This window comes from Castor canadensis, chromosome 1 (assembly GCF_047511655.1).
Source record: "Castor canadensis chromosome 1, mCasCan1.hap1v2, whole genome shotgun sequence".
NCBI classification, from domain to species: domain Eukaryota; kingdom Metazoa; phylum Chordata; class Mammalia; order Rodentia; family Castoridae; genus Castor; species Castor canadensis.
This window is the reverse complement of record NC_133386.1, coordinates 195858723-196002901: the sequence shown is the minus strand read 5'-3', so window position 1 is coordinate 196002901 and position 144179 is coordinate 195858723. Positions and strand designations below refer to the sequence as shown.

At 39.9% G+C, this 144179-nt stretch overlaps 5 protein-coding genes, 2 long non-coding RNA genes, 1 other non-coding gene and 4 pseudogenes across 21 annotated transcripts in view; 5 read left to right on the top strand and 7 right to left on the bottom strand.

Moving 5' to 3' along the window:
- The first annotated feature begins 7456 nt into the window (after positions 1 to 7456).
- LOC109695909 (olfactory receptor 5A1-like) lies at positions 7457 to 8384 on the top strand (annotated as a pseudogene).
- Positions 8385 to 30917: 22533 nt separating this feature from the next.
- Positions 30918 to 36796, top strand: Mpeg1 (macrophage expressed 1). The gene is given in 3 exon segments (XM_020178683.2): positions 30918 to 30941; positions 32776 to 34917; positions 34919 to 36796. Coding segments are annotated over 2 exon segments (2241 nt in total). The 5' UTR covers positions 30918 to 30941; positions 32776 to 32835; the 3' UTR covers positions 35078 to 36796.
- Positions 36797 to 37432: 636 nt separating this feature from the next.
- On the bottom strand, positions 37433 to 74116 carry Dtx4 (deltex E3 ubiquitin ligase 4). 3 transcript variants are annotated; one of them, XR_012438647.1, is made up of 10 exons: positions 73807 to 74116; positions 64454 to 65177; positions 56900 to 56961; positions 56327 to 56488; positions 53039 to 53124; positions 52048 to 52200; positions 48820 to 48981; positions 44265 to 44354; positions 42553 to 42911; positions 40750 to 40855 (listed from the first exon to the last, which is right to left on the bottom strand). XR_012438647.1 is itself a non-coding variant. In XM_074046233.1 (9 exons), the coding sequence occupies exons 1-9, from the start codon at positions 74015 to 74017 to the stop codon at positions 40622 to 40624; spliced, it is 1884 nt and encodes a 627-aa protein (XP_073902334.1). In that variant the 5' UTR covers positions 74018 to 74111; the 3' UTR covers positions 37433 to 40621. The 3 variants fall into 3 exon arrangements, 2 of the variants coding, with proteins under 2 accessions (XP_073902334.1, XP_020034273.1); XM_074046233.1 differs by lacking the exon at positions 42553 to 42911 and having other exon boundaries at positions 37433 to 40855; positions 73807 to 74111; XM_020178684.2 differs by lacking the exon at positions 42553 to 42911 and having other exon boundaries at positions 37433 to 40855; positions 53063 to 53124; positions 73807 to 74109.
- On the top strand, positions 73355 to 129050 carry LOC141413777 (uncharacterized). The gene is made up of 3 exons (XR_012438654.1): positions 73355 to 73722; positions 75654 to 75714; positions 128915 to 129050. It is a non-coding gene; the product is annotated as an uncharacterized lncRNA (long non-coding RNA).
- LOC141415740 (U1 spliceosomal RNA) lies at positions 77719 to 77880 on the bottom strand. Its single transcript, XR_012440686.1, has one exon. It is a non-coding gene; the product is annotated as a U1 spliceosomal RNA (small nuclear RNA).
- Positions 86521 to 102405, bottom strand: Fam111a (FAM111 trypsin like peptidase A). Of its 4 annotated transcripts, none has more exons than XM_074046263.1 (4): positions 102108 to 102405; positions 97368 to 97502; positions 96863 to 97022; positions 86521 to 92556 (listed from the first exon to the last, which is right to left on the bottom strand). In XM_074046263.1, exons 3-4 carry the CDS (start codon positions 96941 to 96943, stop codon positions 90796 to 90798), a joined length of 1842 nt encoding a protein of 613 aa, XP_073902364.1. In that variant the 5' UTR covers positions 96944 to 97022; positions 97368 to 97502; positions 102108 to 102405; the 3' UTR covers positions 86521 to 90795. The 4 variants fall into 4 exon arrangements, with proteins under 4 accessions (XP_073902364.1, XP_020034277.1, XP_073902358.1 ...); XM_020178688.2 differs by having other exon boundaries at positions 96863 to 96981; XM_074046257.1 differs by lacking the exon at positions 102108 to 102405 and adding an exon at positions 101140 to 102083 and having other exon boundaries at positions 96863 to 96981.
- LOC141415732 (serine protease FAM111B-like) lies at positions 104401 to 105041 on the bottom strand (annotated as a pseudogene).
- Positions 105261 to 111569, bottom strand: LOC109695910 (FAM111 trypsin like peptidase B). The gene is given in 7 exon segments (XM_074052739.1): positions 105261 to 105300; positions 105302 to 105336; positions 105338 to 105415; positions 105583 to 105685; positions 105687 to 105765; positions 105768 to 105936; positions 111126 to 111569. Coding segments are annotated over 7 exon segments (948 nt in total).
- On the bottom strand, positions 112259 to 116158 carry LOC141422293 (uncharacterized). The gene is made up of 3 exons (XR_012446876.1): positions 115883 to 116158; positions 115197 to 115365; positions 112259 to 112601 (listed from the first exon to the last, which is right to left on the bottom strand). It is a non-coding gene; the product is annotated as an uncharacterized lncRNA (long non-coding RNA).
- On the bottom strand, positions 119219 to 120525 carry LOC141415731 (glycine N-acyltransferase-like protein 1; annotated as a pseudogene).
- LOC109695911 (dnaJ homolog subfamily A member 1-like) lies at positions 121425 to 122580 on the top strand (annotated as a pseudogene).
- Positions 129051 to 136569: 7519 nt separating the features above from the next.
- The window catches only part of LOC109678085 (glycine N-phenylacetyltransferase-like), a 21874-nt gene continuing 14264 nt past the window's right edge, over positions 136570 to 144179 (top strand). Inside the window, exons 1-3 of one of the 9 annotated variants that reach the window (XM_074046177.1) lie at positions 136570 to 136847; positions 137836 to 140582; positions 143408 to 143502. In XM_074046177.1, the coding sequence (XP_073902278.1) occupies positions 140573 to 140582; positions 143408 to 143502 (105 nt within the window). In that variant the 5' untranslated portion in view covers positions 136570 to 136847; positions 137836 to 140572. The other 8 variants (XM_074046193.1, XM_074046169.1, XM_074046215.1 and 5 more) reach the window with 8 other exon arrangements.

The window sequence follows — 144179 nt, the reverse complement described above, 5'->3', positions numbered from 1 at the left end:
ACATGGAATCAGCGAGAAACTCAGGAGAGTTTTGTGCAGCAGTAATGTCCTTGGTGATGAAACTATATTCAAATATCTAAGCCCATCAGCTACGGCTTATCCCATCATATATTCCAGGGATGGATACCCCTGGAAAAAAGAAGCAAATGTGAAGGAGGGTGGTAAAGATCACTAAGGAATGGGATGGTAAGTTCAGGAACTTGAGAGTGTCTAATGATCAAGACGCCATGAAAACCAAAATCAGATTCACTGAGAATTGCAAAATAGAAAAAAAACAGGAAGTTTTGGCAGAGAGAAATTTTAGAGTATGAGATTTTAGAAATAAGCAGTTTCCCATTATGGTGAGGTCTGGGCTGGGTAGCACTGCAGATCATGTAACTGGGGTGGTAGAGGGAGAGGTCATGATGGTACACAGCCAGAGAAGTCAGAGGACTGCCAACCTAGAAACCATCTGATTTACCTTTCTGGTTTCCACAATACCCACTACAATGCCCTTAAGTATAGTGGGCTAAATAAATGTTAACTTGAAAACATACAACAAAACGAAACAATCCCAGGGAGGTAAAGCCAATCTAGAAATATTTCTTTCATTACTGAGCTTGCAGTTTGGTCTTAATGAATGAGCAAAAAGTCACTCCTGGCCATACGTAGTCAGGTGTGGTTGCTTCTAAGCAAATCGTCCAAAGTCCATTGGTGATGAACTTGAGAAAAGTAATGTCTTGAGAGAGATCTCAATTAAAGATGCACGTAGGCAATACACAGAAAGTACCTGACTGTTGAGCTGCTTCCTATCTGCTCTCTGCTCCACCTGACTAACAGTATTTCAAGACTGATTTTATATTTTTAGTACTAGTGATGAATTCAGTAGATAACCTATGGCTGTCTTCTCTTCTCCCTCTAACCTCCCCAAACCATTAACAACCATGTAGAATGAAATGTCTTCCATTTGTCTGGATTTTCATGGCCTCTCATAGACAAGGCCTTTCCCAGCATCTGGGCTCCAGCTGGCCTGCCCTCTCCAGTGGCATTCATTAAGCCACTTGCCTGTCTCCAATCAGAGCTGCCTCTTCTCCTTGAAATTGAGCCCTGCCAACAAAATGCTACTTTTAAAATAATGCAAGTTTAAGGTGGTGGTGCTTTTCCTAGGACACATCATTTTTAGCTCTATTTTAAGGGATAACTCAGTGCTGCAAACCTGAGAGTCAACTGGATGCATGTTTTCCATAAGCTCCATGTTTGCCAGTGTCCCGGGTCTCTAGAAGGCTTTTTATAGAAATGCTCAGAGTGGCTTTCTTCACAAGGCAATCCCACAGCATTGTGGCTTCCCAGAGGAGGCTCAACTCCTCCCATCACTTGGAGCAGGATAAAAGGATAAGAAGTTTCCTCAAAGACTACACAATAGGCACTGTACATGGACTGCCACAGATGCCTGACAGATGTGGTTGGATAACTATTTTCTAGGTTTCAGCATGCTGGTTTATAGAGCTATTCTAAGACTATGAAAAAGATTTCACAGGACACTCATTTACCTGGACCCAGCAAAATCAATAAATGAGCTTTTGTGTTATTTTCAATGAGCTAAGACCACCTTTGATACCTTATGACTTTATCCTCTGTGCTGCTGACGACTTGTTTAAATCTGTGTCTCACTATCATTCTGTCTCCTGATCTTTCCATTATGGTGGGCCCCTGCGCTCATGCATGCTTCTTCCCCCGTAACACAGGTTAAATTCTGGCCCTACCGGTGGCTGAAAATGACCTGGTGAGCAGCCGAGGCTGGGCCTCCTGCTTCTGACTGTCTTACTCTCTGGGCCTTGCTTCTGTCTCCAAACTTCTTTCAGTTTCCCCAACCTCGAGGATTTCTTCACTTGACATTGCCAGCTGCTATACCTATGTTTCCATTTCCTTCTTTTTTTTCACTGCTAAACTGGTCTAACACTTTCTTCAGTACCTAGCCTTACTCAATATCCTTTAAGTCCTAGTCCTGCTATTCTTAGTTGAAGTTGGTGGTCTCTGCTCCCACCATTCTACTGTACCTGTGCTAGGAATACCACACTCTCCTTTCTTTTTGTTACCTACAAGTTTTGTTGGTGGTGCTTTTCTTGGGGTGGGGGAGGGTGCTAAGAATTGAACCCAGAGCCTTATACATACTAAGCAGGCACTCTACCACTTGAGCCAGGCCTCTACCCCTTTTGGTGTTGGTTATTTTTTAAGATAGGGTCTTGCTTTATGCCCAGTTCTGCAGTTCTCATATGTAGCTGTGATGACAGATATGTATCACTGTACCCAGTCATTGATTAAGATGGGGGTCTCATAAGCTTTTTGCCTGGACTGGCTTTGAACCATGATCATCCAGATCTCTGCCTCCTGAATAGCTAGGATTATAGGCTTGAACCACTGTGCCTGGCTTCAATGGTCTGTTTTTCATATTTTCCCTCTGATATCCCCAAGAATCACTGGTTAGTAAGGACTGTGAGGATCAGGAAAAGGAATTTAGGTGTTGCTGGAATATTGAGAAACACTGGAACAATGCAAATATGGCTACCTCCAATAAAAGAACAGAGAAAAACAACACGTATGGCTGGCTGCCCAGCCCCAGTGACCTTCCTGATAATGTCCAGCACCTTCCCCCATTCCCCCTTTGTAGTCATTTTTTTCTAATGCCCATCCCCTCCAACCTCCCTTCTCCCACTACAGGATGCTTTAAAACACAGCTTGTAAGAGAGGCTGCCCTGCCCCTCTCAGAGTGTTATTCTGATGGCCAAGGGTCCCTCTCAGGTCTCCTCTCCCTAATAAAGACCTACCTGCTGATTGTAGAGGTCGCAGATTCTTTTTCGGTCTCTCTCTCTCTCTCTCTCTCTCTCTCTCGCTCTCTCTTGCTTCTTCGTTTTCCTTTCAGGTGTTACCTGGCCATTAACAAACAACAAACTAATGGAGATTCTTGAGCAAGGAATGACAAGGGTGGATCTATATTTTAGGGAGGGTTATTTACAGGCTGAGGATGAATGAATGAATTGGAGAAAATCTGAAGGCAAAAAGACCAGTTAGAAAATTGTGGCAGTTCATGAACAATTTACAATTGAGGTAAAATTGACTAACTTCCTTCCCCCCCAAAAAAAGTATTCCCTGAGAGTTGGAGATGGCATGAGAAGACACCTTGTGTTCTATTAACAATGTTTCAAATGTCAAAGAAAAAGAGACTTCTTTCTGAAGGAAGGCAGGAATTGTAAAACACCACAGTTTGCTAGTAACCCATGCTTATACCTTTCACTCTGCAATTAGGAATAAGAAACCAGAAGTTTGTTCTGGGTTTGGTGGGGTTTTTTCCTAGAAAAGATTTAATTGCATTCAAACTACAGCACTGACTAAGGTTTTTTCCCCTAACATCAAATCTTAACAGCCTCCTAAGAATAAAGGCATAATGCCAGAACTGGGAATCTGAGGAGGGGGTATAATTTGTTTGGCTTTACAGTAGGAGACTCTGGCTTGGCAGAAGAGAAGCTAGTGGGGTTGTGGGTGGAGAAAGGAAACTGAAGTAGGTTTTTCTTTTCTGGATGCAAGTTGAAGAGCTGCCAGCATAAACAAGGTGTGGCCATCTTCTCTCACAAATCCTTGAAAGAAGCTACAGTGTCCTGTGGGTTTACACAATGCCCTCTCACTTCATTCCTTTCACGTCTCTCCTCACACAAATACAAGTCCAATCTTTTCAAGTTGGATATTTGATAACTCAAAAGCCAAACACGTACATAAGGGAAATCTGGACCTAGTCAAACAACAAAAGTTTATTTTTCTTTTAAACTCCCTGCACTCAGATCTTTTCAAAGATGAGGACCACCGAGTTTTTTTTTCCATTGCCATCCTTTTATGTCTTTTTTTTAACCAGCATATATTATTTGTGCAAAGGAGATTCATTGTGATCTTCCACACATGTAAATAATGCACCTTGATCAAATGCATTTTACATGCCTTTATGTGGGCAGTGGAGTACAGAGGTCTAAGCATGAGTTTTCAATATTAAAAGAACTTAATTCAAACGCCAGCTTGCCACAAGACTTCCATGTGACTTTTGGTAAGCTACTTCTCCAAAATTCCATTTTCTCATTTGAAAATACATTTAAGAATGCTTTCCTTTGGGGGCTGCTTTGAGAACATTATGAAATTGAGCGTGTAATGGGGTCCAATCCACATAATCAAAAATGTTAATACCTAGGCACGTGCTGTGACACACACTTGTCATTCTAGCTACTTGGGAGGTCGAGTCTGGGAAAACGCTGATTCCAGGCCAGGTGGGCAAAAATGTTTGTAAGACCCAATCTTAACTGAATAAAGCTGGATGTGGTGGCATGTGTCTGATATCTCAGCTATGGCACAAAGCCTAAAATAGGAGAATCATGGTCCATGTCAGCCCAGGAACAGTAAGACTCTATCTAAAAAATAACCAGAGACAAAAGGGCTGGTAACATGGCTCAAGTTGTAGAGCACCTGCCTAGCAAGTATGGAGTTCAAACACAGTACTGTCAAAAAAAAAAAAAGTAGTGCCTCACTCTTTCTCTTTATTTTGCAGAATTAAAATCTCAGGTTTTCAAGGAGCCCATAAGAGCAACTAGCTGTTATTCTCTTTTAAATTTGAAACCACTTATCAGTCAAGTGTACCGTCTCTTCTTAAACACATCTAGTGATACAGAATTTATCCTTTTCTGGAATATTCATTCTGTAAAATCTCTCTCTCTCTTCCTCTCTCTCTCTCTCTCTCTCTCTCTCTCTCTCTCTCTCTCTCTCTCTCTCTCTCTCTCTCTCCTAATTTAGTCCTAGTTCCAACACTTCAGATTGGGGTCACTCAAAGAGGTTCTGTAAAATATTGCTTTACAAAGGTAACTACTATATCTGAAATTGTCACCTGTTTTAAAGCCAAAAACTACTCTTGGGTTTCACTGACTCCAGGAATATCTTATTGGAACCAGATCAGGGACCAGGAATATAATGGAAGCAGGGCCAATGGATATCAACTTTACCTAAACAAACCTGGCATCCTCTTTATTCCTGAGCCCAGGCAGCCAGCCAAACTGCCCACTGGTGCTCTCTGGGACATATCATACCCCACAACGTAGCAAGACCCAATGGTGCCTGGGAGAGAGCCAACTTTTCTTTAAAGTCCCCAACAAACCCTTCCCTTTGTGGTGAATTTAACATAGTCACATCCAGACCTTATTTATATATTTGATCACTACCTGTGCTCTGGATGCCATAAGAAGTGGGCTTTGTTCTAGCTCCAATCATCTAATCTTGGCCATTTAACTGAAACACGGAGTTTAAGGTAGTATAGGTAAGTCTCCCCTTTTACCTTCCTTGGACTGGTTACTGGTGAATCCTAGAATTCCTGACAGGAAAGTAAGGAAACTCTTGAAAGTGGAGCAGACAAAATGCTGAGACCTTTTGTCTCACCATTCTGACCTTAATGAGAAAAGCTGGACTTCACTTATTCTAAAAGTGTATTCTAAAATTCAGACAAGATTTTGTTTCTTTAAACGGTTTCTACTATTTATAAGTAGAAATAGGAAGAAACAAAAGTAAACTAGAAAACGCTAATCTAAGCCAGTCAGTTTATTGCATATGAAGAAGACTGATTGAGAGAAGCAAATAATTTTTCCAAAGATCATATGGTTAAAAAAGTAGGAGAAGGGCTGGTGGAGTGACTCAGGTGGTAAGACCACCTGCCTAGCAAGCACGAGACCCTGAGTTCAAACCCCAATACTCGCGAAAAATGTAGGAGAAATAGGACTTAAATCAACATTTTAAACTGCTATCGTGGACTCATGAGTGTGTATAATCATAGTGTATCTGAAATTAATATTTTTGGGTCCTCTTTATTTAGCTAAGGGACTCCAGGCTTTAAAATAAGGTAGAGTAGAAAGATATACTCCTCAAAAAGAAGATACAGATTCTATTTCTCACCTTTGGTACCAACCAACTGTATAGACATTTACACTATCTCTTTTGGCTTTAGTTTTATTATCTACAAGGAGGAAAGTCTAAGCTAGCTATTTTCTAGCTCTGATTATATATATATATATATATATATATATATATATATATATATATACACATATATATAATACCAAATTTTCATCCTGGTTATCCTTTACTCATCTGTGCAATCCTTCTGAAACAAATCTTTCTGAAAATGCTATCTGCTATGTCTAGGCTCCAAGGAAGTATATAACTGCTCTTACTTATCATGCTATGCTAATATTTACCTGATTCGTGTCTTCCCCATCACTACATTGGTTATTATAAGCTTAATCATGGGGTTTTATTAATTTCTACATCCCAAACACATGGTGTAAGAGATTCAAATAGTTGACAATATTTGTGTGGGAAGCAATTTGAACTTCATACTATTGAACTCTTTTTTCACCCCTTTTAAAATATTTAATGAGAATTCAAGTTTCTTCCAACTTTATGTGTTTTACTCCACTACTACAGAAAAAGAGGGCCAGGGGAAAGAGAGAGAGAGAGAGAGAGAGAGAGAGAGAGAGAGAGAGAGAGAGAGAGAGAGAGAAAGAGAGAGAGAAAGACCGTGACCTTATGAAACAAACAATGATGATAAGAAACAAAATTACCTCCCCAAACATTTTGAATTTTGACACATTTCTTTTCTGTAAAAAGAAAAGAAAGGGCCAGGTGAAGTACCTCACAGCTATAATTCCAGCTACTTGGGAGATTGAAATTGGGTAGATCATGGTTTAAGCCAGCCCTGACAAAAATTTAGTTAAATTTCCCCTCGATCAAATAAACCAGACATGGCAGTATATGTTTATAATTCCAGCTAGTTGAGAGGATATAGGTCAGAGGTTATATAGTCTGAGGTTGGCCCTGGGCAAAAACATAAGACCCTACTGGAAAAATAACTAAAGCAAAAAAAGAAAAAAAAAAGGGCTAGAGCCATGGCTTAAGTGGTAGAGTACCTGCCTAGCAAGCACAAGGCCCTGAGTTTAAACCCCAATACTGCCACCCCTACAAAAAAAAAAACAAAACAGAAAAGTATATATATAGACTGAATCTGAGTGACTTAATAGCATAGTTGCAGTGTTTGGAGCAATTGAAGGAACAAGTATTTTGTCTAAGTACCATTAATCAATCCTTTCACTCATGTGGTGATATTGATAACGAAGGTGATCATCCAGACAGTGCAAAAATAGCAAAGTGTCTCATTATTTATGCTCTTTTGCATAAGCAAATGCATCAGGTTAGAGTGATAGTGATCTGTGTGAAAGACCCAATACATGCTGTAGAGGGAAATTCTGCACCAGAGATAGGATAATTGTTTAATGGTGGTGTGTCTTCTGATTCCGGGGGTTCTATGATTCTGTGAGAGAGGAAAATGATTTCTTCGCCTGGATTTTCATCACTCCAGGAATCTCTGTCTGGATCTCTGAAGATGGCAGAGAGTTGACACATGGCTGTGGGAAGGAACTTCAGCATGATGACCAATTTCGTCCTTTTGGGATTCTCAGAGTATCCACAACTGCAGATTGTCCTTTTTGTGTTGTTTCTGGGAATCTACCTTATGACTCTGGCAGGAAACTTGTCTCATTGTCCTGATCAGGATGGACTCACACCTCCACTCCCCCATGTATTTCTTCCTTGGTAACTTATCCTTTGTTGGTATCTCATACACCTCCTCCATAGCCCCTAAGATGCTCTATGACTTCTTCCAAGAGCAGAAGGCCATCTCCTTTGTAGGCTGTGCTGCTCAGTTTTTCTTCTTCATGGGGATGGGTGGCACTGAGTGCTGTCTCCTGGCAGCCATGGCATGTGACCGGTATGCTGCTGTTTCCAACCCATTGCTCTATCCTGCCCTCATGTCACCCACCATCTGTGTGGGGATGGCCACAACAGCATATGCAGGAGGATTCCTTATTGGCCTGGTCCAAACCATCTCCATATTCCACCTCCATTTCTGTGGACCACGAGTCATTAACCACTTTTTCTGTGACTTGCCATCCCTAGTGGACCTGTCTTGCTCCAGTACCTTCTTCAGCCAGGTAGTGAACTTTCTCATCGTATGTGCAGTTGGAGGGACATCAGCTTTTGTTGTCTTGGTTTCCTATGGCTACATCATTGCTGCTGTCATGAAGATCCATTCAACCCATGGACGGATAAAGGCTTTCAACACCTGTGCCTCTCATCTGAGCACAGTGGTTCTCTTCTATTGCTCTGGTCTCTTCTCATACCTCCATTCAAGTGCTGACTACTCTTGGGACAAAGATAAGGTGGTGTCCATGGCCTATGGAGCTGTGATCCCTATGCTGAATCCCATTATCTACAGTCTGCGAAACAAGGACATCAAAGATGCATTGAAAAAGCTCAAGGAGAAGAAATAGATGTCCTCTCTGTGTTTTATAATCCCTTAAATTAAAAAAATCTAGTTTTATTGAATGTAAATAAGTGGTTTAGAAAATTTAATTGATAAAGAAACTTTCAAATAAGATGACCAAGTATTACTTCTGGACAATTAGGCTCAAGAAAGGTTTGCTTTCTTCACTTTACTTTTCTTGTCATGAACTTATAGGGATTTTTATTTGGTCACTTGCAATAGAAAATAAGCATGATTTTCCATGGTATTCCCTAGCTGAAGGACTTCAGGTGCTGAGTTCAAGATACCATGTCTCAGGTCCAGTTGGGACATGTACCAAGTACCACCACATTCATTGAAGAACTCTCTACAATACAATACAGCTCCTACCAGTTCACTTACAACTTGGAACAAATTTTCAGTTCCCCTTGCCTTGCATTCCTACTATCCGAAAATTGGTATTGACAAGGAATGCTGACTCTGGATTAGGACTGTGAGAATCCCCACTGGGGTGAGTTTAGCAATCATTACTCAGGGCAAGAGAGCAAAAGGATACCTGCAAACTATGTTTGAGAAGAGCCAAGTGTCACATCTGTGGGGTCATTGAGTCTACTGGGGCCACAGATTAGGAGCTAAAATCAGAGTCTCCAAAGAAAGCAAAGAACAGGGATAAAAATAAGAAAACTCTTAAAGGAAAGTAGAATACCATGAGGTTAATTTTCACAACTGAAATCCCCTAGTGACTGGGTGTGACCACCTGGTTTAGGAGCAGTGCCACGGAAGAAAAACTATCTCCTGGAGGTTCTGATTTCATATCTGCTTCCTGGACCAGTTCTCACTCTTGGTCTTTCTTGTATGTCCATTTGTTTCACTTTCTGTCTTTACTATTCTTACTTGACTTTCACTTCATGTAATAGAGTTTGTATCCTATCTACTGACTCCCTGGAATTTATCCTCAGCCTTTCCTATGATTCTGACATCATTGCTTTCATTTCCATATATTCAGAAAGGTCTTCCCTCTATGACATGATCTGAGATAGGACAACCAAGTCAATGAATTTGCAGCAGAATTGAATGTGGAAGTTAAATTATCTTTGACCCATTTTAAAAGATAGTTCTTCCAAAGAACTTGTAAAGAACAAACATTTCTGAAGCCCTGTTTCTTTTGTGTGTGTAAACTATGGTGAATTCTGACATCCAATCCTAAATCATATCTACTTTAGCAATAATTACTATGGCTTAATCTCTTTGCAATTCATGCTGTTCTCATTTGATCTATCCTATGACCACTGGATTAAAGGCACTGATGTAGTGGAAGGACTGTGACTTACTCAGGAGATGCTTTTGTGAAGGCTTCCTTGGTCCTGGAGTCCTCCAGACCAAGTTAAGAGGTTCCTATAGAAACTCTCTTTCATCTACTAGAACTTCTGAGTCTTTTTTTGGTTTTTAAAACATTTTTAAACATTTGTTCTTCATGAGACATTAACATCCTTGTCTAACTTCCCCTTTACTTTTTACCTGAAGCAGAAAACAAGGCTTAGCAAATATCTGTTTAATAAATGAATAAATAAATCCACATTTTCCTGGTAGGTAATTTAAAAAATTTATGTCAAAGGAAGGGAATTAACATTTACTGGATAGTTATTATGTGCCAGGCATTTGGCACATAAAATATAAATATGTATATAAATTACATATAGAAGTTTGAGTGAGACTCAGACTAAACACTATATACAGGAAAAATTGTGTGAATTGTAAAATGAATGAACTCCGTAAAATAAATAAAGTGAACCCTCCTGTGTGTTTTAAATCTCTATATATTAGTAAGTTCTCGTATTCACTTAGAATATAAAGCAATATAATTTTCAAAGGAAACCACAGAACAGCAACATAACCTAATTTGTGGCAACTCATCCATAGCAATGTGTGTGGCCCCTTTGTTATCAAGATAATGACTTTGGTAAATTTGTTTATGATAGTTCTAACAAGAACACAGCTTCACTCCTGTTACAAAAATTGCTAGAACTGCAGAATAAAAGCTAAACTGTTGAAACTTTGAGAATTTATGAAGATAACTCTTAATGGAAGGAAGCAAACTTGTTTTCTAATACCTGCTTTAAAATGCTGAGAATTTGAATCTATCCTTAAATCAAAGCATAAAATCAAATTAAGGGGTAGGGCAAAAGGAAAGGTGATGGAGGGTAAATATGTTCAAAGTATTTTATATGATTTTTTGAAAATAGAATAATAAAACCCATTAAGTTATTTTAAAGGGAGAAGAAAGGATAAGAAAGATTAATGGAGGAGGTGAATATACTTAAAGCACATTATATAAATGTAAGGATATACCACAACAAAACCCCTTTGTATAATTAATATACACTTAAAAATGAGTGTGGAAACAAATAAAAGCAGGATATAATGAAGCAAATGAAGACCCTCTTCCCATTATCTATTATTCAGAGTTTATTGAAGACAATGTGAAAAACACTTTCACAAATACTTTAAAATTTTTTTAATTTTTCAATTATCATACATTAATACCACAAGGGGATTTCATATTTCACTAATACTTTAGTGAAACCAACACATTCTTTTGCCTGTGGAGATGCAGAACAAGGCCATAAGTGCAGTGAAATACAAATACTGCTTTGCTAGTATTATTCAATGGCTGAGGTTTACTTTTTTAATACTTTATTTTATTTTTATTATTGTACTGGGGGTACATTGCGACATTTACAAAATTTCTTCCAATTTATCATAGTTGAAACATCCCTCCATCATGCTCCCTTATTCACCAACCCCCCCCCCATTCCTGGAACAGTTTCAATAGGTATTGTTTTTCCATTTACATACATGTGTACAGAATATTTCCACCATATTGACATTCTGACCCCTTTTCTTTATATCCTCCCCCACACTGTTACCAACCCCCCTGTTTTGCCTTTCTGTTCTCTGTTTTTGTAAAAAAAAATATGACATTTTTGTTTGTTTAAGATAGCTATATGGGGTGTTTCATTGTGCCATTTCCATGTATATATGTATTATAATGAAAATTGGTTCATTTCCTCTATTTTTATCCTTTCTACCTTAGTCCTCTTCTTATTGTGATTTCTATAGGTTTAACAATTTTATATTCATTCTGGTATAGGAAGTACATCAGCCATATTCACGTTTTTTGGCCATTTGAACTTCTTCCTTTGAAAAAGTTCTATTCAGTTTATTTGAATGGCTGAGTTTTAAACATCACATTGCACTATTGTCTCACTGACAGTTTTCACAGGAAACAATGTACCATAAGGTGGTTATCATTAATAATGAATAATTGTATGCAGTGATCATCAACAGTACAATATAGGCTCAATAAGCAATGTGGAATGAATTAGCAGGTCTTAGAGGATACTTTATTCCCCCTGTCAAATATTATCACTGTATTATGAAGTATTATTTATAAAGAATAACAGAGAATCTTACTATCCACCTTCCTAAAGGCACTATGGGGCACATGAATTTGAGTCTTTGAGCATCATTTATCTGTCATGATTGTAGTAGTCTGAAAAACAGCTCCCAGAGATCTGGGAATGTGTAACCTTATGTGATGCAATGGGGTCAGTAGTGGGAGATGTGGTGACAAGAGCAAAATGCTGGGGTGATATGAAGAAGGCAACAAGCTAGGAGGGCAATTGGCTTCTCAGAGCTGGAAAAGTTAATGGATTAGATGCAGAAGCTTTCGTAAGGAAAGTGGCCTTGATTTTAGACCCCAACCCCCAGCACACCGGGAGAACAGATTTGTGCTGTTTTAAGACAGTAAATTTGTGGTAATTTGTGCTGTGGTAAAAGAAATCAAATACACCGACCTACAAAATGACCCCACTTCATTCCCGAGGAGTATCATGAAGAAATCTTTTTAAAAGAAAATGGTATATTTTATTCGTCTGAATAAAGTGCTTGTCCTCAGGATGAAGTCTTCAGCCCTTTGCCATTGGTTATATACAATGTGCAATAAAACCCATACCTCTGTCTCTAATTTCTTTTCAGACCACGTAATTTATAAGTCATCCTAGACATCTCCACCAACCTCTCCATTCTCTACTGGCTTTTGTAGCTCTATTTCTGTTGCTGTAACTGTCTGCTCTTCCGTTTGTCTCTCTGATGCTGCTTCTCTGGCCACTTCTCTATCTTTCTGTCCCCATCTTTGCTTCTCTTTTTATCTCTGTTACCCTTTGTCTCTCATCTCTCTGTGTCTCTATGTCTTCCACGGTCTCAGTCTCTTTCTGCCTATGTCTCTGGGTCCATCTAGGTTTTTCCTTCTGTCTCTCAATCTCTTTTTGTACCCTTTTCTGTCTCTGTCTCTATCTCTTTATTTCTATTTCTGGCTCTCTGTTTCTTTTTCTGTGTCTCTCTCTGTCCATCTCTATCATTATCTGTTTCTGTCCCTGTCTTTCTCTGTCTGTGCTTGTCTTAGAGGAGCACCCTAACCCCTGGGCTAAGTTGAGTTCCCCTCTGTGTTCCCTTAGAACCGTGAATGTCCTGATGGCATAATGTATCTTGTTGAATGTCTGTCTTTCCATTCGACAAAGCCAGTGGTCTGACACATAGTATTTGCTCACTAAACTTTGAGGACAGTAAACTATTAATTTGAATACATCTCATAACATTTTTAGAGCTACAACCAACCTCCTGGTGACAAGTCCATTCACTCTTTTGCTTACAAATAAAGAGTTAAAGATCCAAAATAGTAAGACCATTTGCTAATATCTCACAACTGGTTAGGGAAAGAACTCCTTTCCAGCCTAGCAGTCTTCCCATTTTCCACACCACAGTTGTCTGTGGTTTGTTGACAGCTCATTTGAAAGGAGGTGAAAGGCTGGAGCAGGAAGAGTGCATATGATTTGAAAACCCTTGCTTCACAGCTTGGCAGCTTTAACTTCCTGTTTTCAGGGAAATCTTTTTTTTCTTTAACTCTGTCACTGAATTTTAAGCTAATTATAATGTTTTAATTGAAAAGAACAAAGATAATATGTGAACTGGCAGTTGTCAATTTGTGTTTCAGGGATCCCACTTTTTTATATAGGTTTTTAAGAAGTGAGGAGGATGTGAATCCACTGGACTTTGAGCTCTGCCTCCTGTTCAACTTCTTTTATAAGTGTTATACGTTAGTTCTAGGAAAACTTATATTAGAAAATAAGGATTCACTGGTGAAGTAATGTTTATAGCCCACAAATTTAATCCAATCTTCTAATTTTGTGAATGAGGAAATTAAAGGCCAGAGAAAGGAAGCAATTTACAAGAGTGATAAGAGCTCTCACTGCATTCCCTCCCATGTCTTAACTTTGCATCTTTCTGTCCATAAAGAATCCACTTATTTACGCCATGGAAGAGGAGGATTGGGGAAGATCTGGCAGCATTCTTCCTCTTTCCCTCGCCTTTTCACTGCCAGTCAATGCTTTTTACCCCTTCCTGTCCTCAGGAAGAGCTCTGTGCTTGTCACATGGTGAAAAAAAGGAGTTCCTCTTCTTCCTAGGGGTGTAGGATATGGAGGTTGCGTTTGTAACTTAGGCTCTTCTAATGAAAAGGAAGTCATGACTGCTGAGGAAAAGTTTTCAGACTTGAGTGAAGGTATAATTTGTGTGTGTGTGTGTGTGTGTGAACAGGAAGGTTTATTTCCCAAAGTCCTGACACTACTATATATGTGTGTCCATCCATTTTACTTATGAAAATGTTAACCATAAGAAAATAACCGTAATAGTAGAGAATTGGGTTAGTTGAACTGACTCATGGAAATTCCCCAACCTGTATTCAGGCATAGACACATTCAAACATCATGACTCAAGTTCAAAAGCCAGAAAGGGAAATATTTGAGGGCCAGAAAGAGAGAACTCAAAATCAGAGTAGTTAAGTGGGGACTGAGGCCCTGTGGCTTAGGGGTTTTCTGAACCAGATGTAAACCCAATAGTGGGGAACCTGGACTTTTAAGGCTGTGAGAAGGAGTACAGGCCGCTGTCCTGTGTACACTGTTCAAGAGTTGCTGAAACCAACCTGGGAGGCAGAAAAGACCTGTATCCACACAGATGTGAGTCTTAGTTCACAGTGACCCAAACCAAGAAATTAACATAAACTCTAGGTCAGTGTGAATATGTGGCCTCAGTGGAAACAATGCTAAAACCACCTTGGGGGAAAATACAAGCTACAGCAAACCAGACCTGCAGCAAAAAACCTTGGTAGAAAAGGAGCTCAAGGCTCACATCACAAACCACATAAGGAGACACATCACCAAGGGGAAGTATCAACAGATATAATAAAGGGGAAAGTACACATGCATGGTCTGCATAGAACACAATATTCTTAAACTGTTTTAGAAAAATATCACCACCACAGCTTTTAGCTAAAGCAGTTTGCTGTAACTGGAATGCAGAATCATAGACATGTATCATACAGATGCTGGAAAGGACCTCAACAAACAGAGAGACTCAGATAGGGAGAAGTGACCAGAAGTCAGCAGCAGGTTAGTGGCAGAATGAGGAGTAGAATTTAAGTCTCCAGATTCCTAACTAACCCTCTGCTTTTAGGAATCTGAAATTTTCTAAGGTAGAAGTGAAAAGCCTAGCTACAAGAGAGACCAAGTAAAATAAAGGACAGAAAGGCTTACACAGGACCAGGAAAAACTCCAGAGCAAATAACTCAAGTCAAAGCTCTGATTTGGCTCTCTAATAACCAGAAATTTAAAATAAATTCTCTTTTGTTTGCAATATAACTGGTCTATTCCTCATCCTTATTTTTGAAAGTATTTCTTTTTGCCTATATTACATTAACACGTTAATTATATAAATTAATGTGGTTCTCTGTGATATTTCTATACATGCATTCATCATCCACCCTTCTACCCAGGATTCCCCCCACTCCCTTGCCCCACTCCCAGTCTCTTCCTAGTCCTAACTGCATTATTTTCTGTATTCTATGAGGTTGACTTATTGGTTTCCACAAATGAGTGAGAACATGGTATTTGTCTTTCCATGTATGGCTTATTTTCACTCAATATAATGTTCTCCAGGTCTTCGATATTGTAAATGACAGGATTTCATTCTTTGTATGGCTGAGAAGTATTCCACTGTGTAAATACTCCACATATTCTTTATCCATTCACTTACCAAAGGGCATCTTGGATTGGCTCTATATGCTGGCTATTACAAATAGTGCTGCAATAAACAAAGGGGCACAAGTAATTTTTAGTATATATTTCCTCTCTTTTCAGTATATACCCAGCAGTGAAATTGCTGGGTCACATGATATTTCTGTTTTTAGTCTTTTTTGAGGAATCTCCATATTGTTTTTCATAATGGCTGTATTAATTTTCTTTTCTTTTTTCTTCTGGTGGTTACTGGGTTTTGAAGGGCCTCAGACTTGCTAGGCAGGCCCTCTTACCACTTGAGCCCCTCTGCCAGCCCAGCTGTACTAATTTTCAATTCCACCAACAGTGTATCAGAGTAACCATTTCTCCACAGTCTTGCCAGCATTTGTTATTTCTGGTCTTTTTGATGATAACCATTCTAACTGGGGTAAAAATATCTCTCATCATGGTTTTTATTTGTTTATATCTGATGATTCATGAAATTCAACATTTTTTCTTGCATTTATTAGTTGTGTGTGTGTGTGTGTGTGTGTGTCTTCTTATGAGAAGTCCTTGTTTAGTTCTTTGGCCCATTTTAAAAAATTGGATCTTTTTTTGTCTTTTCGAGCCCCTCATATACTCCTAATGTCAGTCCCTTGTTGGATATGCCACTAGCAAATGTTTTCTCCCATCGTGTAGGTTGTCTCTTCATCCTGTTGATTGTTTCCTGTGCTATGCAGAAGCTTCTAGGTTTGATGCAATTCTGTTTATCTATTTTTACTTTTGTTACCTGTGCTTTTGGGGTCCTATCTAAAAAGATCATGGTCTACTCCAATTTCTGTGTTTCCCCACTATTTTCTTGCAGTAATTTATAGTTTCACATTTAATACTTAGGTCTTTGATTAGCAGAGTTAATTTTTGCATATGGTGGGAGGAAAGAATCTACTTTCATTCTTGTGCACAAGCACATTGAATTTTTCCCACAACCATTTATTGAACAGATGGGCTTTGTCAAAAATCAATTGACTATTTGAGTATGTTTTAATTTCTGGCTTCTCTATCCTGTTCCAATGGTCTGTGTCTGTTTTGATGTCAGTATCACAAGCTGTGTTAGTCTATAGCTTTGTAGCATGTTTTGAAGTCAGGCTTTATAATGTCTTCAGCCTTGATTTTTTTTTTAATTTTGTTTTGTGGCTTAGGGTTGCTTTGGATATTCTAGGTCTTTTGTGGTTTCATATAATTCTTTTTCTATTTTTGTAAAGAAAATCATGGAATTTTTAAAGTCTGGAAATGTACTGAATGTACAGATTACTTTGAACAATATGGTCATTTTTACAATAATGATTCTTTTAATACATGAGCATAGGATATATTGCCATCTTTGTATCTTAATAATTTCTTTAATCAACATTTCATAGTTTTAATTTTAGAAATCTTTCACAACCTTTATTTCTAAATATTCTAATTTTATAGCTATTGTAAATAGAATTGTTTTCTTTATTTCTTTGTCAGAAAGTTGATTATTTGTGCAAGACATATTACTGGGTTTTCAATGCTCATCTTATATCTTGCTACTTTAGTGAATTCATTTATAAGTTCTAACAAATGTTGATAGAGGATTTTGCTTTTTCTATGTGTAGAATCATGTTATCTGCAAACATGGATGATTTATCTTCATCCTTTCTAATTTGGATATCCTTTCTTTCTCCTGCCTAATTGTTCTTACTAAGAATTCCAGTACTGTATTAAATAAGAGTCATGGAACTCGGTATCCTTGTCTTGTTCCCAGTCTTAGAGGAAACATTGTCAGCTTGTCCTCGTTCAGTGTGCTATTGAATATGAGATTTTCACATATATCCTTTATTATTTTAAGCATGCTCCTTCTGTACCTAATGTTTTGAGAGTATTTTAATAAAAAGGGGTGTTAAATCTTTTTAATGCTTTGTCTGCATTTATTGAAATGATCATATGAATTTTGCACACTCTGTTGACGTGATGTATCATGTTTATTGATTTCCATATTTGACCCATTCTTGCATCCCTGGGATGGATTCCACCTAATCATGGTCTTTTTGTGAGTATTTTCTGAGAATTTTTATGTCTAAGTTCATCAGAGATATGGGTCTGTAGATTGTTATTATTGTTGTGTCTTTGTCTGACTTTAGTATAAAGGTAATGCTGGTCTCGTTAACAGATTTGGCAAAGTTCCTTGTATCTCAGCTTTTGAAATACATAGAGAATTGGGATCAATTCTTTGTCAGATGTTTAGTATAATTAAGCTATGAACCCATCAGATACTGAACTTATTTTACATTTTTATTCTTAGAATTTTTAGAATATTTTTATAGTAGCTGTATTTATTCGTTCTTATTTCTATTTTTTATTATTGTACTGAGGAACATTGTGACATTTACAAAGTTCTTACAATATATCATAATTGAATTTACCCCCTTCCTGAACTCTTTTTTAGATGAGAGATTTTAAATTACTGCTTCAACCTCACTACTGATTACTTATCTTTTTAGATTTTTCTATTTCTTCTTGATTTAATGTTGGTAGGATGCATGAGTTTTGGAATTTATCCATTGTTTTGAGATATTACCATTTGTTCAGCATATGAAACATAGCAGTTTCTTAGAATATTTTTAATCTGTGGTATCAGTTGCAGTTGTTCCTTTTTAATCTTAAATTTTGTTTACTTTGGTCTTCTCTCTTTTTTCTTGGTTAGTATAGTTAAAGGTTTGTGAGTTTTGCTAATCACTTCAAAAAACAACTCTGTTTTTACAATTCTTCACTCTTTGTCCATGTGTATCTTTATCAGTGAAGGGAATTTCTAATAGGCGGCATATAGTTTTAGTTTTTTATTTATTTTGTTTTTGTTTATATTTGTTTTTTAATTTATTCAGCTAATCTACGTCTTTTCAAAGGTGAGTTTAATTCATTTACATTAAAGTTTATTATTGATAAGTATGAATTTCCTCCTTTCATTATGTTGATTTTATTCTGCTTGCTTTGTATATTTTTTGTTCCTTTCTACTTTTACTATTTTATGTTTGGTAGTTTTCTGACATACTTTGTTTAAATTATCTTCCCTTTACCTTTTATGCATCTTATCCTCTTTTGAGTTTTGTATAATTGGGTTTTTTAAGTTTTATTAGCATATATTCATTGTACGGGGCGGGGGAGGTGTCTCATTGTGACATTTACATAAATGCTTACAACATACCCTGATTAGATTTGTCCGCCTCCATCATTTTCCCTTATCCCCTTTCTCCCCTTCTTAAAACAATTTCAACAGGTTTCATTGTTCTATTTCATACAAGTATACAAAGTACATCAACCATATTCACCCTCCTTCACTTTGCCCCCTTCAACTAGTACAGACCCCCAGTCAGGATCTGTTTTATTTTCCTGTTCTTCATTTTTTAAGTGTATACTGATTGTTCATGGGGGCTTTGCCTTGGTGTTTGACACAGGAATATATTATACTTTAGTGGGTTAGCCCCTTTATTACTCTTTCTTACTGTATCCCTCTTATCCCCACCCATTATTCAACAACTTTCCATGCATTTCATTCTGCCATATTCATTTGTTTTAATGGTGGCATTTTTCATTCTTTCATTTGCAATATAGGAAATCCTTAAGTATTTCTTGTAGAGCTGGTCTAGTAGTGATGAATTCCCTCAGCTTATCTGCTTATTTCTCCTTTAGTTTTGAAGGACAATTTTGCTAGGTATAGAAGTCATGGCTGGAAGGGTCTTTTCTTTCAGTAATTTGAATGTCTTTGCATTTTCTTCTGGCTTGCAAGATTTCTGCCAAGAAATCTACTGAAAGTCTGATGGACATTGCCTGATACATAAATTGACATTTTCCCCTTGCTGTTTTTAGGATTCTCTCTTTGTCTTATGTTTTTGGCATTTTTACTACACTATACCTTGATAAGGTCTGTTTTGGTTGAATCTAGGTGATGTTCTCGGAGATGAATGTTTATATCTCTTTGAATATTTGAGAATTTTCAGTCATTATTTTGTGAAATAGGTTTTAAATATCTTTCTCTTTTTCTTTGGAATTCCTACAATTTATATATTTAGTCACTTGACTGTGACTTGTAAGCCTTACAGGCTTTCTTCATCTAAATTTGTTTCTATATTTTTGTTAGACTATTTTTATTCATTAGATTAATTTCACATCAGATCTAATCTGTTGTGGAAGCTCTCTATTGTATTTTTCATGTCACTGATTGATGTTTTAGTTCCAAGTCTTCTGATTTATGTCCTTTTTTTTACAATTTCTATCACCATGATGAATTTCTCATTCATACTCTGTATTGCTTTTCTCATTTCTTCATATTGTTTATGTGCATTCTCTTGCATTCCCTGAGTTTCTTTAGGATAATTATTTTCAATTCTTTTTAGGCAACCCTTACATTTCTTTTAAGTTAGAATCTATTGCTGGAGAATTATTGTTTTCCTTTGGAGGTCTATTGTTTCCTTTCATGTTGCTTGCATCTTTCTGTTGATGTCTGTGTATCTGGTCTGACATTAATTTCTTTCAAATTTATGAACTGAAGAAGAAAATGGGTCCTTCTCCAGGCACCATATACAAGCTTGAGTGATCACAAGACTTTTTGCTCCAGCAACTGCAGTTTCAAGATTGTTGGTTGTTTAGGAGACCATCCCTAGATTACACCAGTCATGTGTGGGTGTTGGGGGTTGTGGTTCCTGGTTTCTGCTTTGGTAGAGCTCTGGGGCTTGACGAGGAGTTCTATCAGCTCCAGATGATACAAATACAGAGGTAAGACAGGGATCTTGCCAGTGTTCATCATTCTGTGACTATGGGGTTGGGAAAGGACTTAGCGTATTTGGGGAAGCAAATACGCTAAGTCAGTCCTGAAGCAGGGATGTTTTCCTGCTCTTGACACTCAGGAGCAGGAGAGTCAGGGATCTTGTAGCATTATCTCTGTTAGGTCCCAAAGCCTCAGGGCTGGGCAGGTACTTTACCCAGCTGTAAATGCACAAGTCCCAAGGCTGTGAGGTGGAGAGGGAGAACCTCAGATTGCACTGGGGCAGCACAAAACACTGGCCACAGCAGCCACTGGTCCTGAAATGCAGGACACAGAGAGGGTTGTTTTCCGCTGGGTGACACACTTGCCAGCCCAAGTGTCCAGCAGGGTCCAGTTCTCCCTGCTGTCCCTAAACCAAGGTGGCATCTACAACTGTTGTGGGAGATTGAGCTCTGGGTGTGGGAAAGGTACACAATGAGCTCCTTCTTTCAAGCAGAAGTCACTTTTCAGGCTGAATCCTCAAACTGTGTTTAAAGTTTGTAAGAATCATGGGTTTCTCCTGTAGTTGGACTGTCAGTCTATGGTTATTGCTGGCATTTGCAATTTCTGGCTTACTTTACACTGTAGTGTCAGTTTGCTGCTCCTGGCCAGGAACTTTAGTTAAAGTTGCAATGTTGCTTTGTTTTATTCTGTGTTGCATTTCGGATTCACCTTGTTGTTTAAGGTTCCCATCACTTCATTATTCATTCCCAGAGATGTTCCTTTTTCTCATTCCTCAATATATGGTTTTTCCTTTATTGCCTGACTCTTCTCACTCACGAAGTCACATGAAGTGTGTTTCTATTCAGTCATCTTGGCCCCTTTAATTCCTCATTCCAATTAATCCATTACTTTCCTTAGTCCTTCTCCTTACTGCCAGTATGATGGCCGTGTTAGAACAATTGGGGAACTGAGTTCTGTGATACTTCATCCTTCTTTCTGAACCTCTGCCCCACCCTGCTTGTGCAGTCATGCATTTCATAATGACATTTTGATCAATGACAGACTACATATTCAACAGTGGACCCATATATTATAATGGATCTTAAAAATTATATCACCCAGTGACATTATAAGCATCATAACATCCCAGGACATCACATTATTCACCTTTGTGGAGAGGCTGTTGTAAACTATTGAGCTGCCAATTGTTTAAAAGTACAGAAGTACGTAATACTTAACAATGAGGCCAAGAGGCTAGGTTGCTGCTTTATGTATTCACTGTTCCATACTTTTAATCATTATTTTAGAGTGCACTCCTTCTATTTATTAAAAATTAAAGTTTGCTGTAGAATAGTAGGCATTGTTAAGCCAGCCCAGCCTTATACAGCTCATGTTTTCTGGGTCTCTTGTTTGCATTATTTTTTCTTGTGTTAGATATAATCTCATGTTATTTTACTTATCATGGCCCCTACATGTTTAAAATCTGCTAGTTACCAATAAGAGGCCATGTTGAGTTATTGACCCAGTAACAAAATGAAAATTGATTAAGGACTATGAAGATGTGCAGCAGGCTATACCATGTAGGTTTGTATAAGTACACTCTGCAATGTTTACACAGGATGCAATCACCTAATGATGCACTTCTCACAATATATCACCATTGTTAAGTTACACATAACTGTATACCTATTTAGGAAGAGGGAGAAAGGTGAGACTGGACACCTTTAGGCCAGCATAATTAGCTGAAAATATCCATCAAGGACAGAGAGCAAGATGGATATGGAGGTGGTTATTGGTTCATTTCTGTAGGGCCAGGATGTTGAAGACCAGATCAATGTAAATAAAGCAGAAGCTCTTGGCCTGTAGCAGCACTCACTCTCCCTTTGTTTTTATGATTTATTTATTATTATTACATTTACACCATTCCAAGTTCACCAAGAATATAATTCTAGGCTGGAAAATCAAATTCTTTTACAATAAAAAATGCAAATTGGGGCTGGCAAAGTGGCTTATGTGGTAGAACTCCTGCCTTGAAGCGTGAGGTCCAGAGTTCAATGCTCCCCAAAAAGAAACACAAATTGCACAAGCTAGACTCAGAGTATGTCCCCAAAGCATTAAGGTAAATTAAAACAAAAGTCCTACAACTGTGTTGCTTGAGCTTCAGTACTCATTCCTAACCAGTCATGATCTGCTTTTGTGTATTCACCTCTCTGTTCATTCAAAATTAGCAAACATTGATTGGATATCTACTATGAACCAAACACTGCAATATTCTAGGCAAAAATATGACAAACCAAAGACTCAGTTCCTGCCCTTAAGGAGGTTACATTTATCAGAGGAGAGAGTCAAACAAAATTCAATTAACATACAGAGTAAAAAATAACAAATGTTACTGGAAAAAGTAACTAGGAGCATTATGCTACTAGTGAGTGAACTTTATTAATTATTATTTCATTGGGAGGTACAATCCCAGGTCATCAAATGTAAGGGAAAAAGGGAAATGGGAGGAGATAAATAAAACCTAATAGGGAATATTATGCAGTTGATCAAAGCTCAATGAAAAAAAAAAACCAGGAAGTTGTTTAATCATGCAAATGTCTCCGAAGAGACTGCATGCAAACACCTGGCCTCAGAACAGTATACTGGAGGAAGATAAAGAGGAAATTTCTGCCAGATTCCACTTCTATCTTGTCTCCAAGATATGTTTACTGTGATATAGCATTAAGTCATCTGTACTTCTGGTTTGTGTACATACTCTGGTCAGCCCCTGGAAAATCCAGATTCTACATGCAGTGGCTTGATGCTTTAGCAGAGTCTAGAAAAGGTGGGAGAAACTGTATTCACTTTGAGGTCATTCATGTTTAGGGTCTCCAGGTAAAATGCAGGGTGCTCAGTTAAATTTGAATTTTTGGTAAACAAAGAATAACTTTTTAGTATAGTATTCTCAAAATATTGCATGGGGCATGCTTATATTAAAAAACTAGTCATAATTTATTTGAAATTCAAATTTAATTGGTTGTCCTGCATTTGAATTTGTTAAATCTGGTAATTTTACTCTTGTTGGGCTTGGGTAGGAACCATGGGGCAGGTGAAGAGTATGCCAGAATGCAGGCTCTTCTGAGGGGAGAGGCAAGTGGCCTTGAAAGTGAGGAGATGAGTCCACCCAGGGCTCTTCATAGAGAAAGTAGCCAAGAACTTGGGAGCCAGCACTGTTGAGGGAATAAACCTAGGGAGGCACATATGGCATATACCTGTGGATTCAGACACACGTTTAGGAAGAAACCATGTTTAAACTGATATATGATGGAATTTGGGAAGTAACCAAATCTGAATAAATAGCATGTTCAGCTTGGCCCCTAGAGAGAGCACTTTAAAGTTGACTGAATGTCAAAAGGCCACTCTTCAATTTGAATTTGCCTTTATAACCCTCAATATATACTGCCCAAATCATACAAATTATATAATCCTCAAGCATGTAAATATTTCATAGTCAGTCTTGGTTACAATGAAAGAAAACCCCATAACTCTGCTGGGAGCCTCCTGCCTTGCAGTTATCATATAGGATGGGATTATTCTGGGTCTTATACAAACTCCTTAGAAAGGTCCCCATATGAGAGGATTGTGGAAATATTGAAATATTTTTTCTTGTAGGTGACAGATGCTTCTCTCAACTCACCAATTGCCTTAACCCCTTTGATCCCTGACTCGAAAACCCTGAATTCTCCATGATCCTAGGAACCTTGATTGGCATCTTCATTTAGTCCAGTTAGACAGTACACAAGATAGATATAGTCACATCCTTACTAGACTTTCAGACCTGAGGATGTCTAAGCCAATCACCTTCTAATGCTTCGTTCACTGACAACATCACTGTCAAGGTGGCCACAGCAGAAAAGAGTGCTTCTGGCTACCAGAAGACCAAGCTGGCAATCTGGGAAAAGTCGAAGAAAGTGTTTCTTAAGAATCAGAACTATGCACAGCAGAAAGTAGAGAGCCAAATGGTCTGGAGGCACCTGAGCAGAGGTTGAATGACTAATTTGTGAATGTTTCATAGGAAACTCAAGAATTGACTGGGAGTAACAACAGGTATTGGCTAGGATGTGGGGAAAAATGAACCCTTCTACACTGCTGGTGGGAATGCAAACTAGTACAACTACTCTGAGAAAAAATTTGGAGGCTTCTTAAAAATCTAAACATAGATCTACCATATGATCCAGCAATACTACTCTTGGGGATATACCCAAAAGAATATGACACAGGTTACTTCAGAGGCACTTGCACACCCACGTTTATTGCAGCACTATTCACAATAGCTAAAATATGGAAACAGCAAAGATGCCACACTACTGACGAATGGATTAAGAAAATGTGGTATTTATACACAATGGAATTTTATGCAGCCATGAAGAAGAATGAAATCTTACCATTTGCAAGTAAATGGATGGAACTGAAGAACATCATTCTGAGTGAGGTTAGCCTGACCCAAAAGACCAAAAATCATATGTTCTCCCTCATATGTGGACATTAGATCAAGGGTAAACACAACAAGGGGATTGGACTTTGATCACATGATAAAGCAAGAGCACACAAGGGAGGTATGAGGATAGGTGAGACACCCAAAAAACTAGATAGCATTTGTTGCCCTCAATGCAGAGAAACTAATGCAGATACTTTAAAGTGACAGAGGCCAATAGGAGAAGGGGACCAGGAACTAGACAAAAGGTTAGTTGAAGAAGAATTAATTTAGAAGGTAACACAGATATACAGGAAAGCAATGCAAGTCAACTCCCTGTATAGTTATCCTTATCTCAACTAGCAAAAACCCTTGGTCCTTCCTATTATTGCTTACACTCTCTCTTCAACAAAATTAGAGATAAGGGCAAAATAGTTTCTGCCTGGTAGCGAGGGGGTGGGGGGAAAGGGAGGGTGCGGGGGGAAGGGGGGAGAAATGACCCAAACATTGTATACACATATGAATAAAAGAAAAAAAAGAATTGGCTGGGAGGACAGACACTTTCTAATCATGGGATTTTATAATTTTATTATTCTAAATTGGTAGTCAGTAAACTAAATCCAGGCCAAATCCAGCCCCCTTGTGCATTTGCAAGTCACCTGTTTTTGCACTGTAAGGGTAGAGCTGAGTAGTTACCACAAAGACCATTTGGTTGCAAAGTCTAAAATATTTACAAGCTGGTCATTTATAGAAAAAAAACACTCCATTCTAAAGGATGTCTACGGTGAATTATTTGATAAAGCAACCAATTCTAATTTACCTGTGTCATTCACACCATGACCTCATTGTTTTCCTTCGAGAGGTGCATGCCTTTGTTTGGGATGTTAATAAAAAATATTCAGGTGTTCTTTCTGAATTAATATTGCTTCCCATACCATCATATAGATGACCAGGCAAAGTGAAACTCCTGAGATGCTTCTATCCTGAAAGGAGTGAGCTATGCAATCAATTTGGAGACTGAAAGCTGATATATGTTGAGCATTTGTGTACTGCGGGTACAGCTTCCTGTGGTAGCCATTTTGTCTACTTCATAGAGGAAGATACTGTTGTTTATTTCACAGTTAAGAAAGCTTAGGGAGACTCCAGAACTTCCCCAGTGTTAGGATGTGGCCTATATTTTGATTCTGGAAACTCTTTTTTCACATCCACATTTTTCAATCTAGCAGTTGAGATATTTGTGTGACTATGAGAAGCAGAACAAAGTCTAGGGACCGAATAGACCCACCACCCTGCCCAGACTCTTAATATCATATTTAAATTATGAAAGAAATAGAAGAGGCAACAGGGATACTTCAATAGAGGACCCAAAGCTCAGAACTCCACATAATCCTGGGATAGAAGGATTGTTTTTACCTTATCCTGTTCATAGCTATTCTGGGTAGAAAGAAAAATGATGATGATTTTTGACTTTGCTTCTGTTCAAAGTCCACCTGAAGATCCACTGGTAAAACAAAGAAAGATTGAATATCATATTGGCTTCTTTCTTTCACTTGTCTTACCCAATAATGAAACCAGTGTAGAAATATCAAATCTGGCAACAGTTAGCCCAGAGAGACCCAATGCCGTGCAATCATCTTTTTGCTCAAATCTTCCTTAAGAGGAAGTCACATGACCATGAAGATGTGAGGAGTGAGACATAGGGCATAAGAGAAATTCCACTGTTTCCAGTCCTGTTGTACACAAAGCTCTCCATGTTAAAGTACTGTTTTCAGTTGAAGGATAATGCATGAAGGACTTTTCACATCAGATTGATGTCCTTAGGAAACCTAAAGACAGTTGGGGTGGGGGAAGGGATTGGTCTTAACTGCTCAACCCTTGTGGAGCTGAAATTAGAGGATAGATGAAAAGGGAAGGGTGGCACTAAGGGCTTACCCCATCTCCTTGACTTTTAAAATAGCATTAAATTTGACATTGGCTACTCCAAAACCGGCACTAACAATGGGTGCCTGACCAGTACCAGATGCTCAATCAATATTTATTTAATGGGTAGATGAAACAAGCTTCCATTAGAATGTCCTGGAAATCTGTGTTGAGAATGAAGCTAAAGCAGCTTCAGAGCACAGTAGAATTCAATGGTGTGATAATTAGTAATGTCTGCATGACATGGAATAGTGGAGTGACTGCCAAGTCTAAGTCTTCAGCCACATCAAGGTCTCCTTCTTCTTTAGTACAGTGGAAGTTTCCCTTTGCATCACAGATTTGTGTTTTCTAAGCCTGTGTTTGCAAAGGGCAAAAAGGAAAAAGAACAGAAAGTAAATCATTGATAAGGAGAAAAAGGACTAGGGAAAGTGAGAAGAAGGGAGAGAGGAAAAGAGCAATAATGAAGAACAGGAATAAAGTAGGTTCAGCTGCCAAATTCTAGACCAGCTTTTAATGGGAATATGCATAATTTCCCATGGGCCTTCTGTTTTACTCTCCAGATTAAAAGGAATTGTAAAACCACTCTGTTCTTATTTTTTGTGGTCAGTAAATAAACAATCCTGGTGGGAAGAACTGCCTATGAGGGGAAGTAGCTGACAAAACAACTCTCACAGTATCAGGTTAGGAATAAACCATTCAGAAGAGAAAATATCACTTTCTCCACTGCTACCTCCTAGATTTTCCACAACAAAGCTTATTCCAGAATGTATAAAAGTCATACTTCGCCATTCCAAACTGGTCTCCTAGATGTCTGTTGAAAATAAGAAAGGGAATGGTCTTGGCAAATGCTGACTCAGACCTCAGGTGCAATGTAGAAGTAGGAAACACCTGAAGCAGTTCCAAGCCCACACAGAAGTGAACGTCAACTATGAATCATGGCTTACCTCTGTATGAGATAGTATCGGAAGTTTGCACATGTTCAAACTGAGAAAGAAAGCAGATATGGGACTTCCCTTTTGCTTTTCGTTGGAGGAAGTGAAATTGCTGTTAGCCACCACAGATACCTACCTTTTGTGGAAGAGTTGCCTCTTTTTGCTAGAGACCAAGAAAGCTCAGTGTTTAGCCATAGGACCTTGCTCTCCCAGGGTGGCCATCTGGTGAGCTTATGTGATTGCATACTCATGTCAGTATAAGAAAAAGCAGAGGAAACTGTTGGTGGAAGGAGTAAAACAGGAAAAGCATGGGTGAGACACACAGGTCAAACTCCTGCCCCCATTTCCTCACACCTGACCATTATGAGCCTCATTTCCTGACCCTGGCATGCAAATTTAGGTTGAGCCCCAAATTCCCATCCTTTGTACTTCTGCTTTCATTGTTTCCAATGAATTGAAAAGAGAACTTCCTTTAGCACTGGAATCACAGAATTCATAGGCTTTGGACCATTTCAGGCATATGAAAATGCCAGAAATAGTTTCTTTATATATATCTATATTTCCCTGAGTGCAAAAGTGGTATGTGGTACCAATTGTTGTTTGATATTTAATAGAGTCTCAGTAAAAATTTGTCAAATGAAGACATATCCATTGTTGAAAACAAAAAACATAGAAAGCTAAGAGGGGGAAAAATCAAAGTAATTCAATAAAACATACCAACCACATATAATTATTGTTAATAGGTTGGTGTAGATGAGTTGGTGTAGATATAAAATTTGTACATCAAATCTTATTAAATTTAATAAGATTGTACATTAATCTTATTAAAACTGTTTAAAATTGGTGGTGTTTTTATGATGGCTATTCTAACAGGGGTGAGGTGGAATCTTAGTGTGGTTTTGATTTGCATTTCCTTTATGGCTAGAGATGGTGAGCATTTTTTCATGTGCTTTTTTACCATTTGAATTTCTTCTTTTGAGAAAGTTCTATTAAGTTGAGTTGCCCAGTTTTTAATTGGTTCATTGATTTTTGGGGAATATAGTTTTTTGAGCAACCTGTATATTCTGGTTATCAGTCCCTTGTCTGATGTATAGCTGGCAAACATTTTCTCCCACTCTTTCAATGGTCTCTTCAGTTGAGAGGCCATTTCTTTTGTTGTGCAGAACCTTTTTAATTTTATGTAGTCTCATTTGTCCATCCTTTCTCTTAGTTGCTGGGTTTCTGTGGTTCTATTAAGGAAGTCCTTGCCTATACCTATTAGTTCCAGAGTGTTTCCTGCTCTTCCTGTAGTAACTTCAGGGTTTCAGGTCTGATATTTAGGTCTCAATCCATTTTGAGTTGATACTACTACAGGGTGATAGACATGGATCTAGTTTCAGTTTCTTGCAAATGGATAACCACTTTTCCCAGCAACATTTGTTGAAGAGGCTGTCTTTTCTCCATTGTATGCTTTTGGCTCTTTTGTCAAAAATGAGGCGGGTATAGTTGTGTGGATTCATAGCTGGGTCCTCTGTTCTGTTCCACTGATCTGCCAGTACCATGCTGTTTTTATTGCTACTGCTTTGTAATATAGTTTGAAGTCGGGTATTGTGATATCTCCAGCATTGCTTTTTTTGCTGAGTATTGCCTTGGCTATTCATAGTCTCTTGTGTTTCCAAATGAACTTTAGAGTATATTTTTCAGTCTCTGTGATGAAAGTCATTGGGATTTTGATGGAAATTGCATTAAACATGTAGATTGCTTTTGGTAGTATAGATATTTTTACTATGCTGATTCTACTGATTCATGAGCATGGGAGATCTTTCCATCTTCTGTAGTCTTCGTCAATCTCTTTCTTCAGGAGTTTGTAATTCTCCTTGTAGGTTCATTCACATCTTTTGTTAAATGTACTCCTAGGTATTTTATTTTTTTGAGGCTATTGTGAATGGAATTGTTTCCATATATTCCTTCTCAGTTTGTTTGTTGGTGGTGTATAGAAAAGCTAATGATTTTTGTAGGTTGATTTTGTATCCTGCCACCTTACTGTAGCTGTTTATAGTGTCTAAGAGTTTTTGGGTAGAGTTTTTTGGATCTTTAAGGTATAGGATCATATTATCTGCAAATAAGGATATTTTGACAGTTTCTTTACCTATTTGTATGCCTTTATTTCTTCTTCTTGCCTAATTGCTCTGGCTAGAAATTCCAGTACTATGTTGAATAGGAGTGGAGATAATGGGCACCCTTGTCTCGTTCCTGATATTAGGGAACCCTAATCCACTGCTGGTGGCAATGCAAGCTGGTACAACACTCTGGAAAAAGCAATGGAGACTTCTTAAAAATCTAAACATACACCTGCCATATGATCCAGCAATACCACTCCTGGGGATATACCCAAAGGAATGCAACACAGGTTACTCCAGAGGCACCTGCACACCCATGTTTATTGCAGCGCTATTCACAATAGCCAAGTTATGGAAACAACAAAAATGCCCTAGTATTGATGAATGGATCTAGAAAATGTGGTACTTGTACAGTATGGAATTTTACTCAGCCATGAAGAAGAATGAAATCTTATCATTCGCAAGTAAATGAATGGAACTAGAGAACATCATTCTGAGTGAGATCAGCCAGGCTCAGAAGACCAAAAATCATATGTTCTCTGTCATATGAGGACTTTAGATCTAGGGTAAATGCAGAAATGTGGTTGAACTTTGATCACATGACAAGGGCACATAAGGGTGATATGGGAATACATAGAAAACCCAAAACATGAAAGCATTTGATGTCCCCACTCCAGAGGAGCTAATACAGAAACCTTAAAACAACAGAGGTTATCATGAGAAGGGGATCAGGAACCAGTGTAAAGATCAGTTAAAGATGAATCAACATGGGTCATAACACGTGTACACGAAAGCAATGCTAGGAATATTTCTGTATAACTATCCTTAACTCAACTAGCAAAAACACTTTGTCTTCCTTATTATACTTGTTTCTTTTCTTCAACAAAACTAGTGATAAAGGCAGAGTATGACCTGCCTGGAACTGAGGAGGGAAGGGGGTAGAGCGTGGGAGAGGGGGCCAGGGGGGAGAAATGACCCAAACAATGCATGTACATGTGAATAAATGAAAAATTAAAAAAATTGTTTAAAATTATTGTGTTGGCTGTAAAATGGTTTGTACAACAATTTCACTCTTTTTGTCTCTTTTACCTACCTTCATTTTTTTTCTATGATGAAAAATGAGAGGATTACTGTAGCAAAAAAAAGAAAAGAAGAGTGATTTGATGTTTAGAGATTTGGGAAAAGCTGATTATAGAATTGTTAATATTCACCTTGTCTGTATTCTCATTTCAGGAGAGTGAGGTCACAACAGGATCCAGAAAATAGAAAGCAAGGAGTAAGAAATTGCCAGCATTTCTCCACAAAAGTGTAAGTGGCATCTCCATCCTGAGCTTTTGTCCCTGAAACAGTTTGAAGAGAAGTATGCACATACTGTACTATTGGAAGTAGTCAAGGGGATTCAATTCTCATTTTTTCTAATGCTGGGATCCTCTGTGAGTGAGTTTGAACTAACTGACTAGAAATTAACTGAACATCCATTGCAAAAGTTTTGGTTCTTTAGCCAAAAACAGACTGGATATTGATTCATAAATAACTTCTTCTTGGGAGACTGTGTAAGTTAGTTTCCTAAAACATGACATGCATTGATCCAGTATGTGGCTTTTCTGAATTTTCAGAACACCATCAGGGTTTTCTTTTTTCCATTTTTTATTTTCATATATTAGTTGTACAATGAGTTTTTACTGTGATATTTCCAAGTATGCATCGGGGTTTTAAAAATGACTAGTAATGTCTATGAAGCTTGGCAACTGGCCCCACTTTTTTCTAAAAATCCTTCTCAATTACAGCAGTGACAATCTGAGTTAATTCAATTCTTTGGTACCTTTTCTTCAGGATGAATACAGGTAATAGCATCAACCTGTGAACTAAAACATGTCTTTTCTCAGTCTCAGCTCTGTGTCTGGTTCATGGTATGATTTTAGGAGCCATGAAGATACAGCTGGGAGCTTCATTAACTGATGTAGATTTCCTGGATATCATTAAAAGTACTAAAACACACTGTAATAATCCTACATAATTGAGCTGGATTTCAAGTAATAGTAGTACTTCATCAATGGATGTGGAAACATTGTTCTAAAGTATGGAATCTAATAGACCTGGCATTGGCACACAAAAAAAAATTCATGAGAGTATGTTTAAAAATATAGCAAGTGAATTGTGGCTTGTATAAAATAATTGAGTAATGTAGAGCCACATTCCTTTTTATGCACCTCTATAGATTACATGTACTTAATGGATGAAAAATTAAAGGTATAACAATGTATACCACTGATTTCAAACTATGCACACTGAGAAGATATATACAGGTGTGTGTTCCTGCACATATATATCTTGGCCACTGTGTGCTTTTAATAAACTAAAAGCTACATTATAATGTCACCTTTGTTTTTGATTGAACATTTCCCTCTGAAAAGAAAAGACAACACAGTGTGGGGACCCTTCACCTTTACTCCAAATGCTTGGGACAATGCAAACTGAGGTTTTCCAGCGTATTGCAAATACAATTTCCTCTTCTAGACCCTTAAGCAATGCTTCAAATAAAGTCATATCCAAAGCCAAGACTATTAGGTCTTATAACAATGAGACTTCACAAGGCATGTGTCCAAGGTTTTCACTCCTTTCTTCTGTGGGAACAGCCTCCACCCTCCAGCAAATGTAAACCTAAGGATTGTCCTTGACCTACAGCCAGCCTGATTTTGGTGGATACATGGTATCTCAGTAGGGGTGTTGTTGTCACTAATCTCTGAATTTCCAGTAAAAGGAAACTGGCTTAGGAGTCCCCGGAGAGAGAAGTCAGGCAAATCATAAAACATCAGGCCCAGAGAATGAACAAAAATCAAAACTTAAGCCTTCTGGTGGAGGAAGTGGTAAGGCACAGGGTCATGCTTTTTCTGGGTGCCCACCCCTTTTGCAGAGTAGCCAGTGGTGGGTGTAGGATGGGGAACACAGGGTAGTCAAGGGTACAGTTTTGTGTTTGCATATCTAGTACAGAATAATTTTTCAAAGTCTTAATAGTCTTTATTATTCCAACCAACTCTCATTTCCCTATTTTGCAATTAGACCAGCCTAAAGAGGAACTGGTGGCTTTAGGAGAACTGCTGAAATTTCTGTTTCAGCAACTGCTTTCTTTCCCATCTTTTAGTTCACACCAAATTTGCTGGAGGACACTTAGGGCTGGTGTGTGGCTGGGGTTGTCTGCACCATGAACAGCTTCAGGACTACAATCCTCCTCTGGACCATAGCAGTATGCACAAGACTAGACAAGTCTCTGGGAGAGACAGATGAAGCTGGATTTCAAAAGTGCAAGGATGCCTTGAAACTACCTGTCCTGGAGGTCCTGCCTGGAGGGGGCTGGGATAATCTGCGGAATGTGGACATGGGACGGGTATTGGACTTGAGTTATACTAACTGTAAGACCACAGAGGATGGACAGTACATCATCCCTGATGCAATCTTTACCATTCCTCAGAAACAGAGCAACTTGGAGATGAACTCAGAAATCCTCGAATCCTGGGTGAATTACCAGAGCAGCACCTCGTTTTCCATCAATACGGAGCTCTCCCTCTTTTCCAAAGTCAATGGCAAATTCTCTGCTGAGTTTCAGAGGATGAAGACCCTTCAAGTGAAGGACCAAGCTGTAACCACCCGAGTTCAGGTAAGAAATCTGGTCTACACAGTCAAAATCAACCCAACTTCAGAACTTAGCTTGGAGTTTAAGAAGCAGCTCATGGACATTTGTGACCGTCTAGAGAACAACCAGACTAGGATGGCCACCTACCTGGCAGAACTCCTGGTCCTCAACTATGGCACCCACATCATCACCAGTGTGGACGCTGGGGCAGCTCTTGTTCAGGAGGACCATATCAGGTCCTCTTTCCTCCAGGACAGCCAGACCAGCCACACTACTGTGACAGCATCTGCTGGAATTGCCTTCTTAAACATTGTAAACTTCAAATTCGAGGAGAACTACATCTCTCAGAATGCCCTGACCAAGAATTACCTCTCCAACCGAACCAACTCCAGGGTGCAGAGCATTGGAGGGGTTCCGTTTTACCCAGGCATTACTCTCCAAGCTTGGCAGCAGGGCATCACCAATCATCTGGTGGCTACAGACCGTGCTGGCCTGCCTCTGCATTTCTTCATCAAGCCGGACAAACTGCCTGACTTGCCAGGCCCCTTGGTGAAGAAGCTGTCTAAGACTGTGGAAAACGCTGTGAGACGTTATTATGCCTTCAATACCTATCCCGGCTGCACAGATGTTGATTCACCCAATTTCAATTTTCAGGCCAATACAGATGATGGCTCCTGCGAGGGGAAGATGACCAACTTTTCCTTTGGTGGGGTTTATCAGGAATGCACCCAACTCACAGGGAGTGGAGTTGTCCTCTGCCAAAACTTGGAGCAGAAGAATCCACTCACTGGTGCTTTCTCCTGTCCCTCTGGCTATTCTCCAGTCCATCTCCTGTCTCAGACCCACGAGGAGGGTTACAATCACATGGAGTGTCAAAAGAAGTGCACCTTCTTTATCTTCTGTAAGACAGTGTGTGAAGATGTGTTCCAGGTGGCAAGGGCTGAATTTAGGGCTTTTTGGTGCACAGCGAGTGGCCAAGTACCTGAAAACTCAGGACTTCTCTTTGGGGGCCTCTTCAGCAGTAAGAGCATCAACCCCATGACAAATGCACAGTCATGTCCAGCTGGCTACATTCCACTGAGCCTCTTTGAGAGCCTCAAGGTATGTATTTCTCAGGATTATGAGTTGGGATACAGGTTTTCAGTCCCCTTTGGTGGGTTCTTCAGCTGCACAGTTGGGAATCCTTTGGTGACTTTTGCCATGTCCAGTGACTTAGGGGCACCTTCTCTGAAAAAGTGTCCTGGGGGCTTCAGTCAACACCTAGCCCTCATCAGCGATGGATGTCAAGTGTCTTACTGTGTCAAGGCTGGGGTCTTTACAGGGGGGTCCCTCCCCCCTGCTAGGCTCCCACCTTATACTAGACCACCCCTCATGAGTCAGGCTGCCACCAACACTGTCATAGTGACCAATTCTGAGAGTTCTAGATCCTGGATTAAAGACTCTCAGACCCACCAGTGGAGGCTGGGAGAGCCAATAGAGCTGCGTAGAGCCATGACTGTCATCCATGGGGACAGCAGTAGTCTATCAGGAGGGGCAGCAGCTGGAGTCACACTGGGGGTCACCACCGTCCTGGCAGCTGTCATCGCCTTGGCCATCTATGGCACCCGGAAGTACAAGAAGAAGGGATATCAGGCAATAGAGGAGGAGAGGCAGAGATTGGCTCCAAGCTTTGCAGCAACTGGAGACACCCCAGACCAAGATCAGGAGGAAAATCCAGCTTAAATTCCTACAGCATAGTTTCTGTCATCTTGGACCTAGCTTCAAGCATGTGTTACATTATTTCTTTCTCTACTTCTGCCTTCCTAAGTATTGAAGTGACAAATGCAGCAAAAAGCAGGTATAACTTTGTGACTTCCTGTTTAAGTCTGTGGACCAGGAAATTAAAGGAGCTATATGAACAAGGTTGGGTTAGGGAGAGGGAGCAATTGTGACTCATTCAACAAAAGCCACTGTGGGCACTAACACATAATGGGGGTGTCACTTACTTGTCACTTATTTTCTTCACCTGAATGCACGTGTGTAAAGAGAGGGGAGGGGGAATTGTGGACATTTGGATTTGGAAACTGCATTTTGTCTCAGTTTGTAGTTGTTTCCAGTTTGTGAGCTGTCAGAATCTGCCTTAAGCACCACCCTCCCTCTATTTTATCTTTTAAAAGCTATTTGGGTTTCATGCTCCCAGAAGCTGACAGAGCCCTGAAAAGATAAAGGAAGTCCTTCCTGGCCATGGTTTTTTAGCTTCAAAGTTTAGCTCCCTGTTGATAGACTGTGTTGGTTGTCTTAAAGAAAAGATATTGTTTATACCAATTCCACTTTTTGCAACTGACCCACAGTTAGGACTTACTTAGATCATACCACTCTTGGACTTCTGTCTAGTGTCACCAAGGCCTCAGAAAATATTTTAACTTCTATTACGAGGCCAAGATCAAAGGGATGATGGCGAGACAAGCAGTAACTTAAGAAAAACATTCTGGTGCTCTGGGAAACTTGGAATTCTTATCCAACTGACTTAGCTCATCATAAATGAGACACTGAAAGGAGCTATAGTTCATTAGATAGATCAAGCATTATGGTTTCAGGTTCTATGTTAACAGAAAACAATTCCTTCTCTTCTATCTTCCCATCACAAGTGTGCATGCACACACACACACACACACACATACCACATGCTAATAAGAATGTCCTAGGAATGAAAAAGCAAGAAGTCAAAGTAAGGCCACATCTAAGTATTTCTTCCTTCTTAAAACCAAAACTGTATAGAAAGTTCCAATTACTGTACCATTATTTTTTCTTTCTTTTCACTGGTAAAAAGGGGAATGATATGATCAAATCCATGTCTTCAAATGAATTGAATAAAGCATCCAGAACTACTTTTATTTATTTCAGTTCCAGGCTGACTTTCCTGAGGCTTCTGGATGCATGACTGTTACCTGGTATTACTTGGGGCTTTGCTCAATTTTAATACCAGTCCTAATTAATTATAATAACCTCCACAAGATTAATGTTCCTCCACAAAATCAAATGTTATTAGTGAGTTATTGTCTGTGAAGGGTAATTTGTTCTCTCCTTGTTAATGTCACAACTAGGGCTTGTGTTTATGGTAGACCCTTCTGAAGAGCTTGAAGTGTCCAGCCTGTGGGAAGGTGAGAACAGGAATACCCATTCATTTCCTATAGAGATACAGAGAAGTCAATAAGAGAATTGAGCCTTGCTCACCCCACTACCCAGCCAAGGCCACTGGTTCTGTAATCTCTTCATTTAACCCTGCCTCTTCAGCACAAAATGTTGTAAACCTCTGGGTGTTTTGTGGGTTCTGGGTGTTTTATATGTTTCAGCCAAGCTAACCACTTTTCTACAAAGACTGAGTTTCCTCTATGAATTCGTTAACAATTACTGACTCAGAAGGCAATATGCAGCCCATGACTTCAAGATTTTTAATGTACTAACTGCCCATTGAAACAGAAAGTTCTGTACAAACTTATGTTTCTACTAACAAAATTGCCCGTAAGTATGCATTAAAATATTTACTAAGGAACACTGTCTGACTGTCATCCATATGATCAGGATGTGGGGGCTGCAGTTCACATTTGTCAAGTCACTTTACAAAGTCTGACCCTGGGTGTGGGGGTCTCAGGCTCTGCGGAGTTCTAGTTTCCTGACTGATGATCTTGGCTGGGGTCTGTGGAAAGACCAGTCCTGACTTCTGAGCAAACCACACCCTATGGACTACCAGAGATGGAGACAGATTGTAGTGACAAAGGTGGCTCTGCATTTGCATTTTATTTTTTTATTCTCATTTTACTGGGGTGATTAATACTAAACATTTATATGCAAAACAACAGCCTGTAAATGATTAAAACATACACTACAGTAGTCATGTGAAGCAACCTTTAAGAATCAGCATTTTCAATTTTAAAGATGAACTTTTTCCCACAAGTTCACATACCCATTTCCCCTAACCATGTGGTCTGTTTCATTGGAGGAACAGAGAGTTAAACCAGGTCAAATGTGTGGGTAGAAAAAACAATGTGGAAAAAATTTAAAAATTAAAGAAAAGGGACTTTCCATTTATTTGGTAGAAGGGCTTGTGGCTGCTAACAGACATGTGGAAAAACCCCAAATGCCTCTCAGGTGCACTAATCTACAAAAAGCAGAAGGTTAACAACAACAATCTGTGGTTGTTCATTTGCCATTTATTGTTCTGCACATACACCTCATGAGCACCAGGTGGCGATGTCCTCTCATAGAGCAACACCAACAACTTCAGAACACAGCAGATACAAACAGAACAAATTACACTTGAACATTTACCTGCCCTCTCCCAGAAGCCCCACCTCAGATGCCAGAGACCACAGACAAGGAAAGGGACAGGGGTCCTTTCTTTCACCACACCGGCCTTCCCCCTATCCTCTCATGCACACAAAAGTGCAATACCAGGACAAGAACTTTTGACCAAGTATAAAACCACAGAGTTCAAATTTTACAAAAGGGAAGGGGAATGAAAACACAAAGGCACACGCAATCATGTATATACCACATAATCTCTTAAGGGATGACCATCTGACTAGGTGTGTCTCCAATCCCCTTTGTCATTCTTGGAGACTCAGAGAAGGAGAATTAGGTTGCTGGTGCTAAAAACATGAAAGAAAAAGCATAGGGTCCCGTGTTTGGGCCGGGAGAACACAGCAAGGCTTCTAGTGGGAAACACCCTGTGTCAAAGTAGTGGATGACCAGGGCTCTGCTGGGTTCTCACTGTACCTGTCTGGGTTGGCACAAGAGAAAGGGCAAGGGAATGCCCCCTGCCTTGCCTGGCACAGTGTTAGAAAGGAAATCCAAGGCCATTTCTGCCCAGAAAGTCAAAGAAGAGCAGTTGAGGATGAGGGGGCCCCTACTAAGTATCCTCAAAGAGGAAGAGAAATAGGGCATAGACATATCAAAGTCCTAGGGGCAAAAGCTTGAAGGTGTGACACTGACTCTCAAAGCAGTATTGTCACTGGTACACCTACTCCCTTAGACATCCTCTTGGGTCCTCTTCCTTCTGCCTTTGGCTGTCCCCTTCCCATTTCTGCCTGATGAAGTCTCTTCCCATAACCTGTTTCCAGCTATCAAATCATATCTTCATTTCTTCTCCAATTCCCACTACTTCATTGTATTTCCCTATCCATGGACACTCAGTCTATTTCCTCATCTTTGTGGCCAAGAAGACTGGCATATAGTTGGCAAGGGTGCTGAAGAAAGAGATGATACTAAGCCTACAATGAGGCTCTTTTAACGATCTGTGGCATGTGGCAACCTAGCAAAGGTTATGAGGCATGACATTAAAGTCCGTAGGGATGTCTCTTCCATTTAGTTCTATTTCCTTCCTGACTGTGGCAGGAATTTAGCCTGAGGTGCAGTGAACTCAGGACCAGTCTCCTGGTCTGCTGGTGGGACAAAATGTCTTCCTGCTGATAGGAGAGACTGGAACTAAGATGGCAGGGACAATTCCTCCTATCAGTGTTTCCTCTAGTGGAGCTGATTAATGTCTCTGTACCCATTTGAAGAGTGAAGAAAGATTCAGCACCAGCAAGTTCCAAGGAACTAGGTGACACTCAGGTGAATCCACTAGCCACACCAATGGCAAAATAGCCATAGGCCCAACAGTAGGCAGCTATAAAGCTGGTGCTCATGAAAACCTGGCCTTCGGTTCTAACTTAAGTACCATTTTTGAAGGTTCTTTTGTTTCTATTTTTTCTAGCATCAAAAACCTTCCAAATCTTATGAAATGTATATATGTATATATATACATATCAAACCCCTAAAACATGAGGTATATAAATTCAAATTAGTATCTAGAGGAACTTCCCCCAAACACGTAAATCAAAGAACCCATTTTCCAAGGGGGAATTGAGTTTCTCTTCTTGATTCCTCCTTCTCTCCTCTCAGATCCCCCAATCCATTCCTAATGGGAGCCAAAGACAAGAGGATGTTGGGACAAAATAAACAACATCTTAGGATGCAACCCAGATGCTTGTTAGACAAGACCATAATGTGATCCCAATCCTGTTAGGAATGAGTTAAAGAGGCTTCACCACAATGCTCTAAGTCTGTAATAGTTGGGGGGGGGGGTGGGGCCCAGCACCATTTCTGGGCTTGAATTGGAAAATTTGTATGGAGACAGATTGAAGTCCTCATAGAAACAAGACTGGATGGAGGTTGGCTTTGATTCAATCTTGAAAAGAAAGGGGTCAATCTAGTTATCACTTTAGCACATTTTCTCAAGTACAGTTCTGTCTCCATCAGGGTATAGGTTTATTATGAGATGTTCTGACCAAGGGTGAGGAAAGTCAAGGGATCATCCCCGGACTGTTTCATCTCCATCAGAGCTGGGGTTTGATATTTTGTGAAACAAGAGTTCAGGGATATGATGCTAACCTGGCCCCTGATGCACACATACCCCACACACATATGCACACACACAGATGGCCAGAGCTCAGTATGGGCTCCACTCACAGTGACTTTATGAAATTCATGGAACCTTTGAGCTGGTCTGGAATGAATTGGGAAGAAGGCTATGGGTTCCTCTCCCTGAGGACAGTGCAGATGCTCAGTGGGATACAAGCTCTGGTTTGATCAGAGAGGGGCTGGAAACAGCATCCTGGGATGCCACCCCAGAAAGGAATTCCAAAGTCCTTCCATCCATTCAAGAGAACCAGATGCCTCTTTGGACAGGTCAAGAGTGTGCAGAGGAGGGCAGGGCCTGCACAAGCCAGGACTGTGATGAGAACTAAATGAGCTCCCAGAGGCTTTTGCCTTTCTGAGCCACTAGGCAAGAAGTGCTTCCTCACTCTACAAAAGGCATTCAATTTCTGATGTCACAGCAGTTTAGCGGTCTACCCCTTGCCCTCCTGTCCCCAACTTTGCACAGTGTGAACTCCCTGCCTCCAGTGGAGGAGAGAGAAGTGGAAACTCCGCTCCCAAAGCCAAGTGGAAGCAGTGAGAAACCAGCTTAGGCAAGGATCCTAGGCTTCCCCAGGCCAGGGTATGGAGTGCCCAGGCACTGCCCATACCCCAAATATGCTGAGCGTGATCCCTACTTGGGGGAGGGTGGGATGGAGGCTCTTGCCTGTCCAGCACCAAAAACTCCATGGGTAAAGACTGGCTGGCCTTCATCCCATGTCCCCTTTGTATAGGATGAGGTTTATATGAATGATGTCTCCTTACTCAAATGTCTCCTCCCTATGGGTGGGAAGGAAGAGGGATGGAGATAGGGTAAAAGGGGAGATGAAGGAGTTGGGAGGGCATGACACCAACTTCTACTTTGACTCTCCTCACTTCTGCCCTGTGGTAGGACCCTGAGGTCCTCAAATCTTCTCCAACCTCAGTCCTTCTCATGGGCAGTGCTTTCCTCAGAGATGCCCTGAGCAGCCAGTTCAGCTAGCACGTTATCCAGGTAATTGGCATCTGGGTATCCATGGCCAGTGAGATTGGAGCCAAACTCTGTCTTGTGGTGCACCTCATTCCAGATGACAGTATCTGACTCGCCCGTGGTGCTGGAGGTACCAATGGCAAAGATTAGGCGGCGATCCCAGGCCACAAGCAGCAGCTTCAGAACCTAGGGGAACAAAGGCAGAAGACCAAAAGCAGACATTCATCATTAGTCACTCACTACTCCCTGGATGACAGAATCATCCCAAGGGTCCCCCCCCCACCCCCTCCTGTTTTGCAATACCCTAAACAATCCCGTGGAGGAGAAACAAATTTAGACTTGCAGTCAGGGAATTACAGGTTAAGTATTGAATCTGTCAATGGATAACTGTGTGACCTTGGACAGGTTCTAGCATCTCTTCAAGTTTTAATTCCCTTATTTATAAAATGGCAATCATATATTATCTGCCCCAAAGGTTGTGAACATTGTAAGATGTAAGGAGAAGGACTGAGGTTGGAGGAGATTTGAGGACCTTGGGGTCTTACCAGAGGGCAGGAATAGTACTGCATGAGAAGCACTTTGATACTAGTGCATGGAGCACATTACTTAAAAATGTCAGCTGCAAACACAATGACTACATTTTTAAGCAAAGGATCTAGAAATTGAAGGTGCTTATGATCTGACACCTGAATTTCTGCCCCTCACCACCACTATCTTGAGGTGAAATTAATTTACCAACAGCTGAAGTTGTGGAATATTTTGCTAGTGACACCTTGCAGCACTTTGACCTCTTTCTGGCTACTGAAAGCTGGAAGCCAGGTATATGGCAGGTGCTTTTATTGTCCCTATTTTACAGTGAGGAAACTGAGGCTTGCAAAATGTTCTAATTCAGTTAAATTCAACAAAATCATGGTCAAGCAAGACTAATCTTTAATTTACTATTTAAAGTCTTGGTCAGAGCAGTGTCCACCATCAGGAAGGCACCTGATAAAAATTTCCTCATTCAAAACTGAACTATTGCAAACATGGTTTTAGCTGGTGGTTGGAAAATCATAATAGTAGAATAAAAATACTAAACTTAAAAATACCAGTTATTTAGTCACACAATGGTTGCAATAATTGGATAAGAGAGGTAGTGTAATTATTCCCTTTTTCCAGAGTAAGGAAACAGAGATTCAGAAGATAAAAACAAACAAGGAAAAAATTGCCTTGGTCTTATACCTTGTTAAGTGTTTGGAGGGGGCAGAGGTTGTGGAGGCGGGGGTGGATTTGACCCCAGGACTCTGCTTGACTCCACAGCCCATGGTCTGTAGCATGCTCAGTGGAAGTTACTATAGATGTACAGGCAGAGACTGCATTGGAGCTGAGTCTCAGGAAGGGGAGGATTTGAGGTATATCAACGGGGGAAGATGTGTACACATAGTAAATAAATATAAGCCCAAGACATGGATAATTATAACAACTGTCATCACACTGCATTTTACAAATGTTACTTTCACTTAATTCCTACGATACTCTGTTCACACAAACAAAAATTATCATCACTACTTCATAGATTAGGAAACAAGTTCTAAGGACATGAATGTTTTTACCAATTTCCACAGAAAATAAATGGCAGAAGTAGGATGGGAACTTGAACTGGCCTGTCTCCATGGTCTTATTGTTCCTAACTTTATGACAAAGCTCAAGTTAGGGTCCTGGAACAGCAGGTGTGCGAGGGACAAGGGTCTCACTAAAGAGAATTAGTAAGTGAAGAAGGCTTAAGCCTTCTGCACTTTGTGAAGAAGGGAAAGCTATTAAAACAGTTGTTTGTTGTTTCTAAATTTCATTTATTTTAAACAAAGGATGTTGATGTTGTAAACTGGTGCTTTGGCATAACTGACCTGGTGGCAGGTTAAAGATGAAGCATTAAGTAGGTGGGTTGTAACTGAGTCAAGTCATTTGGAAGAAGTAAGCTAAATGGATGTGGTAGATAAGTTAAAAGTCCAAGATGGTGAATGTGTCTAGTCTGGTCCCCTGGGATTTAGAACAATTCATTAACATAAAGGGAAAGCCTGGGAAAAGGGCAACCCTTAGAAACGCTATGAATCTACTTTTAACATAAACTTTTACAGTGGAGAAATTTAGCCAACAATTGGGAGGTAGATCTCAGGTTCTGACACAAAAATTGGGCTTGTAATATTGTGCTGCACATCTTCATGACGTGAATGACCCTCATTGTTCCAAACTCTCTGCTTCTTCCCTGGAAGAAAAGAACACATCCAGATCTCTGTCATGAGAACTATGGTACCTCCCGGTGTTTTTCCCTACCTCACCCTTCCTGGCTTGTCCATGACTTGATGGGACCTATGAAATGTGACTGGAAGTAAAAAAAAAAAACAAAACTTGAGGAAGTCTAAATGGGATTACACACTTCCACTTGGAGTCTGCTTTGGTCCTCTCCCCATTCCCCAGGAAGGGCATGAGCCACAGAAGGGCTGCTTCTTTGACTTGGACTCCAGAACAGGAAAGCACATGGAGCAGTCTGAAGCTGAATGTGTATGTACCCCCTAAATTCATATGTTGAAATACTCACCCCCCAAAATGATAGATAGTATTAGGAAGTGAGACCTTTTGGAGGTGATTAGGTCATGGGAATGGACTCAGTGAATGGGATTATCACTTTTATTAAAGAGAGTTGGGAGAGACTCCTTGTCCCTTCTGCCATGTGAGGACATAGAAAGAAGGCTTTGTCTATGAACAGGAAGTGGGCCCTCGCCAGACACCAATTCTGTTGGTGCCATGGTCTTGGACTTCCAGCCTCCAAAGCCATGAAAAACAAATTTCTGCTGTTTACGACACACCGGGTCTTTGGTATTTTGTTATGACAACATAGCCACGCCACAGCGTGCAAAGTGCCTGAAAACTACACAATTGTGGAAGTAAGCTGCTGAGATTTGAAGAGAAGACTGACTAAACCACACTGCTTGACCAGTACTTCACCCCAGTGCTCCCCTTAAACCAATGGTTCTTATCCATTTTGAGACCAGGAAAGATTCTGAAAATCTAATGATTGTTCTGGCCTGATCCACAGAGAGACAAAAATAATTTCTTATTTTAACCAGTGTTTATAGAGTCACTGAAGTATGATCGTGAATTACTAGGAATCCAGAGATCCAACCATTCCCTCTGCTGTTTTGGAAAAAATATATAAAAAAAAATTCCCACCAATTAAGAATCTCTGCAAGAGCAGAGTGTGGTCTGACCACTTTGGGACCTTGTAAGGACGAAGTAGGTATTAGTTCTGCATTTCTATCAAGCTCCTAGGGGTTAACAGTGGTGTTGCTCCCAGGTTTGAGCGGCAGGGCGCTAGACAAAGGATCTTAAAATATATACCCTGAAGTGGAAAAAAAAGCCCCATTCCTCCCCACCTGAAAAAAAAGTTCTAATCACACTCATCTTTACCTGTGGTTGACTCAGATATGACCTTGTCACCATGTTTATCCAGAGTTAAAAAGAGACCCAGTTCTCTCTGGCCTGCACCTTGTAAGGAGCAAAACATTAGACCCTGACCTAGAACTAAACTCTCTAGCCCGACCGAAACATTTGCTCTTACTTTTCTCCCTTTCTCGCTGTCTGGAAGGTAACAGTGTCGAGGGAAGCCACGGGCACTGAAACTCTTCCCAGGATTTGGGTGTTCTGGCCCCTGAAAGCAGAAAGAAAGAAAATAAAGGAAATTTTTTTGTTCTCAAAATTTTCCTGATGAGAGGAGAGACAAGCTGGGATTAATTAAAATTATGACAATCATGATGGCCATACAGTCTAGACTGAGAACAGATCCAGAAAGCAGTGTGAGTAGTCACTTGACTCACATGCACGACATCCTGAGATTGGTCCAGAACACTGCTTCCCAGCAAATTAGCTGGGATCCTCTTCTGAAGCTTTTGCTCCCCATCTTCTGGATAGGAAATGACGAGGTATACTCACCTTGTGGGATTGTTACGAATATTAAGCGAGCTTGGTGCCTGAGGCATAGTGAGGGAGCTCAGTATATGTTAAAATCATCATCATCTTCACTTACTGTTTTGCAAATGAAGAAAACTGCAGCCCAGAAAAGTTAAATAGTTTCCATAATGTCAGTGGCTGTGCTGAAATCTAAGCCCAGGTTTTCTAAGTCACAATCTGGACTTCTTACCTCAGAGTGACTCAGAATAACCAAGTGCCTCCAAGCTGAGCCACGCAATCAGAATTTTCTGGAAGATTCCTGAGACATCCCCACGCCCTTCTCTTCAAGGGTTTTTATTTGTTTTCTTGCTGACAATACAGATTGCGATATTCAGGACTAAAAATCTCCTAATAACATCTCAGTTATTGTCATCTAATACTTCTGTTCAGTAGTCAACTAAAGCAGAATTGAGTCTCATCCAGATGTGATGGTTTTAGATATAGTTTGTCCCCTGCCAAACTCCTGTTAGCATTTGACTGCCATGGCCGACACATGGGGACTTTAGGAGGCAATGAGGTTATGGGGGGGAGGTTTAATGCTTTCTAAAAGGACTTCTCATTTCATTCCCAAAAGATTGGACTAGTTACTGTAAAAGTGTGTTGCTTTGAAGCAAAGCTGTTCCTTGTGTTCTCCCTCTTTGCACATGTCCATTTGTCCTTTTGCTTTCTGTCATGAATTGAAGCAGCCTGAGGTTCTTGCCAAATGCAACCAGATACAACTGCTGACCTCAGACTTCCCAGAGCCATGAAGAATGTGAACTTCTATTCTTTGTAAATCACCCAAACTCAGGTATACTGTGACAGCAACAGAAAACAGACCAAGATACCAAGCTTCGTAGTCAGGGCCCAGAATGGTTCCACTGGTTCCCTTCACTGGCTCATGAAAAGCAGTAACCATGCACATAGTTTCTACCCATACAAATGTTTACCTATAATTTCTAAGCATTCCTGAATTCCTCAGGGAAGAAAACCATGTTTAAGAAACGTTTTTCAGACAGGACTGTAAAATAGGTAGTGTGTGTGTGGAGGGGTACTTGTCAGAGAGGGGAGGGTGAATGGAGGAGATGGAGGTGAGGGAATATGGTTGATGGGCTTCATATACATATATGAAATAGTATGATGAAACCTCTTCTAATTGCTTTAAGTGGAGTACAGAGAGGCTTGCGGGGTGGGGAGAGATGGTGGACCATCTAACCAATGTATAATGTAAGGCTATTTGGAATTATCACAATGAATCCCCCCTGTACAACAACTATATCCTAATAAAAACGGAAAAAGAAAACCTTTTCAGATACAACCAATATAATATCGATTATTTCATGCAACTGTGGGTACAAGTTCTCCCCCATGTGAACAGTAAATGTGTCCTGGTTGAATAAAGGAATGAGTGAATGAATAATGAAAAACTGCAAGAACACACAAATATTCATTTTCTCTTATTATGCACAATAGCTCTGAACTGATAAGAAAAATTCTATGCTTTGTATTTCTTTTGGAATAGCACAGGATCATTTATAATTTAGCCACCTGAATGACAGGATGAGCACAATCAGGATCTCAGAGATGGAAATGGTCCCTGTGAGCTGAGAGAAGCAATATCTTTCTAGAGATGCAGGATTTCAGAGCTATGATTTCACATTCCTAGTAAATCACTACAAATGTACACCACTGTTGTTAAATCAGGCTGCCTTACTGAGGGGCCAAGTCTGATCCTGGCTCCAACTGCTCCTCTCCTGCCTGGAGTGGCTGATTGTGTATACAGCTCAGAGTCTGCCTGGCAGTGACCCAGTAAGGCTATGAGTTCTGGGCCTGTGGCCAGGTGGAGCAGTCACGACTCTGCCTGAGCCTAGCCCAGAGCTTCTTCCCCAGGGAATTGTTTTCTGCAGTGAAGGCAGTGGTTAAAGGTCTCAGCTCCTCACAGAAGCCCAAACCCATGTGGTCCCTGGAGTTCTGAGAGACACAGCACTGACCATCTTGCTACTGACTCTCAGCAGTGAGTCTGCAGAGTGGCTATGCTAAGCACTGAGGCCTGTGTTTCCTTTGACAGGAGTTGCAGAGTTTCTGGAGGAGACAGGACTGTGCAGAGGCAGCAGGAATCCCCCCTGTACCCTAGTGCAGGCTCTCTGTTCCTTAACAAGAAGGCTTGGAAAAGTAGCCTTATCCTGAATGAATGCACCACCTTGTTCTTTGCCTGCATCAATGTGTTCTGCTTCCCACCCTACAGTTTTTCTTGACTCCCATATTTTCATTCATCCCTATTATTTCATCAGGCTGCCTCAGAATCAGTTCTGAAGTTTCCCCTGACCAACATCCAACCATATCTCACTCTCTTATCTTGGCCCGTCCCTCATTTAGGTACTATGACTAGAGGCTGGACATTTGCACCGGTCTCCTAAATAGTCCTTTTCTGTTCATCCACCATTCTTACATCAGAATGGCTGTCCTACAGCATGATCCCAATCACATGTTGTCCCATAATCCTAATAATATACCCAGTCTTCAGGGGCTCCCCACAGCCTAAGCGAAATCCACATCCCTGGCCTTAAATTTCAAGGCTTCCTATGACTTGGCCACAATCCCTCTCAATGCTAGTCTTCTATATTCCCATCACACTTCTTCTCTCCACCCCTTTTGCAAGTCTTAGGCCCCAAGTTAAACTATTATTACTCTTAAATATCTCACTATTTAGTTATATTCTCCAACGAAAAATTCTCACTTTCATTTCTTCACATCTTTCGAAGATCTGTTAGAGAGTGACTTTTACCACAAAGTCTCCTCCAGCCTTCTTGACAGGCATACACAATCCCTTTCCTCTTTACCATGACAAATAGGATCCACAAAAAATGAAGGTAACAGAGTGCTCAGCACCTTAGTACTGTGCCAAGCACCCTGAGATGCATATACAGACAGTATCTCTCACATCTACAACACCTCTTCCTTTTAGGTTCCCCAGTATATTACTGAAGAAACCAAGCTCCACAAAGCAGGCAGTTGTCCAAAGTCACAAGCTAATGAAGACTCAGACAGGAACTCCAGTTCTAACACAGGCTCATCAAATTTTGAAGGTGTTTCCCCTTTGTCTATACTGCCTCTCAATGTCTGCATCCATTTTTTGCTCTTTGGGTTAGTTAGTGAATTATATTTATCTTTCCCTGACTGGTTAGTAAGTACCCCAAGGAATAATCATGCTTTATTCAATTGTTTTATGGGCTGTCATTACTTCCCTCTTTCATTTCCTCATCACATCACTATTTGGAAGTACTTTATTTATTTGTTTATGATCTTTCTGGCACCACTAGAATGGGGATCTCAGGGATCATTCATGCTTTGTACATTGCTTTTCTAATACCTTGAACCCACCTGAACCACATTCCACATTCAAAACATTTGTTAAATAAAAGGAAAAATGAAGTAATTCAAATAGAAGGGAGGGAAAGAGGGTGAACTAATGGATATTCACTAAAGAAATGAATCCAGTCTGTACTTAGAATATTTAGAAAAAGCTTCACTGTGTGAAGGAAGGGCTGCATTTGTATTTATTCACAGGAATACTTTACAAATTTGTTCTTCAGGACTGTCTTTCAAAAACCAAAAAGGAAAGAAATGCCCACAAAAAACCAAAGCCAAGTGTAACTATCAAATTTGAAACACAAACAAATGTTAGACAAATAAATTGCACCTCCAGAAAATTACTCTGCAGATATACTCACATGTATACAAGATTATTCATTGTAGCATAATTTGTTGTAGCAAAAGATTGGAAACAATCCATATGAACATCAAACAGAGATGGTTGAATTAAATTATTTATACAATGGATTATTACACAGTCATAAGAAAAACAAGGGAGCTCTTTTTACACTGACACGGAAAACTCCATGGACTGTATTGTTCATTACAAAATGCAGGGTATGAAACAAAGTGCCTGAATGTCACTCTTTGTGTAGAAAGAACCCTGTTGCTTGTGCACAATGAACCCTGGAATGATATGTGAGAAAGTAAGAACAATGGTGTGAAGGGGGAGGGTGTGTGTGGATGGGGGTGAGGTCTATACAAGGGGACAGAGTGGGGAGGGGGATAAGAGTGGAAAGGAGACTTTTCATGGTATAACATTTTTCCTGCTACACTTAAAAACAATAAAAGCGGACTGCTGTGGGTGGGCTCACCTGAATGCCAGGGGGGATGCTGTAGATAATCCGGATGGTTTTGCAGTCTGGATGGCCAGGCAAGGAGTGGGGGATGAGGTGGTACTCCATCTTCCCTGGAGGCTGTGTGCCTGTCTTCACCCCATAAATAGTCTTACAGGTTGGACACTGCAAACTCCCATCCTGAGGGGTCAAGGTCAAAGCAGCAAGATTGGGGAACAGTTTGGGTAATGAACTCCCCACCCAATCCCCAGAGGTACCAAAGATCCAGGGTCAGGAGGACAAAACACCCTCAACTGAATAATAGACCTAAAATCCTGCCCAGCTACTTATGCTGTTTCTGCCTTTTCCAAAGCAATAGCAAGAAAATTCCACAAATAGCCCCATGCTCCATGCTAAAGGATGTAGCAGAGATGTCTCTGTCCTTGAGGGGGTGGCCAGATAAATAGGGCAGGAAACCTACACAGAGAAAAACTATTTAACTATTAACTAACTACTAAGTGAAACTGACAGCATACACTTGGGAGCACTGATCACCCAATTTTTGTGCATCAGAATCACCCAGAGAGTGTCCTAGAAATAAAGATGTCTGGACCCCACATCAGGCCTACTGAATCAGAATTGGGAGGCAGCTGGGGGCATGGCTCAAGTGGTAGAGCACCTGCTTAGCAAGCATGCCTGAGTCAAACCCCAGTAGTGCCAAAAATTAAAAAAAAAAAAAAGAATTGGGAGGCAGAAAAATGTGAACTCTAGTCAAACAGCCTGGACTTGATTCTCAGCTCTGCCATCTACCTTCTGTGTGACCTTGGAAAAAATGAATTAATCCCTCTAAGTCTTGATTTCCTTGTAGAGCAAGGACTATAATAGTACCTGTCTCTCTAGGTCATTAGAGAATTAAATGAAATAATCCATAGAAGTGCTTAGCCTATAGCACTTCATACACAGCATACATAAACTTCATTGGTATATTTATGATTTCTGTGAAGAGACTAATGCCCACAAAGGTTTAGAAACCACTGCTATGAAAAGATAAATTGGGCTATGCTGTGCTGGAATAAATGAAGATGACTTTGAGAGAATGAACCTTGAAGAATAGTTGTGAATTGGCGTAGAAGGACGGAAGGTAAGTTTTGTATAAACAACTAGAGGAGGGAATGATTGCAGTATTTTAAATCTTGCAGTAGAATTTATACTTCTAGGCCTCACTGACTAGTATTAACTGGGGAGGAATTATTAGCCCCTTTTATAGAGAAGAGAGCTGAGGCACAACAAGATTTTTGCTGCGAGCCAGAGCTAGAAATCCAGAGGGTCTTCTGCACCTCAGGGACTCTGCTAGTGGCATAGGGGGTTTTATGGTTTAAATCTGAAATGCCAACCAAAAGGCTCAAATGCTAGTTGATAGGCTTTGGGAGATGGATGGGACCATGAGGGCTCTGACCTCATCAGTGGACTGATTCATCCATTGATGGAGTCATAATTTAAATGCATTACTGGGAGGTGGTAGAGAGTTAGGTGGGGCCTACAGAAGGAGGTGGGTCGCTGGGAGCATGACTTTGTTCAAGCTCTCTTTCTCACCCACTATAGATTGAAAGTGTAAGCTAAAATAGATCTTTCCTCCTTTAAGCTGTTTTCTCAAGTGTTTTGCACAGCAATGAAAAGTGACTAAATAGATGAGTTCTGGAAGTAGTGATGTAAAGAGGTGTAGTTTCATCACAGAATCTGGTGAAGTGTCACATGATAAGGTGGGAAAGACCTACAGGAAGGCCTGGACAGCAAACCTATTCCCAGGCTCACAAGAAACAAGGATGGGGGAAATGTAGGGACAGAAGCATGAGCAGGCTGGGAATGATGTCTGAAGAAAGTGCTGCTGCACAGCTGCAATCAAAGCTCTCTCAGACAGGACATGGGACATCCCCATCTCTTTAGGAAGACAGAGATCCTCTGCAGAGGTATTTAGGGGCATTTCCATTCAAGCTCCACTCATTTAAAGGAACAGCTCATCTTCAGGGCAACTACTTTTTGAAATCAGTGTCCCATTCTCTGCTCTAACATTGACTTGCTTCATGACCTCGGGTGAATCACTCCATTCTCTCTGGGTCTTTTTGTTCCATGTGTTTGAGAAAATAGACAAACATTTCAAAGTATTCATGTGAAGCAAAACAAAGGATAGTGCCTTCAGAAACACTTTTAGAGAACTACAGTCATAAATGCAAAGAGTTATTGGATGTTTCTTGAACACAGCATCCAAAAGGGAATGAATGTGCTAAGAAATTCCTCAAAGCCCAAAGGAGCCTCTGAAAATGGGAGATTCTAATGAAATCTTTTAGCCCTTGGGATCCTCCACCACTGGGAGCCTTACTCTCTGAGACACTGAGAAAGATACCAAGGTAGACACTTTGGGGACTTCAACCCAATATGCTATATAAAGATGAAATATTCCAACCATAATACAAGTGATATATCATTTTGAATAACAATAGTAAGAACAATCTTTACATTAGTTACTGTTTTTACCTCTATTTTCCAAATGGAAAATGAAATCTCAGAGGGGTTGAAAATCTTACTCAAGGTATTTATCTCATAAGGAAGGATCTCAGCTCAGGTCTGATTCCTCTCTTGCCTCTACTCTTCTCCACAGCAAGAGACACACAGAGCAGACCCTCAATTGCAGAGATTTTCTTGGATGAGTAAGAGGTCGGGAAATATTGGGGAAATCTCAGTTTCAGTTGCAATGCAAGCTGGGCCTGGAGGAATAATTGGGATTTAAACTCATGGAGAGGGGGAGTGAAAATAAGTTACAATGTAAGATCACTAGCCTAGAGAAAGAAAGGTGATAGGAACCCATCTACACTGGTGTGAATGAGCACTCACTATGAGTCCAGCACTGTGTTAATAACACCTTCTGTTTCACTGATGGGGACCTACTTCATCCAGCAATGGGTCATGACCTTGAGTCATTCCCCTCAGAATCCTCAGAGGCAAGATCTCATCCCCTTTAGACTACCACAGAAAGAAATTCAAGGAGTTGGATAACAGGGTCAAGAGATGGTGAAGACAGGTTTTGTTAACCTTGCAATTTGGGGAAGAATTGATCCTGCTGAGAGCAGCCAGGATGTTCAATCCTGCCACCCTAGGGTGCCTGTATGACTGCCAAAACCACCTGGGGGAAGAACAAAGAGGGCCTTCATGCGCTTGATCCTTCACAGCCCAGTGTAGGAGGTGGCAGCAGCACCATAGACTGACACTAACCTTATTCCCATTGTTGTACATGGCAACCAGGCAGTAGATGTGGTAGACATGGCCACATCTGGACAGCTTCCCCACCAGGTCAGGCTTGACCATTGGCTGTGGACCCTTGTAGCCTGAGGGGGCTGTGAGGCGCTCCATACAGATGGTGCAGTCCTGGAAGAGGAACAGAACAGAGAGGACATCAGCTCTCACCTATCCTAAATGGCCAGGACAGGTGGTTCCTGATGATGCAGGAGGGTCAGATGAGTGGTTCCACTTCTCTTCTAGAAAGTTTGCAATCCAAGAAGGATGCTTCTAAGAATTTAATATAGTTATTTTTTTTGCTTTACACAAAAGAGAAATTTCTCAAATAATTCTTGGTAGTGGTACATGTTAACTTGGGTTCGTCAACTACATTGTAGTCTCCCTGACAATGCACTGCCCATCTTCGATGCACTCTAATGGCTTGTTGATGGACACACTGACAAACTTTGTTTAAGCTAAACTTCTATAAAAGAATTGCATTCCAAATGTACTGGAGGGGCTGATATTTAAATAAATCTACCACAGATTTCTCAACTTTTTAGCACTGTTGACATTTTTGGCGGGGATTCTTTGCTGTGGGTACTGTCCCCAGCATTGTGTGGTACCTAGCAGCATCCCTGGTCTCTATCCACTAGATGTCAGTAGCATTCTCCCCTCCAATTATCACAACCAAAAGTGTCTCCAGACATGGACAAATGTTCCCTTAGGGGCAAAATCACCTCAGTTAAGAACCACTGGTCTGTATCAAACCCATTTTAAAGCACATTCACATGGATTACCATACTATTTTTCTTGAAATCAGTGATATAAGGCAGTATAAAATTGGTTAAGCCACAGCCTCAGCTCTGACCCATGAACCTAGAAGCCTGGGTGTCACCTTGATCAGGTCTGTATAATTTAGAGCTCCTACCATACCCTGCAGAAAACTATGACAGAGGAAGTGCTCAGGGTGATGGAGAAGGCAAACCTTTCCCCACTTCTCTTCACTCACTTCCTCTGGTGGGTGCCGGACCTTCTGCAGATACTTCTTCAGTACTTCTTCTGGGGTTTTACCTATGGGTACAGGAGGATCACTTTGTCACAAGGCAGAGGTAAGGAAGCAACCAGCTTTGCCATCCTAAGTATACCAGAAGGAGAGGAGCCCAATTCAAAGCATAAAAGGGAAGCAATTCATTCTGCACCTGGACTTAAGAATTTGAATGAGAATGCAGGTTGTGGGAGACAGACTGAGGTGGCTTAAGGAGTGGCAAAGTGTCCACATCTGCTCTACAGTGACTTCCCTGACATTCCTCTTTCTATTTTCAAGAAATCTACATTTTAACTGAGAGAGGTTGAATGAGTTTCTCTTCCTTATAAACAAAGGACCTGTACTTGGCCAAATGACCCACTGAGATAATAGAAATTAAAGCACTTTGTACTATTACATGTTAAACAAACATTAGGCAGTCTTATTGCATGCATTTTGCAATTTGATAAATGCTGTTTATAATGTAGCATCAAAGTGAGATTATTTTTGTGGTAGCCAGGAAGTTATGACCCCCAGCTTCAGGACAGTCCTCCTTGGCTTTGAATGGTGCTGTGCTGTTCTGTGGGTGCCTACAGATGCAGCCCAGCTGTGGGAAAGGGTGAGCCTCTGGAAAGCATCCTGACAGGCTGCAATGGATTGCAGATTTCTTCAGGAGCTAGAATCTCAGGAGGCAGGCCAACCTGAAGACAGAGGATGGGGTCTTACAGGCGTATAAGGAGCCACAGAGGAAAAAGTTTCAGTACCATCTTGGGCTACTCTAGTAACTCCTCTGAGTTTCTGTCTTCTCACATATACAATGGGGAAGAATAATAGCACCTACTTCAATGGGAGGCTTTGACAACTAATAAGCTAGTATGTGTACAAGCCTTTAAGCATTTTGCCAGATAAGGGCACAGTATATGTTATAAATAATACCAGGAAGAGTGGGAAAGTGCAAAATCCTGATACTTCTTATTGGACTATGAGAAAATAGTCCTTTGAGTTCATTTAAGAAGGGAAATTTTAATAGACTGGAAAAGTAGGACAAGGGTTTGAGGAAGTGGATCATGCAATAACTAAAAGCTGAGATTCAGGCCTTTCCACCTACTTTCCTGCTTCTCTTGTAAGAATTAAGATAATTTTGAGAGCCTATCACTTGCCAGGTCCTGGGCTAAGTGTGACATACATTTGATCTAACTCAAACTTCATAAATATCTTGCAAAGTGGAGATTTAGGGGGATGAGTAAATCCTTTCACAACCAATGCTAGCAACAAAAGAAAACCAGCCACAAGGCTGAGTTAGAGTCCTTTGGTGTCAGGAAGATATAGGTTCTGATCTCTTAGCTGCTGAATTCTGTGCAGGTAGGAAGGGGTTCCTGAAGGAGGGTTCAAGTGGCCATAGGGTCTGAAGGCTTAAGTAGACATAGACAGTGGTTATTTCCCAATTGTCATAGATACATTTCAGGACATATCCACTAAATACTCACTATGGACATTTTTATCCCATCATAAATTTTAGAAAACAGATCATCTACATGATCATCCAACTAGCAAGTGACAAAGTTAGGATTTAAATCCAGTGTTTTCAACAAAAGAAATGGTCTCTAAATTGAGAGGCCATCCACAGAATGGGAGAAAATCTTTGTTAGCTATGTATCAGACAAGGGACTGATAACCAGAATATATAGGGAGTTCAAAAAACTAAACTCCCCCAAAATCAATGACCTAATAAGGAAATGGGCAACAGAACTGAACAGAACTTTTTCAAAGGAAGAAATCCAAGTGGCCAAAAAACACATGAAAAAATTCTCACCATCTCTGGACATAAAAGAAATGCAAATCAAAACCACACAAAGGTTCCACCTCACTCCTGTTAGAATTACTACCATCAAGACCTCCACGAGGATGCAGGGAAAAAGGAACCCTCATACACTGCTGGTGAGAATGTAAATTAGTACAACCACTATGAAAACAGTATGGAGGCTCCTTAAATATATCTGCCATGCGATCCAGCAATACCACTCCTAAGGATATACCTGAAGGAAAGTAAGTCAGTTTACAATAAAGGCACCTGTACACCCATGTTTATTGCAGCACTATTCACAATAGTGAATAGTGAATATTTGGAAATAGCCAAAATGCCCCATTACTGACAAATGGATTAAGAAAATGTGATTTTTATACACAATGAAATTTTACTCAGCCACAGAGAAGAGTGAAATATTGTCATTTGCAGGTAAATGGATGGAATTAGAGAATATCATCTTAAGTGAAGTTAGTCAGGCTCAGAAGGCCAAAAATCACACGTTCTCTCTCATATGTGGAAAATAGAGTTAATACAAATATAGCAGTATTATAAAAAACTGGTCACATTAAGAGGACATTACAAATGAGAGGGATAGGATACAAGAAAGAAATTAAGAAGATGAATGTGGTTGATATACTTTCTATACAAGAATGAATATAGAATTCTGAAACCACCATAAGAAAGGGAGGACAGTAGAGTGAAAAAAAAATAGAGGAGATGAACCAATTGGGGTTATAATGCATATATACATGGAAATATCACAAGCAAACTCCCTGTGTAGTTACATTTATCTCAAATAAGCAAAAATTTCATGTTTCTCATTTTATCTTTTATGTTTTTTCTTCTACAGAATCAGAGAACAGAAGGGTGGAACAAGTTCTTCCTGGGTTGGGGAGATTGACACCATTGCGGGGAGGGGAAGTGGTGGGAAGAAGGGTAAGGGGATGAATATGGTGCCAACAACGTGTACACATGTATGTAAATGCAAAAATTATACTTGTTGATACTGTTCCAAGAATCTGGGGAGGGGGGAGAAGTAGAGCAGTGGAAGGTGGGAGTTCAAGTATGATCTATTTGATACATTGTAAGAACCTTTGTAAATGCTACAATGTACTCACACCCAGCACAATAAAAAATAAATAAACAAATAAACCAATGCAGTGTTTTAGTTCTGATGCCAAAGTGATCTTTCTCTTCTAACATATTTTCTTTGTACAATACTTAATACTTTTATGTTTCTGTATTTTTTGCACTGCACGTTGATATTTCTCAAGGTATTTCTATCTGATCCATGCACAATCCAGTTTGATATAGTCATCAAAAACTACTATGCTAGTCCACTTAGCAGTTGCAGAAATTAAATCACAGAGGCTAAGGCAGCTATTAAAGCTAAGGCAGTCTTTGACTCTTGACTTGATCCCACCAAAGGAAGAAGCTGGTACCTTTCTTGGCTTGCTTTTTGGTGGTCTTGCGGCTTGTGTTGGAAACCCCTGGGATTGACTTTATTTCGCTCTTGCTGACAGGAGGTGGATGTAGGACCAGCTTTGGTGGTCTGGTGAGACACACAGGCAATCCTGCTGCACTCATGAGGATCCCAGTGATTCCTGGAAAGGGAAGGGCATGGGTGAGGAAAGACTGAAGAATGTGCTGTCAACACTCCCCAGATCCCTCCCTTGCCTGACTCTTCTTTTCCAATAGAGAGTTCTCATAATTCTGATATTCTCTATTCACTCATCTTTAATAACACGCATGGCTTTTTTGTAGTGGTACTGGGGTTTTAACTCAGGGCTTCATGCCTACTCGGTTGGCACTCTACCAATTGATCCACACCTCCAGCACACATGCTTGTTTTTTGGGGTTTTTTTCCCCACATGCTTAGTTCCCCTAAACTCTTCTTGCCCCTTCTGTTTCTTAAAATCTCTTGTTTCCTTCAGTTAGCATCAAATTCTCTCCTTTTTACAAACGCTCATCAGCTATTTCATTACTTTGATTTTTCTATCCAGGGTAGCTCTTACCTGCCAGGGCAGGATTGACAGGACTGGACCCATTTAAGTTTTTCACTGGGACAGTGGGGACCCTGTGAAAGAAAAGAGCAGATATATCATGGTTTTGAACCATTTTTGATCCTATTTAAAAGTGCAATAAATCCTTAACAAAGCAGTGAGAGGTGACATCTTCAAAACCAAAGTCAGACAATGTCACTTCTTCACTCAAAACCTCAGAACTCAGAATGGCTCAGTGGACTCAGGGTCAAACTCAAAGTCCTAACAAGGCCTACACAGCCCTACATGATCTGCCAAAACTCACCACCTTAATTTTCTTATCTCCCTGGCCTCTGTCATCACTTGCCTCCCACTCTGCTCTTGCTGTTTTTATATGCCAGGCACCCTCCCACTTCAGAGTCCTTGCATACAGTGTTCCATCTGCCTGAAATGCTATTTTACCAAGTAATTGCTTAGTTCCTCCTTCACTCAGTCAATCTTGGCTCAGATCTCACCTTTTCAGTGAAGTCCCTGAGAACATCTTATTTAATAAATGCTACCTACCTCCCCATCCCAACTGGGACTCCCAAACCTTCTTCTTATCCTGCTCTATTTTGTTTTCATGGAATGTATGATCTTCTAAAATACGTTGGTGCTTCTTATCTCCCCTTGTAGAATTCAAGCTCTGTAAAAGCAAATACCTTTGTTTTGTTCAAAGTCTGGAGCTAGTAGGCATTCAATCAATATTTGTGAAGGAACTGAAAAAGTGAAGAAGCAAGTTCAAACCTGAGTGAACAGATGAGCCAGTTTACAATGTTTTTAAAAAGACAGAGTCCTAATACTGAGCAAAAAGAGCAATGCTGAAGGTATCACAATATGCGACTTCAAAGTATACTACAGAGCCATAGCAATAAAACCAACATGGTACTGGCACAAAAACAGATATGAAGACCAGTAGAATAGAATAGAGGATCTGGGTATGAACCCACACAGCTTGCTCAACTAATTTTTGACAAAGGCGCCAAAAACATATGATGGAGAAAAGATAGCCTCTTCAACAAATGTTGCTGGGGAAACTGGATATCTGCCTCCAGAAAACTGAAACTAAATTCATGTCTTTCACACTGTACTAGTTTCAACTCAAAGTGGATTAAAGACCTCAGTATAAGACCTGAAACTTTGAAGGTAGTGCAGGAAAAAGCAAGGAATACACTAGAAGCAATAAATACAGGCGAGGACTTTCTCAGTAGAACTCAAGTGGCTCAGCAACTAAAAGAAAGGATCAACAAATGGGACTACATGAAATTAAAAACCTTCCACACAGCAAAAGAAATGGTTTCTAAATTGAAGAGACTGCATACAGAATGGGGGAAAATCTTGGCCAGCTATACATCAGACAAGGGACTGATAACCAGAATATACAGCAAGCTCAAAGAAATAAACTCCTGCAAAATCAATGACCCAATGAAGAAATGGGCAAATGAACTGAAGAGAGTCTTCTCAAAGGAAGAAGTCTGAATGGCTAAAAAGAAAAAACATGTGAAAAATGCTCACTATTCCTGGACATAAAGTAAATGCAAGTCAAAGCCACACTAAGATTCCACCTTACTCATGTCAGAATAGCTATCATCAAAAATACCACCACCAACAAATGTTGGCAAGGATGGGGGGCAGGCAGGAGCCCTCACACAATGCTGGTAGAAATGTAAATTAGTACAACCAGTATGGAAAACAGTATGGAAGATTTTTAAAAAACTAGAAATAGAAATGCCATATGACCCAGAAATACCACTCCTAGGAACATACCCAAAGAAATGTGAGTCAGGCACCTGCACACCCATGTTTATTACAGCACTATTCACAATAGCACAATAGCTAAGCTATGGAAACAGCCAAGATGCCTAATTACTGATGAATGAATTAAGAAAATGTGGTATTTATATACAATGGAATTTTATTCAGCCACAAAGAATGAAATTTTGTCATTTGATAAATGGATGAAATTAGAGACTATCATCTTAAGTGAAGTTAGCCAGGCTCTGAAGGCCAAAAGCCATATGTTTTCTCTCATATGAGGAATAGAGACCTAATAAAAATATAGCAATATTATGGAAAACTGGTCACACTGGGGGGAGGTCACAAATGAGAGGGGTAGGATAAAAGAAAGAAATTAAGAAGATGAATATGGTTGATAGAATCTCTATATAAGAATGAATATGGAATTCTGAAACCACCATAAGAAAGGGAGTAAGGTAGAAAGAAGAAAAAATAGAGGAGATGAACCCATTGGGGTTATAATGATGTATACATGAACTATCACAAGAAAACTCCCTGTGTAGCTACCTTTATCTCAAACAAGCAAAAATATCATTTTTTTCTTCCATAAAATCAGACAACAGGAGAGTAGAACAGGTCCTTCCTGGGAAGTAGGTACCAGTGGGATGGGAGATGTGGCAGGGAAGGGGGGTAGGAGGGTGAATATGGTACAAAAAATGTGTATGTAAATGCAAAAAATTATACCAGTTGAAACCACTCCAGGAATGAGAGGAGGGGAGGATAAAGGATAGTGGTGGAGGGGGTGAATTCAAGTATGATATATTTGATACATTGCAAGAACTTTTGTAAATGCCACAATATATTCCCACCCAGCACAACAACAACAATAACAATAAAAAGACAGATCCCTGGGCCCAGAGCAGAATCTCTCCCTATGGAACACAGGAATCTGAATTTTCTCCCCAAACCTCTTGAGAAGTTGCAATGTTGCCAATCCCCACTCCAGCATTTGGAAACCACTGTTTTAACAGCTGTCACTTCCTTGTCCCTGGGACATATAAATACAAGCACAGCCTCCTCCCCTCTCTGTCCTTCTTCCCACCAAGGAGGGCCAGGCTGGAGAGAAGCCCACACAGCTGCCTGGGAGACACAAGGCCTCCCACAGTGCTGACTGGGAAAATATGGGACTCCTGGGTATTGGGCTTTCTCCATCCCCTCTCCCATCCAGGCTTCCACAGCTGGCTTAGAGAGGCCAGTGGTACTGGTCACAGATGCCTTCAGGAGCCAGCCAGCCTGAGAAGCCAGCGGTTCTGCTCTGGTGGTAGGGTGATGCTGGGAAAGTAGAGGACAAGGAGCATTTGTTTATTCGCTCATTTGAAAAGTACTGACTTTGTGTTAGACATTATGCTCGATGCTGGGGACACAGCAGTGACTGAGACACCCTGTGGTCCTTCATTTATGGGTTATGATTACTAACATGTGCAAAACCTACCTCCTTACCAAGAACGGTTCTACTGCTCACAACCTATAAACCCAACTAATCCAACAACCTATGCAAGTAACATTATTATTAATCTCATTTCATAGGCAAGGAAGTTGAGGCACACTGAGGCTAAGCCCAGTTGACCAAGATCACACAGTTAAAGATTCAAGCCCACAAAATCTCCCCAGAGCCCATTCACTCTTTTGTCACCTTTACAACACCTCCTGCTGCAGAAAGAACAATAAACTCAGAGAAGGTAGGGAACAAACCCACCATCAGGCAAGGGGAGAGCTGGAATGGGACCTCAAGTCAGATCAGTGGGGTCTACCTTTCCCACACATAGGGAGACATAAGGTATTCCCTTAGCTATTTGGAGCCTGCCAGGGCCTCTGTCCCTTCCCAGGGAAGAAGACACGTGCAGCAAAATTGGACATGAGAAGACTTGTGTCTCAACAGGTCACCAAAGGTACTTTTCTTATAAAAATGTCCCCTGGATAAATCAAACCCAGATGTCAGGAAAGGAAAGCTGGATTTACATGAACCACTAGGCCAGGAAACAAGGAATTGTCATGATTCTGGACTCTGTAGCCTGCCCCTCTGTAGCCATGTGTTACATGGCAAATAAACATTGGAGAAAACCAAGTTTAACTGTCAACACTACTAACAGCTCCTCACAAAGTCGGTCAATTTTTCTAAACCCCAGTTTCCTCAGCTCTGTCTGGAGAGGCTAGGAGAGAAGATCCTGCCTCCTGCAGCTTGTTCTTGAGCTTCCCACTAAGAGGCAGTGTGTATTGCCCAGCCCTGCACCTGCTTTCCTTCTCCCCACCTCAAAGGCCCCCACTCCAGCTGCTAAATAGCTGTGATCTGGGTGACAAAAGCCACCTTTGTTCACACAAACTGGACTGGCAGGTTTCCACACCCAATTTGGTCAACCAGGAAATAACAAGACAGCCCAAGAACTGTTGGGTTTGAGAGAAAGGTCTGGAGAGATGGAGGAACAGCCTACACAGGGACCCCAGATACACAGAAGAGATGACTGAGGGACCAACAGAGGGGAAAGATGCCTGTCCTCCCATATCTGGAAAGGGGCAACATGGTGGAAGTACCTTTCACTAGGTTCTGGATTGCAGTGGGTTTCAGGGCTGGTCAGGGAAGATTTGCTATGTGACATAGAAAGGTGTAATGGAAGGAGTCCCCTGTTCTGGTGAAGACTGTCCATCTCAACCCAGCTCAGCCCTGTCTTGCTTTGTGTCTATGGAAGAGCTGTGAAGCCTCTCTGCATTTTGTGACCTCTTTCTGAGTTACCCCAGCTGTAAACGATGTCTGCTTCTCCGGGTCCCTCTGAGGATTTAAGGTCTAGGTCAAGTACTTTTCAAACAGCTGAGCCCTATACAAATTTGGGTGACTGTTTATACTTTTATTTCTCAACTGTCAAAGGACTACACTGAGTTTGATTCTACCATTTCTTGCTTTAGTATTCCAGTTTTCTCAGATTCTTGAGGACATGGTATCAAGTGTGAAGTGCAGAGTTGAGTGTTGGGAAGAATGAGAACTGTCGAGTTGGCAACACTTGACTACCCTTCCCCCATGGTTCCTGTTTAAAATGAAAACTCTGGAGAACAGCCCATGTCTTCACCCTGTCACACCCTATTGGGGCCCCAGCTATACATTTCCTTCTAGAAAACAGCAGTCCAATGATTGGTATGATTCTGACATCCTCCAGGTCAATTCTACTCAGCTAAAGTTCTCTGGCCTAATCACGTGTTAGCCAATCAGAAAACACCTCCTCACCCCTTTATGAAAGGTCCAAGTTTTAATTTCCATTGATAAAATATAAAACTGAAAAAAGAGAACTGGCAAGGTGGCAGGAAGGTTGAGGGAGGGAGAATTCAGCTCTGCAGACACCATGATGGGAGGCTGTGTTTTTCTGAGTTATGTGCCAACACAGGACTCCTCAGGCAGGACAATGACAACGTCTCTAAGGCAACGGAGGCCTAGCCAGAGATGGAAAAGCCTGTACTCAGGGAGAGAAGGACAGAGGAGTGACTGCTGTACTCCACTGCACAGCCCTCTGCTTATGTCTTTGAATAATTTACAGAATCTTTTGTTACCCTCTCCACCAAGCCCCTTTTTTATTCCACTTCTCCCACCCTCCCTGGTCTGCCTTTTTTCCATGGGAAAGTTGCTTGAAGAGGTCATGGGCAGAAAGAGTAGGGAGGAGGGCCTGTGCAACAACAGAAGGTCGATGGCAATGTCAGACAAAGGATATAAACACGCTAATTAAATAGCAAGAAAGGCTGGAAGAGAAGAAATGGTAGTGGGGTGACAAAGGTGGTAAGAGGTGAAAAGGAAAGGGCTGGAAGGTAGAGTGGGGTAGCCAAGGGCCTCCCTTGTCAGGAAAACAGAACAGAGAAAAAACAACTCACTTCTCTAGGCCTTTTGAATCTGCACTGTCCGACATCCACTCTGTTCTCCAGCCATTCTATTGGCAGGCAGCGGGAATAAAGAGAACTAAAGTGTTGTAGACTCTCCCTGAGATTCAAAGAGATCTAGGGCGTCTCCCTGAATGATGGCATGGGATCACTTGACATTTATCAAAGGTGTCAGAAATGAGGTGGTGTGTTGGACCTGCTCTGTTCTGACTTTAGTTCAAAACCTATAGAGTGTATATTCAGTAGGTAACCTGTAAAAAATAATAATGAGAGCGGCTAACACTGACTAAACTCGTATGTGTTAAGAATTGTACTAAGTCTATATACTGAATGTCTCATTTAATCCTCATGACAATCCTAGAAGGAAGGTACTATCTATTACAACCCCATTCTATAGATGACAACATTAAAGACAGAGGACGCAAAACTTGCTCCAAGTGTCAAAGCCAGGAACTCAAGTTCAAGCCCAGGAAGTGAGGGGTTAGAGGCTGTGTTCTCAACCAACAATCACCCTGAAACTGTAAGAGGACCTAAGATGCTGCTGTGTGCTGCTGCATAACAGTACAGAGAAAAGGAACAGTGGTGTAGTTTAGGTGCCAATTTCCTTCTCCCAAATACTTCTGCCAGCTCAGAGGAAGCTGTGAAAATCCCATGTATGTGACTAGCATTCTGTCACTTATAAACTGCCTTTCAATTCAATGAGGCTTTAGCCAAAACAACACTAGACCAGGAGACCAAATCCTGAGTTCCAATCCTCCTGTGTAACAAATGAACTTTGTGGAATGGTAATTCTGAACTGAATGCCTGTGGATCAGTGTAGATACTGTCACGAAATTCCTTCAGTGGAGGTTTTCATAACACCATGGGTAGGGAAAGGAAATCTGACACAATGACACACACACACACACACACACACACACACACAATGACATTGGACCTTGTAAAGATTCTGTGGCTTACCCAAGTGGCAGAGGCAGGAGTAGAGGCTGGGCCTCCAATTCCCAGCCAGGTCCTACCCCCATTCTACAGTGTACTTTCCTTCTTTTTTCCCCCAATGCCAAGTCTCTATGTGCAGAGATCCAGCTGAGTATCCATGATATCTCCTTAGAGCAGCCTGAATTTTCAGACTTGGGAACCCAACTCTAAAACCATCCTCACCATATGAGGCACAAAACCCACAGGCAGAGCTAGGTTCTTTTGAGGAAAGAGAAGATGGGTAGGTGTGAGGAGCTGACAAGAAGCCAAGGAATGGTAAGCAAAGGCTGTAGGCATGGCATGGACTTTTGTCTCAAATAGCTGAGACAAAGCATGGAAAAGAACTAAACCTCTCTTGGCACCTACTGTTGCCAGCACTGTGGTATGTGCTTAGTAGAGAAGGAGCACTGCAGCCTCAGAATCTGGGCTCTGGCATCAGACTTCCTAAATTTTGATTCCCAGTCCTGCCAGTGATTAGCTATGTGCTCCTGAGCAAGTAAACCTGCCTAACTCAGAGATTTGCTATATAATGGTTAAATGAGATGATAAAGTCCCTAAACCATAAAATAGCGGGAGTTCAATTAATGTTGCTATTATGTTTCATATATATATAATCTTCCATACTCCTCACTGCAACTCTTAACACTGACAGCAATAACAGAGAAGCAAGTCAGGGTTCTATGATGTTATGAATCTTGCCCCAAATCACAAGGTAAGAGGCAAAGTCTCAATTAGATCCTGAATTTTTGAAGCCCTAAGGTAAAACCCTCCCTCTTGCATACAAAGCTGGTTTCCACCTGCAGGCAGGAGCTCAGTTCAAGATGGCCTATGTCCTAGCAGTCCTTCTGCTCTGTGACCCAGAAGGTCCATCATAAGCTATCTCTGAGGTGAGTGCTCTGAGTTAGTCATAGGAGCACGTACCCTGAGGCAATCAGCACACGGGACTGGGCCATGGCCAATCGTTGCAAGTTGGTACGATTCAAGGTGGCCAGGGCGACCCTTCCTGTCTTGCTGTTGGTTCCTAGAGGGCTGGCTGGAGAGCCTGAAGTTGCCCCAGCCGGTGCATTAGAGACTTGTCTCCGGATCACCTGTGATGGGGCAGCTTTCATTGGGCCTCGAATAGTGCCTGAAGGGTCCAGCGGCTTAGCCCCAGGGCCTGGTGGTGGGGGCAGCTTAACCACTCCAGAAGGGGGCATATTCTTGCGGGTTGCTGGGGGCTGCAGGGGCCCAGTACTCCCATTGACAACAGCTGCTTTTACACTCATCACCAAGACACATTGTGGACAGGAGCAGGGTGGTCCAGGGGACGAGGTGGCTGACGCAGGGTTGACTGGCCAAGACTGAGCTTTAGGCAAGGTACCAGTGACCATGGGGTAGATGAGGTCAAGTCGGCGGCGGACACGACGTTGGCGCTGGGTCTGCCGGTTGATCTGGCCCATGGTGCTGAAGTCAATGACGTAGCTAAAGCCAATGGAAGTGAGGTCGATCCAGGGGTGCTGCTTCTCATAGGCGTGTTGGATGGTGATACCCACTTCCATATCGTAGGGTGTCCAGGAACCATTGTCATTCTCCCACTCCCAAACCACGCCCTTCCCGGGAGCCGAGGACGGGTCATAGTAGTTGCGGCGAACTGGACGGAGGGTCCCTGTCAGATTAGGTCAGAGGAAAGTCAGGGTCAGCATGGTAACATACTAAATCATATTACATTAATAGGCAAACATTAAAAGAGTCCTACTGTGTACTGGGTACCATGCTGCCAATTGCAGTGTCAGCTTTGAAAGAGATATCTTCCTGCCTTTAAGGAATCTGTAGACAATCCAGGATGGGAACAGGCAAAGGATACAGGAGGCAGTGCAGCTGGGCAGAAAGCACCTCCTACCTTGAAGTTGGAGACATATTGATTTACAGGCAAATTAATTATCTTGCTAGCTAAGATAGAATCCCTCAGGCCACTCTTCTCCTCTGAGAAATAGGATAATAACTCCTTACTAGAGTTTTTGTAAAAATTAAATGTGACTTATTCATTTAACAAATATGTATTTGTTCATGCCAGGTAATGAATTTTACAGCACACCCTATAATTTTTACTTAGGCATATACAGCCTAACGCGCAAAGTCGGTGCTCACAAATATCATATTCTTTCTCTTCTTTCCCTGTAAATTCCCCTGCACCCAGGGCTATGCAGGGAAAAGAATTCAGGGCTGTAGAAGCTTTAGAAGACAGGGACACAACTTTGCTTTCATCCAGGAGGGCTACCCAGAGGTAGTGGCCATGGAGCTGGCCATGGCTCATTATGGATGCAGTAAAAATAATTGTTTTAAAAAAATGGTGTGATACTGTGAGAAGAAAGGAAATAGGCTTGAGAGAACTCTCACATATTTCCCAGCATTAAATTCTATACCAATAATAAGAACATTCTCAGTGGCCATGAGAATAATTTTACAATTATCTAAGGCCTTTCTTTCAAAAGCTCAAACGTTCCTAAAGATAGCAATGACTTAATTTTGATGGTCTCATTATAAGACTGGGAAGAGCCAGATTATTATGGGGTGACAGACAGTTCAGCAGAGATGAATTAGTAGGACCAGAAGGAATCTGAGCCTGATGGGGAACTATTGCCCTTTTATCTACTACTCACCCAAACCTGAATCCAGCCCAACACTAACCAGGGCTCAAGATGCCTGGCTCAGGGCAGAACAAGAAGGCTGGGGAGAGTTCCAGAGATGCTGGAGTCCCTGCATCTGTCAGCTTAAGCTCTATCCATCAAAGTGGTGGGAAAAGGCTCCCTTTCCTGGCCTCTGACCCACCCCCTCCTCCAACCCAGAGGGAGACACCAAGACTGGGACAGAATCCCATTCAAGGGGGGAAGAAAAGGAACAATGGCTATTCAGGCCTTTGCCAGGGTCATAACCCGCCCCCTACCCCATCTCCAAGCCCCTTAATGACCCAAAACATCAACATTCAGAGGCTCAAGGGAGAAGCAGAACAATTCCCTATTCACCACCAGGGCCTCCGCTGGGGAACCTGGGGTATAGGGAATGAGGGGGGGGGGCACAGTAGTTCCCTAGTTAGCCTCCATTTCCTTCCTAGTAGCCAGCTTGCTAGGGAACAAAGAATACTAGCTTTTTGGTCCTGTCCCTTCCTGCTGTGTGATTAATACTCAGTTTCCTCATATCTTTGGGTCCTGGGAAGCTGCTTCAACAGGTGGATTTGAGGATTAAATGAAGAAATGAATATAAAACTCCAAAATAGCACCTGTCACATGGCAAGAGCTCAAAAAAATGGGGATTGTTATACTTTATTTTCTACTGTATATCTAAGGATGATGTAATGGGAAAAGTTTTAAGGATGCAGTGTGCATGAAACAGGGAGACAGAGAGAGAAGGGGAGAGAGAATGAAAGTTTCTACATAGTGCATATTTGCAGTTTTTATTACTTAGAAAGCCCCTCACATAGGCCTATTCCATATCATCTTCATGGTAATCCTATAAAACACCTGTTACAAATGATACTATTTTATATTTTCTCCAGGTAGCAGGAACAATGTATTCAACCAATTCTCACAAATGTGCTTAAAAGGCTGTTTTTTGGACAATGGTGTTATCAATTCTGGAAATGCCTGAGATATGTTAGGATATATATGAAAGGGACTGCAGAGGTCAGTGAGTGGAGGGAACTTTTGTAGACTACACTATGACTGTATTACATACCTTTCCAGGCTTATTTTCCTCCCTCCCCAGTATTTTCCTCTACTCTTGCTAAAAGAGGCCCTTTAATCCTCATGCATGCCCTCAGGGTTCCCTGATCCCCTCCCACACTAGTACCAGATCCCTTCTACTAAAATGCCACCTTTTGCCATTTTTATCTATTGAAATTCTCCTTATTCTTTAGGTCCTATGCCATTTGCTATCCATTTCTTGAAATGTTCTCCTAGCCCATGCCCCACCCTCAAGAAGTTCGAGGTGCAGATCTTGACTATTGCCTGATGTGTACATTTGCTGAGCATTCTTCATAGGCATTGTGAGTAGGGACAACAATATAGCTGTGGAGCACTTCACATTCTAGTGCCAAATGCAGTATCTGGCAGTTACAAGAGCTCCATAAACAGTGCTGGGATTGATTGAACACTCTGGCTACTAGGATGTTTAATCATTGACCACATATTTCTGAGCATCCATTAGTTGCTATGGAGAATGCAAAGATCCAAGCATTACTCAAGAAGTGTACAGTCTAGAACAGCATTAGAGGACAAGTATGAGCAACTATTTATGATGCAATTATGTCACAAGAGAGATGTCAACAAAATGCATGTTGGCAGGAAATCTGACCATATCCCTTCCTGCTTAAATCCTCCCATAATTTCTCCTTAGATCAGGACCAAAATTCCCTCCACTCACTGACCTCTGCAGTCCCTTTCATATATATCCTAACATATCTTGCCCATATTTTCTTCACATGGGACTTCAGTCTCTCTCATTTCCACGTTTCTCTGATTCTGGGCCTCTTCACAAGTCTTGGTCTTCCTCCTCCACCTCAAAGCATTCTGCCATTCTCTTTGCTGCTCATCCTTCAGATTAAAGCTTATTTTCCACAAGAAGGAAAGGTTTCTCTAACCAGGTCAAACTCCTGTTCCTCTGTTTTATAACACTTATCTCACTGTGCAGTTACACATTTATTTGTGGCTAGTTTGATGAATATCTGCCTCCCTCCCTAAGTCCTCAATTCCATGAGAACTGGCATCAAAGAGTTTTCTCTCTATCCCACTGGCATATCCAAGGGGTTCAGTAAAGTTGACTGAACAAATGAAGTAATGATGATTTGGAGAACATTTGAAGAAATGGGTGGCAAATAGCAAAAGTGTTGAATGACAGCTGAACTTTTTTTAAATTAGTATCTGAATTTAAAAAATTGTTGTTTTTTGTAATTGTACAAAGGGCTTTCATTGTGATATTTACAACATACATATAGTGCACTTCAATTAAATTCACACCATCTATATTTGTCTTTTTTAACCTCCTTCCTTCCTTCCTCCCTCCTTTTTAAATAGTTTTTGGAGGGATTCATTATGCTATTTTCATACAGTCTTCCTCCCCCATAAAGAGAATTTCAATAGGCAAAAATGGCAAGAATTTCAATAGAAGGGATCTGATGAATGGGTGGGGTGGAGAGGATGTCAGAGAACGCTGAGAAGATATAAGACATAGAGGATAAACCTGGAAAGGTATGTTAAGAGCCAGGACATAGAAGTTTTGAAACATTATGCTTTGATGGGTTTAATATTTAGGTGATAAGGAGCCAGTGAAGCTTGTTAAATGGAAGTGGCAAGACCAGAGCTACTCTGTTAATTAATTCCACACGTATTAAGGAGTGTTGGGAAAATGAAAAAGAAGTGACAAACTGGAGAGACCTTACAAAGAGGAAATGGGTAGGACTTGACCATAAGTAGCTGAATGCTTTCTAAGTGAGGTTCCAGAACACTCCTTCATAATCTGCAGGGGTCTAGATCAGCAGTGCCCTTAAGATTGATTTCCAGTCTGGGCTAGAAATCAATAGTTTTCCTTCTGTACCCTAAAATTTCAAGTGGCAGGCCACATGGTTTGCCTGCCTGTACAATAAGGCACTGAATGATGAAATGAATCAAAGAATCCCGAGGCTTTGACCACAGAAAAGTGCCAAAAGAATGGTGCCATTATCAGGGAGAGTGATGTCAAGAAGAAGCATTGGTTTGGGGAGGGAAAGTTGATGAGCTCTGTTCAGCCCTACAGGGTAGTTAGAGACAGGAAACCACCTCAGAACCAAAGACTTGGGACAACAGAGATGATGGGATTTCACTCTGATTATTTTCAGAGACCACACTGCTTGGAATGTGCTAACCTTAGGCTTCTCTAGAATCAGGTCCATAAACTAGGTGGTCTGAGGAAGGTCCATCTTATCCTATGGTGTGATGACCCAGAGAGAAGGCCTCTAATAGGATAGGAATAGGAATGTTCACAAAGTAAGTAAGAAAAAAAAGGAAAGAAAATCAGCTTTTCCCAGCCACCCTAGACATCAGAATCCCAAAGCATCTAAGGAGTTCTGGCTCTTGGGAAATATAGCCAAGGTATAACCAGGCAAACTGAGGTCTCTAAGGCATGCCACCCCCACCTATGCCAGTGGTTCACTGCTGTTAGAACACATACTGTGTCTAAAATTCCCAGGCCTCTCTTACCAGCACCAACTCACCTTCACTAGAACATTCCATGAGGGCAAAGTCTTGGATGTTCTATTACTGCTATATGCCCTGTGCCCATGACTATACAAAGCAGCAGGTTCATAGCATTCACAGAATAAAAGTATAGGGCATAGAAGACTTAATTCAGAATCTTAGCTATGTCATTGACAGCACATCTTAATCCATTGAGCAGAAAAAACTTTTTCAACTTGTTCTCTTTCCTATAAAACTTGAAGAGCACTCTTCATTAAGATCTTTGTGCAAATTAAATTAGACAATGTGTGCAGTATACTTGGCACCATGCAGATCCATGGCAATCCATACTGTGGTCATTGTGAGGTCTACTTCTTCCACTCCTGTGCCACACTAGATATGGAATATTGTGGGGATCCCTAGAAAATCAGTTTCTGTCAAATCTTATAGTCAAACTTACTCCCTTGAGCTGACTTTTCACTATGTTAAAGACATAAAGGAGACTACTCAAAATTGGAAAGAATCCTCCCTTGCACCATGTAACTTCCTTTTAGAATCATCACTGGTGTGGAACTAAAGTCATTCACCTGCCCATTTGCATGTTAGAAGAAAAGAAAGAGGGAAGAAAGGAATCTTAAAGCTGCTCATCAATCTACAGAAGAAAACAGACCTGTCCAGTTAGAGTACTTGCTCAAGATCACACAACAAGCAATGAGTCCAGGATAGAGCCTGGGTCATGTCTCCTCACTCCTAGCCTGGGTCTTCCTATTCTACTGCTAGAGCCATGGAGATGACAGTGATTAGGTGTGTTAGATTAGAATGTACTGGGGAAGGTGATGCTAAAGGAAAGCTCTCCTGTCACTGCCCTATGAGACAGAGGGCAGTCTGGTCAAGATAAATGACTTCAGATAGAAAGGACTGCACCAAGCCTTTTGGACATAGCATGGCCAAGATCAATCCCCTTTATCTTGCTCTTTCCTTCTTTCAGATTCTCTAGCCCAAAATGCCTAGAGAAGACCAGCACAGAATGCTAATGTTCTCATACCCCCAGGAGGCCTGAAGAAGAGCCCAGAGCAAACAGAGGAGGACAGATGGGTGTAGCAACCTTTGTCTCTCTGGAGGCAAGCTGATTGAAGTCAAGAGCCCAGGATAGTGGAGAGACTGAGAACTCACAGAGCAGTCAGGAAAACAACTTCTAAAAAGACAAAGCACTCCTGTCAAAGTGCCTATGGAGAGAAGGCAACCAGAGAGAGAGAGAGAGAGAGGGAGGGAGGACTTGCCTCTAGGCAGGGAACTTCCAGTCCTCCTTTGTTCATAGGGATGTTTCTGGTTCCCAGCTTTAAAATGTAGCTTGGGGACAGTTAATAATTTAATTAAACATTGCCAGGGCTTGGCTGGGGTTGCCTGGGAGCTGGTGGCTTAAAGTTTATACCCTGTCATGGTCTCATCAATAAGCTACATTGAGAGGAACTGTGTGTATTAGTAGAGAAGGGAGAGAGGGGGCTCAGAGTCCAGATACCCAGAGATGCTAATCTACTTTGACAAGCTCCTTGACAGGCCCAGAATTCCTGGGAATTCAGTCCAGTGCCTTCAGCATACAACACAGGGCTTGGCACAGAGGAGACAGGTGCTCAGGAAGGTTCTATGTCTAATGTTCTGATGTATCTGAGGTAGGAATGAGCACATGTAGTTTTTTTTTTTTTCAAGGATACAGGCTAAACATCGTGTTGTACACCTGTACCCGGCACTCAGGAAAGTGAGGCAAGAGGATCCTTGAGTTAGAGGCTAGCTTGGGCTACATGGTGAGATCCCTTTTCACAGAGATAGGGAGAGAGAGAAGAAAGAGGGGAGGGAGGGACACACACATATACACAAAGAAAGAAAGAGAGAGAGAGAGAGCTTAATAAGTTGCTCAGTGGTAGAGTGCCTAGCATTTGTGAAGTGGCTCTGGGTTTGATCCCTGGCACAAAAAAAAAAAAAAAAAAAAAGAAGAAGAAGAAAGAAAAAGAAAAAAAGGATTCAGGGTTACTTCTTGGCCTCAGAACTAAAATTCAAGGAGCTCTAGCCTCTGCTAATCAGTAGGAAGTAGTTAACCTGTTCTTAGAGAAGAGTAACCAGACCTTGGGAAATAGCACCTATCCATTAGCACAAGTTTCTCTACAACTTTCACTTTTGTCAAAAGCATCCTTTAGGTTATGACCCCTCTTAGTTCTATGACCATCCTAGATTCCCCCAAATACAAATTAAATTTTGCCCTTCCCAACAGCGGGAGAAGGGTTGGGACCTGTGTATCAGCAGGGTGGTTCTCCATTTGCTACAGAGATTTAGTCTGAAATAGAAAAGCTAACACCTGCTGTTTTTATTTTGAGCAGTACTGGAATGCCCTGTCAGGTGGTCTCTCTGGTCCCACCTCTATGACTCAGCTGCCCCTTTGACACACTCTCCCTTAACCCTCACTTCCACAACCTGTACCCAGGATGCACAACTGTGTTCTCTCCCTCCCTCTCAGCCATACTTAATCAATCCTCTTTCTCAATCTCCTCACATTTCTCCTTATTCTCCTTCCAGTCTCTGTCTCACCTCCCTCCCTTCTCCACCAGTGTTTAAGCCTGCCAGATGCTAAAACTTCTGGAATCTTTTCCCCAGACAGCTTTACTCAGTTGGCCAGTGTCTGCAGAGTCCTTGGCAAGGAGGTTGTTGGGAGTTACAACTAAAGACAGGCAACATGAGAGAGGAAAGATACCTCTTTCCCATGAAAATCCTAATTAGTACACAGGATGTGAGGGCTTTCCTAGGAGGCTGAGATGTCCTGCTCAAGCAGCTGTTCTCCAAACCACAAGGCCCTCATCATTTCTACTCCCTCCCCATTAACACCTGTTTCTCCAGGCTCCTTGGTTACACTCTTGGGAAAGCTCAGCCAGAATTTTAGAACTCCCCACCCCCTCCCACATGCACGCGCCCGCACGCGCGCGCACGAATACACACACACACACACACACACACACACACACACACACACACACTCCCCACTGAAGAGATTACTGGGGAGACAACTTGTCGCAGGTCATCAATTACCCTTAGATACACTAAGCCAAGTAAAGAGGTGTAACTACATCCCTCTCCTCCCTCTAATGACCCCCACCCCCCACCCCAGCTTCCACCTTGCAGGCTTCCTTCCTGGCTCTGATCTAGAAAGACTGATTGGATGGGAAGTAGGATTGTGGTAGTCTTAATAGCTGGCAACTTGATTCTCAAGGAAAGAACAGAATTTAGTGCTCTAGGAGACCAGTGTACCTCATAGGCTATGGTTTCAGGAAGAAGCTTAGAGACAGTTTCTCCTTAGGAATCCACTCCCACCTCCTCCCCCTCCCGGGACAAAGGGAGCAGCTTCCCTGCCAGGCATTCCAGAGCCCCATCCCTCCCCCTCCTCTTTCCATCTGCTGTGGCCTGTTGCTTCTGTGCTTGGAGTGCAAAAGCAAAGGCATTGGGTGAATGCCACAGCACCCAGGATGTTCCATCTCCTGGAATCCCCCAACTCCATTCTCTCCTCCTGGGGATGCCCCTGCTTTTCCATACTAGACTGTAACTGGATTCCTTCTTCCTCTCCTAGTTTTCACACCCAGGATCTGGTTGTGAGTAGACATCACACGCAGAGATAGGAAGGTTGGGGATGAGGCCATATGTGGCAGGTCCAAGAGCACCTGAGGCAAAGCAGAGTCCATCAAGGTGTGAGGAGCAAAAGGTTGAGAGCAGGACTCCTTGGTGAGGGGCTGGCATTGCTCATACGCTGGGGAAGCGCCAGAATTTCTACACGGAAGGACTTTAGGCCAACAAGGGCCAAAAAGGGGGGCGTGAAGGGGAAGAGAGTTCCTACTGGCTAGGTGGATATGCATGACCGGAATATTAATAATTACTTGCATGGACGTTTATTCAGCGATGGTGGTGGGATCCGAAAAGGTTCAAGAGGAGTAAATCACCTCCCGCCAACACCTCTTCGTGACATAAGTACGCTGGGGTGTCCCTTGGGTGGGCCAGGTGGTCTCATGAGGAGGGAGTTCCCCCGGCAGCCAAGGGGGGTGGGCGACTCACCCGTGTCTTGGCGGAACTGGTTCATGGACTGCAGGTCGATGATGTAGGGCGCCAGACGGCTATCCACCTGGCCCAGCACCACACTGCCTCCAGCACGGGGACCGGCGCGGACCACCGCCTCGATATGGTGGCTCACCGCCGGACTGTAGGGACGCCAGCGACCGTGTTCGTTCAGCCATTCCCAGACCACCACGGCCGAGGCCAGGAGCATGGCGAGGCCCGGAGCTGCGGCGGCGGCGGCGGCAGCGCTGCACTGCCTGCCTCCCGGGCTCCGCGCGCCCGACCTCCTCCGCTTCCTCCTGCGCCGCCGCCTCCGGGCCTCGACCGCGCCCCCCGCCCCGCGCCCCAACGCCCCCGGGAGCCTCAGCTCCGGCCCATGGGCTCCTCCCCAGCCGCGCATCCACCGGGGCCCGGAGACCCGGGCTGCCTGGCTCGGTCCGCGCGCCGCCGCCGCCGCCGCCGCCGCCGGGGTCCGCCGCTGCGCCGCTGCTCCGTGGGGTTGAGTCGCTTCATGCAAATGCCCGGCTCTCTGCAAACAGGCCCCCGCCTTGCAAAGCCACCCCGCGGGCCCGCGGCCCGAGCCCCGGCGGCCGCGAGCCGGGGCGGACCTCGTGGCGAGGACCGAGCCCTCGCACCAGTTGCGCCTCTGGCTCTGCAGACGCCAGGGTGGGATCTACCCGCACGATCGCACTCGGAATGGCACGCTCTGTTCTCCTCCTCTCCCTCCCCACCCTTTAGCCGCACGAAATGCAGGCGCTGTCGCGGGGAGAGCTCCCCCTCCCTGTGGCTCTGTTCAGTCGCTTCCAGAATGAATCGCCCCTCCCAAGCAGGGAGCTAGGGCAAACTGGCGCCCGCGTGGGTTTCCCCAGTCCCCTGATGCAGAGAAGAGACCCGCCATGACACGGCCCCTGGATTGCCACTGTAGCCCGGACGCAACTTTGTAGCCCTGTTCGAAAAAGATGGAATTTCCTTTCTTTCTTTCTTTTCTTCTTCTTCTTTTTTTTTTTTAATGCAGCATGATTAGCGTCCGCAGCGCGAGCTCGGAGGCACGCATGCACTAGCATACACATTCACGCAACCCCCTCCTCACGCCCTCCTTGCTCTGGGTGGTATTACCTCATTCTCTCCTTCATCCTTAGCTGTCCATCAAGGATGCAGAAGCCACACCCCCTGGCTATTTGTTCAGGTTGCCCTGGAGCTTTCACGCCCCCTGCTGGTCCAAACCGTTGCGTGTGGGCCAGTGGTCACACACTTGTCACCACTCAACTCTGACCTCTGCTAATGAGAAAAGGCAATTTGGCCAACGGTGGATTTATATCATCTATGTAGAGAGCAAGTGTGGTTTTTCTGACCCATTTCTACGTTATTACAGTCAAGAAGACATGCTAAATTTATTTATCCTTCAGTATTTCTACGAACACAATTATGAAAGACTAGGACAAAACCAAGTCAGACTTGGTTATTAATGAGGAAAGTAATCTAACATGGGTCTGACTAAAGGGAAGAATGAATTTGGGATCACACACTAACACCTGCCGTGATGGTGTACGTCGGTAAGTCCCTGGTAGGCTGAGGCAAGAAAATGGCGAGTTCAAGGCCATCCTGGGCTGTATAGTGAGACTGTCTGAAAACAAAAACAAAAAGGAAGTACACATTAATCTTTTCAAAGAACACACATTTTGTTTCTCTGAGGCTGAAACCACAATGATGAATTCATTCTGTCAAGTTTTAATTAAAACAGGATATGGGAAATTTTAAAATATATTTTAGGGAGTGACATTATGAATATTTTTGAAATAATTATTTTTTCATTCCATTACATGATCTGTTTATGTTCTATAACTCAGGGAGAAAATGGCACCTGACCAGATATATCAGGAATTCCCAGGTGGCACAAGCCTAATCCAGGTAAGAGTGTGATTATAAATGTTGAAGTGGCTGTTGGAAAGATGAATGGGAAAGAGAAAGAGACTCTACTTATCTATGACCAGCCTGATTTTGTATCTAGTCTTCTGTTATCTGTCATGCTAAACAAGACAGAGTACTGCAGCAGAATTAAAATGCCTGCTGATGCCTGAGAAGGTTGGTATATAGTCTGATTAATTTGCAAGAGGAAGTAAATATATAGATGACAATTGATTAGTAATCAATTGTAGTTGTAAAATGTATGTATTTTAGTAAGCTGTGGGTAGACTTACAGCTCATAATCACCCACTTCAAATAATAATTTACAATTATATCAATAAAAATTATATATGTATATGCATTTCTTAGGTGTTTCAAGACAGTCCTAATTTTAAATAATTGGTGCTGTAAATTCGTAAAAGTGTGAGACATTCCATTTTGGTATCCAAACTATATTGCCCAAATTGCCTCCTAAACCCAAAAGTGGCATAAACCATTTTGTAATTTGAACCTATGGTGGCTATCTTAAAACTTTACTAGTTGAAACTAACTGTAATGAAGCCAGTTTTGAATTGTTCAAAGGCTCGATTCTATGATTTTTAATGGCATTATTCTAACATCAAGTTTCAATGAAAAAGCCATTCTCTTCTTTTTCTGTGGAATGTTCAGAGACAAAAGTCACTTTTTTTTAGTTACTCATTACTATGTAATAAGCCACTCTGATAGTGGCTAAAAACAGTAACTAGCATTCATTTTTGTACTCAAATCTGCAATTTGGAGAAGGCTTCTGAGGACAGTCTGCTGCAGACAGTCTGCAGCTCAAGGCAGTTGGAAGGAAGGGTGACTGGGGGCTGAAATCCTCTGTGGGCTTGGTCACTCAGGGATGCACATTGTCATCTGACAACTCAACTGGACTGTCAGTCCCAGTACCTACATATGGTCTGTCCAAATTGCTAACTGATGTCCTCACAACATAGAGGTTGGTTTCAAAGATGTATGACTCAAGAGAAAGAGCCAGGCAGAAGCCACATTGCGTTTTCTTTAATTAATTTTCAATTTGGAAGTAATTGTAAGTTTACCTGCAGTTGTAAGAAATAAGACAGATCCCATTTACTCTCTTTGCCCATGGTACCCAATGGTAACATCTTCTAATACTATACTAACAAAACTATAGTACATTATTATACTGGACACAGTCTAGCTATAGAATAGTTATAATCTTGTTCTTTGCTGATATAATATCACAGTGTCATACATTGTACAATATACATTTCATGCAATATACATCTCCATCATCACATGTTGCACTTTTATAACCACATCTGCTCCTTCCTCCCTGCTATCATTCTGCCATTGACAGGAGTATCACTAATTTGTTCTCCATAGTTATGATTTTTTTTCATTTGAAGAATATTATGTAAATGGAACCATGAACATTTAACCTTTTGAGATTAGGTTTTTCCACTGTGCATAATTCTGTAAAGATTTGTTCAGGTAGTGTGTGTGGAGAGTTTCTTCCTTCTTACTGCTATGTAGCATTCTATGGTATCTTTGTGCCACTGTTTATTTTACTGTTTACCCTTTGAAAGACATAAGCTGTTTCTACTTTGGGCTGTTATGAGTAAAGCTGCTATGAACATTCTCATACAGGTTTTTGTGTGAAAATAAAATTCCCATTTCTCTGTGATAAATGCCCAGGATTACCATTGCAAGAACACATGGTAGTTGTGTTTCACTTTTTTCTTAATCTGCTGACTTTCCAGATTTTCACTTAGCAATGTACTCATCATCTAGTCTCTACATCCTCACCAGCATGTAATGTTGTCAATATATTTTATTTTAGCTTACTTTATAGGTGTGTAGCGATAACTTCTTATGTGTTTAATTTTTTTTAATGGCTAATAGTGTTTCAAATCTCTCAATGTGATTATTTGTTATCTGTATATCCTCTTTGATAAAATTATCTATTCACACCTTTGACTATTTTTTCTAGTTTTTTTTTCTTTAGGGGAGAGTGCAAACGCAATCTCCCACTACCACAAATTATGCAGTCGAGTTTCCCACATTTGGGGCAATCGTAGGGGTCAGCACATCCGGAGTGCAATGGATAAGTCTCGCCCTGGGAAAACCACCTTCATGATCATGGTATCTCCCCTGCCAGGTAAGTATTTTTTTCTAGTTTTTACTGTTGAAGTTTGAAAGTATTTTTTTAGTGGTCTAGATATAACCCTTGAATATGTGGTTTGAAAATATCTCAAGCTGCAGCTTATCCTTTATCCTTTTTTTGAGGGGGGGGTACTGCGGCTTGAACTCAGGGCCTTCTCCTTGAGCCACTCCACCAGCCCCATTTTTTTTGATATGGTTTTTTGAGGTAGGGTCTTGTGAACTATTTGCCCTGCCTCGCTTCCAACTGTGATCAACTTGATCTCTGCCTCCTGAGTAGCTAAGATTACAGGTATTAGCCACCAGCACTTGGCTGTTTTCTCCTTCTTTATTGGGTCTTTCACAAGAAAAAGGGTTTTTTTGCTGTTTTTTTTTTCTTAATGAAATACAGCTTACCAAAATTTCTTTTTCTGGCTTCTGTTTTCCATGTGAATTCTAAGAAATCTGCGAATAGCCCTAGAATTTGAGTATTTTCTCCTGTATTTCCTTCTGTAAGTTTTATAATTTTACAATTTACATTTAAATGTATGATCAATTTTGAGTTAATTCTTGTGTAAGTTGTTGGCTTTAAGATAGATGTGATGGTTTTCTGAGTTCTGAGTCTTTTAGCAAATTATTGAACTTGAGGATGGTCTTGGGGATCTCCTGAACTTGGCCCTGTCACAGTCTTTGCCAACTCCTCCCTAATCCTTCCAAGGGAGCTCTGGAACTAAAATAGCTGATCAGAGATGCCCCAAAGAGCATTGCCTTATCCCTCCACATCAGTCCCAGAATGGGTGTGACCTCCAGCTGCTAAGGCAATCCCTGAAAGTGCTAACAGATGACAATGTGGGATAGTAAGTTTGTCAGTGAAGGACAATTTGAACAGCATATCCCCACACTTATCCTCTGCACAGCTTGGTAATCCTTCATGTATGTTTGGGGAATAATCCTCTAAGAGTCAATGCAATTTGTTTCCTGGGGAAAACTTAGAAGAGAGGTATGAGTGGGAAGATTCACAGCTGCAGTTTTCTCCCTTCTTTGCTATCCATTCCATTCCCCTCTCCCTCAGCTAGCACATCTCCTACTACTGGTGTCTTCCTAGTGGCATGAACCAAATACTCATTTCTGTGGGGTTTGAGACCATGTCTGTCAGGCTCTTCTCAGGGTTGGGCTAGTGCAATTGTAAAATCACTATCAAATTTGAGCAAGTGAGTACTGAGAAGAACCCAAATCTATCACTTGCATGGGCAAACACACTCCTCCCTCCCTCATTGTGCCACAGCATCTTAGATTCTCCTAATGAACCAGGTTGATTATCTGAGCCCAGATGGAACCTCTGCTAGTCCCTGGGTGCAAAGTTCTTGAAGTGATAGAGCATTGGAGCTTAGAGATCAGTGATACTCTTTCTATGTCTCCTGGCAGAAGTGTTCCCCTATAGGGAATTAGGACCTCTCACCCTACAGAATTCTGCACTGGAGAATGGAATGAAAGGGCAGGAGGCACAAATTCCTTAAGTGTATCATTGGAAGTAAAGTAGAGTAGGGCCCCTCCTGTCTCCACCTCATTTCCTGGGTCCATATGTAGGCTTGTGCATGTAGAAACCTGGGTTTATGATCAGGTTCTTGATTACTGGACGCTCCAGAAGAAAACTGTACTTCTTTGCTTTTTGCAGCTGTTAGAGGACAACCACATTCCTTGGTTTATGGTCCCTTCCTCCATCTGTAATGGCAGCAATATTGCATCTCTTTGTACCTTTCTTCCACAGTCACCTCTCCCTCTGAATCTCTAATCCTTTCTCTTATCACTTTTAAGAATTGCTGTGATTATATGGTGCCCACCTAAGTATTGAAAATAATCTCCCTATCACAGAGTCAGCTGGTCAGAAGTATTAATTTAATTTGCAACATTAATTTTTCTTTTCTAAGTAATCTAACATATTCACAGGTTCTAGAGATTAGGATGTAGATGTCCTCAGGCTTTCTTCTCCACATTCATGTAACTCATCTGCGATCTCTTGTGCTGTTCATGCTCAGAGAGATTTGACAGTCAGAAGAATAAGAACGCAATGTGGTTGATCATAGAGGCCCAGGTTGTAATAATGTAGCCACAAACCAAGGGTTTCAGGTAAATGTCAGAAACCAGTAGCAGACTCCTCTAGAATTTCTGGAGGATGAAAAGCCCTGAGAATGCACTGGTTTCAAATTATAGATTTTTGTCCTCTCAAGACTGTGGGAGAATAAATTTCTATTGTTTTAAGCTAACTAAATTTGTAACAAACTACCACAAACTTCGTGACTTAAAGTAGCCTAAGTGTATTCTCTTACAGCACAGATCTGGAGTCCAGACATCTGAAATCATGGTTTCAACAGAGTTGGTTCCTTATGGAGGCTTTGAGGGAAAACCTGTTCCGTGCCTCTTTCCTCTCATCTAATGTTTGTTGGCAATCCCTTGGTTTTCCTTGGCTTATACAGATGGTCCCTAACTTAACAATAATATTACTTATGATTTTTTACTTTATGTTGGTGCAAAATCAATAAATACTCAGTAGAAATTGACCTTCAGTTTTCGAATTTATATTTTTTCTCAGCCAACAATATTTGGTATGACCCTTTCCTGAGCAATGTCATTGAGTTGCAGATCCCAGTTAGTCATGCAATTCAAATCCCCAGAACCTGTGAATATATTAGATTATTTACAAAAGAAAAATTAATGTTGCAAGTGAAATAAGCACTTCTGACCAGCTGACTCTGTGATATGGACATTATCTTTTGAAACTTAGGTGGGCACCATATAATCACAACAATTCCTAAAAGTGAGAAGAGAGAGGATTAGACATTCAGAGGGAAATGGACTTTGTGCTAGATGAGTTTTCCCAATGATAAGCTAATGTAAGTGTAGTTAGGCTAAGCTATGATGGTGTAGGCTAAGTGTTTGGAATGTGTGGTAATTAGCTATCTCATTACTATGACAAAATACCTGATAGAAACAACTTAAGGGAGGAAGGATTTATTTTGTCCATGTGTCAGAGGTTTTGTTCCATCATGATGGGGAGGGCAGGGCAGAACAGATTAGTTCACATCATGGTGGCCAGGATTCAGAGTGTAGCAGTGATAGGGAGAGGCCAGGGCAAGATCTAACCTCTGAGGACACACCCCCCCAGTGACCTACTTCCTCCAACCAGGTTCTACTTTCACAGTTCAACCACCTTTTCATAGTCTATTCAGATTTTGAATTTATCAATGGATTAAGCCATTCATTAGGTTAGAGCCCTCATAATCTAACCAGTTGTGGAAATGCTATCACAGAAACACACAGAGGTGTTTTATTAATGTCCTAGGCATTTTTCAATCCAATCAAGCTGACAACCAAGTAGAACCATGTTTATTTATAACATTTTCAGTTTATGATGAGTTTACCCGGATGTAACTCCACTGTAAGTTAAGAAGCATCTGTGGAGTTGCCACTCCAATCTCTACCTTCATCTGCATATGGTCTTCCTTCCTGTCCTCAGTCCTTTGCATTTCTCCTTTACTTATAAGGACACTTGCTTCTGGATTTAGAGTCACATGGTTAATATGGGATGATCTCATCTCTGTATTCCCAATCTAATTATAAGTTAAAAGCCCCTTTATTCCAATAAAGTCATGTGCACACATAGCCAGGACATACATGTGCAGGGGCACCTTCAATGCAATATAACATCCTTCATCCTATTATCCCAGGTCAAAGAAAGATGGGATATCATGTGATAGTGGATTAGGGATACAACTGTAACTGGGAATTAGAGAAGAGTGGGTAGTGATAAATGCAGGCTTAAACTGGATTATCCAATTACCTGGTCTTTAGAGCTAGGAAAAAAGAAAATCATAAAAAGTTTTTCTCTATATTCTGAAGTGCTTATAATACTTCTTAAGTGAGTCAATAATGGATGTACTTTAAATGCAGTAATGGACATTGTTAGGCCTGAAGTTGACATCAATGATGCCATCTTAAACTCTGCTTGACTCTAGAGTTATTTGGCTCCAATTGTTGGAGCCAACATGGATATTTTTTCTGGGATTTACTTGTGTCTAGAATTTGCTTTGAATTCCCTACTCTGGGGGATACAAACAGCTTTCTGCAAGCTCAAAACTGTCACAGACCTCCAGCTAGGTTCTGCAATGTTTCCTGTAACTGTGATCACATTCTGTAAGGGGGCTGGGGGAAAACTCTGTAACCGACTTATTTCTCTGTAACTGACTTGTCTTTCTGACCAACTGTGAACCATATACTGCAAAAAATAACCCAAAAAGCAAAAAAAAAAACCCGCTTGGTTACATAAACCACCTGGAGGGGTATATAACTCATCTCCTGATGCTGATCAGGGCTCAGGGCTTTGAGAATTTATCTCCCCTGTGTCTGCTAGCATAATAAAATTCCTGCTTCCTGCAAAGTGCTCTCAGTGACTTTGTTTCCCTCGCCATTTCCCATAACACAGTAGAGATGCTACTCCCTCTCCTGCTACCCCAGGGAAACATCTTGTTTCCCAGTGCCTGTGCCAGAATAATGACCTCATTCCTTGACTATATCTAGCAACACACAATGGATAAGACACGATGAAAAAATTCCCCCACCTCTTGCCAGGTCCTTTCTCTCCATAAAACCCCAGTCTGTAAGTGGCAGTGGGATCTAGCATCTGCTGGAGACCTCCACTGGTTTCTTCTCCTGAATAAACCTGTGCTGAAGGTGAGCTTCTTCCTTGTCTATCTCTCTGTACTTTTCAGTCTAATAGATATAACAGTCTTGTTTGATTATAGGAAAAGCAGTGAACTATATTTCATGACCTAAGTCTCAGGTATTAGCAAATGGGGCGACAGTTGAATTTTCCTTCTTTTTCTCACAGAAAACAGGCATAATGGCATTTACATTGACTATCTAGTAGATGTTGAGATAGTATGTCAAAAATTATTCAATAAATTTAAGTCTCTGTGATGATTAGACACTTGCAATTATTTTGAAATGTTATATAGTAAGTTCTCATTATTCATATTGGCTGAGTCTTATATTGTTGCGCAAACACTGAATTAGAAAAGCATATTGAAACATAGTTCTTAGGGGTTACTCTTAACATAACTCTTAAGGGTTAAATTTCTGTTGGCCTCTAGTCATAACATTGTTACCAATCAGACAATACATAATCTTGTTGTGTTTCTGTTAAAAGACAGCTTTCTTAATTTATATTGTTGATTCATTAGCATTGAGCTCACAGCCAACAGTGGAAAAACTCATGTCTGAACAAATCGTGTTCATATACTTTACATATAAAAAAATCTTACAAATCTTATACATACACTTTCTCTTTAAGGCATATCACAGCCTTTGTTTGCTTAGCAACACTAGATAGAAGTTCAGCACTATGCAAGGGGACCATTTAAAACAGAAGAATCACCAGCAAGAACATTACAAAAATGCAAAGAATGCAGTACCAAACATACAGTGTAGTACTAAATATACAGTTGCTTATGTTACAAGAGCTAAAAGAACATGGGCTTATTCCATGCTGTCTTGAAAATGTGTACAGCAGGCAACTCAAATTTTTCCTTACTATATCCATAATTTCAAATGAGGGAAAGAACCATGAATGCTTGATTTGGGAGGCTTCAAATTAATTTCAGGGAGAGGGCAAATTTGTAAACATAGAGTCTGAAAATGATTTTCAGGCTGAGAAATGGTATTCATTTGGTTCGGTTTTAGATTTCCTAACTTCAGTAAATCACACTGTATTTGAATTTTGGTCCTGAAATATATCCTCAGGGAATAATGCATGGAGTAAAGGGAAAAATTTAATCATCTGGTAACATTGGTAGATATCTAGAGAATAAAGGAATTGTGGAAGAGATATGTTGGGATATTTTCCACTACAACAATAACAAAATGTCCAACACATAAATCAGTTTTGGTGGTGTGAAGGCATTGGTGCAATTTCTCATAAGTCCTATCTCCTTGTATCTACCGTCCCACACCATCTTATGCACTCCTTCATTCTTACCTTGGTTTCTCTGCTTATTTAAATTAGGACCTCTGCTGACAATTCAGTGCAAACATTTTCCTTGATCCATCACGACTGTGTGATTACTTTGTCTAACTTCCTCCCCAGTTACTCCACACTGTATTCCCTTAAGTAGAAACAGTGCCCCATTGGTCTTTGTGACACTTCAAGACCAGGGGCTCCCAGATGCCCATATTATGTGGCAGAGACCTGTTCCCCTTCCCTGTTCATTGATTTCTGCATCTTTTCTTGTAGTGAGGCACTCCAGATTCAAGTCCTCAGCCAGGAGGCCATAAGTTTATGGAGGAAAAGAAGGGGCCTTCAAATAGCCTGTCTGTGTTGCTGGTTTCATCAAAGAAAGGAGTGACAGGTAGACCCAAATGAGGTACTATCTTTGAAATGGGTTCCAGCTCCCAGGTAAATGGATGGGCTTCTTTGTCCTCACTCTGGCCTGCTACTTCAGCATCTTCATTTAAGTTTTTATAGATCTTTGGATCTTATGATACTTTGTCCTAGGGAAGCCAGAGAACAGAATTGGGCTTAGGGCCCCTGGCAAACTAAGATAGCTTTCTAGGTCCTACAAGGCACTTGAGTGAGCTGCGTCCTAGGCTTTGAAACCAGATGCTTGTGGTCTAAAACCCTGCTCCCTGTCTTGGGATGACCTTACACTGAGAATAACTTATTTTGTCATCTGTAACACTGACTACAATATCTACCTCCTATGATTAAGGTGGAGACCAACATGATACTTTATTTACATTTTTAACGACATAAATGTTAGCTGTCATGATAATGTTATTGATGAAAGAGATGAAAAAGAATGGGAAAAAAATGAAGAAATGGAAAGATGGATCTCACTGAAGGAAAACCAGAGTTTGCACAAGACTTGTTGGATCATGTGTATGTGGAACATTATGATAGTGATAAAAATGTTTCCAGGGATTCTAGTCTGAAAGAAATTTTAGTCTGCGTGATGGGGCCATGAACAGGAAAGGAACAGAACTGGTTGGGGTTGGGGTTAGTCAGCATAACTTGTTTTTTTAGCAAACTGGTTTATAAGGAACTGACACTTACAGATTTGCTCTCATGAGAGCTATCATGGCTAGAAGTAATAATCCTGGAATGACCCAGATAGAAGTAAGAAGAACACTGGAAGAACAACTACACTTGCCAAGTGGAGAATAAGGAAAAGAGAACTGAAAATGAAATCATAACATTTGGCCAGTATGAGGATGATAAGTGGTTGAGAGGTGAAAGGAAAAGCAAGATGCCATAAAACAGTAAGAACAAAATTAGCCTATAGGACAGAGAGTAGGGGCTGTCAGTTAGGGATGAGGGAGAAGGGTCAGACTACAAAGAGGTAGAGGAAGACTTTGTGGGATTTTGGAATTATTCTGTATCCTGGTATCAGTGGTGATGACAAGAATCTACACGTTAAAATTCACAGGACTAGGCCAGGTATGGTGGTTCATATAATCCCAGCACTCTGAAGTCTGAGGCAGGAGAATTGTGAGTTTGATGCTAGCCTGGGCTACAAAGTGAGGTCCAATCTCAAGTAAAAAGAGCAAATAAACAAAAATCCTTATAGGACTCTATGCCCCCTCCCAAGAATGCACTTTACTATAAATAAATTAAGAAATGAAAAGTAGAACTTGACAAAATACCAACGGATGTGACTGGTGGTGGAAGAAAAGGGTCAGACATTCAAAAAAGCAATTGTCCCTTTTCTCATCTTTATGATTTACCACCCCATTTTTCTTCTTCATTCTTTCTCTTATATCCACTCTAAACTCTTAAAAAAGTATTGAAGCTATTGTTCGTGAGACTTTAAAACAAGTCTCCCGATCCAACTCAAAGATAATTCATAAAATCACCACGTTCAATGTTTGAAGAACAAGAAAAGGGCACGTTATTTATTCTTCCCAAGAATTTTACTATTTTCACCTCACATTTTAAGATGCTGTGTAGAAGAGTTAGGAATATGGGCTCTGAAGTCAGATCACTGAGTTCAGACTCCTGTTCTCGATAGCCTTATAAGCATGGCTAAGCTTCTTAACTGTTCTGTGCCTCAGTCCTCTCTTCAGTGAAATGGGGATATAAAAGTATCTACCTCATAAAGCTGATAACAGAACTTAGATCTAACATATGTAAAGTACCTGAAAAAGTACTTAGGCTACAAATACATGCTAAACGATTTTTTTTAAATTATAGTCAAGAATTTTAAATAATTTGTACAAAGCACATTGAGTATCAATTTGGAAGAGTGTTTCCAAAATCTGAAATTCAGAAATATTTTTGGCTGTCTTTAAAGTGTATGACGAGGAAGTATGACAAAAATTGTAAAAAGATAAAGTAATGAAAAGAATGTTTTAGAAAAGAAATGATAGTAGAAGTGAGAAATTAGAGGAAGGCCATATTTAAAGGCTTTGTGAGCTCACTTGGAATTCTTATGTGAAAAACAAAGATAGAAAAGAAGTGAGCTACATGAGAGATCAAAAGGCAAAAGGAACACACTATTTTTTCATGTCTATGTCCAATTTTAGCTTGGTTTTTTTAACCTGATGCTTCTCTGTGATGGCATAAGGTATTAAACATGGCAGGATGTTTCAGTTAAACAAAGATACCTGGAGGTAGAATTTGTTTAGAGCATAATTTTTTTTGCAAGACATAGTGAATTCACAGGTGATTTTGACATTAACAATGAGTAAAGTTGTAAGACGCATGATAGGAAAACCACTGCATTACAACCAAACAGAACATGATAATCTATGGTTACATATGTGTTGCATATATTGTATGTGTGTGTAGGCTAGTTACATATTGTCAAGTAGCACCATTGCAGCTTTGTAAAGCTGAGAACTATTTTGCCCAGAATCTCTGATGATCTGAGTTAGTATTTTCCAATGAGAAAAATGTGGAAGAAACTTGAAAGATGGAAATCAAGTGGTAGTCATTATTTCTTGGAAGATCATGGCAATCAGACAGGACTTTTCAATATCTCCACAAGCTCTCAACTGTAAATTGGGTCTGATGTAACTATTTTGCAATCTCTCTGTAAATTACTTTGTAGTGTCATGGTGACAAGGCATGGCATCTCCTCAGACATCGCCACATCATTCAGCAACTTTTCTCTTCTTTCCAGTGCTTTTTCTTTTTTTTCTTTTTGTGGTACTGGGGCTTGAATTTAGGGCCTTCATCTGGAGCCACTCCATCATCCCTCTTTTTCTCCTTTTGTGAAGTGTTTTTCGATGTAGGGTCTTGTGAACTATTTGCCTGGGCTGGCTTTGAACTGTGATCCTCCTGATCTTTGCCTCCTGAGTAGCTAAGATTACAGGCATGAGCCACCGGTGCCTGGCTTTAGATTAGCATCCTGTAGCTGAATCCTCACAGCTCTTTTTCCCTGCTCCTCTACTACTCATAGATACCCTAGTTCTCGTAATAATTATAGTAACTTTATTTTCTGATTGAATTCAAGTCAATACTATACCTATGTATGTACCATAGATTACTCAAGACAGCCCCAATTTCATTAATAAATCTTGCAATCCCCTGAAGAATTCTGGGTACCTCAACAATATTAGAATGTCTAAAATCAAAAAACAAAAACCTGACAATACTAAATCCTGGTGGGGATGGGCAAATAGGATCTCCCATTCATTTCTGGTAGTTGGTTTGGAAAACAGTTTGGCAGGTTCTTATAGAACTAAACATCTTACCATAGAATCTATCAATTGCACTCCTTGGTATTTACGCATTTGCACTGAAAACTTAAATCATACAAAAATCAATACACAAATGTTCATAGAAATTTTATTCATAATTACCCAAAACAATCAACTGCAAGCTATTCAAAAGGTGACTAAATAAACAAACTATAGTAAAGCCATAAAACAAAGCATTATTCAGTGATAAATTGAAATTAGCTACCAAGCCACAGAACACAAAAAAAACTAACTGAATATTAGTGAGTCTGAAAACACTAAATACTATATGACTTCAATTACGTGGAATTCTAGAAAAAATAAAATTATAAAGACAATAAAAAGATCTTAATTTCCAGGTGGTCAGGAGAGAAGGAAGGGGTAGTAAATAAAGCATAAAGAATGTGGTAAAACTACTTTGTATGGTACTACATTGGCGAATACATGACATTAATGCACTAGCTAAAACCCACAGAACTTTACAGCACAAAGAGTAAATCATAATGTATATGAATTTAAAATATCATGTAGGAGGTGAAAGAATCAAAAGAAAGAATTAATGTAGGCTGTGACAAGAGAATTTAAATGTATTATGTGTGTAGTTGTATTACAAATGTATGAAACAATCTCACCAGAGGGCGAGGGATAAAAGGTTCTGAACCAAATAACTTTGGGTAGGAATGGCGTGTGTAAGATTAAAAGCTACAAAAATTTCACATAAACCCTGTATTCTACTTGATAAAAAGTTGTTTTCCATCCAGGTATGGTTTAATAATTTTGCTACTATATAATTTGTTATTATATATAATTCATAATTATGTATAATGTATAATTATGTATTATGTATATGATTTATTGCTATGTGTATCACACACAGACGTGCTGGGATTAAACAATTAAGTTAATGACTGATGGAGGGTAGGAATCACGTTTCCCACAGTTGATAAGAAAAGGGACAAAGCTAAAATGATTGATATGCTTGTGAATGAGAGTTGGAGACATCAGTAAGCACTCCTTAACTCATGGTAGATACAGATGCTATGTATACAAATATTATATGCTTATTTTCAAGTTAGTATATGTAGACAAATTTCTTTATTGTATTTTAATTTAGGATCTTTAAGATGGAAAGCACCCCTCTGATGGGTAGAGGAGGCTCAGGTGGAAATGGAAATTTTATTACTTAAAAATCTTGAGGGCTGGGAATGCTACTCAGTGGTAGAATGCATGCTTAGCATGCAAGGCCTTAGATTCAATCCCTACCATGAGGTGGGGAGGTACAGGGCATATCTGTAGGCCAGACCCAAATAAAATTCAGGAATTCAGGGGGAAAGAAAGAGAGACTCTGGGTTAATGACTTTATTGGGGTACAAGGTGCATTGCAAACATTGATTGTGGAGAATTTTAATTAGTGTGTTTAAAGTAAGGAGGCAGGAGTTCTAGAAGACTGCACTGTGACTGAGAGGTATTACTGTGGCATGTCCATGTGTTTTGTTTGTGTGTTGACAGGTCAGTTAAGTAAGCTGAATATAGCTGTCCAAAGGGAGATGGTCACTAGGTGGAAAACTTGCTAAGACCCATAGTTTTATGAGTTGTATAAGGAACTGGAAGAGTTGCACAGATAGAAACTGTCAAGGGTGCCTAAGATTTGCTCCTGGTATGAGAAAGCTGAACTTATATGCACAACAGATGCCAAGGCCAAGTAAAATTTTGAGAAATTGTGACACTCTATCATCTGAGAGAGCTCAAATGAAACAACGTCCTAACAGCACTAAACCATATACTGTCCAGATATTGGTTTCTCAGAGAGTAAACATGGGTCCTTAGAGAAATGGCTGGTTCTGGAATAGGAGGAACTTGGTCAGAGAGTATAAATCAGAAGTATAGCACATCTTATAATACCAGAACAAAAGAAAGTGCTCAAAAAACAAGCAAAACACATTGTTTGGAGTTAGTCAAAATGGCACAAGAACCAACTGAAAGTACTCCCTGTGGCCAAAACTAGAACAATTTGCACAAAACAAAGTAAGGTAATAATAGATTATAACCCAAAGTGTAAATATACCCTTCATAAGTGATTACATAAATTAATGGATCCCAAATAATTATGTAGATACTCCATGAGTCCTTATGTAAGGAATGAAAACATTACATTTCCACTCCTTAAACATGGGATGCACATAGTGACTTCCTTCCAAAAAGTATCATATTTAAAGCAGAGGGAGAACAGTAACTTCACAGTGGAGAAACTTGACTAATACCACTTCACCAGGTAATCAAGGTCAACACCAATAGTGACATATCATGTTGATAGTATGAACCATTGATGGGACATGGGGAAAATAATACTTTGTTTTGTGATCTTCCACCCCAGAACTCACAACTTGGTATAATCATCAGGAAAACATCAGAAAAACTTCAACATTCTATAAAATGCCTGAGAATATTCTTCCTAACTGTCAAGGTCACCAAAAATAAGAAGTCTGAGAAACAGTCATAAGCCAAGGGGAGCTAAGGAGACATGATAGCTAAATGTAACATGTATAATGGATGAGAACTTGAAACAGAAAAAAAAAAACACAGTAGGTAAAAGCAAAAGAAATCTAAATAAAGTAATATGACATTTGGAATATGCCTCTTGTCCTAATAACCTATGAATATGGAAGAATGGACATTACCCTCTGACTTTCATGACATATATTCTGAGAGTCTTAGATTTTGAAAATTCTAAAAGATTTTGGTTTTATCATTTCTAACCAAGTATTTATCTCACTAACTGCATCCCCAAGTTTTATTACTGGTTGACTCAGACATTTTTCTAAGCACTTACTTTCTACATATCAAATGCTAGAGATAATTCAATAAATGATTTTTAGCTCCTGCTCTGAAGCAAGTGAATTTAGAAGAAAAAAATGTAAAATGAAAAAGATCAATGGTTAGGTGACATTATTGTCATAAGGCTGATTGTTACTTAATCTTATCATCCTTCACATTGTTTGACTTTAAAGTAGGGGTCATAGTCTACTTCATAAAGTTGTTAGAACTAATTTCTTCATAGGCTTAGAAAAATGCTTGGTCTATAATATCAATGATTTTTTCATGAAATTGACCATTTTGGATGTTAGAAAACCATCATCATTGCTTATGGAATAACATCTTCATTAGGCAATTCCCTTAAAACTGGTAAATAAACTGAATCCTCACTAGTTCTCAATTCTCCTGACTCAACATTTCTACATCCTTCTGAACAATGCATAGTTCATTATACCATGATTCATGTTTTTGCTTAATATCAGAGAGGATGGAGCTCATAGCAGAGCCAAACTCAATGATATTGAAAACCCCATCTTGGTACTTACAAGTGATGCCAGCAGCATGCATAGCCACCAGGGAACCTTGTGAATCAAAAATTGGGGAGCCAGAAGCCCCACAATAAAAAGTGGTGTCATAAGTAACTAAATCAGGGTTGTGAAGCATTTCCTGGAAACTTCTTTGAGTGTACATATGAATGTACTGTGCAGGATAACCAGAACCTGCTACTTCTGTCTGCATATATTCCTGACATTTCTTTTCTCGTTCACTCTGAGGGATCACAACACACCCATCAGTAGTCTTTCTTTCTCCTTGTGGATGCCCTATAATATATATCAACCCATTAAATGGTGCAGAAGCAATTCCATTATATAGTCCCACAGGTACTTCTTGTCCTCTTTCCTTCAGTTTCAGGACAGCATAGTCAAGAGTTATATCAGATATCTCAAACCAAGGTTCAATGGAAAAGCAATTATCTTCTTTCACTGGGAATTCTTCATAACTAAATGTCACCTTTACAGATTGACTAATTATGTCTGCCCATTTACTTGGCTCTACTCCTTTTCCCACAACATCATTTATTACATGCCGACAAGTAAAAATGAACAATCCTGAAAACACAAAGCAGGTTGCAGAGCCACAATTTCCATTATTATTCCAAACTATGTACCCAACTGACTCAGAAAGCTTTGAAAGAAGTTTGATTACTTTAACTGGAATAGAGTTTTTTGCCAACTTTCCAAAGTTTGTTTTATGCAATTTGTATAAGGAAGTTTTCTTCTTTCTTTTATTCACTTCTTCTTTGATATATTTTCTGATTCTTTTACTTTCTATTTCCAAACTGGGGTACTCATCCACGATGTATTTTTTCAATACAGGGGTGTTACTTTTCTCGAACTCAGAATTCTGAGCAGCTGCTGCCTTACGGTTTCTTTTTATCTCAACCTCAACCTGAAATTTCTTGCCTTCTAACTCATTGACTGGCTGGGAGCTTTCAATGATGGAGTTCAGGTTACCAATGAGTTTCCAGTTGTCATTTTCCACAAAGGAACGAAATCTGCCATCCTTGCACAGAGCATCCTTGATGGTTTCTCCTTTGAAACCATAGACACAGAGTATGTTCCCTTCTTTGTGAAGTTCCCCGCACTCCACAATCCTTCTTTTCCTCTTCCCAACTGCCTGAATGTAAAATTTAACGCAGTCAGTAGACTCGTGGTCATGTCGTCCAAACACTCGGTTATCTTCTTTCTGTTCACTTTCACTTTTGGAAAACATGATTACTATGTGGCTCTCTTTAGGAAAACAACTGAGTGGCATTCCAAGATTTATGTACCCTTTGATTCCTTCTATTCCATACACCAGCATTTCTTTGCCTGGCCGAGTTTCTCTCTCTCTTTTGACAGCATTAAGAGTGTTGAGTGCTGTGTGTAAGTTATCCTTCTCATTATGTGTGAGCACATAGTTCATGTTTTTGTTTTTCCTGACATTTACATCCAAGGTAATGTTAATTATCTTATTTTTGGGAGTGGTCTGGTCTTGTTGATTTTTCTTAGGTGAACTGAATCTTTGATCCCTGGTATTGGTTATATCCCTTGGCCTTTTTCTAGACTTTGCCTTCACTTGAGAAATACTGGGATTATCCTGCTCTTCTTTGGGGATCTAAAAATAAATGTTAGATACTTTAAAACTCTGAATACAACCCAAGTCATTTGTTTCCCATTTTTACTATACAATTCACAGAATTTATTTAAGAAATTCAGAACCAGGATTCAAAAGACTATTAATAGAGGTAAATCACTTTGATCCAAAATACAAGCTGAGCTTCTTGTCACATAAGTCAGATAAGATCATCATACTATACACTAGTGCATTTTCTGACAAACAGGAGATGAGAAACACAACTTTTGTCCAGATGTTTAAAAATCTGTCAGCTTCCTTATAATGCTATTTCAGATCTTAACATTTTCAGCTTTACAATTTTTACCTTTGCCAAGCACAGTGATGGATTGCACTAAACCTTTTTTTTCTCACTCTTTTTGGTGATACTGGGATTTGAACTCAGGGCCTCATGGTTGACTTTAGCTATGCTCCCTTTCTTGCTTTTATTTTTCAGGTAGTCTCCCAGTTTTGACCAGGGCTGGCCCCAGACTGTGATCCTACATATGACCTGCATAGCGGGATCACAGGTGTGAACCACCATGCCTGGCTTATTAATTGAGATGGGATCTTACTAACTTTTTTGCCCAGGCTGGCCTCAAACCACCATCCTCCCAATATCAGCCTCCTAAATAGTTGGGATTACAGGTATGGCCATTGCAAACAGCCTTTGCGCTAAAAATTTTGTTTTTTAGAAACACCAAATTCAGCAAGAGTAAATAACCATGATTTATAATCAGGACATAAATGTTAAGCAAAACTATAATTAGTTCATTAGTTGATCATAAAAATAGGTATCTCTAATAATAAATACCTTGGTTTCCCCAACACCTTTCATGCAAAGAACTCAAATTATTTCTATTATTACATTAATTAATCCCTCAAGTCCTATGAAATGAGGAGGAACAAATATGGCCTATATACCATTTTGATGGAGAAACTGAGGCACAAATAGTTTTCTTATAAGAGCATTTCCTAGCACTACATAATAACCAATAAATGATGTGAGTGTCTGAATGCCAAGTAATAGTTTTCCATTAGACTATGTGTTATTTTTTGTAAATGTACACCCATGATTCCCATTTTCATAGGGCATTACCTTAAGAACCAGGGGACAGATACAGGAGAGAAATCAAGGAATATTAATTAGATAGAAAAAAGTCAATGAAAAATTAAGAGCATGTGATTCCTATGTCTAAAGGTACATTTTCCTTAAGCCATGTTTGACATTGGAACAACCATGGGTTCACATGCTAGCAGTGCCACTTCCTGGTAATGAGAACAATAGTGCTAGGACTGTTGTAAAGATTAAGCCTAAATAAAGGAAATGCAAATTAAAACCACACTAAGATTCCACCTCACCCCCCTGTTAGAATAGCCATCATTAGCAACACCACTAACAACAGGTGTTGGCGAGGGTGTGGGGAAAAAGGAACCCTCTTCCACTGCTGGTGGGAATGTAAACTAGTACAACCACTCTGGAAAAAAATTGGAGGCTTCTTAAAAAAATCTAAACATTGATCTACCATATGATCCAGCAATACCACTCTTGGGGATATACCCAAAAAACTGTGACACAGGTTACTCCAGAGGCACCTGCACACCCATGTTTACTGCAGCACTATTCACAATAGCCAAGTTATAGAAACAGCCAAGATGCCCCACTACTGATGAATGGATTAAGAAAATGTGGTATTTATACACAATGGAATTTTATGCAGCCATGAAGAAGAATGAAATCTTACCATTCGCAAGTAAATGGATGGAACTGGAGAACATCATTCTGAGTGAGGTTAGCCTGGCCCAAAAGAACAAAAATCATATGTTCTCCCTCATATGTGGACATTAGATCAAGGGCAAACACAACAAGGGGACTGGACTTTAATCACATGATAAAGCGAGAACACACAAGGAAGGTATGAGGATAGGTAGGACACCCAAAAAACTAGACAGCATTTGTTGCCCTTAACACAGAGAAACTAAAGCAGATACTTTAAAGCAACTGAGGCCAATAGGAAAAGGGGACCAGGAACTAGAGAAAAGGTTAGTTCGAGAAGAATTAACTTAGAAGGTAATACACATGCACAGGAAAGCAATGCGAGTCAACTCCCTGTATAACTATCCTTATCTCAACTAGCAAAAACCCTTGTTCCTTCCTACTATTGCTTATACTCTCTCTTCAACAAAATTAGAGATAAGGGCAGAATAGTTTCTGCCTGGTAGTGAGGGGTAAGTGGGGGTAAAGGAGGGGGTGAGGGCAGGGGGGAGAAATGACCCAAGCATTGTATGCACATATGAATATAATAAAAAAAGAAAAAAAAGATTAAGCCTAACATCATTGTGTGACAATGTTTAGCACAATGACTGGCATATTACATGTTAAATTTCTTTCCCATCTTTGTAATAATATTAATAATCTGGATAAAAAAATAAGAAGAATTTAAGGTCATACACATTTTCTCTGGAAACATCCTTGTTACACACCTCATGGGAGTGTTATAATAGGCTTCCAATTACTCAAAGTATTCTTGAGTAGATGTGGATACTTTTGAAAAGGAAAGAGGGGTAGTATATAGGATTATTAACTCTCTCTGCCATGAAGTGGGACAGAGGAAAAACAGACCTAAGCTTGTCTTGGATTTTCTAACTTCTTGCATGTTCTAATTTTTTAGAAAATTAGAATTTAAAGTCTTTTAAGTTGCATTTTCAAATGCCTTACATTTCTCAGCCTTTTTCTTGATCAATTCAAGTAGCACTTTAGATGCAGGAAAGGACACGATAGTCTGATATGATAACAGTTTAGACAGTAGAAAGAGCTTCCAGTTCATGTCAGTAAACTTTAAGTCCAAGTTGTCACTCTTGCCTTAGGCAACTCACTTTACCTACCCCCTTTCTCCTCATAAACACATTAGAAAAAAATTAGAGATAGAATATTCTTTACCTAATTAACAAGATTATGATAAGAACATACAAAAAACTGTTTTATAAACTATAAATCACTATATATGTAGGTTGTTATGATTCAATAGATCAGGTAGGTGTTGGAATAATATTTTCATGCTGTGAAATAGTACTAATTTTGTTTTCCATAGATTACTACATATATTGCATTTGAAATTTTTATGGTTCAGGAAGCATTGCAAAAATTCTTTTAATTAAAGGCTACTTTGTTTTTCTTTTGTTGTTTTTTTTTGTTTTTTTTCTTTTATTATTCATATGTGCATACAAGGCTTGGGTCATTTCTCCCCCCTGCCCCCACCCCCTCCCTTACCACCCACTCCGCCCCCTCCCTCTCCCCCTCACCCCCTCAATACCCAGCAGAAACTATTTTGCCCTTATTTCTAATTTTGTTGTAGAGAGAGTATAAGCAATAATAGGAAGGAACAAGGGTTTTTGCTGGTTGAGATAAGGATAGCTATACAGGGAGTTGACTCACATTGATTTCCTGTGCGTGGGTGTTACCTTCTATGTTAATTCTTTTTGATCTCACCTTTTCTCTAGCTCCTGGTCCCCTTTTCCTATTGGCCTCAGTTGCTTTTAAGGTATCTGCTTTAGTTTCTCTGCGTTAAGGGCAACAAATGCTAGCTAGTTTTTTAGGTCTCTTACCTATCCTCACCCCTCCCTTGAGTGCTCTCGCTTTTATCATGTGCTCAAAGTCCAATCCCATTGTTGTGTTTGCCCTTGATCTAATGTCCACATATGAGGGAGAACATAAGATTTTTGGGGTTTTGGGCCAGGCTAACCTCACTCAGAATGATGTTCTCCAATTCCATCCATTTACCAGCGAATGATTACATTTCGTTCTTCTTCATGGCTGCATAAAATTCCATTGTGTATAGATACCACATTTTCTTAATCCATTCGTCAGTGGTGGGGCATCTTGGCTGTTTCCATAACTTGGCTATTGTGAATAGTGCCACAATAAACATGGGTGTGCAGGTGCCTCTGGAGTAACCTGTGTCACAGTCTTTTGGGTATATCCCCAAGAGTGGTATTGCTGGATCAAATGGTAGATCAATGTCTAGCTTTTTAAGTAGCCTCCAAATTTTTTTCCAGAGTGGTTGTACTAGTTTACATTCCCACCAACAGTGTATGAGGGTTCTAAAGGCTACTTTGATATGGCCAAAATTTTTATTATAAGTCCTTTCCTCACTCCCACCCACCAAAATTAAAAGAATAAAGTAGGTGGGAAAGGTTTATGTAATATTCCCAACACACAGTGAGGCAATTCTTGGCAGGAAGAACTATGCAACCAAAGATGACTAAGTCTACTGTGGATATATTCCATAAGTAATATTCACAGACATACCTGAGAAAAATAGTCCTTGATTTTCATATTGCTCTTTACATCAAATGGGATCTTCTGTGACCTGCGTTTCTTAGAGCTCATAATGGCTTGAAGATGAAACAGATGGTTCAACTGAAACGCTAATGTCAAAAAGGTTCAAGTTATAGCAGTATCTTCATAGCTGTCATTAATTATACAGAGGAGAAGATGATTAACTGGGATCCCATAGTCCACCTTTCCCTCCAGCTCTGGCTTTGCTCTCTCCAGGGATGTTAATTTAGGAAATAGTTTATGCACAAAGTACAATCACCCTAAGAATAAAATCTATGTTTTACGTAGCACTATGTGTCAGGCACTACGCTAAGCACTTTACAAGAATTATCTCTAATTGATAACCCCCACAACTACCCTGGAAAACAGGTTATATCTAGATTTTTTCTTTTGGGGAAAGTATAATTTAGACAAGAAGGTGATCTGGCCAATCCCACTAGAAGCAGAGATAAAATTCAAATGTAGATATAAATACCTTACACTGGAGTTTACAGTTGGAGAATTCCAGTTATACTGATGTTAAATTCTGGTCTCCACTTAAGATGGTGATGGCAAAGGATGGTAAAATCGTGTGGAAATGGATAGGAAGAGAGTTCTCTTTAGCAGTATCCTGAAGACAAAAGACAAAAGAAATTTGGAAAGAGATTTCAAAAAGAAATCTGGAAAGTTTATTCAGGCTGATAGTTAGGAACTTATTTACTTCTTTAATTTTTTGTTTAAAGAAGTTATTTTTCCTTCTGTCTTTCCTGATGGCTTCCCAGAAGAGAAACCACAATATAAATAAATTAGTGAAATCTGTCATAGTGATAAACACCACTGGCAGGATAAATATCATTGGAGGCAGCAATGTGTTTGTTTTCAATACCCCAAGAGCTAAAAGAATGCCTGGCATGTGGCAGACCCTCAGTAGGTAACATTTACCAGGACACATGCAATGGGAGGATGGAGTAGGCACTGATACACTGTGCCCTGTTCTGTAATTCTTAAAACTCTATGGATGGGATTATTAGTCCTACTTTACCAAAAAAGAGGTTGAGCATCTAGAGAGGTTAAACTTTTTTTCAAGGTCACAAAACTCCGAAGATTAAGCTATTGAGACTTTTTATTAAGAATACTTTCTAACAGAAAGGAAGAAAGAGAATGGTATGCTGAGCCTCCATACGCTTATCACACAGTTAATGATTGTACATTTTTTGGCAAATTTGTATCATTTTTTATTTTATTAGATTACAGTTAAGACTTACATTTTCACTGTAAATCACTTTTTATCTGTAAACATTAAGGAATTTTTCCTTATATAATCACAATGTCAATTTATTCACACCAAAATCTAGTTACTTTTTTTTTTTTTTGTGGTACTGGGGGTTTCACATTTGCAAAGCAGGTGCTCTGCTGCTTGAGCCACACCACCAGCCCATTTTGCTCTGCTTATTTTAGTGATGGGGGTCTTGTGAACAATTTGCCCAGGCTGGTCTCAAACTGCCATCCTTCATATCTCTGTCTCCCAAGTAGCTAGTATTGCAGGCATGAACCAATCCACCAGGTTTTGTTGTCTTTAATAATAAATTATTTTGAGGCAGTATCTCACTATGTAGCCCAGACTAGTCTTGAACTTGTGATCCTCTGGCCTCAGTCTCCTGAGTGCTGGGATTACAAGTATACATCACCATGCTTGGCTTAATTATGCCTTTTTAAGGCTCTTTTATTCTAGAAAAAAAATGTTGGTTTGTTAAAGAGAACAGAGAAATTGGTCTTCTGGGTTGCTTCTTCACACTGTTATTTAACTTGTGATCTAGCCTCTGTACTTGTCAAATGAAAGTCATCTAAAGACTATGTTTATACACTTAACCACTTCATGATGGAGAGGAAACCATGGCTTTCTCAGTCACTGGTAATGAGCTACTAAGGAAATCTACTCAGCCTCTCTGAATCTCAGTTTCCTGTTTGTGAAAAAAAGACAGTATTTTTAAATGAGATAATGAATAATAAAATGTGCTATATCAATGTTAATGTTTTTCAGACCATCTGGGTTCAGCTATCAAGTTGTCACATGCTAGCTGCATGACCTTGGGCAAAACAATTAATTACTTTGTGCCTCATTGTCCTTACCTTAGAATGAGAGCAATGAAAACCTCTGGTGTTGAGTAGATTAAAAAAAGATAGTGCATGAAAAGCCTTTAGAACAGTAGCTGGCATGTCATAGGTTACTCAGTAAATATTACTGCTAGTATGATTATCAATATAAATACATTTAACTACATTTAAACAGCAACAAATCTGGGGAAACAAAAATAGATACAGTCACTTGAGCAATCACAATGTAAAGGATAGAGAGGTTAAGAACACACCAATACTGCCCTCCACACAGACACTGTTTCCAATATCCAGTCTAAACCAAGTTATATCACAATGTGAAGTGCCTTTAGCTATCCTTGTCCAACCCATTTTGTAGTTGAAAAAGTCTAGGTTTTCATTCCCTCTAAAATCAGGAAGGAGACAAGGATGCCCACTATCTCCACTCCTATTTAACATAGTACTGAAATTCCTAGCCAGATCAATTAGGCAAGAAGAAGGAATAAAAGGAATACAAATAGGTAAAGAAACTGTCAAAATATCCCTATTTGCAGACGATATGATCCTATACCTTAAAGACCCAAAAAACTCTACTCAAAAGCTCCTAGACACCATCAATAGCTATAGCAAGGTAACAGAATATAAAATCAACATAGAAAAACCATTAGCATTTCTATACACTAATAATGGACAAACTGAAAAAGATAAGGGCAAAATCGTTTCTGCCTGGTAGGGAGAGATAAGCCGGAGGGAGGGCGGTATATGAGGGGGCGGGGGAAGGGGGGAGAAATGAACCAAACATTGTATGCACATATGAATATAAGAAAAAAAGAAAAGAAAAAGTCTAAGTTTTACTGAACTAAAAGACTTACTTCTTCACTTCTACAGTAAAGGAAATAAACAACACAGCCAGTTCTAGGTCTTACCTCCAGTCCACCTAACAGATCCCCTGGAATTTCTCTTTCAGGATACCCTGTTACCCTCCCTCCTCTCTCATTCTTCCTCCCCTGCCTTCGTCTCTGCGCCCTCTCCCCCTCCCTCCCTCTCTTCCTCATTTCCTCCCACCCTCAACCCCCACTCCCTGATACTTCCTGCTTTCTCAAGGTCTCTTTCAGCAAGCTCTCTCTCTTCCTCTGCCTCTTCTTCCCTCCCTCTCTCTCTTCTTCCTTCCCCCACTCCCTCTCCCTCTCTCTCCTCTAGCTTTCGGTTTCTCTTGCTCAGCCAGGCTTTCCCGAGCCCTGGATCACTGCTGATCTAAAGCCTCATCCTAACCCACCACTTTGCTCCCTCTGGCACCCAGTGGGACAAGCAGCAGCTACTGAACTACATGTGGACATTCGCCGCCTTCCAGGTGGGCGGCGCTGCTGGCCCAGGCCTCAGGGCTCCCAACCCCATCCTTTTCCTGCCCTAGAAGCCCCAGCGCGATGGCGCCCACCTTGCAGTGCACCCCAGCGTCGCATGTGCTCACAGATTCCACTGCGCGCCCAGCGTCCAGCCAGCATCCGCATTGGAATTGAGCGCCAAATGCAGATCAGCTCTTATTGGAGGAAGACTGTAAGACTCCCTTAGAGACTCAGCGATGCTGACCAATAAGAGTGCGCCCACGTTAGCTTACACTAGGTAAGAAAGGACAGAGGTGGGACTTCAGCGTCTCAAAGGACAGTCCACCTTTCTGAGCCCCTGTGTAGATGGCCAATTGGTTATTTTCTTTAACTTCCAAACCTGCCAGGCCTAACCCTCCCACCCACCATCTCTCCCTACCTCTGTCTCTCAATTCTTTACTTTTTTGGACACTGGGGAAGAGAGACTGGTTGTTCCTGAGTGAAACAGGAACAACTCCAGAGTGAAATATCCCACCCAGTATTAATTTCTGACAGCCGCACTAGTCTAAAACCTGAACCTGTGCAACCTATGCTTGTTCTCTTCCCTGCGAAAATTTATTTTACACAAAACAACAAAAAATAACAAGGACAGAGAAAATTGCAGTACTAGTAACTCAGCCAAGTTTTTTTTTTTTTTTTTTTTTTTTTGCTAAATGTAAAAGCTGTTCAAACTCTGTTCACATAAAACGATTAAAATGTTTTACTGCTAAGAACAAAATAAACGCAGCGTGTGTTTAATAAGCTCAACGAACACATAAGAGTTCAAACTAATGCAACATCTACTTTCCCCACCTTTGGGAGCAGAGAGCTCCTGAAAAGACGGCAGGAATCTCAGCTGAGCACACTGATTTCGAGTGGAGGGGATGACTAGGTCTGCAGCAGGTTTGATTAGGTCTTGCTGGGACCTCCAAGAATGTCAATTGTTGCCTTTCAGAAATGTCATCCAAAACCAAAAAGACAAAAACCAACTGTTGATAAAGCAAAGCTAAAGTTACTGCTTACTGAAGTAGTGAAGAATAATAACGTGACAGAATTTTGTTAGTGTTGGGGGGTGGGAGAAGAACAAGGTTGAGCCATATATAGAGATTTTGAAGTCTGGTTTAAATCCAGTGTTTAATATGGGGGATTGGATAAGCACTGAATAACAATTTAGCATTGGTAGATTCATCAAAGCAAGAATTCAAGAAGTCTCGCATTGTAACCTGTTTTTTGTTGTTTTCTGTTGAAGAGTTGTTGGATCTTTGAGGAAGGTACTAGAATAAACAGGGACTTTCTAGTCCCTGGCAGAAAAGTGATGACACAGTGAACACTTAATGCTGTTAGCAAGAGGTGTGAATGTAGATGACTTCACTCCTCAAAATGGTTGAACATGCGGGAAAACGAAACTTAATCTTTTACTCCATCATCTTATCCTGGAAAGAAACTCACCTAGGAAAACATATTTGAGATTACTGCTGCATACTGAATTCGGCACAGAGAAGTTGATGTAAGGAAGCATTTTCATAGGGTTTTAAAAATGAGAACATGCTCTCCCTTAAGCAAGGCAAAAGAAACACAGCATTTCACGTTGACTCTGCTCCTTTTAAGTTTCCGGGAACTTCACTTAGCTTCCCCCCACACACCCATACGTTTAGAGGCAGCATCCAGGCGTACAGGTTTTTCCCACCTGCTCTCCACCAGCCTGAGGGTTGTCTGCACCTTGGCGGTGCTAACGAACTATCCCCAAACTCCAGAACGACCCCAGAACCAGAGGAACTCACCTTAGGGGCTTTCCCTCCAGCCACTGGAATCCCGCGCTTCAGAGAACTGAACCCGCCTAGGGAATGGCGCGTCTGGCGGATGGACGCAGAAATTTGTCGTGACAGACAGCAACTCGCTTGAGCGGAAGCAAATTAGCCAAGCTCCCGCCCTCCACTGGAGAGGCCAGAAAAATTGCCCTGCAAGGAGCGCTCCCACCCTCGTCCCCGGAGCGCTCCCACCCTTGTCCCCTAAGCGCTCCTCTTGGTGACCATGAGCTCAAACTAAGATACCCACTGTGTCACTCCCAGCTTCCCGGGTGCTGTAGTCTTGAGTATCTGAAAGATCCTAACGTGTGGATGGGTTAATTGAGCTGGGCGGGGCTTGAGAGCTCGGCGGGGCTTGAGAGCTCGGCAGGATGCTTGACTGCGAATGGGTAGCAGAGCACCGAGGACCTTGGCGCCTCTAGCAGGGCGCAGGAGGGAACCACCGCGCGGTGGGATCTGTCTGCAGCGCGTCACACGCAGAAGCAAAGACTCTTGTCATAAATTAATTCTACAAACTCGCACAAGTGTTGCAGACGTTTACAAACCTCAGGAAGAAGATGGTATGGACTCCAGAAATGCGTCACAAATACGCTATTAAGTACTTGAGATGGGTTAGTCCGAGGTGAGACATGCTGAAAGGGCACAAAACATACCACTGTATTTAAAAGAACTTAGTGGGAAAAGTACATACGTATACACATGTTGAACTGGTAATATTTTGACATGAGTCAAAGGAAATATTTGCCAGTAGAGTGGCTCCAGCGGCAAGAGCGCCTGCCTAGCAGGTGTGAGGCCCTGAGATCAAACCCCAGTGCTTCCACAAAAACAACAACAACAACAAAACCAGAATAATCAAATATAGTATTAAATAAAGAAGGAAGATGAGGAGGGGAAGAGGAGGAGGAGGAGTTAGGGGAAGTGTAGGGTGGTAGGGGTCATTGTGATAAACATAAAGATCTGTAATTTCCAAACCATATCTGATTCAAATTTATGATTCCTGCACACTTGAAAGACTATCACACACTTGTTAGTCTAACTAATTGCTGACTGTCAAGAAGCGTAGATCAGTCAAGGTTCAGTCCACGTAAAAGAGATTCAATGCAAGGGATCACGTGCTGGAAATCTTTAGATTAAGAGCAGTGGGTTCAGGAAGGCAACATGAGGATTACCGAGTCAAGAACATACTCCCTCAGCTGCAAGGAAGATTACCAAATGATTTCAATTTTCCCCCTTATTGAAAAGGCATATTTTCCCTGTAATATTGTTGGAGAACAGAAATCACTGTGCCAGGCAAGAAGCTGCACCATCCTAGGCATTCAGAATGGAAAATATCAGTCTTTGTGTGTAAGTGAGCTAAGAATTTTAAGTGAGACTTGAGATGGTTTCAAATTTTTTTAAGGCAGTGAAACAAAAATATTCCATATTTATATGAGTTCTAATATGTGTTGTGAAAACATCCAGTCACATGACTCTAAAAGTTTTCCAATTAAGAATTTTCACTCTATTTTGAGGAAACAGTCTCTGATACTCTAAATTATTAGCATGTTTTTGTGAAGACAGTATATCTAATATCTCATGGGTTCAACCTGATGTTTTGAAGTGATGACTTCTTGTTTCTTATTTTTCTCTTTATTGTGGCTCTCGTTTTGTCTCCATTTAATAATTTATACAAGCTCTCATTTTTCTGTTTAATATCAAAAGAACAGAATCTAAAGAATAACCAAATTCACTAAGCACATAATTTGTCAGATGCATTAAACACTGAAGATCCGTTAGAGAATCAAGTACCATAACTAAATGGGTATGTGGTCTAAACCTCTGACAGGAAACTTCTTTGGGTAAACATAAAGGAAAGCATTACACATGACAGCATGGGATTCTACCAACTTACCTTGATAAGGTTCTGGACACCTCCCTAACCCTTGAATTAGAAGAATCACAGTGCAACCATCTTTTTGCTGGAATGGGCCTTCTGAGTGAACAATTAAGTGAACCAAACCACTAGATGTTTGGGGAAAACTTTGTCGAGATAGATCTGGAGGAAAGCCATTTCCATTTAAAACTAGGTTTTAAATAGCATACGTTAGAATTCCATTGGATACTTCAAACCATGCCTCAAAGGTAACCTTCGCACATCACTAATTGTATCTGGCCACAAACTTGAGTCTGTGCCTCACCCACTTGTAAGATGTACAACTTATCAACAGATGAAAATATAATTATCATTGAAGACAAAGCAATTATTTTCCCAAGCTTTGAATCAAATTGACTAAGTAAGTTGTTCACAGGTTGCAAATGAAAAAAATTTTCAATCACTCTTTCGAAGTACTTTTTATATATGTTGAATTGTTTAAACATTGGTAATTTTTGTTCTCTTCTTTTTCCTAAGGTGACTTCTCAACCAACATGCTTCTTTTTTAAAATTCAGATATCGATGCATTACGGCTTTGTCCAACATAAGAGATTAATTACCTCTTTCTGTATATCCAAGTTAATAGAATACCACCTGCCCCAATGGGGCTTCTATCTACCTTGTAAGTTTATCTTCTTATATTTTCTGCTGAAGTTATTATTGTAATGTTTGATTATGGAAATTGTTCGGTGAGTTTAACTTTGACCATCATGCTCTAGACTTTGAGGTAGGATGGCGTGTTTGTTGAGTCTGCATTGCCAGTCTCTCCAAGTTTCTTCGGTTCTGGAACATTGTTAGACTGTATCAGATTCCAGTGATTGCTTTCATCAGTTGCATTTTCAGTCTTCTATTTAATTTTTTATGGATGCCTTCCCTGTCAAATATTTTAAAAAATGTCCACTTCTAAGACTCCTCCAGCTATTTCATTCACTGTGGATTTTTTCTGTAAATTTTCTTATAGGTTTCCATTTAAATTCATTTAGACCAGAACCAGGCATGGTGGTACTTACCTATAATCCCAGCACTAAGGAGGCTGAGACAGAGTAGTTCAAGGCTAGCCTGGCCTACATAGTGAGTTCCAGCCCGCCCTAAGTATGTAGTGAGACTCTTTCAAAAACCCCAGTAATAATAATAATGAAAATAGCAATATAAATTCCTTTAGATTGCACAGAGATCAGCCATCCTTGCAGAGGGTTTCTTTATAGTCTAGATACAAATTATACTTCCTTTTCATGAAGTTCCTTAATCTTAGGAACCTCTCCTCTTCCCCATTGCAACAACATGAAAAAGATTTGCATTGGATGTTTTAATTTTCTCTTTGGTGGAATATCTGACCATCTTCCTGGTTACTCTTTCTTTGGCCAAAAAGTATGTTATTTTTATTTATTTTTGGACTTTTGAGACAGGGTCAGTTTGTCTATAGGCTGGCCTGTAACTGGTTCTGTACCTTAGGCTGGCCTCAAACTTACAGCTCTCCTGCCTACACCTCCAGAGTGCTAGGATTACGGGTGTGTGCCACCAGCCCGGTCTAAATATTATTATAAAATAAGAGTCTCTGAGTGACATTCATAAGTTTATATATTCTTCTGTGATTTTCTCTTAAACAATAGTGTTCTTACTGAAATTGTGTTCCACAAAGTGTCATTATACTTAAGGCTGAGTAGATACTCTCACTTAGTTCACCATATGTCGTGAATACATTGTGGCCCAATTTCCCAGAGCTCCATTGAAAGTAAAGATGAAACAGCATTCTTTATTGGTGTGCAAAACTGGATTCTGATTTTCATGCTTGTCAACTTCACTTCTGAGCTTGGAGGTGCTGCTGCACTCCCTTACAGCAGCTAGATAGTGATTCACAGGTATGCACAAACATTTGTGCTTCCTGACAGTACCCTTTAAGAAAGGAAAAATTAAGTCAACTAATGGTAGCTCAACCCTGCCAATCCAAGCTACTCAGGAGGCAGAGATTGGGAGCATTGAGGAGGCCAGCCTGGCAAAACAAACAAAACAAATAAACAACCAACAACAACAACAAAAGAAAACTGAGTAAACTGAGCATGATGGCCAGGGCCTGTCATCCTAGCTACATGGGAGGTTTAAGTAGGAAGATCCAGGTCTTTTGTAGTCAGGTCTGCCTAGCAACAGGAGACTGTATCTCAAAAAACAACTAAAAGCAAAAAAGGGCTGAGAATCCTGCCTGGAAAGCAAGTGGGAGTTCAAATCCCAGTATCACTGAGAGGGAGAGAGAGAGAGAGAGAGAGAGAAGGAAAATTTAAAGATTTAATGAAAATCACCTTCAAGAACATTTCCTATTTTTCTGATAAAAATAATAGATATTCTGGAGAAAAATCCGATAATATAATGGCTAATGAATAATGAAAACAAATTCATCACTGTTCCATTACCAGAGATAATCACTCAACATTGTTTTTCTTCTGCTGTCTTATATGCAGATTTAAAATTTTTATACTTCTTAAATATTGTCACGCATGTGAGCTTAATTTTCACTAATCAATCTGCCAATGCTTTCGCATGTCATTAGACAACCTTTGAAAATATAAGTTGAAGGGCTATAGTATTTCACTCCATAATAATTTTTAATTCCTGCTTCCATTTCTGAATATTTAGATTGTATCCAGCTTTTAACTACTTGAAATATGTTTTGTCTCAATATTTTCCAGCAGTTGAAATACTACTACTAAGGATATAAACATACTTCACAACACGCATCCTGCCAAACTACTTTCTAGGAAAATGGTATCAGTTTTCCCTGTCCCTTTCCCCCGCTATCCAAAAAGACCAAACATATGGCTGACTCTTTAAAAGGATTTCAGTATTGGGCTGGGATGTAGCTCGGTGGTACAGCGCTTGCCTAGCATGCGTGAGGCCCTGGGTTCGATCCCAGCACCAAAAAAAGAAAAGACAAAAAAAAAAAAGTTAGGAAAAGGATTTCAGTATTACTATTTTAAATATTTGTCAGTTGGTAGATGAAATGCCATCTACCTTGACTTTTTAAAAAATTGTATTTATTTACTTTCTAGTGAAGCTGGACATTGTCTTTTGGATATTTGAAGAATCACCTTTCAGAAAAGTGATTTAAACATTTGCTTGATTGCCTTCTGTGCATAGTTTCAGCATCACTAAGTGTATGTGTATATATATATGTGTATTATCACCAAGTTTATATGTATATATATTTATATATATAAAATGACAGGATTGGATATATATACAAACAAATATCATATTCATTTACATATATAGTCTTATCCCAGGGAGCACAATACTGAAACTCTGATGGCAACAGAAATGATGATGAAAAGTCAAAATAACTGAGATGGGAATCACAGTGGAATGTGAAGTCTTGGACCTAGTCTGAATAGAGGAATAAGTCTGGAGAGGATAAGCTCAGGAGGGGCAGCTGGGCTTGGTTTATTGTGGAGCAGATGATATGGATGGAACCTAGGTTTTAGGAGTAGTGTTTCTTCTCTCCTATTTCCTCATGTTCTGAACCACTCCTTGTCCACATCTAGGTCTGCAGCATCATTCTCTTCACAGGGTCAGATATTAATACTATGTAGCTTGTTTGACATTTACTCTGGGAAAAGTCATAGATATTTCACCTTCAACACTTTCGAAACCAAAGTCATAATACTGGGCTGGTGGAGAAGCTTAAGTGCTAGTACACCTGCCTAGCAAGTGTGAAGCTTGAGTTCAAAACCCAGTACTATCAAAACCAAAACAAAACAAAAAATCGAAGTCATAAAACTGACTCTTAATTATGTCCCTTCCCATGTGTTCCCAAAATGTTATACCAGTATCGTCACTCACTCACTCAGCTATTAAAAAAAAGCTATGAAATAAGTTATACATTCAAAAGGGAATTTGACATGTCCTATACTTTAAGTAACAATAATAAACTTCTATGTATCTATCACTCCTTCATCTTATGCCCTTATCTCATTCACACAGACAATTGCTACTCTGAATTTGTTGTAAAAACTATTATTGCCTTATATTTGAAGACACTGTTTGGAACCAAAAATCATTGAATCATTGAAGTTGGAGATGCACTGCAAAAAATCTTTTTCCTTTTCCCTGTGTGCTAATTCAAGGATTAGGAAGGTTGCTCACTGGTAAGAAGGAGGTCTCTAAAAACTAGACAAGAGGGTCACACTTGTGGCTTTTTAATGGCAGACTTTAATTGCAATGTTAATTAAAAAAATTACTTCTTAAGTGTATTAAGTATCCTTATCTGAGAAATTTAAAACAATAAATCCATAATAGGGGAAAGATAGCAACAATACAAGTTTAGTTAAGCATAAAAAACAAGGAAAGAATGGAAGGGGGGAGGAGATGCAAGGTGAGCATACATCCAGTAAAGTTTAGAGTATCTATAAACTTCATGAATTTATACGCAATCCTGTACACCCTATCATAAGATAAAATAAATTGGTTATATATTTTGTAATTTTCACACCAAATTTTCAAATGTATTCAAACAATTGACCAATTCATCTCCACTCCATTCTAGGCATATTTAAGTATACAATACAATCATTAACTAATAGGCACACTGCTTTAGACAGATCATTTCTACAAGTTACTTGTCTTCTTCTAAAACTGAAACTTTGTACCTTTGACTAATGCCTCCTTTTCCCTCTGTCCCCAACCCCTGGAAGCCACCTCTACTTCTATGAGTTTGGTTATTTTAGATTCATTACTCATTCTTCAAGATCTTTCTCATATGTCACTGCTTTAATTTCCTGAGTATGAATTAAGCATTCGTCCCTCTGTACTTTGAAAGTACTTGTTTATAACTCAACTTAGTACTGTCACTTGGCATAGTTTGAGTAAAATAGTGTATTGGTCAAAAACCAGCATCTGAAGTTTGACTTTCTGGGTTTGAATTCTTTCTTTGAGATACATTACTTTACAATTTGAAACAAGTTGGGTTTAGTTTCATCATTTGTAAAATAAGCATGATAATAATACTTACTGAGTAAGTGTTAAATGAGATAATCCATATAAAGTGACACATAATTCCAGGCACACAGTGTTTTCCCAGGAAATATTTTTGCTTGTCTATGTTTCCAATGTCTTAAGTGTTCATTATTGTTTATTACCTTGCTGTCTTCAGACACATTTTGCGTTGTTAAGTCATACACTGACATTTTGGTCTTCACAACACATTATGTGTGTGATCTCCTCAAATATTTTTTAAACAACATAAGAGAAAGAATAGCAACCACTCTACTTTCTCTAAGAATTTATCTTCTTCCAAAAACTTAATAGTGCTATAATTAGAGTGTTGCTCCAATGAAGAGTTGTAGAAAGGTAGCTATTCTTTTAAAACTTTAGGTCTGGTACTCTGGTCTTTTTCTGCAGCATTTAATGGCTTGCTGGTACTCTTCAGGCTTCATGGAATTCATGATGAGCTCAAAGAGAAATAACTTCTACTACTGGCTGAGAGAGAGAGAGAGAGAGGAATGGATTTACCCTTTCACGTGATATGATGTGATATACAGAAGAACAACTTTCAAACACTGGACATCAGGAAGCACAAAGCAGTGATCTCTGATTGCTGAGAAGAGAAGTGAAAAGAAGTATGTCCTAGAACTGTCTGGCTTACCACATGGAGTGAATTTCCAAGGCATATCTTAGGGAGGGAAAACAAGTAGAACCCAGCAGTTTCCCTGAGTTGGAAGACAAGCAGGAGTTCTGTGAGCCCAACTTGGAGGATAGGGTGAGTGCTATACAGGGAGAGAGCTACAGCTACACAGACAAAGTTTGGGAGATCTGCAATGGCTGCCTCTCAAATTTTCAACTAATTACTAGTCAATGCATGAGTGTGTTTCACCTGAAACAACTCCTGAAGGTCATAAAGGGCTGGGAATAGTTTATGTTCCCAAAAGTCAGACTAGAAATAATCATTAATTCGTGAAGGATCAGATACAATACTCAGAAGGATACTGCCTTTGTAGTAGTACAAAATGAGCTCTTGTTAGCCAGTTTTCCATTATATAACAAAACAGTTGAGATAATTAGTTTATAAAGAGTAAAAGCTTATTTTAACTCACATTTTTGGAGTCCAATACATGATCCAGTGGCCCTGTTAATTTGGGTGGGGCAGCACATCATGGTGGGACAAAACCACTTATATCACAGACCAAGGAGCAAAGAGAAAGAGGAAGGGGCCAGGGCCCCACAATCACCTTTGAGGATTGGTACACTCACAGTGACCCAAGAGCCTGCCTCTCCGGAAGGTGGGAGGTGCCCACCTTCCAGTGGCACCTCTCTGTGGGCCCATCCTCTCTGGGGGTGAGGGTGGGAGGGCTGGCATTTAACCACAGCAAATGCTGGCTTAAAAACTGTTCTGGTCATACCTAATGAAACGTAAAAGCAAGCTTTGAAAGTATAAAATGGTTCCCAAGTAACATAACAGTGTACTAAAAGGAAGCTCAAGAATATTGACAGGAATATAAAATATCTAGAATCAAAAAATGTAAAATTAACCAAGCTTGATATATGATGGAGTATTATTCAGTCATAGAGAAAATGAAATTATGTCATTTGCATGAAAATGGATAGAACTGGAGATACCATGTTGCAGAAGATACGCCAATCTCAGAAAGACAACATGTTTTTTTCCTCACATGCATAATCTAGACCTAAAAAACGATAATATGCTCTCGCCAGTCAACCCTCTAAGAACTCCTTGTGCATCTCAAGACCAGAAGAACCTAAACTGAGAGTCTGCCCCAATCTGGTGGTGGTCCCAACCCAGGGATTAGAAAGCGCTGGGCACGGGCCACTGAGCTCTCCAGGAGGAACTTTTCCCACCAACATATGCAAAGCGTGCATTCCAGGAACTCCTAGGAATGACACCTCTTCTGCCCTAAGGACAAGAGGTTCAGAAAGCTTTCAGCCCTCACTGGCAGTCTTGACCCCGCGCTCTAGCTACTGGGTGGAGCTTCTGGAAAGGAAGAAGGGGATCCCCAGAGCACCCTTAGAAGAGTAAAAAGGTCTGAAACTTGTGGGGGAGTGCGGGTCTGCCTATACTATTTGCCTGATGACTGGGCCCTGGTCCCAGGGATCCACTGCCGCATGGCCATCTTCCTTGTAGGGGGTAAACTTTGAGCATTCACTTCCCTGTGTCTTTCCCGCCCAGCGGTGTCCCCTGGTGCCCTGGGAGGAATCAAGCTAGAGCTCAGAGATGCCCGATGGTTTCGCCATCTTCCTGGGTCCTCTCTGCCACCAGCTGCAGGCCAGAAAGCCTCCATAGTGTTTCGTGCGTTGTTCTTCTGCCGCTGGGGGGTGAGCGGTGGAAGGTGGGATGAGCATCCCAGCAGGACCAGGCTGGTGCAGCAGAGTTCCACCAAGCCGCGCAGAAGCGCGGAGGTACTCTCACCACCTCCCTGCGGCGGACAACATGGCGCAAAGCAGGCAGCTTGCAGTGGGCTCATGTTCTGGAGTCTAGTGGGGTTGGTGTCCCCTGCAAATGAGCAGTTTGTGGAGGAGTCCATGCACAGGTGTTAGGAACAAGAAGAGGGCCAGAACCAGCACCTCCTAGAACGGGCAGAACTTTACAGTCCTGACAGAGGACTCCAGAGTAAGCAACGCCCAAACTAAAAAAGAGCGTGGGACTACAGAAAACATCATATTGCTTAAGAACTTGAATAATATATACCTCCCTTATTGGGTGCTTTTCGAAAAATTGGTTAAAAAAGGAAGTAATGTAGTTGAGCAAGGTGGCGATGGTGAGACAACTCTTTTGTAATGAATAGAACAGCTGTTTATGTAAAAGTTGATGGTGTTAGTGGCACTTTCCGTAACTTAATGTAAAACACACCTAATGAAACTACAACTGCTGCTTAAATTGCAGGTGCTCTGTGGGGTTTGGAGAGAGGGTAAACTGTAGAAGTGCAGTTGTAAAAAGAATAATAAAAAGTTAAAAGAAGAGGAACCAATACCAGCTCTAGCAAATCAATATTATTTCTAAAAATAGTCTGCAAATGGCACACATTACTGGCACCAACCTACACATCAGTAGAGGGTAAGCAATTGTTCAAGGCGACTTTCGGATCCTCTTTTCATTTTACAATCTGGAGAAGTTAGTAAACTACAAAAGCATTAGATGGCTGAAAATTGTGTTGTTGTAACTGTCTAACATCTCTAAGGGACAGAAAATTTACCCTGGAAAGAATCATAACCTAAGGAACACTTGCGCCTGGCTGCATTGAGCATTGTGAAGCCCATAGGAAAGAGTCTGGGGTCTGGATTTTATTACACACATGAGAAATTTATTTTAAAGGGAGACTTTGAAGCTGGGAACAATAGAACCCAATTTATATTGTTAAAAATTACTCCTGGAGCTGTGTGGACAACAAAGTCCCGGGGCTACCGAAGTACAGGTATGAGAGAGAGGTGGCTACAAGTCTAGCTCAGGATTCCAGAGATGCTGGAGGCTTCCAAGGTAGTGGAAGTGTTAGACATGGTTAGAGTCTGTATTCATTTTGAAGGACCAGCCCACAGGATTTCCTTATGTATGAAGGGTCCTGTAAACGAGAGAAGAAGAAGGCATGGTGATGATTCCTGGGCTTCTGACTTGAGCAACTAATGGGAGAAAGTCTGTGAACTGATTTGGAGATGTCTGAAGGGGAAGTTACTGTGTGTGTCAAGAGTGGTTTTGTGTGTGTGTGTGTGTGTGTTCAATTCTACTTTTGACATATTGGTTTGGAGATGCTAACCTGCTGCACCTGAAAGATAAGGAGTGAGGGGGAAGGACTCACATTCAATAAGTAAATGGTAAATGGTGAATGTCCGGGGAAGGTTAAGAAGGGACAATGGACTGAACATGGGAGAAAAGAACACAAATCAAAATGCAAGAAAGGACAGAGAAAGAGAGAGGCTTGCTAAGAATGGTGGTCATTAACTAAGAAATATAATTGAGGTACAGTGAAAACTGAGGGGGTGAAGTCCAAAGGTATATATCTCAGCAGAAGATAAAGAAAAAATCTGCCACTCCCCCCAGATCCCCTGTTTCTTGGGTGGTTTATTTATTTTTTTTTACTAACTCTAGACCACACTTGTCCATTTGTAATGGCATTCAGTGACAACATGCTTTTCTGCCAATCCTAGAGTTTCTCTGCTTCTTGAGCAGTGAATATCTGATATTCTAGTTGCTCTTCTTGTGCTAGTCCCTGGGATAGCCACTTAGCCCTATGCTTGATATAATTAGCCTGAAATCGTTTTAGTATATAGTCTTCCATTTCCCCTTATGTGAAGCTAACCCTTAACCCTTACAGAGCTGAGAGAGTCAGGATCTATAGGACTGGAGCAAAGCCTAGATTTGCTTCCCCTTTAGCAGTTCCATTCTGAAGGTTTTTAACACAAACCTTCTGTGACTTGGCAGTAGGTGACAGAATAAGTGCTGAGGGAGACTGTTGAGCTGCCAAGGAAACCTCACCTTCAGCTGATACTTACATAGGGTTGTTGACACTGTCAGACATCCCTAGGTAGAGTCTTTTCTTTGCAAAGGAACATGTCTGCACATTCCTTTGAAACTATGAATCTTACTGAGTAAAGAAGTTTGGTTTTTATCATAAGCATGACAAGAATATTTTTGGCTAAATGACAGGTGGTTGGGGATTTTTGCAGTTATTAAACTCATAAAAATGGAAAATACACTGACAAGAATGGGAAAGATGGGATCAAATACTAAGGCCAGGTCTGGAGGAGGTAGGGGATAAGTTTGATTGGATAGTTACTCCTCATGAACCTCTGAAAGATGCTTCTGCAGATCCCTGACGACAGGCTAACTTCTGCATTTAGAGTTGCAATCAGTGTGTTCTGGGATCAGAAGAAGGTGTCTGGAATGTATATACCAGATAGAGATTTAGAGTTGGAGTTGTTGGAGTTATTGGATGAACCAGAGTAATTTGTAGGCAAAGAGAGGAGCTATCATCCTAAGAACAAAGACAGAAGTGGCAGGAAGGGCTAAGGACAACTGGCTTTTGGGATTAGTGATGAGGGCCTTGCACTAGGATATGCAGAAGCATAGAAAGGACGTTCTTTTCCTCTCCTTCTGTGATTTCCTAGTGGGTACACCTCATTCACTGCTGTTGAGGTGCTGCTCCTATTTGCAAGAGGATTGGGGTGGAGTATTTAAGCTTCCAGACAATGCTCAGGGGCCAGCCCTGAAGCCCCAGCAGCTAAAACTTACCATATTGACCCAAATTTCATCATATCCCAGAAAGACAACACACTCATGCCCATGGGGAGGGTAAGGCATGGCCCATGAGATTCCTGAGCTCCAAGGAAGAGGCCTCCTGCAAGGTACCAACTTTCTTTCTCTTTAGGAAGAAAAATATCCACCAAGCTCCAAGTGGGGTGGGTGGCTTATTCTCAGTTCAATGGGACTTGGAGATGGACAGGGACTGGGCAGTCATACTTTAGTTCAGCTCCTAGCCCCAGTGGGACTGTGATGCTTGGTAGTTGACTCATTTTGGCCTCATTTGATATTTGCAGTTTGCCTGTATTTCACAAATTAGGAAACAGGATAATTTGTTTGAGGCCACAGAACTAATTGGGGGGAAGGAATTGGGTAAGGGGCAGAATGTCAGGTGGGGTTTTAATCTTAGAATTTCACAGCTTTTAGGCGACCTGGATGGGGAAAGTTCTATTCTCTCTTTGGTATCTTGTTTGACTACTTGTAAGTTAAAGAGATCTGGCAGTCAGCATATTGAGTGAGATAAGCCAAGCTCAAAATGTCAAATATTGCATGTATTCACTCATTTGTGGAATCTAGATCTAAAATGGTGATGGTTATGATAATGATGATGACAGGAAGGTGAAAGGTGAATGGTTTGAGGTGAAGGGAATCACTGGAAGGAGGAAAAAGGAAAGGATGCTGAAGGAAGAAAAGGTCTGAAATATGCCTTGTGTATATGTTCAAAGAAGGGGGCAGGAGATAGGAGAGAGAAGAGAAATGGAAATACAATGGAGGGGGTGAAAATGTTCAAAGCACACTGTACACGTGCATGGAATTACACTGACACCTCCAGGTATTATTAACGTATACTAATTCAAAATATAATAAAAGTTAAAAATAACTCTGTGATTCTCCATACATTAATATTTAAATTTGTCACCTGTGTGGTCGCTTAAAACTGCCGATTCTGGGAATTGACCTCAATATTTAAGCTCAGTAGGTCTGGGGTAAGGTCCAGTAATGTGCAGTGCTCAGTAAAGGGCAGTGCTTCTCCGCCTATAATGCATCAGAATCCTCTGGAGAGCTCCTTATCCGTTCCTGAGTGGCATCTACAGAGAGAGATATGGATTCCACAGAGTTAGGATGTGGCCGGTAATTTGCATTTCTCGAAAGACGACGCCAGTGTTGCTGGTCAGTGACTCTCCTGAGGCGGCGGGTGTTTCCGCCGAATGAGATCAAGGCGGGTTGCCCTCATCCCCCACCGCCCCTAAGAACCGCGCCCAGCCCTCATCCTGCGGGTGCTCCTGACAGGCAGTGTGCTTCCTGGTGTTGGGTGTGGTCCCGCGCGCTGCCTGCAGATGGTGCCAGAGCACATATATTTTTTTCTGGAAAGGGAAGGAGCAGGGAGGTGGGGAAAAGCGAAGCCCTAAGAATTGACACCCAGGAAGGTCAATTGCAGCCCAGTTCTCAGTTCTGTGGTACCAAAGAGCACCCTTTGGTGAGACTCCCTTCAGGAGTCTGCATTTGTGCCTCTGAATGGGAAGGATGGAGTCAACTTGCTTTCCTCTCCATTAGCTAAGAACCCCCCACCCCCACACCACACACACACACCACACACATACGCACCTGTCTTGTCTATTTGCTTCTCCATCACTCTAAGACTTGTGAAAAGCACCATAGGGCAAAGCCAGTGTTGCACTTTTCATTTTGCTAGCAGGTAAATATTGAAGGCGCAGACAATGGGAAGCAGCTGGGCAGAAGTAGAAGGGATGAGCAAGAACTTGTATGCAGCGTTCCAATGCCAGGAACTGTGCTTTGGCGTGTTCCACAGGTTTGTCTCATTTAATCAACTTGCTATTTAATTTATCTTCTGTTTCACAAATTAGGAAACAAGTTACCTAAATTGGCTAGGCCAGTACTAAGAGAATTTTGACTCATGTCAGAGTCCTAAGACCAACAACATTTATTGTGCCAAAGCTGCGTGTACAGTATTTCAATGCCACAGTTCCTGTGAATCACTCTCTCCACGCATTCTGTATTCAGTCACTCATTCATTAGGGTCTGATTGCCACCTAAAAATATGAAAGATTAGACTATATATATATATATATATATATATGTATATATCCCTATGTTCTGCATGGTTTCACTTTTTCCCTCTTAATATACTACTTAAATAATATGATAGGGTCTGAAGATATAACTGGATAAGATCTACCCTTATCTTTCAGAATCTTATTCTTAGGCAGAGGTATTCTCTGAACTTTTATTTTCACACACCTAGAATTTTTTTTAATAAATTGAGCATCCATATATATATTTATATATAATTAATATGTTAAAAGGGTAAATGCTGGCATACTTTTCTACATATACTATATATATTTTGTAGTTGTATTAGTGTGGTGTCTTGTTAAGAAGATTCCTGAGTGAAAGACGATTCTGTATTTATTCATGCTCACCTAAGTTCTGCCTGACTGTAATTGATGTTATTATACTGTTTTCAGTTTAATATTCACCTAATATATCTTTTTCATTCTTTTAACCCTTATATGTTATTTATTTCAAATACACTTTGTCATGAACTAAATGTTTGTGATTCCCTCAAATTCATCTCAGTGCAATGGTATTTGGAGTTGTAATAAGGATTAGATGTCATGAGGATACAACTTCCATGATGGGATTGGTGTCCTGAGAAAAGAAAGACCTCTCTCTCTCTCTCTCTCTCTCTCTCCCTCTTTTCTGTATCCCTCTCTCTCTCTGTTTTTTCTCACTTCCTTTTTACTATGTAAGAACATAGCAAGATAATAGTCACCTACAAGCAGAGAGATGAAGCCTCAGAATGAAAGCTATCTTTCCATCACCTATTAGATATTAGATTTCTCAGTCCCCAGAATAATGGTAAATAAATTTCTGTTGTTTAAATCACTCATTCAATGACATTTTGTTATGCGGCCGGAGCAGACTAATACTTGCTTCTTGGACTTTGATTTTAACTCAATATGAGATATTTTCAATAAGGAAATTCATTCATTCATTTTTATTATGATTATCACTAATTTTGATTTATTTTTGCCATATTCTTTTTCTTTCCCATGTGTTCTTATTTCTTCTTCAGTTCAGGCACATAATTGGGTATAAGATTCATTGTCTTAGGAGAGCCATGTAGGGTGGATAAGGGAACTGGGCCTCCACTAGAGCCCAGTTGCCAGCTGGATTGAGCTTAGCTGACCTGAGCCCCAAACCTGTATGAACATCTTCTAGAGGCAGCATCTGCCTCAGGAAAATTGTACTTGCTTTCTTTTCTTTCACCGTCTTTGTTTGCTCTTGCATTTTGAGTGTCAGAATATAGATATTTTCATATAACCCCATGTTACTGATTTTATTTTTTTCTAAGATTTATTCATCTTCCAGAATTCAAACCAATGTGTTTACTCTGTGACTAAAACTTCGCTTTCTTCTAAGTCACTATAACAATCAGCTAGGTCTTAGGAATTTAACCATCAATCTGGACTGATTGATGATAATAAAGTTTGAGTAACAGATCTACCTCAGTTTAGATTGATGAGTTGGGATTAAAAAACCCTGCATTAACCTACATAATTTTTTAGTTGCTAGAACTGAACACTTTAAGATCATATCAAGTATAAACATTCAGTTTAGTGGAGATTTGTTTTTATGGAGAGATAAGGCTGCATATTAGCTAATCACTGGTTACCCCCAAAGTCAATTCTAATAAGATTTCTTATTTTATGTATCTTTAAAATTTATTTTCACCTATATCTGGACTCTCAGAAAGAATGTAAATTCCAAAGTGTTTTTTTTTTTTCAATAGCTGCAGTGTGTGGCAGACTAGTAGGGCTGAGACAAATAGGCCATTATTATGCCTGAGCTGTTCCTGAGGTGTGTTTTATTTTTTTAGATCAGAGGTTCTGAAATAATAATATAAATTTCTGACTATAAAGTGCTTATAATAGAGCCTGACATGTGTTCTTTCATCTGTAACTTTCTGATACTTCTTTGTCTGGCTCACCCTGGCTCACTCTCCAGTCCTTACCTTTGTTGTTCCTTCTGCCAGAAGCCCTACTGACCCATGATTTTATCTCTAAGATAGTAGTGGTGCAGACACAAAGGGCTGAACTCATAACCAGACTCACATGAAATACCTGACCCCAGTGGAGGCCTCACTAATGATTAGAAAGGAATATGAGGAAGAGGCACAGCCAATGCTATAACAATGGCCCCAAGTCCATCAAATTCAATTCCTTCCTTCTCTGGATTCCTTTTGTCCCACGGCAGTGATGAAAGTTAGCCTTGGAAAGCCATTTTTTGGGGGTTTCACCTTTCATTTCTTATGAGTCTTTGAACTTCCAGATTGATTACATTGTTTTATATAGCTGTAACTCATAAATCCTTAAATAGCAGGAGTATTTATAATATACAGCCCATACAGATTAGGTGTCATCTATGGATAATTTTATTCAAGTCCTTCATTTATCTTCTAGATAGTAGATTCTATCAGTCTCAAAGGCAAGAAGTGACCCTGAATTTCCAATTACATGTTTTATTGATAACTCCTTCCTTCCCTACAGTACTAATCCTGCATATTGAAAGACTATATAACCTTCTGCTGACCAGACTGTAAACTCCTCAAGAGCATGGCTGTGTCTTTTAACATCATGTCTCCATGTCAGAAGGGTTCTTGCCACATCATAAATGCCTAATAAACATTTGGGAGTGAAAAAAGTTACTTTGTGATTTGTGTTTCAATATTGGAGAGGGCTTGCCCAAGATGGTTAAGCAACATCATTGTTTAAACAAATAGAACTTATTTCTGTGGGGACAGATCCATTTATGCCACCCACATGAGACCACAAAGAAACCAGACTGTGCCACAGATCTGCAGGATTTGTCATTCTCTTTCAACACATAAAAGTAAAATGGAGTATATTCTCAATGAAGCTATTTCATGTAACACACCATCAGCTTGCTTCCATATTTTGTCCTTGCTTCTGTATCTATACCTGGTGTCAGCCATTCCTACTTGACAACTGGGGTCCATGATGGCTCATGGGGGTGACTAGGGTGTCTGTACATACTATGGCAAAGTCTGTATGTAGCAATGGATAGAATGCAAGTTCCTCTCATTCTGCCCTGGAGAGACATCCAGTTAGGAAAATTTTAAATTGGGTTCCTCACTGTGGAAAACAAAACCCAAAATTTTCATTACCATTAGTACAATACATAGATATCCCACTCCACTGCTCCCAGATGATTATCTGTTTATTAAAATTGCAAAATAACTCATTTCAACTATCAATAATCTTTCTTCATCTCAGTGCTTGAATGCCTGCTTTCCCCACTTCAAAACTGACTTAGGTGAATTACAAAAAATGTACAAAGAATAACAACCCTAAACAAAAGTTATTTAAGACAATGCTAGCACATGATTTTGTACCTTTTAAATTCATCATCTGGGTGGCTTGCCTCACACCAGCTTCCTGGATTGCTCTTATTGGAGTTACTGAGCTTCAGGATATCTTCTGAAATTTAGAGGAGTAAATTGAAATGTTTCACCTTTAACTGACTTTGAAATGTAACAGTAGTTCACATTTGCAGTCCCAGCTCCATGAGAAGCATAGGTAGGAAGATTACCATTCCAGGCTGGTGTGGGAAAAATGAGATCCTATCTGAAAAATAATTAAAGCAAAAAGGGCTGGAGACATTAAGTGGTAGAATGTTTGCCTAGTAAGTGGAACACTCTGAGCTCAAGCCATAGTACTGCCAAGGACAGCAACAAAAACAGAACTAAAAATCAGTAGCAAAACAATAATACTCAGAAAAGGAAAATTAACAATATTGACCAGGAGCATAAAACACCTAAGGATAAGTTTAGTGGAAAGTTATTTGGCTTACCTAAGGGAAATACTAAAATTTTATCAAATGGCTTAGAATTGGAACCGAGAAAATTGCAATATACACCATGTTTCTATATGAAAAGATTTAATGTCACAAAAACATCAGTCCTTCCAAAATTGTTTTAATAAGCTAATCCACTTCTAATCACAATTACCATAGGTAGTTTGATGGGTAACTAGAGAAAAAGTAGCCTAAGACCATATAACTCTTATGTCCATAGGAAATACAAAAAAAGCTAAGAAAAAGAACACTGAAGGGAGATTTGCTTTATTGCATACTAACATTTACCAGAAGCTGCCGAAGTAACAAAAAATATCAGAGGCAAATCCAGAAACAGCTAATACACACATGCACACGTGCGCACACACACACAATGACAAAAGAGACATTTAAATTTCAGTAGTAGAATGGTATATTTGATAAATAGTAATAGAATCATTTGACAGCCATATTAAAGATATAAAATAATCTTATCATATGCAATTTTAAAATATATTTCAGATGAACTGAAGATTGAACTGTAAAAAACAAAAATTAACCTATTTTAAGACTTGCTAGGAAAATATTTGTTTAGTCTTATAGTAGGGAAAAAAATCTTCCTACTAAAAGAAAGAAAAATGCAGAAGTTAGTGAAATAGATAACATATTCGATTACATACAATATTAAAAATTTCTATATGTCAAGATCATCTATAAAATAAAAATAATTATAAATTGGGGGAAAAAATCTGTAGTATATACTTCATGTTAGTATCCTCAATGTCCAAAACACTTGTACAGAATTTTAGTAATGACACAAAGACCCAGTGTAAAAATTGTTGAAGGATATGAGCAAATTGTTCAGAAGTAAACCCCAAGTGATGATAAAAATGTGAAAATATGTCCAATTTCACCAGTCAGAGAAATGCAAATTAAATGTATAACAAGATGCCATCTTCATTTGTGAATTTGGCATAAATTTTAAGAGAGCTACCACCCAGTGCTAAGGAGAATGCAGGAAAACAGTTCTTCCATTACTGCTAATGAAAATGAAACCATGGAAATCTTTTGGGAAAGTAATCTGGCAGTGTCTATCAAAAAATTTTTAAAAGACTTTTTTTTTGGTAATACCTCTTGAAAGTTCTCTCAATCACGGGAACTTTCCAGACTGCTCGGTGTGAGGCCCAGGGACAGAGGCTGCTGGAGCTGCCCACAGCTAGGCGCTCCTTCTTGCTTCCACACCTGCCCAGCCACTCACTGGCAGTAGAAAATGATGAACGAAACCACTTACTATGATGTTTTGGGGGTCGAACCCAATGCCACCCAGTAAAAATTGAAAAAGGCTTACAGGAAACTGGTCTTAAAGTACCACCCTGATAAGAATCCAAATGAAGGAGAAAAGTTTAAACAGATTTCTCAAGCTTATGAAGTTCTCTCTGATGCCAAGAGAAAGGAATTACTGACAAAGGAGGAGAACCGGCAATCAAGGAGGGTGGAGCAGGTGGTGGTTTTGGCTCCCCCATGGACATCTTTGATATGTTTTTTGGAGAAGGAGGAAGGATGCAAAGAGAAAGGAGAGGTAAAAATGTTGTGCATCAGCTCTCAGTAACCTTAGAAGATTTATATAATGGTGCAACAAGAAAACTGGCTCTGCAAAAGAATGCGATTTGTGACAAATGTGAAGGCCGAGGTGGTAAGAAAGGGGCAGTGGAGTGCTGTCCCAATTCCTGAAGTACTGGAAAGCAAATAAGAATTCATCAGATAGGACCTGGAATGGTTCAGCAAATTCACTCTGTGTGCATGGAGTGTCAGGGGCATGGAGAAAAGATCAGTCCTAAAGATAGCTGCAAAAACTTCAGTGGAAGGAAGATCGTTGGAGAGAAGAAGATTCTAGAAGTTCACATTGATAAATTCAGGAACGATGGTCAGAAGATAACATTCCATGGTGAAGGAGACCAAAAACCAGGACTGGAGACAGGAGATATTATCATTGCATTACATCAGAAGGACCGGAGGACCATTTCATGTGTATGGACATACAGTGGGTTGAAGCATTGCGTGGCTTCCAAAAGCCAATATCCACTCTTGATAACAGAACCATAGTCATCACCTCTCATCCAGGTCAGATTATCAAGCATAGCGATATCAAATGTGTGCTAAATGAAGGCATGCCAATTTATCTTCGACCACATGAAAAGGGACGCCAAATCATTGAGTTTAAGATAAACTTTCTCTCTCCTGATAAACTTTCTTTGCTGGAAAAACTCCTTCCTGAGAGGAAGGAAGTAGAAGAGACTGATGAAATGGATCAAATAGAACTGGTGGACTTTGATCCAAATCAGGAAAGACGGCGCCATTATGGAGAGGATGGTGAACATCATCCCAGAGGTGGTGTTCAGTGTCAAACCTCTTCATGGGGCCAGTGAATAACACTTGCTGCGAGCATTTTATATTTGGTAGTGAATGAGTGAAGGACTATAATCATCATTTGCTCACTACTCGCCATTGTTTTTGTTTTGATATTCAACTATAGTAGTGTTTTGGAAAGTTAAATGAAGAATAAACGCAAATATAAAAGCTCAACAAAAAAGAAAATCAATCACATGACAAAAGATTCCAGAACATAAAGGTATGTATGTGAGGATATTCACTGAAGCACGTTTTCTGCAGTGACAAAGAACTGAGCAATTTGAATACAATGATTGGAAAATGGCTGATTAAATTACAGTACATTCACTCTATGAAATCTTACATTGTTATTAAAAAGAATGAGTTAGGTCCAGGTGATGCACACCTGTAATCCCAGTTACTCAGGAGATAGAGATAGGAGGATCAGGCTTGGACTGGTCCAGGCAAAAGTGTGAAATCCTATCTGAAAAACAAGCTAAAAGGCAAAAGGAGTGGGACATAGCAAGCACAGGATCTTGATTTCAATTCTCAGCACTGCCAAAACAAAACAGAACAAGTTAGTGCTGCATTGATTGACCTGGAGGGAAATCCCATAATAGGCTAGAGGCCAATAAAAAAGTTATGAAAGAAGAGTTAGCAAATGCCACTGTTTGTGTTTGCATCAGCAAGGGCATTCTTGAGGGGCTGGAAAGGAGGTAAAAGGTTACTAACTTCTTAAAACAATGTTAGAGTTTTCCATTTATATAATAATCAGATATTAATTTTGTGACTAAAAGTTAATAAATAAAAAAATCTTTTATACATAAATTCTCCCACTCCTAAAAAGTTTTCATGTAAAATTGGATCGATGTTTAATACCAAAAGGAACATGGTATGCTATGAAATTAAGTTAGGTGAATGAGTTTCAAAGTAAATTGCATGACTTTACAATCTTTCCATTTTATGTCACATATGTGTTCTATGGCCCCTTTTTATTTATAATATTTTTATTTATTGATTCATTATTTATTGTCAATGCAATGAAAATATAAAATCATGGTTTGGTGATACAGTCATATTTCTCAACTACATACAATAACTACAAAGCTACTGAAATAAAAAAGAAACATTTCACTACCTGTCATTATTGAGCATACCACACTTTGAAGAAATTGGACCATGGAATTTAGTAAACTAAGTATTAATCTTCAAACACAAATTGTCCGGAAGCTAGGAGATCAAATGAACATCCTCAGGGAAAGCCCAGAGGACAATATGGGTTGGTCTGGCCTAGCCTGATGGCCGACCCTACACCATTCCTTAAGGTAGGCCCTTCTGTTACTTTCTGCATTCTGACCAGGATCAAGCAAAAGTATTAACCTGGAGTGGTTCGTTATTTTGGAGGGGCTCAGCTTCTGCACCAACAATGGAGCTGGCTGGCCTCAAAGCTTCTCTCTGACACCATATCCATGGAACAGGGTAATTTCATGGGCTTCAGGGAAAAATTGAAATGGGTTTGTATTTCAGCTTAATCACTTACTCCTTGCATGACCTTAGCCAATAATTTAGTTAGGAGTATTTATAATTATGTGTTATATATTAAGCCTTTGATATAAAGCATCTCATTTAAAACCAATGTAACCTTATAAAAAGGAATAAGAATGGTTCCTATTTTACAGTTGATGACACTGGGATTTAAGAAATGCCTGTGGTTACCTAGGTAGTAAAACTGATAGAGTCCATTGAGCTTGAATTCAGGTCAGACCAAAGCAGGACAGATCAGGGAAAATGTGGCATGGGGAACAGCAGCCAAGAATTCAGACAAAAACACTGTGTTAATGAATGGCATGATAGAAAGCACACAGGCACTCTTTTCTTTGTGTTGAGGGTTAACCCCCTTAATAAGTGCAGCATTTAGTAAAAAGGAAAAAAAAATACCCAAGGGTGAGAAGGAGCAGCTTTCTCCCTCTGACCTTGCCTGCTTGCCCAAATGATCAGCACACCCTGGGACTGAGCAAGGATGTCTTAGAGAATGACACTTAGCCTGGAAAAAGAAATAGAAACAAGAAACAAACAAAAACACCTGGGAAGATAACTCACTTCATTACAAAATTGTTTTCAAAGAAAAATATTTATCTCAAGGATGGACACTTGTTCTAAAAGGAGCATTTGACAACACCCATCCTTTGTTTAGAGGGATGCTTGGGAACTCATGTCACTATGTTCCAAAATTTAATAAGCAGTCTGACCTTGACAATCTCTGTGCCCAATTGATAAGGCAGGGTGACAGCAAGAATGATGCAATATACCAGATGTCCAGAACAAAGAGGAGCACTCATCCCAGGATAAGTAAAGGTCAAACCTCCAACTCACTTTTTCACCTTTAATATCCTTGATGTTAGAGCATTCATTGCACCTGCTATCAGATGTGCTCACACTCATGTCTGCATTGTACATTATGTTTCTATCTTTCCTTCGCTTTGCTTTACCAATAAACTTTCTTGGTCTCCACCTAGATATGCCTTAAAATTCTTTTTTCACAACAACATTAAGAACTCTGTACCCAAGGCAGAGCCCTTTTCCCTTTTGGAGACCTCTTTGGAGCCTCACCAATTCTGGTAACAAGTCTTATGATCACCTGAAGCCACATAATTTAATATTTCTCAGGGTAGTTGTCTCATCTCTAGATTGTAGATATTAATACTCTGCATAATGGACATGGTTTAAATCTCAAGCCAAGTTCAAATTTTAGCTCTCCCTCTCACTTCTTTGTCAACTGCATGAGCTTATTTATGGGTCTTCTCTTCTATTCCATTGGTCTACATGTCTGTTTTTTTGTGCTAGTACCATGCTGTTTTTCTTCTATGGCTCTGAAGTATAATTTGAAAACTTCAGAATTGCTGGTTTTGCTCAGGACTTCTATGGTCATCTTGGGTCTCTTGTGTTTCCATATGAATTTTAGGATTTTTTTTCTATTTCTATGAATAATGCCATTGGGATTTTGATGGGAATTGCATTGAATCTGTAGACCATTTTTGGCAAGCTAGCCATTTTCACAATATTAATTCTACCAATCCATGAATACAGATGATTTTTCTATGTGCTAATTAATGTCTTCTTTAATTTCTTTCTTCTTCTCAACAGTTTTCATTGTAGGGGTCATTTACCTCCTTAGTTAAGTTTATGTCTAGGCATTTTTAAACGCAACACTAAATGGGATTGTTTTCCTCATTTATTTATTGGTATGTTCATTATTCGTAAATAGAAAAGCTGCTGATTTTTTCTATGTGGTTTTGTATTTTCTTACTTTGCTTAAAGTAGCAGTATCTAAGAGTTTTAGATGTAAGACTTTTCTGGTTGAGTCTTTTGGGTCTTTTAAGTATACAGTTTTATCATCTGTAAATAAGAATAATTTGACTTCTTCAGTTTTTCTACTTGTGTCCCCTTTATTTCTTTCTCTTGACTTATTTCTCTAGCTAAGAATTCAAGTACCATACTAAATAATAACAGAGGTGACAACCTTGGTTTGTTCCTAATTTTTGAGGAAATGCTTTCAGTTTTCCCTCATTTAATACAATGTTGGCTATACATTTGTCATATAAAACTTTTATTATATTAAGTTATGGCCCTTATATTTATTCTTTCTTCAAGTTTTTTATCATGAAGTGATGGTGAGTTTTGAGATGATCATGTGGCTTTTGTCCCTCGTTCTATTTATATGCTGCTGTATTATGTCTATCAATTTGTGTATGTTGAACCAAAGCATAAGCATGTAATTTATTCTTTTTCAGTATCCCTGATTTTGGCTCCCTTTCTTCCTCTTTTGTCTGTAACATTCCTTTAATTAACTTTTTCAATGCAGGCTTGATGAACATAGATACAAAAATTCTCAATAAAATGCATATGAACCAAATTCAGCAACACGTCCAAAAGATCATACACCAAGATGCAGTTGGTTTCATTCTAGGGATGCTTATATCCTGGTAAGAGCAAGACCCATTGCCTGAAAATTACTGTAGAAACAGCACTATGCATGTGACTGGTGGAGTGCTTGGCCTCCAGGCTAGCAGTTTTTGCTGCCAGTCAGTGCCGACTGCCATGAGCTCATGATCTGAGATCACATGATTTCCCCCAGCTTCCTTCCTCCAAAGGGTGGTGAAATTCTGGGAAGAGACTGAAACCATCGAGACCTGAAGCAGACCTCCTGAGTCTCTCAGTTGTCCACCACCAATGCAGACACAAATGTCTTATTTACGTTCCCACCACTATCAATGCAGCTGTGGGACACCTTTGGCTTGGATACTTGCTACTTCTGGGACACAAACCATGGATCCTGTGCAGCAATTGGGAACCTGCCTTTGCCACAGACTACAAAGCTCCTTTCAGCCAACAGTTGCTTTCAGTACACAAAGAAGGGAAGTTTCTAAGGTGAAAACCGTACAGGAGCAGACAACTGACCCTTGACCAGCTCTATACTCAACTCACACATAGCATCAAACCATACACTAAGAACTACAAAGACTCCAGTCAGTTTTCTCCTATCTGAGAGGTGCCAGGGATCAGGCCTTGACCCAAATACCAGTAATTTTCTATATGCCAGTAATTAGCAGGCCCAAAAGAAGTCAGGGAAAAAATCCCATTCAGAATAGCATAAAAATACTTAAGAATAAGCTCAACTAAGGAGGTCAAAAGTTCTACAATGAAATAAAAAAATTAATCCTAAAATTCACATGGAACTGCAAAGCAATTCTGGGCAGAAAGTACAGTTCTGGAGTTATCACAATACCATCTTCAAACTGTACTACAGAGCCATAGTAACAAAAAGAGCATGGTGCTGGCACAAAAACATGCATATAGATCAATGGAATAGAATCAAAGACCCAGAAGTCAGTCCATACAGCACAGGCATCTGATTTTTGACATCAGAGGTAAAGAATACATTGCAGAAAAGATAGCCCCTTCAACAAATGGTGTTGGGAAAACCAGATATCCAGATGTAGAAAACTGAAGCTAGCTATGTTTTGAATTGAACAATCAATTCAAAATGGATCAATTATGGAATGTAAGACCTGAAACTTTGAAACTACCACAGGAAAACTTAGGAAAAAACACTTAAAGATATAATTATAGGCCATCTTTCTGAATAAGACTCAACTATCTCAGGAAATAAGAGCAAGAATTGACAAATTTGTATTAAATTAAAAAGCATCTGCACATCAAAATAAGTGATTACCAGAATGAAGAGAGAATCCACAGAATGGGAGAAAATCTTTGTCAGCTCTTCATTAGACAAATTAAAACACCAAAAGAACAAATAATCTGGTTATATATTTGGGATGATTGAATCAAAAAGATTTCTCAAAAGAAGTACAGATGCCAAATAAATATATGAAGAAATGCCAATCTTGATGTTCTTTTTAATGCTTCATCTAATAATTACACTGTGCATTCTTAACCTATCACACTTTACCATGAATTAATGTTTAACTGCATATAAGAACCTAATAACAATAATTTCATTTGACCTACTATGCTATTGTTTAATAATTTACTTCTACTTACATTATAGCTGTAAAGAACATAATTATTATATGTGAATTAAAGTTTATTTAAAAATAAATTTAAGAAAATGAAGAAAGGTATTAAAGCTATTTTATATTTTCAATGCTCTCCCTTTCTAATTGTAGTTCTAAAACTCAGTGTAGTGGCATTTCCTTTAAACTTTCAGTCTTTCTTCCTTGTAGGGCAAAACTATTTATTTGTATGAAAATGTTTATATTATACCCCATTTTGAAAAGATATTTTGTTGATATGGAATTTTTGGTTGAGGACTATTGTTCCTTTCAGATTTTAAAATTGTCATTCTATTCTCTTCTAGAATTTATTACATACTTTCTGAAATGCCAGTTATTACTTGTAATTTTATTTCTCTGAAACTAAAGCAGATACCTTAACAGCAACTGAGGCCAATAGGAAAAGGGGTGCAGGAACTAGAGAAAAGGTTAGATCAAAAAGAATTAACCTAGAAGGTAACACACACGCACAGGAAATCAATGTGAGTCAATGCCCTGTATAGCTATCCTTATCTCAAACAGCAAAAACCCTTGTTCCTTCCTATTATTGCTTATACACTCTCTACAACAAAATTAGAAATAAGGGCAAAATAGTTTCTGCTGGGTATTGAGAGGGTGGGGGGGAAGGGAGGGGGCAGAGTGGGTGGTAAGGGAGGGGGTGGGGCAGGGGGGAGAAATGACCCAAGCCTTGTATGCACATATGAATAATAAAATAAAAAAGCAAACATAAAAAATTTTATTTCTCTGATCTTTTTCCCTTGGTTCCTTTTAAAATTTTCTTTTTATATTCACTTTTCAGAGGATTCCAAGATGGCGGCTAGAGGGAGGAAGCAGAAAGTGAGCCTCCTATAGTGAAACCACATTAAACAGAGAAACAAGGAAGGCCCCCGGGCAGCCAGTTGCCAGCGCCCAGACGGCTTGGGAAGACGCGGACCAGGTGAGCTTCGCGGTACCACGGTACTCCCACAGACAAGCCTGGGCCAGAGCAGCATAGCACCCTGGACAGACTGACCTCCACCCTGGGAAAAAAGAGAAACTGAGTAATAAGCAATAAGAGCAATAAAGACAGGCTGGAAAGAGGGTGGGGCGCCCTGAGCGCTGAAGATTGGGGGAAGGGAACCCTTCCCGGGGCTGTAAATAAACTGTAAATAAACAAGCTGGGTGGGCCGGAGAGCTTCTGGCAGGAGCGGGGGTGCATGCCCAGCAACCAGGAGCAGTGAAGCTTGTGAGAGTGGCTGAGGAAGGAAAACTCCACAGGAGAGGAGGGAAGACCCACTTCTCACATGAACTGTAAACAAACATGGTGGCTGGCAGGACCAGCAGCACCGCACAGTAATCACAAGCGGGAAAGCTTGTAAAAGTGGTGGTGGGAGGAAAACTCCACAGGAGAGGGGGGAAGACCCACCTCCCACATGAACTGTAAATAAATATGCAGGCCTGACAATGCAGGTGCAGTGTCACCTTTCCCAGTGCCTGGAAAGGGGAAAGCCTGTAGCAGCAGCTCCCGCACAGGAGAACTCTGAACAAACAAAGCCTGCGGGGCCAGGTGAGTGCTAAGCTCACCCCAGAGATCTGCATAAACAATGCCTCCAGCAACAGCAGGCTGACAGCAGTGGGCAGGCAAGCCACAGCTGCAGATACCATTCTCAGAACTGTCTCCAGAAACTTTTTTTTCTTTTTCTCCCTACCTTTGATGAGAGAACAACCGAATTACACCTGCAAGCAGAAAAACTTACTGAAACTGTATTGCATTTGAACTTGGGACACTAGGTGGGGTTTGTGTGTGTGTGTGTGTGTGTGTGTGTGCAGTTTTGTTCTACTTTATGCGTCCCCTTTGATGAAACAACACAAAACAACATCTGAGGCACCATCTCCAGGATTGGAGACTGAGATGGACACCCAAATTATTAAGATGGAAATTTCATTGCATTTGAATTTAGAGGGTTTTTTGGTTTTTTTTTTAATTTTCTAATTTCCATTTTATTTTAATTCATTTTTAATATATAGATATTTCTTTCATTTACTTATTTTTTATTTTTATTCCTATCTTAATTTTTTTTTATCTTTGATTTTCAATCCTATCTCTGTCTCTCTAATGTCCATTCAGCTTACTGTCAATTAGTACACTAATGCTCCCTGTTTATACCTTTGAAACTTTCTTGTCTGAAACCTTGTTCTGCTTTTTCCTTCTTGTCTGTGTATTTGTTTTCCCCTTTTCTTTAACTTCTTGCTTTCCATCTCAGCTCACCCTTCCATTCTAAATATTACCATTGTTATTATTACAAGCTAGAAAATACTTAATTGCACACAGTACAGGGACAGTAACAACACCAAAGACAATGACAGGAAGACAGATAAAACAGGGAAACCAGTTTTCCCACAGCAAAAAATTAGTACAGGAACCAGAAGGGAATGAAGAAAACAGAAACTCAGATCCAGACTCCAACAAAATGAAGATAAATTATGACAAAGGACCCAATGAAGCCCACAAGAATAATTTAAAAGAAGACATACTACAAGTACTCAATGAGAATTTTATAGAGATGATACTGGATATGGTCAACCAAAATGTACAGGAGACACTCAAGAAATTCCAAGACAACAAAAATAGAGAATTTGAAAAAGCAAAAGAAGAAATAAAGGAAACCATAGAAGCACTGCACAAACACCAAAGTGAAAGAGAGAACACGATGAATAAATGGATAAATGAACTCAGGACAAAAATAGACAACATTAAAGAGGAAACCACCCAGGATATGGAAAACCTCAGAAAAAAGAATGAAACAGAACTGCAAAACAAAACAGAGGGCCAATCCAGCACAATAGAACAAACAGAAGACAGAATTTCAGAATTTGAAGATGAAATGGTAATTAAAGGAAAAACTGAAGAACTATTAATTAAACAACTCAAGACCTGTGAAAAGAAAATGCAAGAACTCACTGACTCCATCAAAAGACCAAACTTGAGAATCATGGGCATTGAAGAAGGAGAAGAGGTGCAAGTGAAGGGAATGTGTAATATATTCAACAAAATAACAGAAAATTTCCCAAATCTAGAGAAAGATATTCCCATACAGGACACCAAACAGAGCAGATCAAAATAGAACTACTCCACAACATATCATCATTAAAACAACAAGTTCAGAAACTAAGGAAAGAATATTGAAGGCTGTAAGAAAGAAAAAACAAGTAACATACAAAGGTAAACCCATCAAAATCACAGCAGACTTCTCAACAGAAACATTAAAAGCAAGAAGAGCGTGGGGTGAGATCTTCTGGGCACTGAATGAAAATAAATTCAACCCCAGGATACTCTACCCAGCTAAACTATCATTCAAAATAGATGGAGCAATAAAAGTCTTCCATGATAAGCAGAAACTAAAACACTATGTGACCACAAAGCCACCATTACAAAAGATTCTGCAAGGGATTCTGCACACAGAAAGTGAAACCCAACTTAACCATGAAAAGACAGGCAGCACCAAACCACAGGAAAAGAAAAAACAAGACAGTAGAGAGTAACCTCAACTTAGGTACACACAATCAACTTTCAAACTAAGACAACTAAATGACAGGAATCACCACATACCTATCAGTACTAACACTTAATGTTAACAGACTTAATTCCCCCATCAAAAGGCACTGCTTGATGAAATGGATTAAAAAGGAAGATCCAACAATTTGTTGCTTACAGGAGACCCATCTCACCAACAGAAATAAGCCTAGGCTTGGGATGAAAGGCTGGAAGAAGATTTACCAAGCCAATGGCCTCCGAAAACAGGCAGGAGTAGCAATACTTATCTCTGACAAAGTAGACTTCAAACCTACATTGATCAAACGAGATAAAGAAGGACATTCCATACTAATAAAAGGGGAAATAGACCAAAAGGAAATAATAATCATCAATCTGTATGCACCCAATGTCAACACACCCAATTTCATCAAACATACTCTGAAAGACCTAAAAGCATATATAAACGCCAACACAGTGGTTGTGGGAGACTTTAACACCCCACTATCATCAATAGATAGGTCATCCAAATAAAAAATCGATAAAGAAATCCAACATCTAAAATATGCAATAGATCAAATGGACCTAGTAGATGTCTACAGAACATTTCATCCAACCTCTACACAATATACATTCTTCTCAGCAGCCTATGGAACCTTCTCCCAAATAGATCATATCCTAGGGCACAAAGCAAGTCTCAGCAAATATAAGAAAATAGAAATTATACCTTGCATACTATCTAATCACAATGCAGTAAAAGTAGAACTCAACAACAAAAGTAAAGACAAAAAACATGCAAATACCTGGAAACTAAATAACTCATTACTTAATGAAGAATGGATCATCGATGAAATAAAAGAGAAGATTAAAGTTCCTGGAAGTCAATGAAAATGAAAACACAACCTACCGGAACCTATGGACACAGCTAAGGCGGTCCTGAGAGGAAAGTTTATAGCCATGAGTACGTATATTAAAAAGACTGAAAGATCCCAAATCAATGACCTAATGATACATCTCAAACTCCTAGAAAAACAAGAACAAGCAAATCCCAAAACAAATAGAAGGAGAAAAATAATAAAAATAAGAGCTGAAATCAACTAAATAGAAACCAAAAAACCATACAAAAAATTAATGAAACAAAAAGTTGGTTCTTTGAAAAAATAAACAAGATCGATAGACCCCTGGCAAACTTGACTAAAATGAGGAGAGAAAAAACCCAAATTAGTAGAATCAGGAATGCAAAAGGGGAGATAACAACAAATACCATGGAAGTCCAGGAAATCATCAGAGACTACTTTGAGAACCTATATTCAAATAAATTTGAAAATTTTAAAGAAATGGACAGATTTCTAGATACATACGATCATCCAAAACTGAACCAAGAGGAAATTAATCACCTGAATAGATCTATAACACAAATGAAATTGAAGCAGTAATCAAGAGTCTCCCCAAAAAGAAAAGTCCAGGACCTGATGGATTCTCTCTGCTGAATTCTATCAGACCTTTAAAGAAGAACTGACACCAACCCTCCTTAAACTGTTCCATGAAATAGAAAGGGAAGGAAAACTGCCAAACACATTTTATGAAGCCAGTATTACACTTATCCCAAAACCAGGCAAAGACACCTCCAAAAAGGAGAACTATAGGCCAATCTCCTTAATGAACATTGATGCAAAAATCCTCAACAAAATAATGGCAAACCGAATTCAACAACACATCAAAAAGATTATTCACCACGACCAAGTAGGCTTCATCCCAGGGATGCAGGGGTGGTTCAACATACAAAAATCAATAAATGTAATAAACCACATTAACAGAAGCAAAGACAAAAACCACTTGATCATCTCAATAGATGCAGAAAAAGCCTTTGATAAGCTCCAACACCATTTCATGATAAAAGCTCTAAGAAAACTAGGAATAGAAGGAAAGTACCTCAACATTATAAAAGCTATATATGACAAACCTACAGCCAGCATTACAGTTAATGGAGAAAAACTGAAACCATTCCCTCTAAACTCAGAAACCAGACAAGGATGCCCACTATCTCCATTCAACATAGTACTGGAATTCCTAGCCAGAGCAATTAGGCAAGAAGAAGGAATAAAAGGAATACAAATAGGTAAAGAAACTGTCAAAATATCCCTATTTGCAGACGACATGATCCTATACCTTAACTCAGAAACTCTACTCAGAAGCTTCTAGATATCATCTAAGGCTATAGCAAGGTAGCAGGATATAAAATCAACATAGAAAAATCATTAGCATTTCTATACACTAACAATGAACAAACTGAAAAAGAATGTATGCAAACAATTCCATTTACAATAGCCTCAAAAAAATCAAATACCTAGGTGCAAACCTAACAAAAGATGTGAAAGACCTCTACAAGGAAAACTATACACTTCTGAAGAAAGAGATTGAGGAAGACTATAAAAAGTGGAGAGATCTCCCATGCTCATGGATTGGTAGAATCAACATAGTAAAAATGTCGATACTCTCAAAGTAATCTACATGTTTAATGCAATTCCCATCAAAATTCCAATGACATTCATTAAAGAGATCGAAAAATCTACTGTTAAATTTATATGGAAACACAAGAGGCCATGAATAGCCAAGACAATACTCAGTCAAAAGAACAATGCAGGAGGTATCACAATAACTGACTTCAAACTATATTACAAAGCAATAACAATAAAAACAGCATGGTACTGGCACAAAAACAGACATGAAGACAAGTGGAACAGAATAGAGGACCCAGATATGAAGCCACACAACTACAACCAACTCATCTTTGACAAAGGAGCTAAAAATATACGATGGAGAAATAGCAGCCTCTTCAACAAAAACTGTTGGGAAAACTGGTTAGCAGTCTGCAAAAAACTGAAACTAGATCCATGTATATCACCCTATACCAATATTAACTCAAAATGGATCAAGGATCTTAATATCAGACCACAAACTCTAAAGTTGAGACAGTAAAGAGTAGGAAATACCCTGGAGTTAGTAGGTATAGGTAAGAACTTTCTCAATGAAACCCCAGCAACACAGCAACTAAGAGATAGCATAGATAAATGAGACCTCATAAAGCTAAAAAGCTTCTGTTCATCAAAAGAAATGGTCTCTAAACTTAAGAGAACACCCACAGAGTGGGAGAAAATATTTGCCAACTATACATCAGACAAAGGACTGATAACCAGAATATATAGGGAACTTAAAAAACTAAATTCTCCCAAAACTAATGAACCAATAAAGAAATGGGCAAGTGAACTAAACAGAACTTTCTCAAAAGAAGAAATTCAAATGGCCAAAAAACACTTGAAAAAATGCTCGCCATCCTTAGCAATAAAGGAAATGCAAATTAAAACCACACTAAGATTCCACCTCACCCCTGTTAGAATAGCCATCATCAGCAACACCATTACCAACAGGTGTTGGCGAGGATGTGGGGAGAAATGAACCCTCATACACTGTTGGTGGGAATGTAAACTAGTACAACCACTCTGGAAAAAAATTTGGAGGCTACTTAAAAAGCTAGACACTGATCTACCATTTGATCCAGCAATACCACTCTTGGGGATATACCCAAAAAACTGTGACACAGGTTACTCCAGATGCACCTGCACACCCCTGTTTATTGCGGCACTATTCACAATAGCCAAGTTATGGAAACAGCCAAGATGTCCCACCACTGACGAATGAATTAAGAAAATGTGGTATCTATACACAATGGAATTCTATGCAGCCATGAAGAAGAACGAAATGTAATCATTTGCTGGTAAATGGATGGAATTGGAGAACATCATTCTGAGTGAGGTTAGCCTGGCCCAAAACACCAAAAATCTTATGTTCTCCTTCATATGTGGACATTAGATCAAGGGCAAACACAACAATGGGATTGGACTTTGAGCACATGATAAAAGCGAGAGCACACAAGGGAGGGGTGAGGATAGGTAAGACACCTAAAAAATTAGCTAGCATTTTTTGTCCTTAACACAGAGAAACTAAAGCAGATACCTTAAAAGCAACTGAGGCCAATAGGAAAAGGGGACCAGGAACTAGAGAAAAGATTAGATCAAAAAGAATTAGCCTAGAAGGTAACACACATGCTCAGGAAATCAATGTGAGTCAATGCCCTGTATAGATATCCTTATCTCAACCAGCAAAACCCCTTGTTCCTTCCTATTATTGCTTATACTCTCTCTACAACAAAATTAGAAATAAGGGCAAATTAGTTTCTGTTGGGTATTGAGGGGGTGGGGGAGAGAGGGAGGGGGCAGAGTGGGTGGTAAGGGAGGGGGTGGGGGCAGGGGGGAGAAATGACCCAAGCCTTGTATGCACATATGAATAATAAAATTAAAAAAAAGAAGTTGGGATGAAAAGCAAAAAAAAAAATTCACTTTTCAATAGTTTAGTTATGATATGTCTGGAAAATCCTAGTTGGATTTCACTGAATTCATTTAAACAAGGCAGGATTCTTACTATTTATTTGTTTATTGGTTCTACTGGGATTTGAACTCAGAGCCTTGTGCTTTCTAGGCAGGTGCTCTTTCACTTGAACCACTTCCTCAGCCTAGGATCCTTACCCTTTAGTTTCTCGAAATGGATAGATTTTAAAAAATTAAATGCATGATTAGAAAAAGAGCTCTGTTTCTACTCGATCTTTTTAACTTCTGTTTTACTGGGGTTTGGACTCAGGGCTTCCCTCTTGCTAGACAAGTGCTCTACCACTTGAGCTACTCCACCAGCCCAGAGCTCTGATTCTAAACAGAAAATGTGAACACTAGCCAGCTCTTTCTTCCATTGGAGCCACTTGTGAAAAAGGAGGTAAGTCATAGTACATACAGAGACCTACCCTCCTCCCACCTCTTGGCAGAGTTTTCACATCTTAGAATTGCTGAGTAATGACAAGACCTTTGGAAGCAGAAAGTAGTCCAGACTTTTGGTAAAGTCTTAGAATGCACACTGCTAACCTGTGAAAGAGCTACCTCCCTGTACAAGGAATGCAGAGGAGGGGCTGTATCTTATACTCAGTTGTCAGAAGTTTGCACAGCTTGAAGCACAGATAAGGACTTTGACTCAGCAGGTTTTTGGAAAACAGATCAATGCACAGCTTTCAAAACCAGCTTACTCAGAGGGTATATTCATCTTTGGAAAGAGTCTGCCAGGATCCTCTCTTTTCCCAGAGACCTCTGTAAGACTGAGTGAGAAGACAGCTTTGTCGGTGAGAACAAGGAATTGGTACTCTGGGACCCCTCATCTACTTTTTCCTCTCTACTAAAGTGGAAATAATCAAAATATTCTGGTTGGATGTGGATAAGAATTTCTGAACTCATTTGTGCGTAGAATCATGCCAGGGGAGAAGGAAAGTCCTCTTCTATTTGGAAAAACAAGCATTAAGCAACTACTATTTACAGAGCAGTATGTGAGATCAATGATAATTTTTGACTGGAGAAACCAGATTTTATTCTGAAGTGATAAATGAATATGAAGACATTTAGGAGTTTGCTGTTAGTAGACATGTGACAGAAAGTGTAATAGTCCCCAGACAGAAGTATGCTAGTTCAGGTGACATTTATTTGACACATTACGTATACAACCCATGAAACAGTATCTTAGGCAATTCTCTGGTATCATACTAAGGTACTCTGCTTTTACCTTGGATGAGTGATGTCCAGGGAAATTAAGTGCCCTGTTTAATGTCACAATGGGATGAGGTAGACTCTGGCAAATGGACTAAAATGCAGAAGGGATACATTGTTACTATATTATTATCTCCATCTAAAGTTTTATCTTTATATGTATGGTATTTATAAATGTGCACAATACTACATTGTTTATGCTCTGTGCAATTTTTCCTAGAGAATTTTTTCTTCATTGGAGTTGTTTCCTTAGATAAATTCCAAGTACTGGTATGGTTTTGTCAAAGGTTTAAAGTGCCTTTTATAGGACTTTGCTAATTGCTAATGCTGGCAACCCTTCAAAGTGTGCCAGCTTCCTTGTATTTCCAGAATTTTTAGCTAACTAAGCTATTAAACAACATTTTTTTATGTTTCAGGGTATGTGTACATGCACAGAGGTTGTTCTAAATGTACTTGACAATGCTATAATATTACATCATATTTATTCTGAAGTCAAACTATAATTGCTTCTTTCTTTCATGTTACCTTATTCTGTGATGCTTCTAGCTTAAATATCAAATTATTTTTCAGAAATGTTGTACTTCCATTGATATGAGACTTTCTGAGACTTGGAACAGATGCTTCTATTCTGGTCTGGGACTTTTTTGAATGCAGCACTTGGTAAAAAAAAAAATCCCATACTCTTCAATAAGGATAAGTGTAAGGCCTATTATTTCCCCAAAATGACTGAAGAAAAAACCTTGGATGAAGGAAAACACATGGAAAATACGTTAGTCTAAGGGTTCTCAATATGTTAAAGCATAAAGATGCAAGGGTATAGTGAGATCTCTGGTAACTAGAGCCAATAGAAATAAACTAATACCAGCACTACTTATGCAAGTATAGATTCTCTTTGCTCATCCTAAAGGATCAATGTTCTCAAAGAGTCAAAGTAAATTTGGAGAAGGCCATGAACACAGCAACCAGAATTGGGGAGTCAAACTGAAGAGAGAAGGAGCCAATTGGAGTTACTTCCCTAACATTGATAAGCTAAGTTCATATATACTGAAAATAGATCAGGAGTCATTAAACAACATGTCAGCAGAAAGGTAAGTGATTTTGAACAAATGTGATTTTGTCCTGACAAACAAGATTTTGCAAATCCAAAATCTGAATCTGATTACCACTTGAGTCTAATAAGATGGCATTTCTTCATAGCCCCTAACAAAAAGAGTTAAAGTGATTCCCAGGAAGGTGGCAGCAAGTCTATTTTTCTATCACTCTCCCTTGTCCAGTGGTTCTTATTCTACTTCCTTTATGACCTTGATAAGACTCCGCTTAGAATAACATCTCCCTCTTGTGAAATTTCATAGAGCTCAGCCAGAACACGTGAAGTGGTCATTTGCTACAGTCATTGTTTTCCATTTTCCTCAGGACTTTATCTTCCTACTCTTTTGATAATTCTAATTTGACACAGTAGGTCAAAATGTCGAAGTGCTGCTTTATATTACCTAGTGATATAGACTGTGCACAGCAGACACTTAGGTTTAGGAGTAGGACAAAGTTAAAGAAGAGATGAGAATTAGGGATAGGGTGAGTGAACAGGATTCAAATATTGCTTGGTAATAAAAACAAAAGGAATATTGATATTTTAGTTCACATGAAAAAATTCCACACCAAAAAGACTACTTCAAAACGTCTTTAATAGGGCTAATGAAGTGACTCAAGTGATAGAGCGTTTGCCTAGCAAGTGTGAGGTCCTGAGTTCAGTATGGAAAAAAAAAAAGTCATCAATTCTAAAACACTGTTTTTCCAAATAGTAAGATTTAATTCTGTGTGATATCCATAGTTATACTTTTTTCTTTGTAGTGCTGGATGTTGAACACAGGGGTCTCACATATGTTAGGCAAGTGCTTTATCAAAGAACTACATCCTTAAGCATTATGTGTATGTTTTATTTCCCTTACTAGATTATGAGTTCTTAGACATAGGAAACATTTATTATAGTTTGTTCTAAGTTCACAATTGTTCAAAAAATTGACCAGGTAAGTGAGTCAGTTAAAGTCAAAGCAGAGGAGCAGAAATTGGAAATTTATTATAGGGTTTTGACCTTTCGCAATTGAATGTGCTGGTTAAGCAGTTTTCACAAGCCAAATTCTTCCTGTCTAATGCTGGAGATTTGAGTATGCAGGAAAGGGGCTTGAGAAGGGGAAATTGATTTAAAGTGGGAAAGAGCACAAGATGGAGCTTACAGGGACAGACTGAAACCTTGGTGGTTCTTGATGACTCTGGTCTTGCTAGTAGTTGTCCTTCCAAGCTCCTTCATGATGAAGCTAAAGGCATATACTTGGCCAAGGTGTCAGAGAAGCTGACAGATCTGGGTCCAGGGAAGCACTTGTTACTAGCCACTGCCTTGTGTGAAGAGATGAGCTACAAAAAGAGTTTTTTCTTTAATTTGCCCCAAGTCTCTCCCAAAATAATCTTTCCTGTGACCCTAAACCTAAAAGGAAGGTAATTATAGAAAGCGTTGCTCATAAAAACAATAGTAACTTCTTGGATGGATGGATGGATGGATAGATGGATAAACAGATTAATACTTAACTTCTTAGGCTAGAAGTTTAACTTATAATGAAGCTGTACAATAGTATTTTTACAGAACAATATCTAGACTAAGGTAAGGAAAAATCATATTTAAAGGATTATTACAAAATGAGAAAGGGACTGTTGCAATAGAAAGACTGCTTAGATCATAAGATCTATAAACATCTGAAATGTGGAGAAGAGAATATCTGTTCTATATGAAGAATAAATCAAGTTTATGGATAGTCTTCAAGTAAGGAAAACATTTCTGCCTACCAGTGTTGGCTCAGATTTAAAGTGGCTCAAAGTTCAGAGTCCTGTGAAGAGAAGAATGTTAACTAAAGTTTAGCCAAGTTGGCTAACAAAAAATTTGTTCTGATGGACAACTGAAGATGGACGGTTTAGTTAACCATTTGAGAGAAATAAACAGAGCCAGGGAGAGCTCAGTGCAGGGATGTGGAATGAAGGATGACAGTACTAATAGTGCACTGGAGAATATTTTACACTGAGTTCCACCTGGAAAATATTGTACACTGAGCAGTTAGGGGACTGCTAAGGAGAGGCTGTATGCTGATTCTTTTGGAAGGAGACACAATTGACCAATGTTTGATTAACAATCATTCTGTTATTTGTTAACTAGTATTAGCATTTCAGCTCATCATTTATGAAGCAAAGAACAGGGCTTTGGAGTGTCCAGGTTTGACCTTATCTCAGATGAACAAAGAGGATATCTGAGAGTCCTGATAAGATGGGAAAAGGTGGGTTCTTGCAATAAATTATTTCCAGAAGACAAATTCAGTGGAGATTTTTTTCAGCCATTATTTTGCTGAAACACAGGGCTTGAGTAATATTCAACATTGTTAGTCCCTCAGAGAATTTTATCTGTTGAAATACACATTGGCCTTAACCTTCTGACCTGCTTTTGGACTTGGCTCTCTGAATATTCTTGAATACTGATTTGAGGGGCATTGTTGAGGATTTTGCCTACTTTGAGTATAACTGCACAGAAAAATATCATTGGTATATGTGTTACAGACAACATGGAGCAAATGGAAATCTCATATACTACAATAAGAATGTAAAATTAAGCATGCACTTTGGAAAAACAAAGGGGCATAAAACATATATCTACACAAAGACTGGTACATCAATGTTCACACTAACTTTATTGATAATCACCAAAACTCCAGCAATTCAGTGTCCTTCAACAGGTTAATAACTAAACAAACTCTGATATACCCATGCAATGCCTGCAATGAAACACTGTTATTCATCAGTAAAAAAGGAATGCACTACTGAAATGTATAGCAATTTGGAGTTTACAAATAAAGGAAATCAATCTCAAAAGGTTACATATTAAATAATTCTATTTGTTTGACATATTTAAATGGAAAACTACCTTGCCAGGAAACAATGATTGCTTGGGCTGTGAGTCACAGAAAGAGATTGTTGGCAAAGGGATAGATGTGAATTTTTTGAGAGTGTTGGAAGAATACATATCATTATTATGGTGCTAGTTACACAAACATTAATTACACTGATAAAAATTTCTAAAATTATTTACTGAAGTTTGTGAATTTTGTCATTTTTCAAATTGTGCCTTAATAAAGTCAAATAATAATAACACAAAGAATCTGGAAGGATGGGTTTTACAGTATAAATTTCTAGACCTTCTAAATAAAAAGTAACAGGGACAGAGAGATGAAGAGCTCTTAGATTGTTCTAACACATTTTCAAATTTGAGAATATTGTACCACACCATTATTACATCCCCTATGTAAGGAATCAAAGGAAAAGAATTCATGTTTCTTGCATCAAGAAAAGATATGCCTTATTTATAATAATCCTAGTAATAATAAAAATGGTTTACACATATTCGAGCCTGGTACTTTGCAATAGATTTAGAAACATTATCTCATTTGCCATGTGTGAGATTACATGGGTTACCTTCATTTAATCCTTTTCAGTTTGTTTCAAATCCACAGCAAGTAATTCTGCCAAAGAAAAGTCACTCAGTGGACTATTTTTGGATAACAGTGGTGGTTGATTGTCGCACCTGATAAAGACAGATAGAAATGCTATAATTACCTACCCAGGCAAGGAAGCTCATGCCTGTAATCCTAGCTACTTGGGAGGCAGAGATTGGGAAGATCTCAGTTCAAGTCTAGCCTAGGCAAAATGTTTGTGAGACCCTATCTCAACTAATAAAAGCTTGGCATGGTGGCACACACCAGTCATCCCAGTTACCTGGGAAGCATAAATAGGAGGATGTGGTCCAGGTTGTCCTGTGCATAAAGCAAGACTCTATCTCTAACTGAAGCAAAAAGGGCTGGGGATGTGACTCAAGTGATGGAGCTCTTGCCTAGCAATTGCGAGACACTGAAATTGCCAGGATCCCCCCAAGAAATATTATTTATTTGCTCATTACATACTGTATACATGAATCAAGTTACCACACTGTACCTTGTTAATTTGAAGTTATAATAGAGTTGGGATAAGAAAGGGACTAAGGTAGAAAGAAGAAAAATAGAGGAGATGAACCAATTCAGGTTATAATACATATATACATGAAAATGTCACAAGGAAACTCCCTAGTAGCTATCTTAAACAAATAAAAATGTCATATTTTTTCTTTACAAAATCAGAGACTAGGAAGACAGAACCAGTCCTGCCCTTCGGGGCTCATACCAGCGGGAAGGGGAGGTGGTGGGGAAAGGGTGTAGGAGGGTGTATATGGTGCAAATACCATATACACATGTATGTAAATGCAAAAATGATACAGTGAAACCTATTCCAGGAATGGGGGATGTGTGGGATAAAGGAGAATGATAGAGGTGGTGAATTCAAGTATGATATATTCGATACATTGTAAGGACTTTTTGTAAATGCCACAATGTACCCCACCCAGAACAACAGTTTAAAAAATTAAAAATAATAATAGGTTTGGGGATATAGCTCAGTGATAGAATGCTTTCATACCATGTGTAATATCCTGGGTTCAGTTCCCAGCACCATAAAAGGTAAATAGACTAATATAGTGATAATTAATAAAAAGAGTAATAGTAAACATAATCATTGAGAGCTTCCTAGGTTCCAGATGTAGATCAAGTTCATTGCATGCTTTGACTTATTTAATTGTCTCACCTACTCTGTGAAATACCTGCTATGGTCATTGCCATCTATAAATGAGGAAATCAAGGCAATAAAGTTTTAAGTGACTTGCTCAACATCATATAGATGCTTAGTCTCAGTCAGACTTACCATGGATAGAAATTTAATCTCAAAGCATAGTCAGGCCTGTTTAGAGAATAGAGTAGGTAATCTTAGTACATCTTTAATTATTGGAATTTTGACTGTTATAAAATGAAAACAAAACTTTCAGATATATTTTTAAAAGTTAAAAAAGTGATATTAGAGATAATTTCAGAAAGAGGCACCTCTACTTTCTACCAGTCCTGTTCTTTCTTGAAGTTAGTGAGGAGTTCAGTGAATGGAGCTCAGACCACAAACCAGAACTGCCTATTGTGTCTGTACTTCTTCTAACTCTTCTCCTCCTTTGATGTTTCTTTATCCTCTCTTTAAGCTACAGCACCTGTCAAGATGTTCCATTTGCGAAGCCCACAGGCACTGCAGATGCTAGAGAAGTCCCTAAGAAACAGCCTCCCTGAGTCCTTAAAGGTGAGAGTGAAACATTCTCAGGAACAAGAGATTGTGGAAGAGGTGGGAAAGAAGCAACATTCACTGAGCACCATTCTGTGACAGACACTTACTTTGTGGATTCTGATTTAGTTCACATCACCTTGATGCAAGGCAGGTACATTGTACCCATATAATCAAAGAGGGAATGGAAGCTTAGTGGTGTAATGAGTGAGATCCCAGCAATGGTGATTGGTAATGCTCTGACTTGCATCTAGTATGATCTCTGCTGTGTGATGATTAAAAAACATTCTCTTGTACTCTTCTGGGAATTTTGTTATTTAACACTGGAAGTTTTTCAGAGATTCAAAGTTGGCTAAAACTAACACACTAATGTTTAATTTGTTTTTCTAAATAGTCACGTGTCTAGCTAAGTGGTTGAGCACATGATCCTTCCTTGATTCTTCAAGTTTTATCAAGTGCCAAGTGACTATGTATAATTTGGGGGTGAACAGGAAATTTCCTTTTAGAAATGGATTAATAATAATCGTAAACATTTCTCATAACAATGCATATAGTAAAGGAACTAAAATTCCAGGGATCGTCTTTGTATTGTGATAATGATGCTAATTCATCAAAAAGGCATAACAATTGGTGACATTTATACACATAACAGCAGAGGCTCAAAAGAGACTGGTAGAATTGAAAAGTAGATAAAC

What these genes read in the sequence shown, in the direction of transcription:
- Dtx4 (XM_074046233.1), bottom strand. Translation starts at nt 74,017, where the DNA reads ATGCTCCTGGCCTCGGCCGTGGTGGTCTGGGAATGGCTGAACGAACAC. An exon ending in GTGAAGAGAAGTGGGGAAAG is followed by an intron (nt 52,201 to 53,038) that starts GTTTGCCTTCTC and finishes TTCCTCTTCCAG; the next exon opens with GACTGCACCATCTGTATGGA. An exon ending in GCATCCCCCCTGGCATTCAG is followed by an intron (nt 44,355 to 48,819) that starts GTGAGCCCACCC and finishes TTCTGCTTTCAG; the next exon opens with GGGCCAGAACACCCAAATCC.
- Fam111a (XM_074046263.1), bottom strand. Translation starts at nt 96,943, where the DNA reads ATGAGCTCTAAGAAACGCAGGTCACAGAAGATCCCATTTGATGTAAAG. An exon ending in TCAAGGACTATTTTTCTCAG is followed by an intron (nt 92,557 to 96,862) that starts GTATGTCTGTGA and finishes ATTTATTTTTAG; the next exon opens with ATCCCCAAAGAAGAGCAGGA.